General features: G+C 39.0%; 4 protein-coding genes and 42 non-coding genes across 46 annotated transcripts; 3 read left to right on the forward strand and 43 right to left on the reverse strand.

Moving 5' to 3' along the window:
• Nucleotides 1–11,517: 11,517 nt before the first annotated feature.
• LOC149933440 (uncharacterized) lies at nt 11,518–12,585 on the reverse strand. Its single transcript, XM_090157297.1, has 4 exons — nt 12,366–12,585; nt 12,130–12,301; nt 11,714–12,067; nt 11,518–11,662 (listed from the first exon to the last, which is right to left on the reverse strand). The coding sequence occupies exons 1-4, from the start codon at nt 12,583–12,585 to the stop codon at nt 11,518–11,520; spliced, it is 891 nt and encodes a 296-aa protein (XP_090013423.1).
• Nucleotides 12,586–43,093: 30,508 nt separating this feature from the next.
• TRNAL-AAG (transfer RNA leucine (anticodon AAG)) lies at nt 43,094–43,175 on the reverse strand. Its single transcript has one exon. It is a non-coding gene; the product is annotated as a tRNA-Leu (tRNA).
• Nucleotides 43,176–43,390: 215 nt separating this feature from the next.
• TRNAL-AAG (transfer RNA leucine (anticodon AAG)) lies at nt 43,391–43,472 on the reverse strand. The gene has a single exon. It is a non-coding gene; the product is annotated as a tRNA-Leu (tRNA).
• A 67-nt stretch (nt 43,473–43,539) lies between these two features.
• TRNAL-AAG (transfer RNA leucine (anticodon AAG)) lies at nt 43,540–43,621 on the reverse strand. The gene has a single exon. It is a non-coding gene; the product is annotated as a tRNA-Leu (tRNA).
• A 2,300-nt stretch (nt 43,622–45,921) lies between these two features.
• On the reverse strand, nt 45,922–46,003 carry TRNAL-AAG (transfer RNA leucine (anticodon AAG)). Its single transcript has one exon. It is a non-coding gene; the product is annotated as a tRNA-Leu (tRNA).
• Nucleotides 46,004–46,219: 216 nt separating this feature from the next.
• Nucleotides 46,220–46,301, reverse strand: TRNAL-AAG (transfer RNA leucine (anticodon AAG)). The gene has a single exon. It is a non-coding gene; the product is annotated as a tRNA-Leu (tRNA).
• Nucleotides 46,302–46,665: 364 nt separating this feature from the next.
• Nucleotides 46,666–46,747, reverse strand: TRNAL-AAG (transfer RNA leucine (anticodon AAG)). The gene has a single exon. It is a non-coding gene; the product is annotated as a tRNA-Leu (tRNA).
• Nucleotides 46,748–46,814: 67 nt separating this feature from the next.
• On the reverse strand, nt 46,815–46,896 carry TRNAL-AAG (transfer RNA leucine (anticodon AAG)). Its single transcript has one exon. It is a non-coding gene; the product is annotated as a tRNA-Leu (tRNA).
• A 365-nt stretch (nt 46,897–47,261) lies between these two features.
• TRNAL-AAG (transfer RNA leucine (anticodon AAG)) lies at nt 47,262–47,343 on the reverse strand. The gene has a single exon. It is a non-coding gene; the product is annotated as a tRNA-Leu (tRNA).
• Nucleotides 47,344–47,559: 216 nt separating this feature from the next.
• Nucleotides 47,560–47,641, reverse strand: TRNAL-AAG (transfer RNA leucine (anticodon AAG)). Its single transcript has one exon. It is a non-coding gene; the product is annotated as a tRNA-Leu (tRNA).
• Nucleotides 47,642–47,856: 215 nt separating this feature from the next.
• TRNAL-AAG (transfer RNA leucine (anticodon AAG)) lies at nt 47,857–47,938 on the reverse strand. Its single transcript has one exon. It is a non-coding gene; the product is annotated as a tRNA-Leu (tRNA).
• Nucleotides 47,939–48,005: 67 nt separating this feature from the next.
• On the reverse strand, nt 48,006–48,087 carry TRNAL-AAG (transfer RNA leucine (anticodon AAG)). The gene has a single exon. It is a non-coding gene; the product is annotated as a tRNA-Leu (tRNA).
• Nucleotides 48,088–48,303: 216 nt separating this feature from the next.
• TRNAL-AAG (transfer RNA leucine (anticodon AAG)) lies at nt 48,304–48,385 on the reverse strand. Its single transcript has one exon. It is a non-coding gene; the product is annotated as a tRNA-Leu (tRNA).
• Nucleotides 48,386–48,600: 215 nt separating this feature from the next.
• On the reverse strand, nt 48,601–48,682 carry TRNAL-AAG (transfer RNA leucine (anticodon AAG)). Its single transcript has one exon. It is a non-coding gene; the product is annotated as a tRNA-Leu (tRNA).
• Nucleotides 48,683–48,898: 216 nt separating this feature from the next.
• On the reverse strand, nt 48,899–48,980 carry TRNAL-AAG (transfer RNA leucine (anticodon AAG)). Its single transcript has one exon. It is a non-coding gene; the product is annotated as a tRNA-Leu (tRNA).
• Nucleotides 48,981–54,583: 5,603 nt separating this feature from the next.
• On the reverse strand, nt 54,584–54,665 carry TRNAL-AAG (transfer RNA leucine (anticodon AAG)). Its single transcript has one exon. It is a non-coding gene; the product is annotated as a tRNA-Leu (tRNA).
• Nucleotides 54,666–55,476: 811 nt separating this feature from the next.
• On the reverse strand, nt 55,477–55,558 carry TRNAL-AAG (transfer RNA leucine (anticodon AAG)). The gene has a single exon. It is a non-coding gene; the product is annotated as a tRNA-Leu (tRNA).
• Nucleotides 55,559–55,774: 216 nt separating this feature from the next.
• On the reverse strand, nt 55,775–55,856 carry TRNAL-AAG (transfer RNA leucine (anticodon AAG)). The gene has a single exon. It is a non-coding gene; the product is annotated as a tRNA-Leu (tRNA).
• A 514-nt stretch (nt 55,857–56,370) lies between these two features.
• TRNAL-AAG (transfer RNA leucine (anticodon AAG)) lies at nt 56,371–56,452 on the reverse strand. The gene has a single exon. It is a non-coding gene; the product is annotated as a tRNA-Leu (tRNA).
• A 514-nt stretch (nt 56,453–56,966) lies between these two features.
• Nucleotides 56,967–57,048, reverse strand: TRNAL-AAG (transfer RNA leucine (anticodon AAG)). Its single transcript has one exon. It is a non-coding gene; the product is annotated as a tRNA-Leu (tRNA).
• A 216-nt stretch (nt 57,049–57,264) lies between these two features.
• TRNAL-AAG (transfer RNA leucine (anticodon AAG)) lies at nt 57,265–57,347 on the reverse strand. The gene has a single exon. It is a non-coding gene; the product is annotated as a tRNA-Leu (tRNA).
• A 215-nt stretch (nt 57,348–57,562) lies between these two features.
• Nucleotides 57,563–57,644, reverse strand: TRNAL-AAG (transfer RNA leucine (anticodon AAG)). Its single transcript has one exon. It is a non-coding gene; the product is annotated as a tRNA-Leu (tRNA).
• A 216-nt stretch (nt 57,645–57,860) lies between these two features.
• On the reverse strand, nt 57,861–57,942 carry TRNAL-AAG (transfer RNA leucine (anticodon AAG)). The gene has a single exon. It is a non-coding gene; the product is annotated as a tRNA-Leu (tRNA).
• Nucleotides 57,943–58,009: 67 nt separating this feature from the next.
• Nucleotides 58,010–58,091, reverse strand: TRNAL-AAG (transfer RNA leucine (anticodon AAG)). Its single transcript has one exon. It is a non-coding gene; the product is annotated as a tRNA-Leu (tRNA).
• Nucleotides 58,092–58,158: 67 nt separating this feature from the next.
• TRNAL-AAG (transfer RNA leucine (anticodon AAG)) lies at nt 58,159–58,240 on the reverse strand. The gene has a single exon. It is a non-coding gene; the product is annotated as a tRNA-Leu (tRNA).
• A 216-nt stretch (nt 58,241–58,456) lies between these two features.
• Nucleotides 58,457–58,538, reverse strand: TRNAL-AAG (transfer RNA leucine (anticodon AAG)). The gene has a single exon. It is a non-coding gene; the product is annotated as a tRNA-Leu (tRNA).
• A 365-nt stretch (nt 58,539–58,903) lies between these two features.
• TRNAL-AAG (transfer RNA leucine (anticodon AAG)) lies at nt 58,904–58,985 on the reverse strand. Its single transcript has one exon. It is a non-coding gene; the product is annotated as a tRNA-Leu (tRNA).
• Nucleotides 58,986–65,771: 6,786 nt separating this feature from the next.
• TRNAL-AAG (transfer RNA leucine (anticodon AAG)) lies at nt 65,772–65,853 on the reverse strand. Its single transcript has one exon. It is a non-coding gene; the product is annotated as a tRNA-Leu (tRNA).
• A 213-nt stretch (nt 65,854–66,066) lies between these two features.
• On the reverse strand, nt 66,067–66,151 carry TRNAL-AAG (transfer RNA leucine (anticodon AAG)). Its single transcript has one exon. It is a non-coding gene; the product is annotated as a tRNA-Leu (tRNA).
• Nucleotides 66,152–73,495: 7,344 nt separating this feature from the next.
• On the reverse strand, nt 73,496–73,577 carry TRNAL-AAG (transfer RNA leucine (anticodon AAG)). Its single transcript has one exon. It is a non-coding gene; the product is annotated as a tRNA-Leu (tRNA).
• An 812-nt stretch (nt 73,578–74,389) lies between these two features.
• TRNAL-AAG (transfer RNA leucine (anticodon AAG)) lies at nt 74,390–74,471 on the reverse strand. The gene has a single exon. It is a non-coding gene; the product is annotated as a tRNA-Leu (tRNA).
• Nucleotides 74,472–75,406: 935 nt separating this feature from the next.
• Nucleotides 75,407–75,488, reverse strand: TRNAL-AAG (transfer RNA leucine (anticodon AAG)). Its single transcript has one exon. It is a non-coding gene; the product is annotated as a tRNA-Leu (tRNA).
• Nucleotides 75,489–77,032: 1,544 nt separating this feature from the next.
• On the reverse strand, nt 77,033–77,115 carry TRNAL-AAG (transfer RNA leucine (anticodon AAG)). The gene has a single exon. It is a non-coding gene; the product is annotated as a tRNA-Leu (tRNA).
• A 66-nt stretch (nt 77,116–77,181) lies between these two features.
• On the reverse strand, nt 77,182–77,263 carry TRNAL-AAG (transfer RNA leucine (anticodon AAG)). Its single transcript is given in 2 exon segments — nt 77,182–77,216; nt 77,226–77,263. It is a non-coding gene; the product is annotated as a tRNA-Leu (tRNA).
• A 215-nt stretch (nt 77,264–77,478) lies between these two features.
• Nucleotides 77,479–77,560, reverse strand: TRNAL-AAG (transfer RNA leucine (anticodon AAG)). Its single transcript has one exon. It is a non-coding gene; the product is annotated as a tRNA-Leu (tRNA).
• A 365-nt stretch (nt 77,561–77,925) lies between these two features.
• TRNAL-AAG (transfer RNA leucine (anticodon AAG)) lies at nt 77,926–78,007 on the reverse strand. The gene has a single exon. It is a non-coding gene; the product is annotated as a tRNA-Leu (tRNA).
• A 352-nt stretch (nt 78,008–78,359) lies between these two features.
• On the reverse strand, nt 78,360–78,441 carry TRNAL-AAG (transfer RNA leucine (anticodon AAG)). Its single transcript has one exon. It is a non-coding gene; the product is annotated as a tRNA-Leu (tRNA).
• A 352-nt stretch (nt 78,442–78,793) lies between these two features.
• On the reverse strand, nt 78,794–78,875 carry TRNAL-AAG (transfer RNA leucine (anticodon AAG)). Its single transcript has one exon. It is a non-coding gene; the product is annotated as a tRNA-Leu (tRNA).
• A 4,640-nt stretch (nt 78,876–83,515) lies between these two features.
• On the reverse strand, nt 83,516–83,597 carry TRNAL-AAG (transfer RNA leucine (anticodon AAG)). The gene has a single exon. It is a non-coding gene; the product is annotated as a tRNA-Leu (tRNA).
• Nucleotides 83,598–83,961: 364 nt separating this feature from the next.
• On the reverse strand, nt 83,962–84,043 carry TRNAL-UAG (transfer RNA leucine (anticodon UAG)). Its single transcript has one exon. It is a non-coding gene; the product is annotated as a tRNA-Leu (tRNA).
• A 67-nt stretch (nt 84,044–84,110) lies between these two features.
• Nucleotides 84,111–84,192, reverse strand: TRNAL-AAG (transfer RNA leucine (anticodon AAG)). The gene has a single exon. It is a non-coding gene; the product is annotated as a tRNA-Leu (tRNA).
• Nucleotides 84,193–84,259: 67 nt separating this feature from the next.
• On the reverse strand, nt 84,260–84,341 carry TRNAL-AAG (transfer RNA leucine (anticodon AAG)). The gene has a single exon. It is a non-coding gene; the product is annotated as a tRNA-Leu (tRNA).
• A 67-nt stretch (nt 84,342–84,408) lies between these two features.
• On the reverse strand, nt 84,409–84,490 carry TRNAL-AAG (transfer RNA leucine (anticodon AAG)). The gene has a single exon. It is a non-coding gene; the product is annotated as a tRNA-Leu (tRNA).
• A 10,564-nt stretch (nt 84,491–95,054) lies between these two features.
• On the forward strand, nt 95,055–96,866 carry LOC149933483 (uncharacterized). The gene has a single exon (XM_090157298.1). The coding sequence runs from the start codon at nt 95,055–95,057 to the stop codon at nt 96,864–96,866; it is 1,812 nt and encodes a 603-aa protein (XP_090013424.1).
• Nucleotides 96,867–97,144: 278 nt separating this feature from the next.
• LOC149933484 (uncharacterized) lies at nt 97,145–100,324 on the forward strand. Its single transcript, XM_090157299.1, has 5 exons — nt 97,145–97,328; nt 97,432–98,474; nt 99,347–99,521; nt 99,958–100,126; nt 100,195–100,324. The coding sequence occupies exons 1-5, from the start codon at nt 97,145–97,147 to the stop codon at nt 100,322–100,324; spliced, it is 1,701 nt and encodes a 566-aa protein (XP_090013425.1).
• A 4,566-nt stretch (nt 100,325–104,890) lies between these two features.
• LOC149933485 (monocarboxylate transporter 13-like) lies at nt 104,891–112,346 on the forward strand. Its single transcript, XM_090157300.1, has 3 exons — nt 104,891–105,113; nt 106,172–107,167; nt 111,973–112,346. Exons 1-3 carry the CDS (start codon nt 104,891–104,893, stop codon nt 112,344–112,346), a joined length of 1,593 nt encoding a protein of 530 aa, XP_090013426.1.
• The last annotated feature ends 29,467 nt before the right edge of the window (nt 112,347–141,813 follow it).

Genomic DNA, 141,813 nt, shown 5'->3' on the forward strand with positions numbered 1-141,813 from the left:
CAGCTTGGGAGGCCGAGAGCTAACAGCCCAAGAGCCCTGATTTATTTTGGTTTTGAACTCCTTCTAGTCTCTGCTGTTTCTCCTCTCATCTCCGTTGGTTTCTCCAAGGATAAAACAAGAGAGGATATGAAATGTCGAGGCGAAGTCCTACCTGGCTCGTGACAGGAGTCTCTCACCACGGGTGGACGGGGTGGGTTAAAAAAGTGGGGACCGCATCCTTGTAAAACGCTAGCTCTTGCCATCTAGAGGCAAAACTCCGCGACTCGCGGTGACAGCTAGAGATTCGGCTTAGGCCTATGCCAAGCGGGTTAGCTTCAAAAGTTTTAATTTTAGCTATTTTGAAAATTGGAAGATACTGCGTGTATAGTGAGTGTAAAAATTACGAAAAATCTAAGCAACATTAAAATTCATTATGTAGTTAAAAATAACTGTGTTCACTTTGAATTTGATCCATGTCTTGCATAATGATAATAAATTATTCCTTACTAAAAGGATGGGCTGGCTTGGGATTGTTGTTATAAAGGATCCTTGTGATAAAGCCATATGGGGCTGCTTCGTATTGTGGTGGAGCGAGGGCGCTACAAAACTGTTTTACCAGGATCAAAACTTATTTTCCCCTTTTTCATTCCCCCCTTCTTCTTCTACGGGCAGGGAGCAAGAAACACCATTCGTTTGGTATCTTCTCTTGAATTATCCTTGGTTTCTCAATGCAGTTACACGAAATCGCTATAAAAGGCAGCGTTGCCAGACGTTAGATAGCTACCGTTTTTTGTCGATAATATAACGTACGTGCAAGGACAATCAATATACACAAGTACGCCTTTAAATATATATGACTGGACCTCTTTCCTGGTTTGGAGGCGCTGGTGAGGGCTCGCCAGTAAGTTGCTGTGGTATAGGTCACCGTTGCTACCTTATTTCCAAATTCACGTATCTAAAAAAATTCGGTTCAAGTAAATAATCATGTAAATTACACAAGTTGGCAAGCCAAAATATACCTCTCCTCGGAAGAGTTTTTAATTTTCAGTGAAGCGTAACTGTATCCGTGGTTCTGGGGTAGAATGCTCACCTGTCGTTCAAGAGGGCTCGGATTCAAATCCCGGCCGATTAAAAAATTATACTACACCCAATGACAAAAAGAGGGCGCTTTTGGAAAAACCTTTTCCTGATTCTAAGAAACTGCGTACGCAGTGATTACCCTTTGCCCCGAAAATGCGAACGCGTTCGCAGGCCTGACAGACAGACAGACAGACAGACACGGTGGTTGTATAACCCCTCCTAGGGTACAAAGTCCCCTCGGAGAGGTGACAATTAACCTCATTTCTGAAACCAGCTAAAACAAAAAATTCGGTTTGATTAAAAATAATGATAATTAGCGCATTCATGTTTCGCTATCTTATTTCTAAAACCAGGTATGTAAAGCAATTCAGTTTTTGTAATGACCATTTAATTAAAAACGTTTCTTTCATGATAATCTCAGTTAGGGGTCCGTCAACCTTGGGCCCTTAATTTATCTGCGACTCCTGTGATTGAATTTTACCCATTGGGGCCCTCGGGGCCTCTAAACTTGGGCAATTGATTTCTTGGAAACCGCCGAGACACATTGGTAATTGATAAGTTGATTCATGAGGTATAAAATTTTATATCGATAGCGATGCCCATTAGGGCCCTTAGGGGCCCACAAGTTTGTCCGATGGGGAACTAAAAATGTTTTCCGGAAATGGAGATTTGCGTTCTAACAGAAACTGGGCCAATATTCGGATTTAAATTTGATACCTCGATATTCTTAGGCAACAAATACACAAATTTAATCAATATATCTTAACTTATAACAATTACTCAAATCTTTTAACAAAATAAAATATTATGCAAAATTAGTAAAATAATCTTTAAATGTTAATTTAAAGTAAAATGAAGCATTATTATGGTATATTGCGAAGTAGTGAAAGGAGAGTGCTAAGCTCTGTAGCATAATGTCTGCTTAAAATACAAATTCCAAACAGAAATTATTTTAAATAAATTTCAGACCTACAATTTTAGGGCAATTGTCATTACGTCATGAGAATGTCGTGGTACAGTCTTCTTGCAAAGTGCAGGATACGTTTGTTCCTTGGCAGTAGCCGCAATTATATTTTTCTGGGAAAATTAACCCTATTTCGCAATCGCCAGCCATTTTCTCACATCTGTACAAGCGTACTTCAAGAAACAGATAAAGTTATTTAAATGAAGTAGTTATTTTAAAGAAATTTTCCACCTTCGTTGTAAGAACAGAGGAAATTAAGAGCAACTTTAGAGCACAATTTAAACGTAGGGCTTTTTCTCCCTACTCGTATTTTAGCGTGGGAGTCAGTCTCTTCTTCCGTGGCAATCAGGGCAACATTGCTCATGGTACTGCCTTTTTTCTAGTAATATTATCTCACAAATGGTAGAAAATATTTACGTTCGGATGTTTCCAAAACATGTAACTTAGCCAGAAACGACAAATAGTTAAATTTCTGAATTACGATTTCTCAACAAATTTCCGTTAAATTTTTACGTATCTGTGTTCCAGGCTTAACATCCAAAACCGTTCGACTGTTTTGCATGCTAGTCTAATGTTGTCGTTTCGACAAAGTACAGCATTTATTTTAACAAATTTTAGTTTTTCCCCATTCAAAACCTACCCTTTTTCTTACTGTCTCATAGTTAAATGACTCGATCAAGCACCCCGCCAAAAAGAAATCAAATTACCTAATCGTCATCACCCATTTAGAATTTTTGCGAGTCTTAGAAATCACAGACTTGCTCGTCACAAATCCTGAAAAAGTGAATTATTGTTTCGAATTCAAAAAAAGTCGAAATAAAAAGTTCAATTACAAATTTCAACTCAATATTTTTTCGTCTATAAAACTCCAATCTCAAAATATCAACGCAAGCCCAGTTGAACCTTGCTTTATAAGGTATTAATTCTTTAATATATATCAATACAATATACAGATTAACTTATCAAAACCTTCTCTGTCCTAACCCTTATTCGTTTACTTTTCCCGGATGGTGAAAGGATTTCCGTTTCTGAATTATGCGCGAATTTGTTGGCAAAACTCAGAGTCTTAATGAGTACACGTTACTAGTGACAAATGATAAAATACGGTCACATTGGAAATTTTATGTTTGAAATCAGTACCTACAGATTTTCTAGAGATAGAAGTATTGTTATGGCAATTTTTATACGTGTGGCGTATACATACACTCCTTGCTACAAGGGTAAGGACTGGAAACGCACTCCGCGCATCTAGAAGAGATACAAATTTATTTTGAAGCTTCTAAGCGGTTATTTCTGAATTTACTCGGTCATTACGTTTCAAATGCCTCGCAGTTATAGGAGCTAAAGTTTATCAAAGCTATAACTGCTTTGCTAGATCTGAGAGACACTTTGGAAATTAATGAATCTAAAAAAATGTCCGTACACAAGCCCGTTAACTTTTGTCGTTCCGTATTCAATGAAAGGTAATCAGGGTGTGGAATTTGATCAAAAATTGTGTCATTGTTTTTCTTTTTGACTTTAAAAAATTGAATGCTCGAGAAAATTTCGTAAAAACGTAAACGTACGTGTTTCTTTCGTGTCGGATAAATTTTAAATTTTACAGTTACCTCTAAAAATATAGAAAACAACTAAATCAATACTTTAAAGCCGAATTTGGTTTACTTACCGCCATAATGAACCAGCGTCAAGCTTCCAGTTTTATATTTCATAGAGGACCATGAAATGCTTTCTTGAAGGGCGAAAACCTTGTTGAAAAATTTTCAACGGTTATTTGCTAATTACATTTCAAAGTTTCAGATTATCGAGGATAGAGCGTTAGCTGCGCCCTCTTCTGAAGTTTTGACAAACAAGGACTAGCGTTCTCGGATTTTATTCCTAACATTATTTTATCTTGTTTCTTAATCCTGACACCTTAGCTAAACCTGGCTCATTACTTTATTTAATACTTTAATCTCAAATTACACTTTTTGATCTTCTGGATCAAAGAAACTTAATACTTAAGTCAAACAGACACTGATCTTCCGGATCAGTCTTCAATAAATAAAACTTTATTAAAAACAGTCTTACGGTACTCTAGATCCATTTCAACATTTTCGTCAGATGATTTCCTACCGCACCTTAAACTCTATAATTGACCCAGTAACTTTGACCGAACTAGATTTTATAGCGACTTATTATAGTTTTTTTGCAGCACTCTCCAGGGGTTTTTTTTTTATTCAAGGAAGAAAGGGCCGATTGAGTCTGAGAGGACCGCGAGCCCGGCGAAGACACCATCTGATTAATCAGGGCGAGATATATGTAATGGCCACGCCAACGGGGAAATACGTGGGGACAGGGGTGGGGACACCCGTCGCGGAAGTATTCCGACCACCCGTTTGGGGAATTGGTAGTCTTCCTCACACGACCATCCACAAACTCTGCCTCCCGGACGCCTGGGATTACAGGAGTGAGCCACTACTCCCGGCCTCCAGGGGGTTATTACCTAAAAAGTTATATTTACTCGTTTCACCTTGACAATTTTATAGCTTTTTCTGTATAGATGTCGCCAGCTTCGGCGTTTTAATTTTAACATTGCGTATTTTAATAATAATAAAATTAGAACCTAAATTGCAACTGGAATAGAATACCTATTATTAATAAAAAAGTACGAAATTTAATGAAAAACGGTTCGGAAAAAGGATCAAATCGTTACACTAGCCTTAGTCTAAGAGTTTTTCACTCGCAGATCTATTTGGTCCGAGATTCGCGTGTTAATTTTGCTCGACGACCAATTGGTACGAGCTATTTGTAAGTTTTTAAATTTCTTCAAATTTGTTTAGGGTTTAGCTTTTTTATCATTTTTCATTATGGACCATTCTACTTATTCGCGTAGTTTACGAAGGGCAGCTCACTCGTATGATGAAATCATGATTAGATTAGATTAAAATTTAATCTGTAGCTTTGACTGTACAAAGATTTCAAATGATTAAATCTTGATTAAATATTTAATCGTGATTATTAGGAAACCCTGTAACAAAATGATTTGCCCCTCGGTTTTTTATCACTCTTTGCGATGCAGTCCATAGGTGGTCCCTCTTAACCAAATCTAAGATAAACAGGATGGCCCATCTCTTTTGCCAGGTAAACAATTTTTAAATGTTTAAGTTAAATGTGCCGGGATTGTTGGGGCCATAATGTTAATATTAAAATCGTTAAGACTGAAACAATATCTTTTTTCAAATAAGATATTTCTTCTGGTTTTAAATTGCCGTCTATTACACCATAAATTTATTTTTCTTTCAGAATATCAATTAAGGTGCTAATCCCATATTCATAATTAGCCGCCATCCCAAACGTTTGTCAATCCCCCTGGATCCCCTCTAAATTTTGCTTATAAAGCTGTGGTTTGATAGAATTCAATAGAAATCGAATATAGTATGGAATAAATAAACTGAGATTTCAAAGCTTTAGGACAAATCCTCCCATATTTGTGGTCTACGAGATTTACTCTGTCTCATAAAAATGTTCGTCTCAAGTAGACTCCCCTCAAATAACATACTATCGATGCCACTGACGATATGAATCTAAAAAATGAATTTCCAATAATAAAATGGCCGTGTCTATTTTAGCCTGTTTTTCGGGATAAATTAGCTTTCGGTCAAATGCTTATAGCTATTTTAGCCCGAAAAACGGGTCAAAATAGTCTTCACCGCGCGGCTAACACTATTTTGGCCTGTTTTTCTGGCTTAGACTTTTTTCAGGCGAATTTAGTCCTGACAGCGCGGCGAACACTATTTTAGCCTGTTTTTCGCGGCAACGAATTTTATGGCTTATTTAGTTCTTATAGAGTGGAATCACTATTTTGGTCCTGCAAAAACGACGAAAAACAAAAACCGGCTAAAATAGTGCTCGCCACGCGGCCGTGACTATTTCCCCCCGCTACTTATTTTATTCATAACTGTTCTTTTGTGGCGGATTTTCTACAAATAACGTCAAACCTTTAGAGCGTGGGTGGTCCTAACACGAGCTGCTAATTTTCCGACAGGTTCGAACCGCTTATGTAGTGAAGTCATCTATCTTTTTTCTTAGCTAATTTATCTCATTTTTAGTTCCACATAGCAAAAACTATGGGGAAAAGTCAACGTGCTCTGCGGTTGGCCAGCCACCAGGGTATTCGTTCGGCGGGAAGTAAACTTAAAGGGCGACCAGTGCCGACCTTAGGGTTTGCGAGGCCCGGCCCGTGCAAAGTCAGCTTGCGATGAATGAATTTCGTGAATATTTTTGTAATAAAATACCCGAAATACAGGGATTTTAAGGAAATAATTAACACAAAGCTGTTTTAAAAAATTTAAGTTGTTTATACTCAGGACCTCGTTAGTTAAATTTCGGGCCTTAGGCAAAGCTTTGCCAATTTCAAAATCATTTGCAGAATTGTTATAGCCATATTTTAGTTAGAACCACAACATTTATAACTTATGTTTTAATGAAATTCAGTTGTTTACTTCAATAGTATATAGTTGTTATCGAGCGAGCAAAGCCAGCAATAAATTTTAGTGTGATGTGTTTAAACATTAAATTATTAATTTATTTGAAATTTTTAGACGAAAGTGCCGTTCACTCTTCGTAACTTTAGTGGGTCAATTTCTTTGGGCATTTTTATTTGCTCAACTACTCATTAGCAACTTTTCTATTAAAGGGCCTCGAAAGGGATTTTTCCAAAAACGTTGCATGCAGTCTCTGCTTTATTTCACAGTTTTCCCGCTCCCTAAATTTGGCGCTGAAAAGAATACGCGCCAAAGTGGACGTTTTTTGAAATGATTGGACCACCTGGCTTATCTTATTTTCCAGTCCCTTTAACACTCGCAGACTTGCCTATACACAGATTAGCTGGGCTCATTCTCCCATGCCCTCGAGCATTCAGTCACTTCTCCAAACATACATTTACTAAACCAAATTTTATCCACGAATTATTCCGTCGCCGTGAAATTACTTTAATTTTAGTTAAGTTGCTTACAGGGGTATTGTGTTAATTGAATTTTTTTGTTTTCAGTTCGCACCTTTCCAGTTAGAACACCTTAATTTTCCATATTTGTTATGTCCGTAAGAGAATCAGTTGCGCGGGTAAGCCCAGGAGTCGGAGTGTTGCTTTACCTAATTTCCGCGTCACCCCCAATTTCAAAAGTGCCTTTCGATCTATTGAGTTGGGGCTCGTTTTAAAGCGCGTTGTTAAATCTCGATGTTATATTTTTTGTTTTTATTTTTTTTAATTAATTAATTCACTCAAATGTCAATTCTTAAAATTCTAGAATCTATTGTTACTGACGATCTACCAAATAATTTAAATTATTTGCTATTCGTATTAAATTTTTACGGAATTGTCTTTTTCATTAAAAGGGCTGGAGACCGCGTTCGCGCTATAAAAAATTGGTGACCCACTTTCTTAGTTACTACATAATTCCGCAAACGAAATTGGTGCTGTCCCCGCTCTGTGTAGTCTCAGGTGAACTTGACAAAGTATCTCTTTCACGAGCTAGAAGCCAAGGCCCATTGAAAATTAAATCGTATCTAAAAGTGAAAATAACGCTTACTTTGGCCAAATAATGATAAATTATTGAATCGGAAACAAAAATTTATTATAGTAAATACTTGTTTTCTTTCAAATGGTATTTATTTTGCTTTCCGAATGGAATTTATCGCCATCGTAATAACCTGACAGTCGTAGCTATGGTAAAAAACCGCTTGTCCTTAAAATAATAAGTATGGTGATTCGTCTTTGTAAACGCAGTTGCCATCCCCTTTAAGATAGAGCTTACTTAACGTTACCGATTCTACGTCGTTCTATGACGCGAACGGACAAATAAAATGCATTTTTTTGTGTGCAACGTAGACGTTGTTATACAGAGCAGGGTCGTCTTAAGGTAGGAGCTTAAGGGCAAGTGCCCAGGGCTACAACTTCAAAGGGCCTCATGGGGATAAACTAATTTTTTTAATTCCAGTGGCTATATAAGTATTAAAGGTGACGTTTGACTGTAAACAACTTAACTAAAATTAAAGTAATTTCACGGCGACGGAATCATTCGTGGGTAAAATTTGGTTTAGTAAATGCATGTTTGGAGAAGTGACTGAATGCTCGAGGGCATGGGAAAATGAGCCCAGCTAATCTGATGTGTATAGGCAAGTCTGTGAGTGTTAAAGGGACTGGAAAATAAGATAAGCCAGGTGTTCCAATCATTTCAAAAAACGTCCACTTTGGCGCGTATTCTATTCAGCGCCAAATTTAGGGAGCGGGAAAACTGTGAAATAAAGCAGAGACTGCATGCAACGTTTTTGGAAAAATCCCTTTCCAGGCCCTTTAATAGAAAAGTTGCTAATGAGTAGTTGAGCAAATAAAAATGCCCAAAGAAATTGACCGCCACAAAAGAACAGTTAAGCCCCGTTTTCGAATAAGATTAAACAAAAAAAATCTTAGAGATTAAGATTTTAATTTTCAGTAATTTCAATCGTTAAAAAATTTGTTTGCTCCAATCTAAAATCTCAATTGCACCGCGTTTTCGAATCAGATAATATTTCCCGCGATATCTCCCTGGCGGTCGAGCGCTCGGGTTGAGGGCATAGAAATCAAAAGGTAACTTTGAGGGTCGAGGCCGATCATAAGACAAAAAATGGCTGTCTCAGTTTCTGTTAAAGGGGCTGGAAAGTGGGGTTTTGAAAGACGTCATCCGTGACGTCTTTAACGAAATTTGGCGCGTAGAACTACTTTTCCTCAAGTTCGCGAAGACGTAAACAGGCACCGCTGTGTTGGGATTTTTGTATGACGAAATCTAGCGTGGTCTTGGTTAGTGTTAGCTGAGCTCGTAGGAAGTTTTAAAATTTCATTAATCTTTATTGAGATTTAGTTTAGTGAACAACAAATGTTTAACGAAAAATGCATTTCAGTGATAAGGTCTTTTGGTAGTAGTGTGCTCGTAATTTTTTAAAGTATTATTTGCGAGTTTCATCGAATTTTGTAAAAAAACGCTAGATGAATCGAAGCCAATTTCTAAGGGCCTTGGTTTCACTGTCCAGAGCATTTTGATAAACCTTAGTACTACACCACAGTTCTTTTGCCTTTTCCCACTTATCTAATTCACCAACAAGAGATATTTTCGTATCATCACGTTTCCGTTTTTATTTGAATTAAACTCGTTCATTAACTTCATTAAATTAAATAAATTTTAAAATACTAGAAACAAAACCACGTCCACGAAGGCCGAATATCTTAGTTCGCGTATGAATACCTGTCACTAGTCTCTCTCGGGTCGCTCCTCACTATTTTCAAAACATCTCCGTCAGAGCCAAATTCCTCAAGCGGGGAAAAATGAAAATAAAGCAGGGTCCGGATTTTTTGGAGATACCACGTCACTAGACGATTTCAAAACCCCACTTTCCAGCCCCTTTAAAAGACGACGTCGTGTATTATTGATTATTATAATTTTAATTCAACTACTATATTTAAATACTAAAAATGTTCCTAAAAGCGAACTTATTCGAAAAAACGTTGGCCAGTACATCCTATATGGAAAAATAGAGAGACAGAAGGTCACTTCAAGACTCTGGTAAGTAGACAAGGCTTAAGTAAACCAATGTGTATTAGTAACTTGGCACTTGTTTAATCCAAGTGGGCACTTTGTTTTCTGGTTTTAGTTACCAGCAATGAGAAAACACGACCATTCTAAATTTGCTAACTACACAAGAATGTCCCCACAGCTGTTTGATAAATTGCTTGGACTTATCTATTTTGAAATCAAAAAGTATCCACCAGGAGGAAATTCAATTGAACCAGGAGAAAGGCTAGCTCTAACTCTGCGGTAAGTTTTAATGTGCCAGTTTCCATAATATAAAGGTATTTTAAAATCTCACATTTACGGGCAGTTTCAATATCTTTGGCACACGCTTTTAAGCCTTTTATTTTTCTTAAGTTAGTCGGTGTGTGATTTGATCTTGAGACAAATATTAAATACTTTTATTAATAATACATTTACATTAGTGAAGCTAGTGTGTGCTTGCTGTTTCATTAATTTCTATATTATATGAAAAAGGTATCTGGCAACAGGTGATAGTTATCATTCCATGGCATTTGCCTTTCGAGTAGCGGTACCAACAGTTCATAACATAGTTAAGGAAACATGTATGGCTATTTGGAAGTGCCTTCAGACAATTTATTTACCCGTAATGTATTTATTTTTTAATTTTAATCGAAAATTTGACAATATTAAAAAAAAATTTAGGTACCTGATGAACGTACATGGGAAAAAGTGGCCCAAAATTATGAGAAACGATGGAACTATCCTTTGTGCTCTGGTTCGGTTGATCGTAAACATGTGATGATACAACAGCCCGCAAAATCAGGAACACTGTACCACAATTACAAAGTATAATTTGAATTTTTACTTAAATCAATTTTTTTTTATATTTTAAATTTCATTTTAGGGTTTTAATTCAATTGTGTTAATGGCTGTAGTCGATGCAAACTACAAGTTTTTAGTAGTAGATGTTGGAGCGTATGGCTCTCATTCTGATGGTGGCATTTTCAAGGCTTCGAAGTTTGGGCAGGCTCTTCAAAACAACAAAGCTAATTTGCCAAAACAATCATATTTGCCAAACAGCGATATATACGTTCCTCATGTACTAGTCGGAGACGAGGCGTTCCAATTACTTCCCCAATTTATGCGTCCATATCCAGGCAGAGAGCTGGACACTAGTCGTAGAAATTTCAACTACAGGCTAAGCCGTGCAAGGTGTTCAATTTTTCATTTATAGCCCTGGAATATTTTTGGACGTGGCATTATGTATTGTAATTCCAAAACTCCAAATTTGGGTAGAATAGAAACAGCCTAACTTATACTTATTTCAATAGGCGATGTGCTGAAAATGCCTTTGGAATTTTGGCAGCTCGCTGGAGAGTATTTCGTCGGCCACTTCTTCTGTAGACAATGTTGTAAAGGCTTGTGTTATTTTACACAATTATCTTTTGAAAGAGGAAGAAGGCAGGAAAAATAAATTTTACTGTCCGAGTGGGTATGCTGACACGACAGATTCATTGGGAAATATAATTCCGGGAAGTTGGCATCAAGAATTAAGGAACGAACCAGCTGAGGCTTTTATTTCACACAGGGCGACAGCTGCAAGAAACTACACTGTCGAGGCTTTCGATGTAAGACAAGCGTTTACTCGTTATTTTGTTAGTAAAGCCGGTGAAGTAGAATGGCAATGGAGCCTATCACGTGTTGAGACTCTTGAAATGTAGCCTTAAAAGTGTTGTTAAGATATGAAAATTATAACTTATTTATTTTTAAAATAAAAAAGGCATTTTTATTTAAGAACTGAACTTTTACAATGAATACTCAAAGTTTTGAATACATTTTAAACTAGAAACTGAACTTTTTACAATAAATACTCGTAATACATTTTAAACTAGGAACTGACCTTTAACTACTAAATACATTTTAAAATGATAACCTCTAGGTGCAAAGTTCTTATTTTTGACCATTAGCATAGGCCATCATAATACCAATTACTTCAAATTCGCACTCTTGTCTCTTCTCTGCTGGTATTTTCTTCAACAGCCTTGTTGCATATGTTCCAAATTCTGAGTTTTCCACATCCACTTGGCTTAATTCCCTAAATATTAATTGGTTAATTTGTTTTTATAATTTTACAAGTTTTTCTTACTTCGTGGTCACTTTGAGAGCTTCTAAAATCTCTGGTGGGCAAAAATTAACTGGCTCGTCATCAGTTTTAAACTTTCTTTTCTTCGTTATACCACTTATTCCCTTGGGTGCATTAGAACTGGTACTGCTAAGTGGCTTGATTCCTTTTTCCTTGTCTTGCGCAGTAGTTTTAGCCATAGTGCTTGCAGTAGTGGTAATAATATCCTCATTTTGAAGTGCATCGCCTTTCATGAAGTCCTCATTATAGATATCATAATTTTCATCAACAATATTAAACTCTTTTCCACCAATTTCATAAGTAACATCGCAATTTTTGGAAGTGTCAAAGGAAAAACTTTCAAAATTTGATGATGTCCTAAAAAATGTAAGAAATAAACATTACATTATGAATTCAAACTATTAAAACTTCTTAGTTACTCTCTACTTCCAACAACGTCTTTCAAGAAAAGAAGTGATTTAAAGAAAGGCCATTGAACGTCGTCAAATATATCATCATCTAGCCCATCACCACTTTTGGAAATAGTAATGGACTTATAATAGCCTCGGAATTGATCATATAGTGTTTTCCATAGTCTTTTGCAATCTTCCACTTTAATAAATTTAGAACTGTACTCTTTCATTCTTTTAAACTAAATTATTCTCCTAAAATTTACCTGAGATTCCCATTTCTTTAGAAATTTGTTTCCACATGACAGCCTTTAAATTTACATCTCTGTATTCCTGTAGTGACCTATTCCATAAAGCTTCTTTGGGTTGTATAACTTGTATTAACTTATCTTTCTTGTTGTTTATAATGTCTTTCTTTTCTTTCGCCTGTAGTTTTAATAAAGCTTTTAACTCTTTCGTCGACGTTTTATTACTTTTAGGGGGCATTTTGCTACCTAACACAAGAACTTGAAAGAATTTCGCGGTAAAAGAACAGACGCTTTTCTACACAATATCCGATTGGTTGTAAAATATATGTGACGTCACTCGTTCAATGGATTAAGAGTGAAATATCTGTTTGAGTTAGGAGAGAGATTTTCTAAAATTTATCGCAATATCTTAAATTTCGAATTGAAAATCGTAATCTCAATCGCGTTCGAAAATGTCGTTGCTAAAGATTTAGATATTTTGTATTGAAAGTCTTAATCTTTGACCGTTACAATCTTATTCGAAAACGGGGCTTAACAGTAGAAAGCTATAACAAACAATGCGATATTCTGCTTTTCCTGCACAAGTAGTTTTCAAAAATTGTTTCTTATTGCACTTCAGACTTAAGTCATTGTTTTATAAGATATTTTCAAACTTAAAGTAAAGTGGGATACACGAATTTGATAAGTGTACAAATTATAGTTCGTAGCTAGAACAGCTGCCTTAATTAAATCCACGCAAAAAACCATTCGGTTAAAAATGGCAAGGTCCTTTAAACAAAAACGTTACGTCCTATATTACTCTAGGCGATAAAAGTCGTGAAATCAAATAACGTCATAAACTGGACTTATTTGTCGACAAGTGATGTGCTCTGAAGTAACATGCTAGACCTTGCGCGTCCTAAGTGTTTTACTGAGTTAAAATCCTTTGTACAACCATAAAACATTTCAAAGAGATTGTCCGCCCTATGGCGGACAACCCCACCCTGATCGAACGCAGCGCCCCTTTTTACCTACCATCCACCTATAAATATGTTGCATACATAGTTTCAAAGAATATCCGTCATAGCCGGCATTTTGACCTTTAACGCCCTCTGGCAGCTAACTGTCCAATCTGCGACTTGCAAGACTATTTTTTCGAACACAACGCCACGTTTTCACCAAGAATCAACCCTCAAACCTTTTGCATTAATTTTTTTAAATCGCTGGTCGCACCGGTTTAGTACTTCTTTTGTGTTTATTACTCCATGGTTTCGTTACCGACTCGCTGAACTGTACATTTGTCGCCGTAACTCAAGAACTATACCAGATAGAAACTTCTCCTTTCGAAGGAAACTATGTGAGCTTAAATTGAAACTGTATACCAAATTGCATTTAAATCGGTTCAGTTGTTTTTGTTGTAGAGTGGTCTGCGAGGAGAAGATGGAAGAAGAAGAAAAATTAAGCCTAAATTTGCCCCATTACTACGAAACGTCGCGTCAACCCTGTTCAATGGAATTCGTATAGGTTTGTCGCTTGCCTGTAACCTTTCAAACGATACATAACTTGTTTTGATACGACCTATAGTTTTTGAGATACGGGGGTGTATAATCGGCTTCATTCTGACTCGAGAATAGGTATATGTGTTATTGTGTTTAGGTTTCTAGGCCTACCTTAATCTCAAAGGTTTGACCTTGAAAAAAATACTAAAGCTTTAGGTAAAGCAGGGTACATGAAAATGTAGAATGTGTCTGAACTAAACTCACTTTGTCACGTGAAGTAGAGGGTAAGAATTGATTTTTGAAAACTACATTTTGTATCTTTCGTGCGGCAACGCTTATAATAATTAAAGGGATATGCAAGTGATGTTGCATGGGCTTTGCGTCATAATTTTATGATTTGGTAAATTTGTAGTCATAATTTTAACCAAATTACCTAAAATCTGAACCGTTTAGAATTTTGTAACAGTCTAAACTTGTTCAAGTTGACCTTTATGGGTGCGTTTTAAAAACACGTAGGGTGGGGGCCTCTATTTCGAGTTAAAACCTGGGCCCCACGTCAATTCGCAACGCCACTGTTAGTTCTCTCAACAAAGTTTCATTGTTTTTCCTTCAAAACATTATTTGTAACCCACCCTTTTAATTTTTTTATAACTAACATTTTACAAGCGCGAAATTCTTTGTCGGATATCACAACAATAAATGAGTCAATTTAATGTTTTATCATATCTTACTTTTTCTAAAATTAACTATTTACAATGTCAATTATTTAATAATACTAATCTTTTAGTTGGTTTTTTAAGATGTCCTAACAAAACGCCCTACGCATTTTTATAGAGCTCTTTCACTAAATTATTTTTTGAATTTATGCGACGTAATAACTTTTTTAATGCTCTTGCACCGTTCACAGCGCCATCTCACTTTCAGAAAAGAAACAATTTTTGGCGCCATCTTAGTTCTCGGCTTTGAAATGCATCCCCTAAAAGCGTTACCCAAAATGTAAAAAGAACGAGAAAGGTTTGGTCGGGGGCAGAATATTTTGAAAGTTTAAAACTACAAGTTAAAAACCATATTTAGATAAGATTAAAAAGTCTGCCGACAATCGGGACCCGTAAAAAAAATAAACGAAAAAGAGTATTTGGTAGTGCATCAAGTCTGGACTAAGGCTTATTGTATTAAGCCACGTTTTATGCATTTTCACCGACAATAAATTAGTTTTATCACATTGAAAGCTACCCTTACCAAAATGTGAGTCTTACTTTAGTCACTAATTAGTCTCAATGAAGGATCAAGAATTTTTAAGTATTATGTAAGCATAAAAAACTGGGACCCAAATTTTGGGTCCTAAATAAAATCTATTTTAGTCTCACTAAAAGAGTTTTATTAATATATATTTCAATGAAACTCATTATAGTCTCATTTGGGAAGACCCAATTCTGGAGACTTGAGAGAAGCTTAATTGAGAGTTGATTGTGGGTTACAATATTAGATTAGAATAAGAGTTATTTAAGACTTCACTTTAGTCCAATATTGGGAGACCCATTTTTTTGGGACTTGAAAGAGGCTGAATTGAAAGTTGTTTATGAGTTATAATTTTAGATTAGAATAAGGGTTATTTAAGACTTCACTTTAGTCTCATATTGAGAGACTCAATTTTGAGGACTTGAAAAAGGCTTAAATGAGAGTTGATTATGGGTTACAATTTTAGATTAAAATAAGAGTCATTTAAGATTTCACTTTAGTCTCATATGGGGAGATCATTTCTGGGGACTTGAAAGAGACCTAATTGAGAGTTGCTTAGAGCAGCGGTTCCCAAAAGGTGTTCCGCGGAACCCTGGGGTTCCGTAAAAGGGTCAGAGGGGTTCCGAGAATTCGCTGCGTGGCCATCTTTGTTTGTGTCAAGAGTTTAAGATGAGTAAAAAAAAATGAGTTTGGGTTCCGCCAGAATTAGGTGGATAATTTAGGGTTCCATAGCAAAATAAAATTGGGAACCGCTGGCTTAGAGGTTACAATTTGAAGTTAAAATAAAAGTATAATGACCGCTTAAGTTTGATATTAAACAGGTTATTAAAAGCTTATTGTTCCACTGCCATGATGGATTGCAACTTGAATCTTGGTTACAAAATGGTCATAAGGGATGGGCTGGCTAATTTTGGTTAAGCTCAACTCACTTGAAACCCTCTCATACTTAGAATTAAAATTTTTGTAATAAAATAACCATTTAAAAATTTTAAGTATACTAAGCAGTGTTCCTAAAATGTCACTTTTTTCGAATATAGGCCATGTCACTGGTAAATAGTGACAAATAATGGCAAATTTGACAAATAATGGCATATAGTGACAAATAATGGCATTTAATGACAAATAGGGAAATTTATTTTTTTTACTCTTAGAACACTTTATTTGCTAGAACTTTTAGCAATGAACAAAATAAAAGGTTTAATTTTTTTTAAATGTTTCAATCATCTCATTAATCATCTGCCAAACATTTTATATATTTATGCGAAAAATATACAAAATAGCCCCATTATTGGCTACCCCGCATACTATAATTACAAAAATAGCCTTAAAATGTTTTTATGGTATTTCATATGAAAAATTTATTAGTATTTTTACTTTTTCTATTATTTGCCAGTATATGTCAATTTGTCACTAAAAATCATTATTTGCTATGACACTTTTTGCCACAATTTGCCACAATAAATGTCAGGTGGTATTTACCACCCCGGAACACTGATACTAAGTAATATAAATATATATAAAATTTTAAACTAGGATATTTCCTTTCAAGTAAAATTAATTCCGTAATAAACTGAGCTGAGTTAAAAGTAGCCTAGCATCTAGAGCCAGCCATGAAGTCTGGAGATTTTAGAACTTGCAATCCAGCATGGCAGCTGAACATAGTAGTCATTTTTGATTCAGTGTTTAATAATTATCTTAACGTTGGATTTGAACGGACGCCCGACCGTGAAAGTGGTCTGCTGTATAGCGACCGCCATGCAATAACCGAGGGGTAAGACACTCTGCGAACTCGGTGACAGTGCTAAATGGAACTCGCGAACTCTTGAAAATATGTAGCTTTAACAGTGCTAAATGCACGAACTCGGTGTACAGATTATCTGAGACTGTCTTACCCCTCGGCAATAACTGGTGAAGAATTTAACTATAAATCACAGTGGACTGCTCACATATAGGGCACCCTGGTTGTATATTAGTTTTACTCATATCGGCAGATTTACCAGTATATCCAGAGTTCCTACACAGTTCTGATGAACCCTAAGAGGAATCTATGGCTGGAATTATGTTTATTGATTTAGCTTCAACGGTTTTTACTTCTATTATGTCTGACAAATTCCCAAAATTCGTATGTAGCTGCTTCAAACCTCAAAAGCCTAGTTTAGATCATAGACGAAGAACGGGTAAACCCTGGACAAACGACGTACGCGTATTTCCGAAAAAAATGTTATCTCCGGTAGAGGCGCTACTCGCTCGTATTGGTGGTGCACTTTCGTGCCCCCCACCCGGATGTTTATCTCTGAAACTTCCGTTTCCTGTACGCGTGAGTCGCGGATCCAAAACGTGCGTTAGGCTTAACACAAACAGGAACGAATTTTAAATTTTAGCAACTTGATATTGCCAAAAATGGACGTAATTTGAATGACACGATTAATGGTAAGTTGCGTTATGGCCAATGTGTTTTACGTTTCAAACCAAATATTAAAGTATGTTGATTTTAGACTGTGATAGTAAATCAAAAACATCTGAAAATATACCTGAAGATAAATTATATGAAATGCTTTCTGGTACGTATCATGCTTTTTTCTATAATGTACTTTGAAAAATAAAGAATAAATTTTATTATAGAAGATGAACTTTTTGGTGAAATTTTGAGTGAGACAATTAATGGTAAGTTGCGTTATGGTCAATGTGTTTTACGTTTCAAACCAAATATTAAAGTATGTTGATTTTAGACTGTGATAGTAAATCAAAAACATCTGAAAATATACCTGAAGATAAATTATATGAAATGCTTTCTGGTACGTATCATGCTTTTTTCTATAATGTACTTTGAAAAATAAAGAATAAATTTTATTATAGAAGATGAACTTTTTGGTGAAATTTTGAGTGAGACAATTAATGGTAAGTTGCGTTATGGTCAATGTGTTTTACGTTTCAAACCAAATATTAAAGTATGTTGATTTTAGACTGTGATAGTAAATCAAAAACATCTGAAAATATACCTGAAGATAAATTATATGAAATGCTTTCTGGTACGTATCATGCTTTTTTCTATAATGTACTTTGAAAAATAAAGAATAAATTTTATTATAGAAGATGAACTTTTTGGTGAAATTTTGAGTGAGACAATTAATGGTAAGTTGCATTATGGTCAATGTGTTTTACGTTTCAAACCAAATATTAAAGTATGTTGATTTTAGACTGTGATAGTAAATCAAAAACATCTGAAAATATACCTGAAGATAAATTATATGAAATGCTTTCTGGTACGTATCATGCTTTTTTTATAATGTACTTTGAAAAATAAAGAATAAATTTTATTATAGAAGATGAACTTTTTGGTGAAATTAAAGGAGACTCTGGGCAAACTGCAAATTCCACTGTTTGTAAAAAATGTCAGCTAAGGGAGTACATGGAAAAGGAAAATCAAACGTAAACCTTGGATTTAAAGTTTTTAATGATTAGTTATGAATTTATTTTTTTTTTAATATTTTAAATAAGGAATAGAAAACCCAGACAGAAGAAGTTGGAAAATATAACGATGACTCGTAAGCATTACTGTTTAGCCAAGTATGATTAGGGACTTCTTTTTTGATTTAGTCATTATTTTAATAAAATTTAGGAAGTGAATTTCTGGAATGTTCAGAAGAATTTTTTACTGAATGCAAAAAAAAATTGGAAACTTTAGAGAAGCCCTTTCATTCAGTGGAGTACAAAAACATACTAGCCTGGCTCAAAACACTTTCATTATCAAACATTTCTTACTGGGAAAAGTTAATTACAGAAAACTTCACTGAAATATCTCATGATCGATATTGGGCCAAAGTTTTTACTTTAAATCGAACCACAAATGAAATAAAAGATTTTATTTCAACTCTTGATGTGAGTTTTTTTTATATAAAATTATTAATTGGTGTAAAATAAATAATATTTTGTTAAAATTAATATGCAGGTAAATGAAAGTTTGACGATGAAAAGCAAGGAAGTGGCTGTAAGACTTTTGATGGATGAAATTTTCAACTCGTTTATATCGTACCAGCCACTAAGGAGTTCTACTAATGGAGAGCCAGAACAGTATTATCATAATGAAAACCCTGAGACTTGGCATTATGTAATTGGAACCGTTATAAGGAAACTTCTAAAACATCCAGAGGGTCAATCCCTTGAAACAGTTTTGAAGTTCAATGGTGGTACAATTTGCAAACTGCCAGATGGCTGGACCTCGATACAAGATCGTGGAGGGCTGATTTACTGCTCCCACGAAGCGTTCTACTTTTTCAATTTTCTACTCAACGAAATTGCGCGCTTTTATGATGGCAAATGTATTGAAAACAAAAAAATTAATGCTGTTGAAAATGTTTTTAAAAGTTCATACGTTTTGAAGAAATGGAACTCCTTTTGCGCACCATGTGGATTGTCACCTCAAACGGAAAGTAAACTACTGAAATTAGTTGTATTTACTGTCTGCAATACCATGGGCAACGGTGAAAGGAAAAAACTCCACAATAGCTTTAAAGCTGAAGCGAGAAGCAAAGCAAACAAGGTCAAAGCCAAAGCAGCGTCAAATTCTAAAGACCGATTAAGGAAAGCCCTAGCAGATTGTTATAACTTTTAATAATTTGCTGTTTTATTGGAGAGTAATTGAAATCTGTGATTGAAGTACAATTTTTTTTTTATTTAAATTGCAATATAAACTAAAATGCTGTTTACAATTTGTAATTTGGGTACAAAATATACTCATTTGATTTAAAATGCAATAAACTAAGTTCCTAAAATCAAGTTTCTAGAGTAATGTAATTTAGTTGATTTGTTCAGTGTTTCCACCCGTTACAGATATTTTAAGGTTTGCGCTTCTTAGCTGATTTAAATTACCGATGCAGGTAGTTAACTGATCAAGCGTAGGGTTTGTCGCACTACCGCAAGCTTGACGGTGGCGGCTAAATTCATGTTCCAAAGGGTCTTGGTTAAAATGGCGTGTGAAAACGAAATTCGCACCCTTGTTTATCAAAAATGGTATTATCTCGAGCATTGCCTTGGCTGCAAAGATAAAATTATGGTTATAATCTATGTGATTAAACAGGGTTGCCACAGTACCTGGAAAAGGCAGGGAATTTTAAAATGGATCAAAAAGTCAGGGAATTTGGAAATTATTAAAAAAGTCACGGAATTTAGATTTTAAAAATTAAAAATATTTATATTTTTATGGGATCTTTCTGGGTGAAATGTGATTTTTAAATTTCTAAAACATTTCAGGTCAATTTACACCACATGTAAATTAAAGACAGTTTCTTCATTAAATAAATAGCTTTTTAACTATGAAATTTTGATATTTTTTGCTGAAGTAAGTTGGTAAATTGGTCAGGGAAATGGGTATTATAGGGTCAACGAAAAGTTAGAAAAGTCGCGGAATTAGAAACTGGAAAACTGTGGCAACCCTGTTATATGAAATAATACTGTCAATAAATTTATTACTTGTTTGAATTAATCCAGTATATGTTTCACGACTTATAAACATACGGTTACGTTCAGTTGCGGAGAAATTTCCAGGTAGAGTTTTAATTTGTTTTTCCCAATTTTGTAAATACGGCAAGAAATCATTTTCCAGCCATTTAAGACGCTTATCATTTGAAGACTTGAATGGATTAAGATTTGGGTTTCGAGTGTAAAATCCTTCTGTGCAGTTACTGGTATTCATCACGTCAAACCATTTATTGAACATTTCCACAAATTTTATGGTTTCTGAAAACTTATCTCCAAAGTCCTTGTGATTTTTCATATAATTTGCCATTGATTGGGACAGAATTTGTGCAGCATACTTAACGCGCATTTTGCTAAATGGCGTTAACTTGACATGTTCAATCATAATTTTATGTAGTTGTTTTAAATTTCCCCTAGTTTCTTGTTCTAAATCAAATATTTTCTCAAAGGTTGACCAAAGTATATATTGTCCATTTATAAATAATTTTCGAACCCCGCAACTATCTGTACTGCTGTGTACACAATTCCTTACAGTTTTCAACAAATGAGGAACATCAAATATAAAATAAATGGCTCTTTCTTCCAGAGCATATGGGTTTCCACATTTGTAATTCACTTCAGATGTAGTGTGAGTTGAAAAAAATTTTCGGTTCGTAGAAGCTCCATCTCCTACGATACACAAAATTTTGATACCACACATTTCAAGCTTTTTCACAGCCTCCCAAACAATATTAGAAAGTTTCTCAGCTGTTAGAGAATTTGTTGCAAAGTACGCTATGGGGTATTTCACATTGGAGGTTGCTCCTCGAAGCATAAGCATTAGGGAATGTGTTGCTAGTGGTTTTTCTTGAGTGCTTTTGTTCTCCATTGCATCAATCTGTTCGTACGTGTCATTTAACTTCGTGAATCCTATTAGATCCCCATATTTTTTTTTGTATACCATATCTTCTTTTATCTTGATTTCGTCCATCAAAATACAAAAATACTGCTGAAACAGGGGCAGAGAGCTTGGGCGTATTTCTTCCACTATTCGATTCAACACTTTATCTTGAAAACCAGGTTTACTTTGGAATTCTACATTGTGTCGAAATAATGTATTAGTACTTGGGAGCTGCAAAGTTTCTGTTTCTCGTAGCACTTTATACAGCGAAGGTGATTTTCTGTACATAAATAGACACCATTGTACTACTAATGGATGCCAGCGGCGCTGTGTCGGATGTTTTTCTTTCAGCATTTTCAACTGAGTTTCTAAAAATAAATCTGCAAATCTTTTTTTTTCGGGTAGTTGGTCCACATGGTTTTGAAGAATCTTTATGAAAGTATCATGGTCTCCCTCATCGATTACTTTCCCCTTGTTTTCAATTTTCGATTCAATTAATTTCAATTTCTGTTTCAGATCTTCATTTTCTTTCAACAGTTTTTCTTTTAACAAATTAGATTCTTTTAGGCTAAGTAAAAGTTCATTTTTATTCATATTCATCAATCTAGGTTTCTTTGTGGCATTATTTGGTTTAGCTTCATTTATGCGCTTTCGGGTCAAGAGCATATCAAATTCATGTTTTAAAGTTACACATTTTGCGCAAACTTGTTTTCTAGACAAAAGCTCACATTGAACATGCCGCAAAGATGATGTAAATGGACACAAAATTTTGACTGTAGAATTCATTCTTTCAAAATGTTCAATATACTTTTCATTTTCGTTACCTTGACAAACATCAAATGTGTCCAAATAATCTAAACATTCAAAAAGTCCATTTTTTGTTGATACGTGAGATGGGAGATCATTCGCAACCGTACATATTTTGTTTAGTACTTCCAACTTCAAGGCAAGCGTGTCATCTATGGTCAATTTTAGGATAGTCTTGTTTGTTTGTGAATTTACTTTAAAAAGTAACATTTCATTGAGCGTAAAACTTAAACACCAGTTCTGTGGTAGTTTGAAGTTCAGAAGTAATTTTAATTTGTCAATATTTGGGCAACTAATGCTGTACTTGTGGTCTAATTGGTATGATGGTAATATTGGTGTATCACTGGCATCATCGTATTCTTCAATTTTGGTAGCAGTACCAATTTCTACAGATAAACCAATGTCTAATTCCGAAATCGGTGGTTTGATTGTGCATTTGTTCAGTTGAATTGATGTTCCTCTTTTTTTTAATTTAAATTCTTCTGTAGCTCCAAAAATAGGGTCTGGAAACATTTCAGTAGGCCCATTACCTCCTTCAAAATGCTTTGAGCAAACAAATGTACTTGAATTAACACGTTCAATGGTAAAAACTGAGCGATCTAGCAATTGAAGCCACCGAACACACTTACGATAATTTGTTTTTGGCTTGGGGAATGGCACAAAGAACACATTTTTCATATGCTCTCTATTCGCATAGCGACTATCACTCCTACAGTGCTGATAAGCACAGGACTTATTTTTTGGCATATTAAACAATATTTTTCAACAAATTCAACTACTGACGACAAAGGCCTAAAATTTTATACTTATTTAAACGCTAACAAATGGCGGGATTCGGAAAGACGGACTACCGGAAATAAGAGAGAATCTGAGAGATGCGGGGTTGGGGGGTGGGAATTTATTTCCCGCGCATGCGCAGTTTTTGTTACTCTCGTGGAAGCCACTAGAGGCGCCTCCGTAACGCACCACCAGCGGCCTAACAATATAAATATCTGCCCTAATACAGTGGAAGGCGTACGTCGTTTGTCCAGGGTTTACCCGTTCTTCGTCTATGTTTAGATCGAGTCTCCTAAAAAAGTATTAAAAAAGTCTTAGTAGAGTCTTCTACAAATAGTAAAACTCAGGAATAAATAGAGTCTCCTACAAATAGTAAAACGCAGGTATAAATAGAGTCTCCTACAAATAGTAAAACGCAGGTATAAATAGAGTCTCCTACAAATAGTAAAACGCAGGTATAAATAGAGTCTCCTACAAATAGTAAAATACATGTCTTAATTGAGGCTCCTACAAATAAAAAATCATGGACATAAAAGGAATCTCCAACAAATCACAGAAAGCGAATTTTAATGCAGTGTCTTTCAAATCGCAAAAATCATGTCTAAATTGGGTTTCCTAAAAATTAGAAAATATGGGTTTAAATCGAATCTCCTAGAAATCACGGAAATAGTGTTTAAATCAAGTCTCAAACAAATCGCAAAAAAACAAATCTAAATTAGGTCTCATAGCGGGATCTTAAATAGAGCTAAAAACAAGTCTTCTTTAAGGCTAGCTTAAAGAAACGTAAATAAAACTAAATATTTTTAGTCTGAGTTTTGGACTGTGGGAGACTTATTCGGGATTTATTATGGGCTTTGAATAAGTCTTTTTTAATGTTTTATTTTTGAAACATAATTTTGGTAAGGGTAATTACCTTCGGAATATTGAAAAATCTAAGACTAGAATCTCTTTTGCTACTCCTACGACAAGTGTTTAAACAACATACTCGCCCCATATTCCAAATTTGAAATTTTCAGTCGCCTCAAATTTTTAAGTAACTGTTATGGCAGCCACCGCTTATTTTTTCTTAGACTTTTAACTATTATTTTTAATACAAGTGGGTGCATTAATTAATCCAAGGCTCCAGCTGAGTCGCCAGAGCGACCTGTAAAAATAGGCCTAAAGTACAAAGAGAGCTTTCGTTTTTTCCAAATATAAAAACATTTTTGGTAGGCCTATATTCTTAATAATACTTCGGGTAATCGGTTCCAGATGTTCGGTCCAAAGGAGCTGGTCAAAGAGTTGAAGCTTATGGGCTTTGGTTCAGCGGCGAGTCTTTGGACAAGATTCTCCCTGGACCCCCGAGGTCGAAGTTTGTGCGGTGGTTACTGCGAGGAGATAGCGAAGCTCCTGTCTCTTCTTTTATTAAAATGTTTTAAGTAATTGTAACTACGTTTAGTCACCCCCGTTTTATGACTGAGAGTGCCAAATGTGGACCGTTACCAGTTTTTTAATTTTAAAGGACTTAAATCTTAATAACGTGTTATTTTAAACCATCGATTACTTTAAAATCTGACAGGTGGTTATCACCGATTTTGTTGAAACTCGGGGGTTAAGTAGACCTTATGGTACTATGAAAATTTCCAAAGGGAAAAGTTGCAATGGGTTTTAGTTTTCCCATGGCAACCGAAAATGTTTTGACCTCTCCATTTAAAAAAGCAGGGGATTTTCTCGGTTACCCAAATTTTGTTAAAAGGACCCCGCACGTTTTATATGGAAATGTGCTCTCCGTGAATGTTTTTGAAAATCGGCATGTAGATAGATCTTGCTACGCTGAACAATGTTTCAATGGAACAAAATGTTCAAAAATCTAGCGTTCGTCCTCTAGCGGGTCCTAAAGTTGTAGTCGCGAGTATAGTATAGTCTAAATTAATTAATACCATCTTTAATTAAATGTTTTTTAACATGGTTTTTTTACTGCGCGATTTAAGTTCGATTTCCGACGAGATGGTTTTTTCTATCGTTATTTACCTAACTACGTTACAATAATGTTTTAATGCAAACATTATTCTTAAAAATATATTACCCTGAGATATAAGACCATCTTCTTTAGGAATTCAAAATAAAAAATAATCTTGCATGTGATTTCACCATTTATTTGCGATTAAGAATAGTTTCATTAAAACAGAATCAGTTCCTGATGATTTTTGATTATAACCATTGAGTCATAGTGCGTAAAAAATGCAAACTATATTTTACATAAATATGGAAATAATTGAATCTACACAACGATAAGGTTTCGCGACTTAATTTTTCTCCCAAAATCTAGCGATGACTACGATTTCACTGCTCAAACCGTTTTTTAAGTTAATTAATTTAGACTATACTACTCGTGACTACAACTTTAGGACCCGCTAGAGGACGAACGCTAGATTTTTGAACATTTTGTTCCATTGAAACATTGTTCAGCGTAGCGAGATCTATCTACATGCCGATTTTCAGAAAAGTTCACGGATAGCACATTTCAATATAAAACGTGCGGGGTCCTTTAACCAAAATTGATCAATTTTAAGTAAGTAAGTACCCTGTGAAACCGAGAAAATCCCATGTTTTTTTATCCAAAACATTTTCGGTTGTCATGGGAAAACTAAAGCCAATTGCAACTTTTCCCTTTGGCAATTTTCATTAAACCATAAGGTCTACCTAACCCCCGAGTGTCAACAAAATCGGTGATCACCACCTCGGATAGTCTCCTTGGTCACTTTCTATTTATACCGTTATTTCTAACCGGGTTTTTCTTTAATGGTGGTTCCAGGGATCAAAAGATATAATTAATGGCATGTTGCAGCTGCTCATATTATCTTGCTACGTGTAGATTTCTTATTTTATTATTCATTTCTGAAAGTCAGAACGAGACAAAGGAGGGGCTTAGAAAACCAATGTTATAAGTTAGGTGCGATTTTCTTACTGAAAATATATACTTTTTCGTATGGAAACTAGAAAATGCATTTTTCGAGCTGTATTCTGTTTAATAAGTGAAACGACGAACTCTGGTTTGTCTCAACAACGGTAAAGCAATCGGGCTATGGCGTTAATAACGTTTACAATGCCACAAGTAATATTATTTTTAGAATTTATATAGTCTAAAATAATAATGAAACGTGAAACCCGTTGATTTAATAATTATTATTCATCATAAGTTTAAACCATAGTTAATAAATTTAGTTCTTTTTAAGAAGACGTTTTCCTGTTTATAAAGATTAACTTTGGTGAATAACAATTGGGTTTCGTTATCGAAAAATTAATCTTTTAACTTTGGTTTTCCCCAGATGATTTCAGTCTCGCGAGTTAGTAAATCCTACGATTTGCCCGTGGTGCAAACCTCGGTATTTTAATAATCTCCAAATTTCGTGATGTTTTTAAAGTTTTTGCTATAGCTTTTGAATTCCTGAAATCAAACCAGAAAATATTTCCAAACGCAAATACAGCAGTAAAAAGTTTACTAACGCTTCCTTGACAGTCGTGCTCTAGTTTGAAAATAGGTATCTTGTATTACTGAAGCCTAACGTTCAGCATAAATAATTGCACGTAATTTATAGTTCTGGGTAGACCCGTATTTAACTAGCAGTAGATCAATGAAAATAAATGTTAATTTAGCATATTTTCTAATAAGACGAGGGCTACAACAGCAGAAAGTGTAATTTGATGTTATATTTGGTTTTTCATTTACTGAACGAAGAATTTTTGGGACTTGGAACAGGAATTCCTATCGAGAATGTATTTCCCGTATTATCCGGAGGAATTTACTGTCGGATAATACATTCTCTTCAATATTGGCAACACAAGGTGATCTAGCACACGATAAAAGATATTTCTGTGATATATTAAAGTAGAAGGAAAGTGAGGGTGTGGCGTCAAACCCAGGTTCAGGTTTAGGTTCGGGATCGAGATCCGGGATTTAAGGGGTGAAATGGGGGTAAAATCGTCGAAAAGTCAATGTATTTAGGGTATTTCTCGCGACGATTTGTTTTCCCGTATATCAACATATTGTGTCCAGACCAACTTGTTCATTTATCTACGCTTATCTCGAAAGATACTTGAACGTATATCTTATCGCGTTTTATCGTACGGAATAAGTTGAAATGATGTAAAAATTGATAACCTAGGCGACGCGTGCGCAGATTACCCCGGGGGACGCGGTTAATTTAAATTTAAGAGTGTTTTGACGTCATGGAATATTCGTTGTTAAAGTAGAATGGAAAAATTTTTTAACTTCATTTTAATATCATTGTAGTACGCTTGACACTTGAACCAATCTCACGAGTATTTCTTAAAACGAATATCTCGATCGCGTTTTATCGTACGAAATAAGTGGAAATTATGTAAGTTGTATGATACTTGATAACCTAGGCAGGAAGATAGCGCGCGCGTGCGTGGATTACCTGGGAGGCGCGGATTGCCTGGGCGCGCGGTTAATTTGAATTTAAAACATGGATTCCCTCTCCGAAATAATTCATGTACCCAAAATTGGACCGCAAGTTTTTTTCTTTTTAGGGGAAGCTCTATGGGAGTTTAACATTACAATAAAGCTAATAGGTCCAGTTTGGGGTACTTTTGGTCCGAAATGGGGTACATAGGGCCGAAAATGGTGACTTTGGTCGTTTTAAGGGTACTTTTGGTCTATTTTGGTCCATTTTTGGGTACATCAGAAAAGCAGTTGGAAAAACGAAGAGCCTTATTTTTTTTTCCACCCATATCCAAACTCCAAAAATTTATTGCTTTAATTTATTTATCGCTTCCGTAGGTATAAAATAAGATAAAAACCACTTACCTATATTTTAATTACGGTAAATTAAAAATACTTAATTAGTGTACTAAGTTACGTTTAAAAGAACCTTTCCTAACAATTCCAATATGTAAATATAGGTATAAGGATTGAAAAAATACTTAAAGTGGTTTTACTGATAAACTCTAAAGGAATTTAACTTTAAAGGGTATCTTAGATTATTGTTTTTAATTTTATTCAAGTTGAAAACGTATTAAGAGTCCTTCAAAGTACTATAAAAGGATTTTATTTACGAACTTAATTCATATTTTCTTCAAACTTTCAATTCGCTTTTATTACTATTTAAATACGGTAAAATATAATTCTTATACACAAATATAGTTAGAAAGATACTATAAAACACTAAAATTAAAATTAAATTAAATTTGTGTGGATTAGTTTTGTAAATATCATTTTGAAACTAATAACTTTCACGCTTTATTTAAGTCAAGCCAATAAAAATAAAGAAAATATAAAAAAAAAATTACTCTACGTTCGATACGTTAAAATACATTTCCGATACACAAATATAGATAAAGAAATACAATAAAATGTAAAAAGGTAGAAAAATACTACACATTAACCATTATGAATTTAAGCTTACAACATCCTTCACGTATAGAGCATAACATATATGTTCAGAGTTAACTTGTTTCCTCGTTATCTTTATCGCATGTGTTTTAAATAGCGTATGGAATAAGTTAAGAATGTACTGAAATGGTGTATGTTTAAACCTCGTAGAATAAAGAGTAAAACATATGTTCAGAGTCGGCTTGATTACTAAAGCGAATAACACAGAGACGTTTCCGGTGTAGTCACGTAGGAAGAAAAATACTACAACACTCTCTATACTCTACATTCAACACGTTAAAATATACTTCCGAAATGCCAATATAGGTAGTAAAATACTACAAAATCTCTATACTTTACCTTCAATACGTTAAATTACATTCCAATATGTAAATATAGTAGGAAAAATACTACAAAAGCCTCTTTTCTTGGCGTTCAATATGTTAAAATAGATTTCTGAAATGCAAATGTAGGTAGTAAATACTACAAAATCTCTATACTCTACCTTCAATACGTTAAATTACATTCCAATATGTAAATATAGGTAGTAAATACTACAAAAGCCTCTTTTCTTGGCGTTCAATATGTTAAAATAGATTTCTGAAATGCAAATATAGGTAGTAAATACTACAAAAGCCTCTTTTCTTGGCGTTCAATATGTTAAAATAGATTTCTGAAATGCAAATATAGGTAGTAATTACTACAAAAGCCTCTTACTCTACGTTCAATACGTTAAATTAATGATATGCCTCCGATCGAATCGTTCATTTTTTCCTATTTAAATATACGCATTTAAATTAGAATTGCTTCTAGTGTTCGGCAGTCGATTAATTTTTATCCACAAATTTTTCGATTTATTTAAAAAACGTTGGTAAAAAGAATATCATTTTAACTTATTTAATTGTGTTTTTTACCCAACCAAGCATTTATTTGAATAAAGGTGGTATTTATTTAAATAACCAATAGTTAAATAAAAATTGTTAAATGTTTAAATAATCGAAAGTGAACAAGCCTATTTTTTAAATAAAACAAACAGACTTTAGAGTTGATAAGATTTGTAAATATAATTTGAAACTAATAATTTTCACGCTTTATTTAAGTCAAGCAATTACATTTTTAAAAATGAAAGAAGTTAAACAATATAAAAATTTGTAAATATTGTAAATATTTTTAGGTAATAAAGAAATTAAGAAATGTTTTAATTAAAATATCTTTCATTTTCTACTACATTTTTAAAAATGAAAGAAGTTTATTAATATAATTATTCTAATATAATTTCAAAATCAGGTATTATTTAAAGTACAAATGCATAATTTAGGGAAGCAATTCTTATTTAAATACTTTTATTTAATTAATTTGTGTATCTGAAATGTATTTATTGAAAAATAAGTGGGTTTTACTATTTATCACGGTTTTATATATTACGTAACTTAGTACATTAATTTATTTCGGAAGTTCAAAACGTATTAAGAGCCCTTCAGAGTACTATAAAAGGATTTCATTTACAAACTAAATTAATATTTTCTTCAAACTTTCAATTCGTTATAATTTGAATTTAAATGAAAACATCATGGATTATAGGTGCGTAATCTACTATTAGACCGAACGGATTAAAAAATACTTAAAGTAAGTGGTTTTACTGATAAACTAAAGGAATTTAACTTTAAAGGGTATCTTAGATTATGGTTTTTAATATTATTCAAGTTCAAAACGTATAAAGAGTCTTTCAAAGTAATTTAAAAGAATTTTATTTACGAACTAAATCCATATTTTAGAAGTTAGTTTGTATGAAATACTTACTAATACCTGAAAAATGGACTTTAGAGTTGATAAGATTTGTAAATATCATTTGAAACTAATAATTTTCACGCTTTATTTAAGTCAAGCAATTACATTTTTAAAAATGAAAGAAGTTTAACAATATAATTATTCTAATATAATTTCAAAATCAGGTATTATTTAAAGTACAAATGCATAATTTAGTGAAGCAATTCTTATTTAAATACTTTTATTTAATTAATTTGTGTATCTGAAATGTATTAATGGAAAAATAAGTGGGTTTTACTATTTATCACGGTTTTATATATATATATATATATTGGAATTGTTACAAAAGGTTCTTTTAAACGTAATTTAGTACATTAATTTATTTTGGAAGTTCAAAGCGTATTAAGAGCCTTTCAGAGTACTATAAAAGGATTTCATTTACAAACTAAATTAATATTTTCTTCAAACTTTCAATTCGTTATAATTTGAATTTAAATGAAAACATCATGGATTATAGGTGCGTAATCTACTATTAGACCGAACTAATTAAAAAAAATACTTAAAGTTAGTGGTTTTACTGATAAACTCTAAAGGAATTTTGGAATTTTCTAGAATAGCAAAGTAAAACTAAAACGTAAACCAAGTTTAAAACGAAACTTATAACTGGGAGAAAGGTTGAAGTAAGTAATTTTTTTGATTTTTGGTTTTTTTAATTTTTTAATTCCCTATATTATTATAAACTAAATTTAATATAATTTTTGAAAATTTGTGATAAAAGATCTGCTCCTTTGTGTTTTACATATATTTAAAAACTCGAGATTTTAATGAATTGTTTTCAAAGCATGAAAAATATAGCAGATCCTTTGATTTTAATTGTAGTTAGTAGTTACTTAAAAAAAAAGTCGCTAGCTGACTTGGAGCTGGTGTAGTTAAATTTTAAAAATGTGTATTTTAAATTTTGTTTGTAAAAGTTTTTTTGAAAAAGTTTAGTATTATAGTTTAAATTTATTAAATAAAATAAAATATAAATTATACATTTGGTTTAGTATTTTACTATTGCAAGTAAAATTAATAGTAATTTCAATTACGTTTTTAGTTTTTTTTTGACAAATATGCAACTATTTAGTTATTTCAAAAACAAATACGTCGAATTATTTGGTATTCGAAATACTATTGGTTAGTTTTTATATCTTTAATTTTATTTTTCAGAACAATTTCTCTTTGTCTAGCTTCTTCTAACTTTTATTTAGATGGCCTTAAAGCCAAGTATTTAACAAATTTTGTAACCAAGTAGATGGAGCTTTAAACAATTTTTCAGTCATGTAGTCAAGGAAATGTTCAAATATACGTGTATTTGGTCATTTTGATGGTCAAATAGCCCAGTATGGAAGTGCGAGATGATAGTCAGACATTGAGACGCGGGTGGCGCCCGTGCCCCAGCGTCCGCGCCCTCGCCCTGATGGTGCCCCGAGCCTCCGTCGACGTCTGAAATGTGAAATGTATAATTTATATTTATTTTATTTAATAAATTTAAACTATAATACTAAACATTTTAAAAAAAACTTTTACAAACAAAATTTAAAATACACATTTTTAAAATTTAACTACACCAGCTCCAAGTCAGCTAGTTACTTTTTTTTTAAGTAACTACTAACTACAATTAAAATCAAAGGATCTGCTATATTTTTCATGCTTTGAAAACAATTCATTAAAATCTCGAGTTTTTAAATATATGTAAAACACGAAGGAGCAGATCTTTTATCACAAATTTTCAAAAATTATATTTAATTTAGTTTATAATAATATAGGGAATTCAAAAATTAAAAAACGAAAAATCAAAAAAATTACTTACTTCAACCTTTCTCCCAGTTATTAGTTTCGTTTTAAACTTGGTTTACGTTTTAGTTTTACTTTGCTATTCTAGAAAATTCTAGTTTATCAGTAAAACCACTTACTTTAAGTATTTTTTTAATTAGTTCGGTCTAATAGTAGATTACGCACCTATAATCCATGATGTTTTCATTTAAATTCAAATTATAACGAATTGAAAGTTTGAAGAAAATATTAATTTAGTTTGTAAATGAAATCCTTTTATAGTACTCTGAAGGGCTCTTAATACGTTTTGAACTTCCGAAATAAATTAATGTACTAAGTTACGTTTTAAAGAACCTTTTGTAACAATTCCAATATATATATATATATATATATATATATATATATATATAAAACCGTGATAAATAGTAAAACCCACTTATTTTTCAATTAATACATTTCCGATACACAAATTATTTAAATAAAAGTATTTAAATAAGAATTGCTTCACTAAATTATGCATTTGTACTTTAAATAATACCTGATTTTGAAATTATATTAGAATAATTATATTGTTAAACTTCTTTCATTTTTAAAAATGTAGTAGAAAATGAAAGATATTTTAATTAAAACATTTCTTAATTTCTTTATTACCTAAAAATATTTACAATATTTACAAATTTTTATATTGTTTAACTTCTTTCATTTTTAAAAATGTGATTGCTTGACTTAAATAAAGCGTGAAAATTATTAGTTTCAAATGATATTTACAAATCTTATCAACTCTAAAGTCCATTTTTCAGGTATTAGTAAGTATTTCATACAAACTAACTTCTAAAATATGGATTTAGTTCGTAAATAAAATTCTTTTAAATTACTTTGAAGGACTCTTTATACGTTTTGAACTTGAATAATATTAAAAACAATAATCTAAGATACCCTTTAAAGTTAAATTTCTTTAGTTTATCAGTAAAACCACTTAATTTAAGTATTTTTTAATCCGTTCGGTCTAATAGTAGATTACGCACCTATAATCCATGATGTTTTCATTTAAATTCAAATTATAACGAATTGAAAGTTTGAAGAAAATATTAATTTAGTTTGTAAATGAAATCCTTTTATAGTACTCTGAAGGGCTCTTAATACGTTTTGAACTTCCGAAATAAATTAATGTACTAAGTTACGTTTAAAAGAACCTTTTGTTACAATTCCAATATATATATATATATATATATATATATATATATATATATATATATATATATATATATATATATATATATATATATATATAAAACCGTGATAAATAGTAAAACCCACTTATTTTTCAATAAATACATTTCAGATACACAAATTAATTAAATAAAAGTATTTAAATAAGAATTGCTTCACTAAATTATGCATTTGTACTTTAAATAATACCTGATTTTGAAATTATATTAGAATAATTATATTGTTAAACTTCTTTAATTTTTAAAAATGTAGTATAAAATGAAAGATATTTTAATTAAAACATTTCTTAATTTCTTTATTACCTAAAAATATTTACAATATTTACAAATTTTTATATTGTTTAACTTCTTTCATTTTTAAAAATGTAATTGCTTGACTTAAATAAAGCGTGAAAATTATTAGTTTCAAATTATATTTACAAATCTTATCAACTCTAAAGTCTGTTTGTTTTATTTAAAAAATAGGCTTGTTCACTTTCGATTATTTAAACATTTAACAATTTTTATTTAACTATTGGTTATTTAAATAAATACCACCTTTATTCAAATAAATGCTTGGTTGGGTAAAAAACACAATTAAATAAGTTAAAATGATATTCTTTTTACCAACGTTTTTTAAATAAATCGGAAAATTTGTGGATAAAAATTAATCGACTGCCGAACACTAGAAGCAATTCTAATTTAAATGCGTATATTTAAATAGGAAAAAATGAACGATTCGATCGGAGGCATATCATTAATTTAACGTATTGAACGTAGAGTAAGAGGCTTTTGTAGTAATTACTACCTATATTTGAATTTCAGAAATCTATTTTAACATATTGAACGCCAAGAAAAGAGGCTTTTGTAGTATTTACTACCTATATTTGCATTTCAGAAATCTATTTTAACATATTGAACGCCAAGAAAAGAGGCTTTTGTAGTATTTACTACCTATATTTACATATTGGAATGTAATTTAACGTATTGAAGGTAGAGTATAGAGATTTTGTAGTATTTACTACCTACATTTGCATTTCAGAAATCTATTTTAACATACTGAACGCCAAGAAAAGAGGCTTTTGTAGTATTTTTCCTACTATATTTACATATTGGAATGTAATTTAACGTATTGAAGGTGAAGTATAGAGATTTTGTAGTATTTTACTACCTATATTGGCATTTCGGAAGTATATTTTAACGTGTTGAATGTAGAGTATAGAGAGTGTTGTAGTATTTTTCTTCCTACGTGACTACACCGGAAACGTCTCTGTGTTATTCGCTTTAGTAATCAAGCCGACTCTGAACATATGTTTTACTCTTTATTCTACGAGGTTTAAACATACACCATTTCAGTACATTCTTAACTTATTCCATACGCTATTTAAAACACATGCGATAAAGATAACGAGGAAACAAGTTAACTCTGAACATATATGTTATGCTCTATACGTGAAGGATGTTGTAAGCTTAAATTCATAATGGTTAATGTGTAGTATTTTTCTACCTTTTTACATTTTATAGTATTTCTTTATCTATATTTGTGTATCGGAAATGTATTTTAACGTATCGAACGTAGAGTAATTTTTTTTTATATTTTCTTTATATATTTGCGTATCAGAGTTGTGTGTTGTCGTATTAAAAGAAGAAAAAGGAACTTTTCATAGTGTTATTCTACCTATTTACATATCGGAAATGTATTTATATTTTATCGTATTTAAAATATAGGTAATTGTTTTTATTGGCTTGACTTAAATAAAGCGTGAAAGTTATTAGTTTCAAAATGATATTTACAAATCTTATCCACACAAATTTAATTTAATTTTAATTTTAGTGTTTTATAGTATCTTTCTAACTATATTTGTGTATAAGAATTATATTTTACCGTATTTAAATAGTAATAAAAGCGAATTGAAAGTTTGAAGAAAATATGAATTAAGTTCGTAAATAAAATCCTTTTATAGTACTTTGAAGGACTCTTAATACGTTTTCAACTTGAATAAAATTGAAAACAATAATCTAAGATACCCTTTAAAGTTAAATTCCTTTAGAGTTTATCAGTTAAACCACTTTAAGTATTTTTTCAATCCTTATACCTATATTTACATATTGGAATTGTTACAAAAGGTTCTTTTAAACGTAACTTAGTACACTAATTAAGTATTTTTAATTTACCGTAATTAAAATATAGGTAAGTGGTTTTTATCTTATTTTATACCTACGGAAGCGATAAATAAATTAAAGCAATAAATTTTTGGAGTTTGGATATATGTGGAAAAAAAAATAAGGCTCTTCGTTTTTCCAACTGCTTTTCTGATGTACCCAAAAATGGACCAAATAGACCAAAAGTACCCTTAAAACGACCAAAGTCACCATTTTCGGCCCTATGTACCCCATTTCGGACCAAAAGTACCCCAAACTGGACCTATTAGCTTTATTGTAATGTTAAACTCCCATAGAGCTTCCCCTAAAAAGAAAAAAACTTGCGGTCCAATTTTGGGTACATGAATTATTTCTTAGAGGGAATCCATGTTTTAAATTCAAATTAACCGCGCGCCCGGGCAATCCACGCCTCCCAGGTAATCCGCGCACGCGCGCGCTATCTTCCTGCCTAGGTTATCAAGTATCATACAACTTACATAATTTTCACTTATTTCGTACGATAAAACGCGATCGAGATATTCGTTTTAAGAAATACTCGTGAGATTGGTTCAAGTGTCAAGCGTACTACAATGATATTAAAATGAAGTTAAAAAATTTTTCCATTCTACTTTAACAACGAATATTCCATGACGTCAAAACACTCTTAAATTCAAATTAACCGCGTCCCCCGGGGTAATCTGCTCACGCGTCGCCTAGGTTATCAATTTTTATATCATTTCAACTTATTCCGTACGATAAAACGCGATAATATATACGTTCAAGTATCTTTCGAGATAAGCGTAGATAAATGAACAAGTTGGTCTGGACACAATATGTTGATATATGAGAAAACAAATCGTCGCGAGAAATACCCTAAATACATTGACTTTTCGACGATTTTACCCCCATTTCACCCCTTAAATCCCGGATCTCGATCCCGAACCTAAACCTGAACCTGGGTTTGACGCCACACCCTCACTTTCCTTCTACTTTAATATATCACAGAAATATCTTTTATCGTGTGCTAGATCACCTTGTGTTGCCAATATTGAAGAGAATGTATTATCCGACAGTAAATTCCTCCGGATAATACGGGAAATACATTCTCGATAGGAATTCCTGTTCCAAGTCCCAAAAATTCTTCGTTCAGTAAATGAAAAACCAAATATAACATCAAATTACACTTTCTGCTGTTGTAGCCCTCGTCTTATTAGAAAATATGCTAAATTAACATTTATTTTCATTGATCTACTGCTAGTTAAATACGGGTCTACCCAGAACTATAAATTACGTGCAATTATTTATGCTGAACGTTAGGCTTCAGTAATACAAGATACCTATTTTCAAACTAGAGCACGACTGTCAAGGAAGCGTTAGTAAACTTTTTACTGCTGTATTTGCGTTTGGAAATATTTTCCTGGTTTGATTTCAGGAATTCAAAAGCTATAGCAAAAACTTTAAAAACATCACGAAATTTGGAGATTATTAAAATACCGAGGTTTGCACCACGGGCAAATCGTAGGATTTACTAACTCGCGAGACTGAAATCATCTGGGGAAAACCAAAGTTAAAAGATCAATTTTTACATCATTTCAACTTATTCCGTACGATAAAACGCGATAAGATATACGTTCAAGTATCTTTCGAGATAAGCGTAGATAAATGAACAAGTTGGTCTGAACACAATATGTTGATATATGAGAAAACAAATCGTCGCGAGAAATGCCCTAAATACATTGACTTTTCGACGATTTTACCCCCATTTCACCCCTTAAATCCCGGATCTCGATCCCGAACCTAAACCTGAACCTGGGTTTGACGCCACACCCTCACATTCCTTCTACTTATTCAAATGTTGTTTATCTTTTGTTCCATAGTGCAAAGTTAATTTCATATCTAGAGCTCAAAAGTTTAATTCTCAAAGCTAGCATGGATCAGAGTGAATCAGAATGGGAAAACTTCGGAATCGCCATTGACAAAGGGGTATGTGATCACCAATTCAGAAATAAACCAAAGCAATCGACCAGCATTTATAACAAAAAATTCTGATTCACTACCAAAAAATGGAAGAAAAATGTAATGTAAGGACGATTTCGAGTTTGTTGAAATTAATCTATTGATATATTTCTTCACGATATGGTGTTGCACAATACCAACACCAATAATATTGGGTTTATGAAAATAAAATAAATAAGGCTGTAAGGCTACCCTGAACTGTGAATAGGTTCAGAAAATTGGCTTGGATTTTAAAGATAATAAGGACTTATAACTCCACAAAAGTGTTATTTTACTTTGTTAAAATTAAAAAATATTTGGCTACCGATTTTAAAATTTCCTTAATGATATTGAGCACTACATACGAGTGCAGTTAACATAGGAAAATGAGTTTTCAGATATTGCGTCACTAGATTTCAAAAATAATTACAATTATTTTCCATTTCTTTTCTAAGATACTCGACACAGTTTTATTTTACTCTGAGGCCTCATTTGAGTATTATAACACTCCTGCCCTACAGCTGGGGACCCATATCATACTCAGTTGCGTTCATGAACAGAACTCGCAATGGGAAGAGAGATACAGCTTACTTGGATTGGACGTAGACGTTTGAGTCACATTTGCTTCAATTTTGTTCATAGTGGCTATTTTATCGTTGAAAATTATTGGAAAGGTCAACAGAAAAACGTTTGGAATATTTCAAAATGTTTTGGATTCTTTATGGATTTACATTTCAGACTTTCTTCAAAATCGTACGTTGGTAAAGGATTTTAAAAAGATTAACCCCGAATGGCTAATTTTCTTATTTACCCTAGCTAACTACGGCCTGTAGTTTAGTAGTAGGAAAGTCAACCGTTTAAATTGCTTTAAAACATCCTTCGCCAAATATATACATACTAAAACTTATACAGGTTAATTATCCAAAATCTGTCCTTGTAAAGAAATTGAAACAGATTGTAACTGGTTAATAGAGTTTACTTTCTGTTCATTTGCTTCGTGTTTGATGAAAAAGAAACCGTGGTAAATGACACACACTCGGTGACCCAAAAGATGGGCATTGGCTGTCCCTTATACCGCTGGCGATAGAAAGGTATATGATACATCAATTAGGAAGGTGATGTCGTGCCATCGGCGTCGCGGTCTTAAATTTGGGCACTTAGGGCCCCAGAAATTGGACATTGAGTGTCCTTTTTAAAGCTTAGGCCAGAAATGAAAATTACGCATCAACCGAAAAGTGATATCATGCCTTCACTGTCACTGTCTCCATTTTGGACATTTTTCCTTCCAAATGTTGAGAATTTACCGGTTATAGATATTCCCAACATATTAATTGAGGGCTTGGGTGTTCTAATGACATCTGGTCTCAGACTAATTCGTATATTTCAGCCGTGGCTGTAGAGTCGATTGAATTGTCCTTCAAGTTCCTCTTGGGCGGATGGGCGATCGCATCTTTCATTCTGAAGAACGCTTACTCTGGGAATTTAAAAGGCAACCTAGTGGTCTCAAAATCAACGTACATTGATTCCTTGAATGATATTTTAGTGACACCGAATCTGAAAGTGTTGATTTTTAAATATGGACTCTCTTTTACTCGAATCAAGGTATATTTTTCAAATTGAAATTAAGGTGGGTCTCGTTCAATTATTAGCAATTAGAGCCACAACTCTTTTGGTGATTGCCTTTGGTTGTCTGTACAGATTTCGTCTTCCGCTCCGACAATCTAGGGTGTCGACGGAATTAAAGGTTGTGGGAAGTGCTGCTATAGTAGTAAAGGGTAAAACCTTTTTGCAAAAGTGGTTTATTGAATATTGTGATAAATAAAATTATTGTATAATTTATAAAAAGTGGTAAATTAGGGGATTTTAATTTTTATTAAAGTATCAACATCATTTATTTAAATCTACTAAGTTTATGTAATAAAAATAAATTTTAAAAGGCTATTGTTGTGAGTTACGTAGTTTGTACTTATAGGGCAGTGGCTTTCGTGATGACATTGATCTCATGCAAAGGATACATGAAGGGGGAATGATTTACGAAAACCTGGATGTTACGCATTTGGAATCTTTAACTAATGGAAAAAGTGCGTTAATTGATACAAAATTGGGGGTGTTTTACAAAATTTCAACAAACCTGTACAATTATCTTCTAAAACATAAGCTTATATATCGAAGAGTGAGTGCGTGCCGTATTCAACGCACATACTGTTCAACGTTCGAATTTCCAACAAAATAAAAGAGAGAATTGATTATGTGTAAGTGAAAACGTTTATTCCCATTCGACCGAAATCCCATTCGACCGAATCCAATTCGACCGAAATAATTTTAAAATGTCGCCCAATTGGCGGGGTGATTTGGTATTTTATTTATAAGGTATGTACTATCTAAGATCCATGTTTAGGTTAGGTTAGGTTAGGTTAGGTTAGGTTAGAGTTGGTTAAGTTTACTATTTCAGTTTTGGTTCAGTTACTTTTCTTGACTAGGTGAAGATAAAAATATAATTCATGCTCATTTCATTTTATTTTATTATTATTGATGTATAAATACCCTCCTTTATTAGCTATCCGCTCCATTGCAAACGACTTCAGTAACTAAATTGAAAAAATAGCAAAAGCCAATTTATATAGCAGCGTTCGGTCGAATGGGACACATAAAAACCGCACGTTTCGGCGGAATTCGGTCGAATGGGACACCTCAAAAACCGCCTTCGGTCGAATGGGATTTCGGTCGAATGGGACTAAAGCGGTGAAAATGCTCACATCTGAATTAATTTTTTATTTCAAAACTCTATTTTGGTTTCCTCTCAGTGTAGTCACCATAGATAAAATAACTTCGTATATAGATAGGAAACTTCAATGGGGCAAACTGACTTTCAGCAGATTCCCCTGACATCTAGTGACGGCGCCAGTTGGCTGTGTTCTCAAGAGCGTAGAACGTATTGAGAAATTTTAGGTCGGAGTTTTGGGAATAAACGTATTTTGCAAGGTAAATGTCTTCAAATATACCAGAAATACCGTTTAAAACAAACTTGAAATCTTTACTGAATGCTATTTCTTTAGTGCTATTTTTTTAAATTTGCTCTCAGTTCAAGAAAAAGTACTTTAATTACATATAGCTCGCTTAAGCCTTTGCAATTGGGATTGCGTTACACCAAGGTTCTAGTACGGACGTCGAGTAGTGCTAACTTCACCAAATAATATTATTCGGGTGCCGCCACCAGCTGTCGGCCAAAATTCTGGCGTCACTTCTACAACATGAAGTTTCCTATCTATATACGAAGTTATTTTATCTATGGTAATCACTAATAGAGATAATTAAGTTCAGTAATGCTAATACCTAAGCCATCACCATAGGAAATTATTCTTCGTGGCCGGGTTACAATGCTTAGGTAAGCAGTTCGTGCCAACAGCTCCCTACACTTACTTTAACCGTTAACCTCTGCCGGGTTCCATATTAGAGTTATTGCGCTTTCCTATTCACTGCGAGTTTGTCGTTATCATAACAGACAACTCACTTACGTAATCAGGAAAACAGAGAGTGTATTCTTTAATCAAACAATATGTTCAACACCGAATCTTGGGTTAAATTTTTTTGATTGAATTAAGGCTTTGTTTCACTCCAAAATGTGGTAAGACTACTCACTAATTTGAGAGTAGTAACCGATATTCCACATTCTTTGGGTACTTTCGAGGTGTTGAGCTATTTGTCTGATTTCTATTATCTAAGATAACCTTTCAACGGGAGTATATTTGTTATATGGATGTTTTCAGAGGAATATTTCTCTGTCCCTCGGATTTCCTAAGTTAAGGTTTATTCTTTAGTTTCATTTTTAAATCATTCTGATTGAAATCAGTGCTAATGTAAATTTAATTCTTTATAACGATTACCGATATGATGCGAGATGCTATTTTTTCTAACTAGTTACTGACTAGGTAAAATAGGTCATTACTTAGCGCCCGTACTTTTGAAGGGCCCGGATTCCAAAGGTAGGTTTCTTTACAGCTATATTAGGAAAAAGATAAAATGTTTACTATTTCTTTAATTTAAATTTGTGTTTTCCAATTTCAACAGCTTTTTAATTAATAATTTCGTGGTGTGGTGTAGTGGTAGCACTTTCGTCTCGCCGCGAGAGGAGCCGGGTTTCAGCACTGACAGGAGACGACCCGAGGTGTAACGCACCGATTTGTTTAAAACTCGGGGGTTTGGTAGACCTCCATGTAACTTGAAAAACACTAAAGGTAAATGTCTCCATAGGAAACCGTTTTGCCATGGCAACTAAAAATGTTTTTGACCAAACAAAATGGAAATTTTCCCATTGAATATCACATGGGAATCTGACCAATTTTAAGGGTACCCCATGTAAAAATTTTAATTAATTTCGAACATTTTCCTTATTTTTAATTTATATTTTCTATTTTTAGCATTTTCAATTTTTTTTTATTTTTTTTACAGGGGGTACCCTTCTAATTGGTCAGATTCCCATGTTATATTCAATGGGAAAAATTAAATTTTGTGTTGTCAAAAACATTTTTGGTTGCCATGGACAAACGGTTGCCTATGGAGACATTTCCCTTTAGGGTTTTTCAAGTAACATGAAGGTCTACCAAACTCCCAAGTTTGAACAAAATCGGTGTGTTACACCTCGGGTCGTCTCCTGTGAGTGAAAACTCACCACCACTCCTGGAAGCTCTCTTCACAATTGTTAAAGGGGATTCTTCCCGAGCCCTTCGGTTACCCCTTTCCATTAAAACTTGACGAGTTTAACTGGTAATAGTTAGTGTAGGGAGCTGTTGAATCGCGTTGCATGAAGGACTTGCTACCACCCTCCTACGCATTGTAACCCGGCCATCTGAAATTACTTAAATACAAAGATTTTTAAATTTCAATCAAAGCTCTTGGATTAAAGACGTAAAAGTCGCTAGATGGGTGGTGCCTAGGGTGGTGCATTAACTTAGTCTATAAATAATATTGTTATTTAATACAATTAAAATTCAAACCTAGTCGGGTTCCATATCATCACTAATATTTTACGAATCATTCGATAAATGCCCGCCGGGGATTGAAATATTTCAATTGATACTTTTTGGGGTTACATTTTTTTTAGTCAGGACTAAAGAGAGTTCCAAATACAATGTACGCTTGAAAGAGAGTGTGTACAAAACAGTTGAGAGACTTATCTTAATTAAAGCCGTACTTATCTTCTACAGTTAATTTCCACAATCTAATATCAAAAGTAGCATAAGAACCAAAAGTGTGTCAGCTGTACCTTCGCGCCTATTAAAATTTCTAGTGAGACGTAGTTACACTATAGACTACATAACCTACTAATTGGAATAGTACTAGCAACGCTATATTTAGCCCATAGTCTGGCGTGATTTTCTCTCTTCGATTTACTCGCCCGTAGACATACGTTCTAAAACGCCTCACTCTGCGGCGCTGGAGTACCTCGATTTTGATGACGTATTTTCTGACCCCCTCTTCGTTTCCCTGTTTTACTTTGCGACAAACTCTCATTAACTACTATACCGTTCTGACACACTTTTGGGTCTTATGCTATTTTGCTCGGCCACACTACCCCTATAATCAGTCCCCAATTAACTTAGATCCTCATCGGTCGCTTTCATCAGAGCTACTGAAAAATGTTGGCAGCGGTGGGATTCGAACCCACGCTTCCGAGGAGACTGGTGCCTTAAACCAGCGCCCTAGAAAGCTCGGCCACACTACCCCTATAATCGGTCCCCAATTAACCTGGATCCTCATTGGTCGCTTTTATCAGAGCTACGGAAAAATGTTGGCAATGGTGGGATTCGAACCCACGCCTCCGAAGAGACTGGTGCCTTAAACCAGCGCCTTAGACCGCTCGGCCACACTACCCTTGTAATCGGTCCCCATTAACTTAGATCCTCATCGGTCGCTTTTATCAGAACTAAGGAAAAATGTTGGCAGCGGTGGGATTCGAACCCACGCCTCCGAAGAGACTGGTGCCTAAAACCAGCGCCCTAGAAAGCTCGGCCACACTACCCCTATAATCGGTCCCCAATTAACCTAGATCCTCATTGGTCGCTTTTATCAGAGCTACGGAAAAATGTTGGCAATGGTGGGATTCGAACCCACGCCTCCGAAGAGACTGGTGCCTTAAACCAGCGCCTTAGACCACTCGGCCACACTACCCCTATAATCGATCTCCAATTAACTTAGATCCTCATCGGTCGCTTTTATCAGAACTAAGGAAAAATGTTGGCAGTGGTGGGATTCGAACCCACGCCTCCGAAGAGACTGGTGCCTTAAACCAGCGCCTTAGACCGCTCGGCCACACTACCCTTGTAATCGGTCCCCAATTAACTTAGATCCTCATCGGTCGCTTTTATTAGAACTAAGGAAAAATGTTGGTAGTGGTGGGATTCGAACCCAAGCCTCTGAAGAGACTGGTGCCTTAAACCAGGGCCTTAGACTGCTCGGCCACACTACCCCTATAATCGGTCCCCAATTAACTTAGATCCTCATCGGTCGCTTTTATCAGAACTAAGGAAAAATGTTGGCAGTGGTAGGATTCGAACCCATGCCTCCGAAGAGACTGGTGTCTAAAACCAGCGCCTTGGACCGCTCGGCCAAACTACCCCTAAAATCGGTCCCCAATTAACTTAGATCCTCATCGGTCGCTTTTATCAGAACTAAGGAAAAATGTTGGCAGCGGTGGGATTCGAACCCACGCCTCCGAAGAGACTGGTGCCTAAAACCAGCGCCCTAGAAAGCTCGGCCACACTACCCCTATAATCGGTCCCCAATTAACCTAGATCCTCATTGGTCGCTTTTATCAGAGCTACGGAAAAATGTTGGCAATGGTGGGATTCGAATCCACGCCTCCGAAGAGACTGGTGCCTAAAACCAGCGCCTTAGACTGCTCGGCCACACAACCCCTATAATCGGTCCCCAATTAACTTAGATCCTCATCGGTCGCTTTTATCAGAACTAAGGAAAAATGTTGGCAGCGGTAGGATTCGAACCCATGCCTCCGAAGAGACTGGTGTCTAAAACCAGTGCCTTAGACCGCTCGGCCAAACTACCCCTATAATCGGTCCCCAATTAACTTATCCTCATCGGCCGCTTTTATCAGAACTACGGAAAAATGTTGGCAACGGTGGGATTCGAATCCACGCCTCCGAAGAGACTGGTGCCTAAAACCAGCGCCCTAGACCGCTCAGCAACGTTACCCATATAACTGCTCGCCAATTAACCTGGGTCCCCATCTGTCGCTTTTATCAGAACTAAGGAAAAATGTTGGCAGCGGTGGGATTCGAATCCACGCCTCCGAAGAGACTGGTGCCTAAAACCAGCGCCTTAGACTGCTCGGCCACACTACCCCTATAATCGGTCCCCAATTAACTTAGATCCTCATCGGTCGCTTTTATCAGAACTAAGGAAAAATGTTGGCAGTGGTAGGATTCGAACCCATGCCTCCGAAGAGACTGGTGTCTAAAACCAGCGCCTTGGACCGCTCGGCCAAACTACCCCTAAAATCGGTCCCCAATTAACTTAGATCCTCATCGGTCGCTTTTATCAGAACTAAGGAAAAATGTTGGCAGCGGTGGGATTCGAACCCACGCCTCCGAAGAGACTGGTGCCTAAAACCAGCGCCCTAGAAAGCTCGGCCACACTACCCCTATAATCGGTCCCCAATTAACCTAGATCCTCATTGGTCGCTTTTATCAGAGCTACGGAAAAATGTTGGCAATGGTGGGATTCGAACCCACGCCTCCGAAGAGACTGGTGCCTAAAACCAGCGCCCTAGAAAGCTCGGCCACACTACCCCTATAATCGGTCCCCAATTAACCTGGATCCTCATTGGTCGCTTTTATCAGAGCTACGGAAAAATGTTGGCAATGGTGGGATTCGAACCAACGCCTCCGAAGAGACTGGTGGTTTAAACCAGCGCCTTAGACCACTCGGCCACACTACCCCTATAATCGGTCTCCAATTAACTTAGATGCTCATCGGTCGCTTTTATCAGAACTAAGGAAAAATGTTGGCAGCGGTGGGATTCGAACCCACGCTTCCGAGGAGACTGGTGCCTTAAACCAGCGCCCTAGAAAGCTCGGCCACACTACCCCTATAATCGGTCCCCAATTAACCTGGATCCTCATTGGTCGCTTTTATCAGAGCTACGGAAAAATGTTGGCAATGGTGGGATTCGAACCCACGCCTCCGAAGAGACTGGTGGTTTAAACCAGCGCCTTAGACCACTCGGCCACACTACCCCTATAATCGATCTCCAATTAACTTAGATCCTCATCGGTCGCTTTTATCAGAACTAAGGAAAAATGTTGGCAGTGGTAGGATTCGAACCCACGCCTCCGAAGAGACTGGTGCCTTAAACCAGCGCTTTAGACCGCTTGGCCACACTACCCTTGTAATCGGTCCCCAATTAACTTAGATCCTCATCGGTCGCTTTTATCAGAACTAAGGAAAAATGTTGGTAGCGGTGGGATTCGAACCCAAGCCTCCGAAGAGACTGGTGCCTTAAACCAGGGCCTTAGACTGCTCGGCCACACTACCCCTATAATCGGTCCCCAATTAACTTAGATCCTCATCGGTCGCTTTTATCAGAACTAAGGAAAAATGTTGGCAGTGGTGGGATTCGAACCCACGCCTCCGAAGAGACTGGTGCCTTAAACCAGCGCCTTAGACCGCTCGGCCACACTACCCTTGTAATCGGTCCCCAATTAACTTAGATCCTCATCGGTCGCTTTTATCAGAGCTACGGAAAAATGTTGGCAGCGGTGGGATTCGAACCCACGCCTCCGAAGAGACCGGTGCCTTTAACCAGCGCCTTAGACCGCTCGGCCAAACTACCCTTATAATCGGTCCCCAATTAACTTAGATCCTCATCGGTCGCTTTTATCAGAGCTACGGAAAAATGTTGGCAATAGTGGGATTCGAACCCACGCCTCCGAAGAGACTGGTGCCTTAAACCAGCGCCTTAGACCACTCGGCCACACTACCCCTATAATCGATCTCCAATTAACTTAGATCCTCATCGGTCGCTTTTATCAGAACTAAGGAAAAATGTTGGCAGTGGTGCGATTCGAACCCACGCCTCCGAAGAGGATGATGCCTTAAACCAGCGCCTTAGACCGCTCGGCCACACTACCCTTATAATCGATCTCCAATTAACTTAGATCCTCATCGGTCGCTTTTATCAGAACTAAGGAAAAAATTGGCAGTGGTGGGATTCGAACCCACGCCTCCGAAGAGACTGGTGCCTAAAACCAGCGCCCTAGAAAGCTCAACCACACTACCCCTATAATCGGTCCCCAATTAACCTAGATCCTCATTGGTCGCTTTTATCAGAGCTACGGAAAAATGTTGGCAATGGTGGGATTCGAACCCACGCCTCCGAAGAAACTGGTGCCTTAAACCAGCGCCTTAGACCACTCGGCCACACTACCCCTATAATCGATCTCCAATTAACTTAGATCCTCATCGGTCGCTTTTATCAGAACTAAGGAAAAATGTTGGCAGTGGTGGGATTCGAACCCACGCCTCCGAAGAGACTGGTGCCTTAAACCAGCGCCTTAAACCGCTCGGCCACACTACCCTTGTAATCGGTCCCCAATTAACTTAGATCCTCATCGGTCGCTTTTATCAGAACTAAGGAAAAATGTTGTTAGCGGTGGGATTCGAACCCAAGCCTCCGAAGAGACTGGTGCCTTAAACCAGGGCCTTAGACTGCTCGGCCACACTACCCCTATAATCGGTCCCCAATTAACTTAGATCCTCATCGGTCGCTTTTATCAGAACTAAGGAAAAATGTTGGCAGTGGTGGGACTCGAACCCATGCCTCCGAAGAGACTGATGCCTAAAACCAGAGCCCTAGAAAGCTCGGCCACACTACCCCTATAATCGGTCCCCAATTAACCTAGATCCTCATTGGTCGCTTTTATCAGAGCTACGGAAAAATGTTGGCAATGGTGGGATTCGAACCCACGCCTCCGAAGAGACTGGTGCCTTAAACCAGCGCCTTAGACCACTCGGCCACACTACCCCTATAATCGACCTCCAATTAACTTAGATCCTCATCGGTCGCTTTTATCAGAACTAATTAAAAATGTTGGCAGCGGTGGGATTCGAACCCACGACTCCGAAGAGACTGGTGCCTAAAACCAGCGCCCTAGAAAGCTCGGCCGCACTACCCCTATAATCGGTCCTCAATTAACCTGGATCCTCATCGGTCGCTTTTATCAGAACTAAGGAAAAATGTTGGCAGTGGTGCGATTCGAACCCACGCCTCCGAAGAGACTGATGCCTTAAACCAGCGCCTTAGACCGCTCGGCCACACTACCCTTATAATCGATCTCCAATTAACTTAGATCCTCATCGGTCGCTTTTATCAGAACTAAGGAAAAAATTGGCAGTGGTGGGATTCGAACCCACGCCTCCGAAGAGACTGGTGCCTAAAACCAGCGCCCTAGAAAGCTCGGCCGCACTACCCCTATAATCGGTCCTCAATTAACCTGGATCCTCATTGGTCGCTTTTATCAGAGCTACGGAAAAATGTTGGCAATGGTGGGATTCGAACCCACGCCTCCGAAGAAACTGGTGCCTTAAACCAGCGCCTTAGACCACTCGGCCACACTACCCCTATAATCGATCTGCAATTAACTTAGATCCTCATCGGTCGCTTTTATCAGAACTAAGGAAAAATGTTGGCAGTGGTGGGATTCGAACCCACGCCTCCGAAGAGACTGGTGCCTTAAACCAGGGCCTTAGACTGCTCGGCCACACTACCCCTATAATCGGTCCCCAATTAACTTAGATCCTCATCGGTCGCTTTTATCAGAACTAAGGAAAAATGTTGGCAGCGGTGGGATTCGAACCCACGACTCCGAAGAGACTGGTGCCTAAAACCAGCGCCCTAGAAAGCTCGGCCGCACTACCCCTATAATCGGTCCTCAATTAACCTGGATCCTCATCGGTCGCTTTTATCAGAACTAAGGAAAAATGTTGGCAATGGTGGGATTCGAACCCACGCCTCCGAAGAGACTGGTGCCTTAAACCAGGGCCTTAGACTGCTCGGCCACACTACCCCTATAATCGGTCCCCAATTAACTTAGATCCTCATCGGTCGCTTTTATCAGAACTAAGGAAAAAATTGGCAGTGGTGGGATTCGAACCCACGCCTCCGAAGAGACTGGTGCCTAAAACCAGCGCCCTAGAAAGCTCAACCACACTACCCCTATAATCGGTCCCCAATTAACCTAGATCCTCATTGGTCGCTTTTATCAGAGCTACGGAAAAATGTTGGCAATGGTGGGATTCGAACCCACGCCTCCGAAGAAACTGGTGCCTTAAACCAGCGCCTTAGACCACTCGGCCACACTACCCCTATAATCGATCTGCAATTAACTTAGATCCTCATCGGTCGCTTTTATCAGAACTACGGAAAAATGTTGGCAACGGTGGGATTCGAATCCACGCCTCCGAAGAGACTGGTGCCTAAAACCAGCGCCCTAGACCGCTCAGCAACGTTACCCATATTACTGCTCGCCAATTAACCTGGATCCTCATTGGTCACTTTTATCAGATCTACCGAAAAATGTTGGCAGCGGTGGGATTCGAACCCACGCCTCCGAAGAGACTGGTGGCTTAAACCAGCGCCTTAGACCGCTCGGCCACACTACCCTTGTAATCGGTCCCCATTAACTTAGATCCTCATCGGTCGCTTTTATCAGAACTAAGGAAAAATGTTGGTAGCGGTGGGATTCGAACCCAAGCCTCCGAAGAGACTGGTGCCTTAAACCAGCGCCTTTTGAGATTCGCGTTTGGTTTTTTGGAGAGTGCGGTTCGTTTTTCTTTGCTCTCCTCGTCTTCTCGCTAAGCCTTAGTTTCGGTTCTTTTTCTAACATTTTGTTTGCTTAATTTAAAATTTACTAATTCGCGCAGTTTCTTTTTCGTTTTTCGTGCCCTCCTGGGTTTTCTTCTGAATTCCAGGATGGATGTTTTAAAACGTTCCATTTTTGTGGAATGCGTCGTGAAAGAAGTTTCGAAGCAAGAAATTTTGACGGCATGTATTTTGGATTACGGGCCTAATACGGTCTCGTCGGTTGTTGCTACGGAGGGTGGCTATTACGTCACCTTCTTACGCGAGGAAGAAGCGGAATTGTGTCTTGATGCTGGGATCGAAGTAGGAGAGACGCGTTTTGCTGTGTCTGGGATAGCGAGGAAAACAGTTATTGTCCATATCTATGGTTTACCTGAGTTTGTGAGTGACGGAGCGGTGAAGGAGAAATTGGAAAGCTTACAATGTGAGTTGCGTGGCGAAATTGTCTGGACTAAAAATGACGCCGGAATTTATTTTGGAATTCGTTCGGTCAAGGTTCGCCTTGCCGAATGTGTCAGTTCGTTACCGTACGGTCTAAAGATCAAAGACGTTTTAGGTCGGGAGACTTTTTATCAGGTTCGTCACTCCTCTCAGAGTAAAGTTTGTAATGGGTGTCTCTCTTCGAGCCACCTGTATAAAGACTGTCCCTCTTTTATCTGTTTTCGTTGTAAGAAGCAAGGTCATGTGGCGCGGTCCTGTCCAACTCGCGCTGAAGTTGTTGAATCCAAGGATCCGGTTGCTGATAGGATGGTCGAAGAACAGGATGCGGGCCTGATTACTGATCAGGTTCTTTTAGCCAAAGAGTCCTCTCAAGGCATGGTTGCCCAGGGGGGCGATAATGTTGATCGGCCGAAATTTCCCAAGCACGTTACGAAGGACGTTGGTAAGAGAATTTTGACTTCGACGAGTGGCTCGGAGGGTGATAAACGCCAGCCTCCTTCTAAGAAGACGAACGTCTACTCTACGGAATCGCGTGCCATCGCACCTGCCAAGTTGCCTTCTACGTCCCTGCCAACCGTTGTCACGCCTGTCCCCGGTTCCTTTAATGCCATTAAAAATCGTCTCTCTTAACGTTAATGGTCTTCGGAATGTTAATAAGATGTCGGAAGTGCTTATTTTTATGGACGCGTATGATGTGGTTTTTTTACAAGAGACACACTGGACGAATGAACATGTGAGTACTTTTCGGAAAATTTTTCGCGGCCGCGTTTTTTGGGATAATGACCCTACTACTACTTTTTGCGGCGTAGCGACCTGCTTTCGGGCTGGGCTGGATATTGTTCCTTCGCGAGTTTTTCGAAGCGACTGCGGCCGATTTCTTTCCGTCTCCGCGGTTGTTGACGATGTTCCTATGGATTTCGCGAATATTTACGCTCCGAATGACGCGCCGTCGCGTTCTCTTTTTATGTCTTCGGCGAAGTTGTGGTGTTCGCTTTTACCTCGTCCGATTATAGCGGGGGATTTTAATGATATTTTAAACTCATCTCTTGATCGTCGCCCCGTTTCTAATCTTCGTTCCGTTGTTCCGCCTACGAGTTTTAAGCTTTGGCTTACCAGTCTTGATCTTTATGATCCCTGGAGGGCTTCTCACGCCGATCATTTTGATTATACTCGTTCCGGTTTCGTATTCGGGAACTTTGTCATGTCGCGGATTGACTATTTATTTATTCGCCCAACGGATGCGCATAATTGTTCGCGGAATCTAATCTTGAATGTTCCTTTTTCTGACCACAAGGCCGTGTCTTTTGTCTTTGATCCCAGTGGCGTCCAGCGCGGCCCTGGGGTCTGGGCGTTTAACTCTACGTTACTTCAAGAGGAGCGCTTCCGTACGGGCATCCAGCGTATTGTTGATCGGAGTCGCGACACCGTCGAGTACCGTGTAGATATTTTTCAATGGTACGAAAATCTTAAAGTTTGTATTAAGGATTACGCCATGTTCTACGGCAAAGCTCGCGCTCAGAGGTTGAGAAGTTCTCGCGCTGCTTTATTGGTTCGGATTTCTCACCTCGAGTCTCGCTACGCGTCCGATCTTACTTGTTTGCCGGAGTTGCTGGACGCTAAGCAGGCATTGGCGGATTTCGATTCTGAGGTGCTACGTGGCCAGGTCGTACGCGCTAAGACGGATTTTAAAGAATTGGGTGAGCGACCCACGCGCTATTTTCTGCGCCTGGAGACTCATCGTCAGAGTATCAAATCGATTGGTCGTTTAGTGTCTCCATCAGGAGAGGTCTTTCGCGACGGGCGTCTCATCCGTCAGCAAATTTTTGATTTCTATAATGCCCTTTATACTCAGGAGCCTATTCGCGAGGCCCAGAGTCGAAGTTTTAGCAATCGGGTCCGGGACCGGGTATCGAAAGCTGATCGTGACGCGGTTGAGTTGCCTGTCACCTGGGAGGAACTCGAGCGGTCCTTGGGGTCTATGAAGCCCAATAAGAGTCCGGGACTTGATGGTTTGACGGTGGAGTTTTGGCGGTTTTTTCTTCCGCTTATTAAGGATGACTTTCTTCGCTTAGCCCATATCGCCCGTGATCAGGGCCGAATTCCGCGCAGCATGAAAATAGGTCTTATTATCCTTTTGCCCAAGACTGGTGATTTAACTCTTTTAAAGAACTGGAGGCCTATAACGTTACTCAATACTGATTATAAAATTTTATCCAAAGTTTTTGCTCTCCGAGTAGCGTCGCTTTTGCCGAACATTACGTCAGCTACTCAAACGGGTGCGGTTCGTGGTCGGGACATTTCTACCTCCACGAGACTGTTGTCAGATGTCGCCGAGAACCTCCGCCTTCGTGAAGAGGGTGGCATTATGGTCCAGCTGGACCTTATGAAGGCTTTCGACCGGGTGGCATGGCCATATTTATTTGAGCTCTTAGCGGCCATGGGGTTTGGCCCGTTTTTCTGCAAGTGGATTCAAGCTTTTGTCGCGGGTTCCAGGGCCTGTGTCAAAGTCAATGGTCATTTGACTGATGTCTTTTCGTTAGGGCGGTCGGTTCGCCAAGGGTGCCCGCTTAGCCCTCTGCTTTATGTTTTAGCCTCGGAACCTCTGTTTTCCGCGGTCACGTCGCACGAATCCATCCCGCCGGTACGGTTATCCGCGCATTCGGTTTTGCCGACTCTCTTTCAACATATGGATGACACCACGGTTGTAACCTCAACAGCGGCCGCGATTCCCGCGATCTGCGACGTTTTTGCGGATTTCGGTCAAGCCTCCGGAGCGAAATTGAACCCGTCAAAGTGCCACGCGAAATGGCTTGGTCTATATCATGGTCGGGACCCTATCGAGATCAGCGGCGTAACGCTTTCTAGTTCACCTTTGAAAATTCTCGGTATTTGGATAGACTACGATTCTGTGCATTCGGCTCGCCTTCAATGGGAGGAGAGCTATGGCAAGTTCTCTCGGGTCTTACGGTCTTGGAAAGGTCGTACTCTCTCGGTCGTTGGCAAAGTTTTGGTTGTCAATGTGCTCGCTGCATCTATGCTCTGGCATATTTTAAAAACAGTCGACATTTCGCCTTTTTGGCTTCGTCAATTTCGAAAAGCCATTTTGAACTTTATTTGGGGCAATGGCCCTCATCTGGTCGCCTATGAGAGTCTTGTTCGGCCAACGCTGATCGGAGGGTTCGGGCTAGTAGACATTTGTACCAAAGTTAAGGCGTTTCGCGTTCGCGAAGCTCTTACGTTGTTTGCAGAGACTACTCCGGTTTTCGCTCGGGATCTTTCGTCGCAGATTCTTAATCTTTATGGCGGCGCCTTGCAATTGGGCCTACACGTTTTCCGGTTATCTATCACTTCTCGTTGCGCCGCCGGTCTTCCGTCTCGGTATGTTTCCATGCTGCTTGCTTGGAAGGATTTTCAGCACATTCATGACTGGACCTTTCCCGCTCTCTCGAATTTTTTGGATGAACCGCTTTTTTTAAATCCGCGTCTGTCGTTGCCACATTTCGGTCGTCTCGAGCGTGGGTTTTTTTCGCAAGCGGGTTTTCGGACAGTACGCGATCTGTGTTATGAGTACGTCCCCGGGTTCTTGCCGCCACAGGCGTGTTTCGACGCTACAGCCGATTCATCGCTCGTTTTGCCTCGGTCTCGGGTCTTGCTACTCTACCAAGAACTTATTGATGCAGTTCCTCCGATTTGGTCCATGAGCATTCAACAAGGGGGGCGTCAATTGCGTCGCCCTCCGGTCGCGCACGAGGTCGGTTTATCGGTTATTGACGTGTCGGGCGAAAAGGTGTCTCTCGCTATCGCAGTGAGGCCCATTTACGCCGCGTTCGCGGAATCATTGTCTATCGAGTCGAGTGGAGAAGAACGCTGGCGTCGCTTTTTCGGTGGCCCTCTTCAGCGGATTCGCTGGAAATTCGTGCGATCCAATTTTTTGGGTCCTTCGCTCTCTGCCATAAATTTACGCCTCATTCATCATGGTTTCTCGGTGAAGTCGCGTTTGGTGCACGCTCTAGTGGTACCGGATGATACGTGCATATATTGTCGGATAGACTCAGAGACGGTAGAACATCTCTTCGTAACGTGCCCCGTGGTTTCTCAATTATGGACTTGGCTATTCTGTGATATTTTGGAACTTAATCGTGATTTATATGGCGTTTCTTCGTATACGCGAAATTCTTTCCTTATTTTTGGTTTAATTCACAAAGACTTGCATAACTCTAAAATGTTTTGGACAGTGGTCCAGTTCCTTTGTGCTGTAATGAAAAGAGAAATTTGTTTATACCGGTGTTATTGTTCTTTTAATGATATTCAATTTAATCATTTTTTGTGTCAAAAGAAATTCCATGCAGTTTTAAAACTAGAATGTCGTTATAAGCAACAGAAATTACATTTAGATTTACCGTCAGATTTAATCTTATACAACATGTTAAACAAAATATTTGAATAGAATGCTTGTTGATTGCTTGTCCTTAATTCTATTTTGTGTTTTATAACCTTCAATCTTTATGATTGTATTGTAATTTTAATACTGTCAATAAAGGGTTTTTAAAAAAAAAAAAAAATTAAACCAGCGCCTTAGACTGCTCGGCCACACAACCCCTATAATCGGTCCCCAATTAACTTAGATCCTCATCGGTCGCTTTTATCAGAACTAAGGAAAAATGTTGGCAGCGGTAGGATTCGAACCCATGCCTCCGAAGAGACTGGTGTCTAAAACCAGTGCCTTAGACCGCTCGGCCAAACTACCCCTATAATCGGTCCCCAATTAACTTAGATCCTCATCGGCCGCTTTTATCAGAACTACGGAAAAATGTTGGCAACGGTGGGATTCGAATCCACGCCTCCGAAGAGACTGGTGCCTAAAACCAGCGCCCTAGACCGCTCAGCAACGTTACCCATATTACTGCTCGCCAATTAACCTGGATCCTCATTGGTCACTTTTATCAGAGCTACCGAAAAATGTTGGAAGCGGTGGGATTCGAACCCACGCCTCCGAAGAGACTGGTGCCTTAAACCAGCGCCTTAGACCGCTCGGCCACACTACCCTTGTAATCGGTCCCCTATAACTTAGATCCTCATCGGTCGCTTTTATCAGAACTAAGGAAAAATGTTGGTAGCGGTGGGATTCGAACCCAAGCCTCCGAAGAGACTGGTGCCTTAAACCAGCGCCTTAAACTGCTCGGCCACACAACCCCTATAATCGGTCCCCAATTAACTTAGATCCTCATCGGTCGCTTTTATCAGAACTAAGGAAAAATGTTGGCAGTGGTGGGATTCGAACCCACGCCTCCGAAGAGACTGGTGCCTAAAACCAGCGCCCTAGAAAGCTCGGCCACACTACCCCTATAATCGGTCTCCAATTAACCTAGATCCTCATTGGTCGCTTTTATCAAAACTACGGGAAAATGTTGGCAGCGGTGGGATTCGAACCCACGCCTCCGAAGAGACTGGTGCCTAAAACCAGCGCCCTAGAAAGCTCAACCACACTACCCCTATAATCGGTCCCCAATTAACCTAGACCCTCATTGGTCGCTTTTATCAGAGCTACGGAAAAATGTTGGCAGCGGTGGGATTCGAACCCACGAATCCGAAGAGACTGTTGCCTTAAACCAGCGCCTTAGACCACTCGGCCACACTACCCCTATAATCGATCTCCAATTAACTTAGATCCTCATCGGTCGCTTTTATCAGAACTAAGGAAAAATGTTGGCAGTGGTGCGATTCGAACCCACGCCTCCGAAGAGACTGATGCCTTAAACCAGCGCCTTAGACCGCTTGGCCACACTACCCTTTTAATCGGTCCCCAATTAACTTAGATCCTCATCGGTCGCTTTTATCAGAACTAAGGACAAATATTGGTAGCGGTGGGATTCGAACCCAAGCCTCCGAAGAGACTGATGCCTTAAACCAGTGCCTTAAACCGCTCGGCCACACTACCCTTGTAATCGGTCCCCAATTAACTTAGATCCTCATCGGTCGCTTTTATCAGAACTAAGGAAAAATGTTGGCAGCGGTAGGATTCGAATCCACGCCTCCGAAGAGACTGGTGCCTAAAACCAGCGCTCTAGACCGCTCAGCAACGTTAGCCATATTACTGCTCGCCAATTAACCTGGATCCTTATTGGTCACTTTTATCAGAGCTACGGAAAAATGTTGGCAGTGGTGGGATTCGAACCCACGCCTCCGAAGAGACTGGATCCTTAAACCAGCGCCTTAGACCGCTCGGCCACACTACCCTTGTATTCGGTCCCCAATTAACTTAGATCCTCATTGGTCGCTTTTATCAGAACTAAGGGAAAATGTTGGTAGCGGTGGGATTCGAACCCAAGCCTCCGAAGAGACTAGTGTCTAAAACCAGCACCTTAGACCGCTCGGCCAAACTACCCCTATAATCGGTCCCCAATTAACTTAGATCCTCATCGGCCGCTTTTATTAGAACTACGGAAAAATGTTGGCAACGGTAGGATTCGAACCCATGCCTCCGAAGAGACTGGTGTCTAAAACCAGCGCCCTAGAAAGCTCGGCCACACTACCCCTATAATCGGTCTCCAATTAACCTAGATCCTCATTGGTCGCTTTTATCAGAACTACGGAAAAATGTTGGCAGCGGTGGGATTCGAACCCACGCCTCCGAAGAGACTGGTGCCTAAAACCAGCGCCCTAGACCGCTCAGCAACGTTACCCATATTACTGCTCGCCAATTAACCTGGATCCTCATTGGTCGCTTTTATCAGAGCTACGGAAAAAGGTTGACAGCGGTGGGATTCGAACCCATGCCTCCGAAGAGACTGGTGGCTTAAACCAGCGCCTTAGACCACTCGGCCACACTACCCCTATAATCGGTCTCCAATTAACTTAGATCCTCATTGGTCGCTTTTATCAGAACTACGGAAAAATGTTGGCAGCGGTGGGATTCGAACCCACGCCTCCGAAGAGACTGGTGCCTAAAACCAGCGCCCTAGACCGCTCAGCAACGTTACCCATATTACTGCTCGCCAATTAACCTGGATCCTCATTGGTCACTTTTATCAGAGCTACGGAAAAATGTTGGCAGCGGTGGGATTTGAATCCACGCCTCCGAAGAGACTGGTGCCTAAAACCAGCGCCTTAGACCGCTCGGCCACGCTACCCTTGTAATCGGTCCCCAATTAACTTAGATCCTCATTGGTCACTTTTATCAGAGCTACGGAAAAATGTTGGCAGTGGTGGTATCCGAACCCACGCCTCCGAAGAGACTGGTGCCTAAAACCAGCGCCCTAGACCGCTCAGCAACGTTACCCATATTACTGCTCGCCAATTAACCTGGATCCTCATTGGTCGCTTTTATCAGAGCTACGGAAAAAGGTTGACAGCGGTGGGATTCGAACCCACGCCTCCGAAGAGACTGGTGGCTTAAACCAGCGCCTTAGACCACTCGGCCACACTACCCCTATAATCGGTCTCCAATTAACTTAGATCCTCATCGGTCGCTTTTATCAGAACTTAGGAAAAATGTTGGCAGTGGTGGGATTCGAACCCACGATTCCGAAGAGACTGGTGCCTTAAACCAGCGCCTTAGACCGCTCGGCCACACTATCCTTATAATCGGTTCCCAATTAACTTAGATCCTCATCGGTCGCTTTTATCAGAACTAAGGAAAAATGTTGGCAGCAGTGGGATTCGAACCCACGCCTCCGAAGAGACTGGAGCCTTAAACCAGCGCCTTAGACCGCTCGGCCACACTATCCTTATAATCGGTTCCCAATTAACTTAGATCCTCATCGGTCGCTTTTATCAGAACTAAGGAAAAATGTTGGCAGTGGTGCGATTCGAACCCACGCCTCCGAAGAGACTGATGCCTTAAACCAGCGCCTTAGACCACTCGGCCACTCTACCCTTGTAATCGGTCCCCAATTAACTTAGATCCTCATCGGTCGCTTTTATCAGAACTAAGGACAAATATTGGTAGCGGTGGGATTCGAACCCAAGCCTCCGAAGAGACTGATGCCTTAAACCAGCGCCTTAGACCGCTCGGCCACACTACCCTTGTAATCGGTCCCCAATTAAATTAGATCCTCATCGGTCGCTTTTATCAGAACTAAGGAAAAATGTTGGCAGCGGTAGGATTCGAATCCACGCCTCCGAAGAGACTGGTGCCTAAAACCAGCGCCCTAGACCGCTCTGCAACGTTACCCATATTACTGCTCGCCAATTAACCTGGATCCTCATTGGTCACTTTTATCAGAGCTACGGAAAAATGTTGGCAGCGGTGGGATTCGAACCCACGCCTCCGAAGAGACTGGTGCCTTAAACCAGCGCCTTAGACCGCTCGGCCACACTACCCCTATAATCGGTCCCCAATTAAATAAGATCCTCATCTGTCGCTTTTATCAGAACTAAGGAAAAATGTTGGCAGTGGTGGGATTCGAACCCACGCCTCCGAAAAGACTGATGCCTTAAACCAGCGCCTTAGACCGCTCGGCCACACTACCCTTGTAATCGGTCCCCAATTAACTTAGATCCTCATCGGTCGCTTTTATCAGAACTAAGGACAAATATTGGTAGCGGTGGGATTCGAACCCAAGCCTCCGAAGAGACTGATGCCTTAAACCAGCGCCTTGGACCGCTCGGCCACACTACCCTTGTAATCGGTCCCCAATTAACTTAGATCCTCATCGGTCGCTTTTATCAGAACTAAGGAAAAATGTTGGCAGCGGTAGGATTCGAACCCACGCCTCCGAAGAGACTGGTGCCTAAAACCAGCGCCCTAGACCGCTCAGCAACGTTACCCATATTACGGCTCGCCAATTAACCTGGATCCTCATTGGTCACTTTTATCAGAGGTACGGAAAAATGTTGGCAGCGGTGGGATTTGAACCCACGCCTCCGAAGAGACTGGTGCCTTAAACCAGCGCCTTAGACCGCTCGGCCACACTACCCCTATAATCGGTCTCCAATTAACTTAAATCCTCATTGGTCACTTTTATCAGAGCTACGGAAAAATTTTGGCAGTGGTGGTATCCGAACCCACGCCTCCGAAGAGACTGATGCCTTAAACCAGCGCCTTAGACCGCTCGGCCACACTACCCTTGTAATAGGTCCGCAATTAACTTAGATCCTCATCGGTCGCTTTTATCAGAACTAAGGAAAAATGTTGGCAGCGGTAGGCTTCGAATCCACGCCTCCGAAGAGACTGGTGCCTAAAACCAGCGCCCTAGACCGCTCTGCAACGTTACCCATATTACTGCTCGCCAATTAACCTGGATCCTCATTGGTCACTTTTATCAGAGCTCTGGAAAAATGTTGGCAGCGGTGGGATTCGAACCCACGCCTCTGAAGAGACTGGTGCCTTGAACCAGCGCCTTAGACCGCTCGGCCACACTACCCCTATAATCGGTCTCCAATTAACTTAAATCCTCATCGGTCGCTTTTATCAGAGCTACGGAAAAATGTTGGCAGCGGTGGGATTCGTACCCACGCCTCCGAAGAGCCTGGTGCCTAAAACCAGCGCCCTAGACCGCTCAGCAACGTTACCCATATTACGGCTCGCCAATTAACCTGGATCCTCATTGGTCGCTTTTATCAGAACTAAGGAAAAATGTTGGCAGTGTGGGGATTCGAACCCATGCCTCCGGAGAGACTGATGCCTAAAATCAGCGCCCTAGACCGCTCAGCAACGTTACCCATATTACTGCTAGCCAATTAACCTGGATCCTCATTTGTCGCTTTTATCAGAGCTACGGAAAAATGTTGGCAGCGGTGGGATTCGAACCCACGCCTCCGAAGAGACTGGTGCCTAAAACCAGCGCCCTAAACCGCTCAGCAACGTTACCCATATTACTGCTCGCCAATTAACCTGGATCCTCATTGGTCGCTTTTATCAGAACTAAGGAAAAATGTTGGCAGTGGTGGGATTCGAACCCGTGCCTCCGGAGAGACTGATGCCTAAAATCAGCGCCCTAGACCGCTCAGCAACGTTACTCATATTACCGTTCGCCAATTAACCTGGATCCTCATTGGTCGCTTTTATCAGAGCTACGGAAAAATGTTGACAGCGGTAGGATTCGAACCCACGCCTCCGAAGAGATTGGTGCCTTAAACCAGCGCATTAGACCGCACGGCCACACTACCCCTATGATCGGTCCCCAATTAACTTAGATCCTCATCAGTCGCTTTTATCAGAACTAAGGAAAAATGTTGGCAGCGGAGGGATTCGAACCCACGCCTCCGAAGAGGCAGGTGCCTTAAACAAGCGCTTTAGACCGCTCGGCCACACTACCCCTATAATCGGTTCCCAATTAACTTAGATCCTCATCGGTCGCTTTTATCAGAACTAAGGAAAAATGTTGGCAGCGGTGGGATTCGAACCCACGCCTCCGAAGAGACTGGTGCCTTAATCCAGCGCTTTTTTTTATTTTGTTACATGCATTGTTGCATAGTGTTAATATTTAAAACAAATTTAACAAGTTAAACCTACGTACATCCAGCAATGTTATATATATGTGAAGCAATGTTATTAAAAGCATTACACAATTGAAGTTAGAAACAACATGAAAAATAAATAAGCAAAATATCATTGATAAAAAATCCTCAGTTATAGAAAATAATAACTACTGCAAATACAACAAAATACACATTTCAATAAAGTACTTTAAATATTAATGACCATCAGGATATCTCCAAGATTATTGACCCCTCATATGTTACGAAAAATATCTATTGCGGCCGTACAACCCGGCTTATGAAGGAGTAGCCATTGCACGCGGTACCGAGCCTCAGTTTTTATGAGAGCACGAAAACGGGAAAAAAGCGTACCCTTATTGGTTATCTGCCCCAAATTATACAAACAACGATTACTCCAAATGGCTTCTTTGGCAATAGCAGTTAATATGGACGCGACCTCCCAATGCTCTTTAGAGTCCGCAGTTTTAGGCTTGAGTCCAAAGACGATATAACGCGTCCACCTGTCCTTTTCACCAAACAGCGTGTACAGCGACAACACTGAAGAAAATAACCAATCGAGCCATTCGTGCGTATCTTGACATTCCAAAAATAAATGCGAAACTGTCTCCTTTTCAAGGCCACAAAGCGGGCACTGATCATCGTCTGTTATGCCTGCGCGAAATAGCCGCTGCTTGACCATGAACCCCATATGATACACTCGGAGATTCATACTTGACAAACGGGGACCCAACGTAGAATTGACAAGTGATGGAACCCGGAACTTCTGTAAAGGGCCCCCGAAGTAAGCCCGCCAACGTTCTTCACCATTCGATTCCGGAATCGGGGTTACGGCATTGAAAGTTTTGGAAATTGACGTAGTAGTAATTTTGTCCAATTCCACAGAGATCCCTGTGTCCGTGACTAGCGCGAACGTTGGCCGTGTCTCAAGCTCGTAGACCTCTTTACTATGTATCACTCGATGTACCGCGGGAGGGAAAGAATCTTTGATCCTTTGAAAAATTTGCAACAACCGACGGCGACCGATTCCGGAATCTGCGGTCAATTCCAAAAAGGCTTCATCCGGAAGAAACCCCAGGATGACCTCGTAGCAAATATCTTTCAGGTAGACCACGCCACAAGAAGCAAGAAGACGCCGCTCAGCCAAAGAAATGTTCATGATTAAAAGATTTGAGTTATAAAATAGGGGCTCCATAATAGGGTTGGTCAAAGGAACCAAGGTCCATCGCGTGAGAGCCAAGAACTCTTTCCAAGCCAATAACATTGATCCTTGGCGTTTCGGCATAGCGCAAAGCAGACGACGTTCAATTCTAATCCGTAGGATTGAGAGACCCTGGCGAAGTCCGCCGCCATATTCGTCAAAGAACCGAGACGCAACGCATGCGACATGCGAAGGCTTGGACCCGGTAGCGAGCTGCAAACATTCCTTCAGACGAAGTACCTTCTGTTTGATCCGAAGATTGACTAATCCAAACCCGCCTTGACTCTTATGGCGAGTTAAGGTTTCGTACGATATAGAATGTGGGCGATCCTTCCAAATAAAATCCAACATGAGCCGCTTAAAATCAGAGAACCAGCGGTCCGGTAAATCAAAAACCTCCAGTATATGCCACAATATCGACGCTCCTAACACGTTAATGATAATGACTTTCCCAAAAATGGTCAGACTACGACCCTTCCAAACGTGTAGGACATTTTTAAATTTTTCATACCGGCCCTCCCCGTTCATCGTGGCAACGACGTCATGGTCATAGCCCAAGGTCACGCCCAATACCTTTATTGAACGGGTGCTAATAACAAGCCCAGCCACAGTCTGGTCCGCGTGAAATCGCAAGGAGCCGAGCCAACAACCAGAACTTTTTGCAAGATTGATGGCAGCTCCCGAAGACTGGCAATAAAGTTCAATATCCTCCAAAAGGTAAGTAACATCCCTAGGCCCAGTGACGAGAATGGAAGTGTTATCAATATGTTGAAACACCACAGGGGACGGTGTTAAGTCCGTGAGCATTATCCGACATATACGTTTGTCCGTTTCGAGTAAGGCGCAAAAAGGTTCAGATGATAGAACGTACAGCAAAGGACTGAGCGGACACCCTTGACGAACCGAGCGGCTAATGACAAAAGAATCGGTAACATATCCATGAAGCTTAATAGCTGTCTTGGCGCCAACTAAAAACATCTGAATCCAAGCGCGGAAGCGTGCGCCGAAACCAAAGGCTTCTAAGATTGCAAATAGATACGGCCATTCCACCCGATCGAACGCTTTTAACAAATCGAGTTGAAGAAAAATCCCTGGCCTATTTTCCATTTTTAAAAACTCCATGACATCAGACAGAAAACGGGGAGTATCGGAAATGGTACGCCCACGAATGCCACCAGTTTAACACGATGACGTAATTAAAGGTAAAAGCGGCGAAACACGGCGAGTAAAAACCTTAGCAAGGAGTTTCCTATCGCCTCCAATTTTTCAGAAGAGTCAAATCCCCCGATTTAGGCAACAAAACCACCATCCCTTCTCGCATGCTATTCGGCAAAAGGCCACGGGCTTCGCATTCGGCAACCAAGCGCATAAAGTCATCTTTAATTAGAGGGATAAATAAACGCAGGAACTCATTGGTAAAGCCATCTCTACCGGGGGCCTTCCCTCCGGCCAAATTAGTTAACTCCGTGTAAATGTCGCTCCAGGTCACGACGGCTTCGCAGGAATCGCGGTCTTCTTCAGTAAGCCTCCCTGAGATTAAATTCTTCAAATTGTCAGTAGCGGCTTGAGACGTAACGCCTCGTGTATACAACTCCGAATAAAAACGGAACACTTCCTCCCTTATTAACGCAGGATCTTTAATAATCGCCCCCAAAGGGAGAGTCAGAGAAGTCATTTGACGTTGACGCTGACGAAATTTCTCCAGCCGCAAAAAATACTGAGTGGGGCGTTCCCCCAAATCTCTCCACTCCAACCTCGAACGGACTAATGCACCCTGCAAATCGTTCTCTTCCATATCTCGTAATTTACTCGTTACCGCAGCTATTTCGTCTAAAATCGTATCTGTTTTTAATGGCGAATCTTGTAGGTCTCGAAGCCTATTTTGTAGGTCCGCCCATACAGCCCGCTTCATCAACGCTTTGTGACGCCCGTAAAAAATGCAGTACTCCCGTATTTTAACTTTTAAACCATCATACCACTCAAAGATATCGGTTAAATAACAAGGCCAAGAATAACTATTTTTAACTGTCCGCTCGATGGCCGTGCAAAAAAGTGCGTCTTCTAAAAAAGTAGAATTAAAACTCCAAGTTCCGGGCCCCCTAAGAATACCACTAGGTTCAAAAATCAGAGAAACACCCTTATGGTAAGAGAAACTACAAAAAACATGCATACACTTTGAAATATTATATACGTCTGAATGTAAAGCAAAAAAATAATCAATTCGAGAACTCAGAAAGTTACCAAAAACCACCCCCGATCGCGTATAATCGAATGTTTTTTTATGTTGCAACCGACAAATGTCTACCAACGAGAGATAAGAGATCCAGCGATGAAGATTCGTCATTCCACTCACCGTAATCTTGGCAGGCGACCGCCGATCAAAAACTCGAGAAACAATATCATTAAAATCACCGCCCAATAGCGGACGATTTAACACACCAACAATGGGAATTAAATTTTGCATAAAAATAGATCTATTGACCGCATCGGTTGGGGCATAAACAGAACCTAAATCAACTTTCTCGCCTTCAATTTCAGCGGAAATAAAAATATACCGGCCCTCGTTAGAACTTATCAAATTACATTCTTTAAAATCAAGTAACCGCGAAATACAAATTGCCACACCGCAAAACTTGGTGTCCAAGTTCAAGTCCACGTAGACCGCACCCGAAAAAAAAGTCCGAAAAGTACTTACATGAGACGCCTCCCAATGAGTCTCTTGCAACAACAACACATCATAATGCTTCGCCCACAAAACCAACTTTCGCATCTTCTCTACATCGCGCAAACCGCCTACATTAATCGTCAGAATTTTCACCGGCATTTGGATTCAAATTAATTTGGGTCCATTGACCCGATGGCAACTTCTGAAATATCTTGTGCGGAGGACCTGTAGACGGATTAGTAGCTGAATCGGTGTCACCAGATGAGATCCGGTGCTTGGAACCCCTTTGAGCTTCACCAGTCGGTTTGACGCGGCCCACTTGGTCGGCGCCCATTCCCTGAGACATCGGCGTTGCGTTAGGAGTGGCAATATGAACGTCTTCGTGTCCGGCACCCAATGAACCAGGACCATCGACGGCATCCTTACGACCCTCAGCGAATTGATCAATCGATCCCCCCGCGACAATGACAGGGGGTTGTCCACGCTCCTGTCCCTTCATCTCCACTGAAGGTCGTTCCCAAGTAGGGCAATTACGCACAGCATGACCTTGTGTTTTACATTTACGGCAAATAAATTGAGGGCAATCCTTATATAAATGATCGGATGCTAGACACATATTACAGACTTTAACTTGCGATTTATGAGTGACACGGTAAGAATTTTCTCTATTTAAGACATCCGGAACTCGAAGACTGTAAGGTAACGCTGATTTACCTTCCGGGAGCGTCAAACGGACTGATCGGATACCACAATAGAACCCGGCTTTTTCCCGCCACGAAATCGTACCTCTGACTTCGCAGCCCATCATCGTCAACTTCGCCAGCAACGCCTCATCAGTAACATACTCCGGAAGGCCGAAAAAATTTGCCGTAACAGTTTTTTTGGTGACGCTCGAAATGGCATAAGTAATGCTGTCTACCTCCAACCCAGTGTCAATCGCATCATTAATCAAAGTTTCAGACGAAAATACCAAAATGTAGCCGCCCGTGGACGGAACAACAGATTTCACCGCATCCAAACCATAATGAATTTTCACCGCCTCCGCAACATCGTCAAACTTCGGTAATTTTCCTTCAAAATCCACAAAAACCGACCGTTTAATAATATCCATCCTGGATCAGAAGACCCAGGAGGGGAATCACCCGCAAGAAACCGAAACTAGATAAAAAGGTTTTAACAGAGAAGAAAAAAAAAACTTGAACTAAAATAACACCTTAAAGGCGGCAAACAGGCTTAGCGAAAACGGAGCGAAAAAAGACGAACCGTTCACAACCAAACCTAGCAGCGACCCTCCTTAATCCAGCGCCTTAGACCACTCGGCCACACTACCCTTATAATCGGTCCCCAAGTAACTTAGATGCTCATCAATCGCTTTTATCAGAACTAAGGAAAAATGTTGGTAGCGTTGGGATTCGAACCCACGCCTCCGAAGAGACTGGTGCCTTAAACCAGCGCCTTAGACTGCTCGGCGACACTATCCCCTATAATCGGACCACATTTAACTTAGATCCACATCGGTCAATTTTATCAGAACTAAGGAAAAATGTTAGCAGCGGTGGGATTCGAACCCACGCCTCCGAAGAGAATGGTGGCTTAAACCAGCGCCTTAGACCGCTCGGCCACACTACCTCTATAATCGATCCCCAATTAACTTAGATCCTCATCGGCCGCTTTTATCAGAACTCCGGAAAAATGTTGGCAGCGGTGGGATTCGAATCCACGCCTCCGAAGAGACTGGTAACTAAAACCAGCGCCCTAGACCGCTCAGCAACGTTACCCATATTACTGCTCGCCAATTAACCTGGATCCTCATTGGTCACTTTTATCAGAGCTACGGAAAAATGTTGGCAGCGGTGGGATTCGAACCCACGCCTCCGAAGAGACTGGTGCCTTAAACCAGCGCCTTAGACCGCTCGGCCACACTACCCCTACATTCGGTCCCCAATTAACTTAGATCCTCATCGGCCGCTTTTATCAGAACTACGGAAAAATGTTGGCAGCGGTGGGATTCGAATCCACGCCTCCGAAGAGACTGGTGCCTAAAACCAGCGCCCTAGACCGCTCAGCAACGTTACCCACATTACTGCTCGCCAATTAACCTGGATCCTCATTGGTCTATTTTATCAGAGCTACGGAAAAATGTTCGCAGCGGCGGGAATCGAACCCACGCCTCCGAAGAGACTGGTGCCTTAAACCAGCGCCTTAGACCGCTCGGCCACACTACCCCTATAATCGGTCCCCAATTAAATTATATCCTCATCTGTCGCTTTTATCAGAACTAAGGAAAAATGTTGGCAGCGGTGGGATTCGAACCCATGCCTCCAAAGAGACTGATGCCTAAAATCAGAGCCCTAGACCGCTCAGCAACGTTACTCATATTACTGCTCGCCAATTAACCTGGATCCCCATTGGTCGCTTTTATCAGAGCTACGGAAAAATGTTGACCGCGGTGGGATACGAACCCATGCCTCCGAAGAGAGTGATGCCTAAAATCAGAGCCCTAGACCACTCAGCAACGTTACTTATATTACTGCTTGCCAATTAACTTAGATCCTCATCGGTCGCTTTTATCAGAACTAAGGAAAAATGTTGGCAGCGGTGCGATTCGAACCCATGCCTCCGAAGAGACTGATGCCTAAAATCAGCGCCCTAGACCGCTCAGCAACGTTACCCATATTACTGCTCGCCAATTAACCTGGATCCTCATTGGTCGCTTTTATCAGAGCTACGGAAAAATGTTGGCAGCGGTGGGATTCGAACCCATGCCTCCGAAGAGACTGATGCCTAAAATCAGCGCTCTAGACCGCTCAGCAGCGTTAATCATATTACTGCTTGCCAATTAACCTGGATCCTCATTGGTCGCTTTTATCAGAGCTACGGAAAAATGTTGACAGCGGTGGGATTCGAACCCACGCCTCCGAAGAGATTGGTGCCTTAAACCGGCGCCTTGGACCGCTCGACCACACTACCCCTATAATCGATCCCCAATTAACTTAGATCGTCATCGGTCGCTTTTATCAAAACTAAGGAAAAATGTTGGCAGTGGTGGTATCCGAACCCACGCCTCCGAAGAGACTGGTGCCTTAAACCAGCGCCCTAGACCGCTCAGCAACGTTACCCATATTACCGCTCCCCAATTAACCTGGATCCTCATTGGTCACTTTTATCAGAACTAAGGAAAAATGTTGGCAGCGGTGGGATTCGAACCCATGCCTCCGAAGAGACTGGTGTCTAAAACCAGTGCCTTTTTTTTTTATTCAACCATCAAGAAAACTATACATATTCGTCATATACAACAATGCCATACATCAAAAGTCAATAGAGAAATAAATACTTTTAGAATTGTCACTACTTAACACATAACAGATAAAATGTTAGGGTAATAATTTAAGAAAATTGTTTAAAACCTTTACAATATCAATTTTAGAGGGATGGTTCAAGTATACCAGGGTGAGAAGTCTAATTTCGCGCCGTATGTTGGCCAGAAATAGTTGAGATGACCACACACTAGGTTTGTTTAGTTCTTGCTCAAAAACTATTTTACATTGATACTTCCAAAGTTCATGCTTAATTACACTAATTAATAGAAAAGGCAATGCCAAAAGTCGTTACACTGTCCCAATTTCCGATCAACGCGGTGATAAATAATAAGTTCGAAATGTTCGCTACCGAATTGAAAGCCTGGTTGTTGCAATTAGACAGACAACATTGTGAATACTTGGTGCCAGGTGTTTCGCGTTACCGAGCAAGACAGGAACAAATGTGCAACCGTTTCGGGGGCATTGTCACATAATGGATAACGATCCGTTGTCACAAGACCAGCTTTGAAAAGTCGACTCTTCACTGCGAGAGCTTGATGAATAATTTTGAAATTGGTAGAGGATAAAGTGGCTCCAAGGGTAGTGTTGGCCAAAGTTTTAAACTTCACTCGAGGGAGGGGACCCCCAAAGAAAGACCGCCACCGTTCTTCGCCGGAAGATTCAGGGAATGTCCCCGCAAAACGATCGAAGGCAATAGATTTTAAACTTTGCGGCGTATTTAAAATTTCACTAGCGTTACGGCGGATTTCGAGGTAAGGAATTGACCGATCCGACGACGAGAGCACCGGAGGCGCTGAAACATGAAAGAGAACAGCCCAGTCAGCTGGCAGTGCAGACCGGATCAAGGTGTACAATTCGAGAAGTCGATCGAGAGGTAATTCGCTATAAGGGAGTTCGATCTGGCACTGTTCAATCAAGGCATGAGGTCGTATAAAACCGGGGATGACTTCGTAATGGATGTCGCGCAGTGTTTTGAAGGCAGCCTGAGCCATAATACGGGATTCTTTGTGATAGCGCTGTGGTAAAGAAATTCGAGGATTCAGAAACAGTGGTTCGGAAAATGGATCTGACCGAGGCATCACGGTAGAGCCTATTGTCGTAAGATGCGAGTGCCAACTTGTGAGGAGTTCGACGTAGCGAGGCGGCATACGCCCAAGCAGAGCCCGATTAAATGGCGGACGGAAAGTTTCTTCTTGTCTTGTCAACCCACTGCCGTATTCCAACAGTAAGTTGTTGTGTATGGATTCGTCATGAACGGGTAACTCACGCAGGATGAGTGTTTGGCACTCTTGGATACGCATAAAGTGTAGTTTCTGGACGACATCCACTAAGCCAAAACCGCCGACTACCTTTGGTCTGATCAGCGTTGAATAAGCGACAGCGTGATAGCCAGAACCCCAAATAAAATCCAGAAAAGCAGCTTTTATTTGGGCAGCAAGTTTATTCGACAAAGGCAATACACGAGTGAGGTGCCAAAGCTTGGAAGTGGCCAGACAATTTATTATTATTATTTTCCCGAAGAGTGAAAGCGGGCGCCGTTTCCACGCGCGCAAGACAGCCATAATACGTAAAATAGCCGGTTCCCAGTTGAGAGAGTCAGAGAGAGCGTGGTTCGAAGTAAGTACTACCCCTAAGACCTTTAATGGCTCCTTGGATACCATAATTCCTTCAATCCGTTTGTCTGGTCGGTTTGTCCAAGAACCGAGCCATTGCCCGCTACTTTTGTCCAGATTTATAACCGCCCCAGAAGCGTTGCCGTAGTCATGATAAATCGATACCACGACGCGTACCGAAGTTTCAGCCGCTAAAGACAAAGTGTTGTCGTCTACATGTTGAAAGAGTACCGGGGAGTCGCTGTTGCAAATACGCAGACGCGGGATACTCGAAGACTGCGATAACGCGAGGCAAAGTGGCTCGGTCGAAAAAGTGTATAATAAAGGGCTTAAAGGACAGCCCTGACGGACAGATCTTCCAAGACGAAAAAAGTTCGTCATAAAACCATTGACCTTGATCGTTGTACGACCACCCACCAGGAGTAGTTGAATCCATCGGAGAAAATGGGGACCGAACCCGAAAGCTTGCAGTACCCGGAATAGAAATGACCAGTTCACGAAATCGTACGCTTTCCGTAAGTCCATTTTCAAGAAAAGTCCCGGCTGTCTGTGGAGTGCCAGATACGAGGCAACGCCGCCAAGGTATCGTGTTGTGCCCGCGACATCACGGCCACGAATAGCTCCAGTTTGGCAGGGCGAAATGACTGTAGGCGCCACCAATGCCATGCGAGTAGCCAAGACTTTACCAATAACTTTACGGTCGACGTTGAGCAACGTGATGGGACGCCAATTAGACAATAACGTTAAGTCGCCGTCTTTCGGTAAAAGAATGATCATGCCTTGTGTCATAGAGAGAGGCATTTGTCCCGTGGCAAACATGACTTCAACAAGCCTTACGAAATCCTTGGCTATCAACGGGAGTACGAAACGCCAAAAATGGACTGTGAAGCCATCGAGACCTGGGCTACGGCCTATTGCCATAGCGTTCAAAGATTTGTGGATGTCTTCCCAAGAAACGGGACTTTCGCAAGCGGCAGACAAATCCGGTGGTAACTTTCCGGCAACAAAGGAGGCAAAACGTGCAGCTTGAGAGTCATCACTGTCCGACGCGCGATACATGTTTTCATAATAAGAAAATATTTCCTGACGAACGGAAGCGCCATCGTGAATTGATGAGCCGTCTGCTAAAGTCAAGTTTTTAATTGACCGCCGGGTTTGCCGATGTTTTTCGAGACTCAAGAAATAGCCCGAAGGTTGCTCCCCCAAACACGCCACTCGGTATTGGAGCGAATTACAGCGCCCCGCAATAGATAGTGGTCATGTTCCTTGATCAAATTTTGAACTTTGACGAATTCGCCACAAACCGGGTCTTGCATCGATAAACGACGTGACAACTCTTCCAACTGACAAGCCAAGAGCGTCCTGGTGTGCCGACGTTCGGAAGCGGCGGCTTTCCCGTAAAATATTGCGTAATCACGAATTGTACGTTTGAGGGTTTCGTACCAGTCCAAAATATCCGTAGAATAGTGTTCGCGTGAGCGACTCCTAGTGATAATTCGCCTGACGCACGAACAGAAAACCTCATCCTCAAGTAGCGAATCGTTAAAGGACCAGGTTCCAGGGCCCCTAGGAACTCCTCCAAAATCAAAATGGGCGATCGCGGCGCGATGATCGGAAATCGGACAGTCACGAATAAAAGCATTTTGAATATTCAAAGAATCAAATTTTTTTACAAAAATGTAATCAATGCGAGAGCGGATAAACCGGCCAAAAACGTAGCCAGAACGCGTAAAGTCCCTTTTGTCATTGTTTTTGAGTCGAAAAGTGTCAGTAACATGTAATTTGGCGGCAAGTCTATGAAGGGCCGTAAATTGGGACTTGTTAGGTCTACAACTAGCAGGAAGGCGGTCCCATAGGCAATGACAAATATCGTTAAAATCGCCGCCTAAAATTAAACGGCCGGTAGGACAGTTAGATGCGATGACTGTAAAGAACAACTCACGGTCAGTCGCCGAATTAGGCGCGTACACATTTAAAAAATGAAATAGATCACCGGATATTTCAGCCGAAACTAATAAACTACGACCCCGAACAATATGAAAAACATTTGCAGTTTTAAAATCGAGTTTCGGATTAATTAAAATTGATACCCCGCAAAACCCCGTAGCGTCATCGTTAGATAAAAAACATTTACCGAAATACATATTTTTAAAAAGCGCAACATGAGACGAATCCCAATGAGTTTCTTGTAAAAAAATAATGTCAAATGTTTTTACATATTCCACTAGTTCTTTCATCTTATTGACATCACGTAGACCATTGATATTAAGAGAAATTACCCGGAGAACCATGAGCGTTTGGAGGTTGGAAGAAAGACGACGACAAAGCAGCTCCCGGAGACGGTGCAGTAGTAGACGGAGGAAGACTCGCGTTCCGAGCTGCCTCGAGCGACGGAAACTGGAACCCAGGTTGGTTGAAAGGTAGTTGACGTTTGGCGGGATCCAAATCTGAACTCGAAGTGGGGAGAGAATGCTTCCCACTGCCCACCGCAACCTTGGAAAGGCGGTTGGCAAAAAGCGAGTCGTCTAAATCAGCATCAGCCATGTCGATGTCACCTTCTGGTTTCCGCTTTGACATATCAGACCCAGCAGGTCGTACATTTGCGGGATCCTCTGTCCTTTGTACTTTGTCGGCGACTTCATTGCGGAAACCGGAAATATCGCGTCGACGCTCTTCCATCTTTGAGGCGGCAGTACCCTGCCCAGGGCATGACCTGGCCAAATGACCACCATGACCACAGCGACGACAGATATTGTTGGGACAATCTTGATAGAGGTGTCCAGAATGGAGACAACCGTTGCAAACCCGGGTCTGTGCTTCGTGGCGAACGCGATAAACGTTCTCACGACCCATAACATCCAATACCTTTAAACTGTAAGGCAGCGAAGATACACCTTGAGGCAACGTGACGCGAACGTTACGCTCCCCGTAGTACAAGCCATCGGACTTTACCCACACGAAAGCGCCTTTAAGTTCAGACCCGTAAGCTTCTAGTTTAACGCGAATAGCGTCGTCCGTGACAAACTCCGGCACTTCGAGAAACTTCAAAATAACAGATCGCGCCGATACACTTTCGACCGCCCGTAAAACGCCGCCGACCATCAACCCCGACTTAATACATTCTTCCGCGTCCGCTTCAGTAAAAAAACAAACAAAAAAACCACCTACACCAGGGACAACCGATGAAATAGCATCAGTTCCAAAAACCATTTTAACCGATACTGCAATAATCTCCTTAGTAATACCCGGAGTCAATGACTCGACAACCACAAAGACGCTACGCTTTAGCGCCTCCATAGTGGCGGCCTCCCGAAATCGGGGACAACCGTAAGAAGAAAAATAAAATCCAAACACGAAAAATGAAAACAACGAGAAAGGGAAAAAGAAAACACGGTAGAAAACCGCTAAAGTGGTACGTACCGCCGCAAGAAAACACCGAGAACGAGAGCGTAAAAAAGACAACCGTTCCCGACGAAAAAGCAAACGAGACGAGAACCAGTGCCTTAGACCGCTCGGCCAAACTACCCCTATAATCGGTCCCCAATTAACTTAGATCCTCATCGGCCGCTTTTATCAGAACTACCGGAAAATGTTGGCAGCGTTGGGATTCGAACCCACGCCTCCGAAGAGACTGGTGCCTAAAACTAGCACCCTAGACCGCTCAGCAACGTTACCCATATTACTGCTCGCCAATTAACCTGGATCCTCATTGGTCGCTTTTATCAGAACTAAGGAAATATGTTGGGAGCGGTGGGATTCGAACCCACGCCTCCGAAGAGACTGGTGCCTTAAACCAGCGCCCTTGACCCCTCAGCAACGTAAACCATATTACTGCACGCCAATTAACCTGGATCCTCATTTATCGCTTTTATCAGAGCTACGGAAAAATGTTGGCAGTGGTGGGATTCGAACAATAGCCTCCGAAGAGACTGTTGCCTCAAACCAGCGCCTTAGACCGCTCGGTCACACTACCCCCATTATCGGTCCCCAATTAACTTAGATCCTCATCGGTCGCTTTTATCAGAACTAAGGAAAAATGTTGGCATTGGTGGTATCCGAACCCACGCCTCTGAAGAGACTAGTGCCTAAAACCAGCGCCCTAGACCGCTCAGCAACGTTACCCATATTACTGCTTGCCAATTAACCTGGATCCTCATTGGTCGCTTTTATCAGAGCTACGGAAAAATGTTGGCAGTGGTGGGATTCGAACCCACGCCTCCGAAGAGACTGGTGCCTTAAACCAGCGCCCTTGACCCCTCAGCAACGTAAACCATATTACTGCACGCCAATTAACCTGGATCCTCATTTATCGCTTTTATCAGAGCTACGGAAAAATGTTGGCAGTGGTGGGATTCGAACCCTAGCCTCCGAAGAGACTGTTGCCTCAAACCAGCGCCTTAGACCGCTCGGTCACACTACCCCTATTATCGGTCCCCAATTAACTTAGATCCTCATCGGTCGCTTTTATCAGAACTAAGGAAAAATGTTGGCATTGGTGGTATCCGAACCCACGCCTCTGAAGAGACTAGTGCCTTAAACCAGCGCCCTAGACCGCTCAGCAACGTTACCCATATTACTGCTTGCCAATTAACCTGGATCCTCATTGGTCGCTTTTATCAGAGCTACGGAAAAATGTTGGCAGAGGTGGGTTTCGAACCCACGCCTCCGAAGAGACTGGTGCCTTAAACCAGCGCCCTAGACCGCTCGGCCACACTACCCCTACATTCGGTCCCCAATTAAATTAGATCCTCATCGGCCGCTTTTATCAGAACTACGGAAAAATATTGGCAGCGGTGGGATTCGAACCCATGCCTCCGAAGAGACTGGTGTCTAAAACCAGTGCCTTAGACCGCTCGGCCCAGCTACCCCTATAATCGGTCCCCAATTAACTTAGATCCTCATCGGCCGCTTTTATCAGAACTACGGAAAAATGTTGGCAGCGGTGGGATTCGAATCCACGCCTCCGAAGAGACTGGTGCCTAAAACCAGCGCCCTAGACCGCTCAGCAACGTTACCCATATTACTGCTCGACAATTAACCTGGATCCTCATTGGTCACTTTAATCAGAGCTACGGAAAAATGTTAGCAGCGGTGGGATTCGAACCCACGCCTCTGAAGAGACTGGTGCCTAAAACCAGCGCCTTAGACCGCTCGGCCACAGTACCCTTATAATCGGTCTCCAATTAACTTAGATCCTCATCGGTCGCTTTTATCAGAACTAAGGAAAAATGGTGGCAGCGGTGGGATTCGAACCCATGCCTCCGAAGAGACTGGTGCCTTAAACCAGCGCCTAAGACCGCTCGGTCACACTACCCCTATAATCGGCTCTCAATTAACTAAGATCCTCATCGGTCGCTTTTATCAGAACTAAGGAAAAATGTTGGCTGCGGTGGGATTCGAACCGACGTCTCCGAACAGACTGGTGCCTTAAACCAGCGCCTTAGACCTCTCGGCCACACTTCCCCTACCATCGGTCCCCAATTAACTAAGATCCTCATCGGTCGCTTTTATCAGAACTAAGGAAAAATGTTGCCAGCGGTGGGATTCGAACCCACGCCTCCGAAGAGGCTAGAGCCTTAATCCAGCGCCTTAGACCGCTCGGCCACACTACCCCTATAATCGGTCCCCAATTAAATTAGATCCTCATCGGCCGCTTTTATCAGAACTACGGAAAAATATTGGCAGCGGTGGGATTCGAACCCAAGCCTCCGAAGAGACTGGTGCCTTAAACCAGCGCCTTAGACTGCTCGGCCACACTACCCCTATAATCGGTCCCCAATTAACTTAGATCCTCATCGGTCGTTTTTATCAGAGCTACGGAAAAATGTTGGCAGCGGTGGGATTCGAACCCATGCCTCCGAAGAGACTGGTGCCTTAAACCAGCGCCTAAGACCGCTCGGTCACACTACCCCTATAATCGGCTCTCAATTAACTAAGATCCTCATCGGTCGCTTTTATCAGAACTAAGGAAAAATGTTGGCTGCGGTGGGATTCGAACCGACGCCTCCGAACAGACCTCTCGGCCACACTTCCCCTACCATCGGTCCCCAATTAACTAAGATCCTCATCGGTCGCTTTTATCAGAACTAAGGAAAAATGTTGCCAGCGGTGGGATTCGAACCCACGCCTCCGAAGAGGCTAGAGCCTTAAACCAGCGCCTTAGACCGCTCGGCCACACTACCCCTATAATCGGTCCCCAATTAAATTAGATCCTCATCTGTCGCTTTTATCAGAACTAAGGAAAAATGTTGGCAGCGGTGGGATTCGAACCCTTGCCTCCGAAGAGACTGTTGCCTAAAACCAGCGCCCTAGACCGCTCAGCAACGTTACTCATATTACTGCTCGCCAATTAACCTGGATCCCCATTGGTCGCTTTTATCAGAGCTACGGAAATATGTTGACAGCGGTTGGATACGAACCCACGCCTCCGAAGAGACTGGTGCCTTAAACCAGCGCATTAGACCCCCCGGCCACACGACCCCTATAATCGGTCCCCAATTAACTTAGATCCTCATTGGTCGCTTTTATTAGAGCTACGGAAAAATGTTGGCAGCGGTGGGATTCGAACCCATGCCTCCGAAGAGACTGGTGCCTTAAACCAGCGCCTTAGACTGCTCGGCCACACTACCCCTATAATCGGTCCCCAATTAACTTAGATCCTCATCGGTCGTTTTTATCAGAGCTACGGAAAAATGTTGGCAGCGTTGGGATTCTAAACCACGCCTCCGAAGAGACTGGTCCCTTAAACCAGCGCCCTAGACCGCTCGGCCACACTACCCCTACATTTGGTCCCCAATTAACTTAGATCCTCATCAGTCGCTTTTATCAGAACTAAGGAAAAATGTTGGTTGCGGTGGGATTCGAACCCAAGCCTCCGAACAGACTGGTGCCTTAAACCAGCGCCTTAGACTGCTCGGCCACACTACCCCTATAATCGATCCCCAATTAACTTAGATCCTCATCGGTCGCTTTTATCAGAACTAAGGAAAAATGTTGGCAGCGGTAATATTCGAACCCATGCCTCCGAAGAGACTGGTGTCTAAAACCAGTGCCTTAGACCGCTCGGCCCAGCTACCCTTATAATCGGTCCCCAATTGACTTAGATCCTCATCGGTCGCTTTTATCAGAACTAAGGAAAAATGTTGGCAGCGGTGGGATTCGAACCCACGCCTCCGAAAAGGCTGGTGCCTTAAACCAGCGCCTTAGACTGCTCGGCGACACTAGCCCCTATAATCTGTCCCCAATTAACTTAGATCCTCATCGGTCGCCTTTATCAGAACTAAGGAAAAATGTTGGCTGCGGTGGGATTCGAACCGACGCCTCCGAAGAGACTGGTGCCTTAAACCAGAGCACTAGACCGCTCAGCAACATCACCCATATTACTGCTCGCCAATTAACCTGGATCCCCATTGGTCGCTTTTATCAGAGCTACGGAAATATGTTGACAGCGGTTGGATACGAACCCACGCCTCCGAAGAGACTGGTGCCTTAAACCAGCGCATTAGACCCCCCGGCCACACGACCCCTATAATCGGTCCCCAATTAACTTAGATCCTCATTGGTCGCTTTTATCAGAACTAAGGAAAAATGTGGGCAGCGGTGGGATTCGAACCCACGCCTCCGAAGAGACTGGTGCCTTAAACAGCTCGGACACACTACCCCTATAATCGGTTCCCATTTAACTTAGATCCTCATCGGTCGCTTTTATCAGAACTACGGAAAAATGTTGGCAGCGGTGGGATTCGAACCCACGCCTCCGAAGAAACTGTGGCCTTAAACCAGCGCTTTAGACCGCTCGGCCACACTACCCCTATAAACGGTCCCCATTTAACTTAGATCCTCATCGGTCGCTATTATCAGAACTAAGGAAAAATTTTGGCAGCGGTGGGATTCGAACCCACGCCTCCGAAGAGACTGTTGCCTTAACCAGCGCCTTAGACCGCTCGGCCACACTACCCCTATAATCGATCCCCATTTAACTTAGATCCTCATCGGTCGCTTTTATCAGAACTAAGGAAATATGTTGGCAGTGGTGGGATTCGAACCCACGCCTCCGAAGAGGCTGGTGCCTAAAACCAGCGCCCTAGACCGCTCAGCAACGTTACCCATATTACTGCTTGCCAATTAACCTGGATCCTCATTGGTCGCTTTTATCAGAGCTACGGAAAAATGTTGGCAGTGGTGGGATTCGAACCCACGCCTCCGAAGAGACTGGTGCCTTAAACCAGTGCCTTAGACCGCTCGGCCACACTAGCCCTATAATCGGTCCCCCATTAACTTAGATCCTCATCGGTCGCTTTTATCAGAACTAAGGAAAAATGTTGGCAGCGGTGGGATTCGAACCCACGCCTCCGAAGAAACTGTGGCCTTAAACCAGCGCCTTAGACCGCTCGGCCACACTACCCCTATAAACGGTCCCCATTTAACTTAGATCCTCATCGGTCGCTATTATCAGAACTAAGGAAAAATGTTGGCAGCGGTGGGATTCGAACCCACGCCTCCGAAGAGACTGGTGCCTTAACCATCGCCTTAGACCGCTCGACCACACTACCCCTATACTCGATCCCCATTTAACTTAGATCCTCATCGGTCGCTTTTATCAGAACTAAGGAAATATGTTGGCAGTGGTGGGATTCGAACCCACGCCTCCGAAGAGGCTGGTTCCTTAAACCAGCACCTTAGACCGCTCGGCCACACTACCCCTATTACTGCTCGCCAATTAACCTGGATCCTCATTGGTCACTTTTATCAGTGCTACGGAAAAATGTTGGGAGCGGTGGGATTCGAACCCACGCCTCCGAAGAGACTGGTGCCTTAAACCAGCGCCCTTGACCCCTCAGCAACGTAACCCATATTACTGCTCGCCAATTAACCTGGATCCTCATTGGTCGCTTTTATCAGAACTAAGGAAAAATGTTGGCAGCGGTGGGATTCGAACACACGCCTCCGAAGAGACTGGTGCCTTAAACCAGCGCCCTTGACCGCTCAGCAACGGAACCCATATTACTGCTCGCCAATTAACTTAGATCCTCATCGGTCGCTTTTATTAGAACTAAGGAAAAATGATGGCAGCGGTGGGATTCGAACCCACGCCTCCGAAGAGACTGGTGCCTTAAACTAGCGCCTTAGACCGCTCGGCCACACTACCCCTATAATCGATCCCCCATTAACTTAGATCCTCATCGGTCGCTTTTATCAGAACTAAAGAAAAATGTGGGCAGCGGTAGGATTCGAACCCACGCCTCCGAAGAGACTGGTGCCTTAAACCAGCGCCCTAGACCGCTCAGCAACGTTACCCATATTACTGCTCGCCAATTAACCTGGATCCTCATTGGTCACTTTTATCAGAGCTACGGAAAAATGTTGGCAGCGGTGGGCTTCGAACCCACGCCTCCGAAGAGACTGGTGCCTTAAACTGCTCGGCCACACTACCCCTATAATCGATCCCCATTTAACTTAGATCCTCATCGGTCGCTTTTATCAGAACTAAGGAAAAATGTTGGCAGTGGTAGGATTCGAACCCACGCCTCCGAAGAGACTGGTGCCTTAAACCAGCGCCTTAGACCGCTCGGCCACACTACCCCTATTATCGATCCCCCATTAACTTAGATCCTCATCGGTCGCTTTTATCAGAACTAAGGAAAAATGTGGGCAGCAGTGGTATTCAAACCCACGCCTCCGAAGAGACTGGTGCCTTAAACCAGCGCCCTTGACCGCTCAGCAACGTTACCCATATTACTGCTCACCAATTAACCTGGATCCTCATTGGTCACTTTTATCAGAGCTACGGGAAAATGTTGTCAGCGGTGGGCTTCGAACCCACGCCTCAGAAGAGACTGGTGCCTTAAACTGCTCGGCCACACTACCCCTATAATCGGTCCCCATTTAACTTAGATCCTCATCGGTTGCTTTTATCAGAACTAAGGAAAAATGTGGGCAGCGGTGGGCTTCGAACCCACGCCTCCGAAGAGACTGGTGCCTTAAACCAGCGCCTTAGACCGCTCGGCCACACTACCCCTATAATCGGTCCCCATTCAACTTAGATCCTCATCGGTTGCTTTTATCAGAATAAAGGAAAAATGTTGGCAGCGGTGGGATTCGAACCCACGCCTCCAAAGAGACTGGTGCCTTAAACCAGCGCCCTAGACCGCTTAGCAACGTTACCCATATTACTGCTCGCCAATTAACCTGAATCCTCTTTGGTCGTTTTTATTAGAGCTACGGAAAAATGTTGGCAGTGGTGGGATTCGAACCCACGCCTCCGAAGAGACTGGTGCCTTAAACCGCTCTGCCCCTATAATTGGTCCTCAATTAACTTAGATCCACATCGGTCGATTTTATCAGAATTAAGGAAAAATGTTGGCAGCGGTGGGATTCGAACCCACGCCTCCGAAGAGACTGGTGCCTTAAACCAGGGCCTTTTTTTTTTTTTTTTTTAAAACCCTTTATTCACAGTATTAAAATTACAATACAATCATAAAGATTGGAGGTTATAAAACACAAAATAGAATTGAGGACAAGCAATCAACAAGCATTCTATTCAAATATTTTGTTTAACATGTTGTATAAAATTAAATCTGACGGTAAATCTAAATGTAATTTCTGTTGCTTATAACGACATTCTAGTTTTAAAACTGCATGGAATTTCTTTTGACACAAAAAGTGATTAAATTGAATATCATTAAAAGAACAATAACACCGGTATAACCAAATTTCTCTTTTCATTACAGCACAAAGGAACTGGACCACTGTCCAAAACATTTTAGAGTTATGCAAGTCTTTATGAATTAAACCAAAAATAAGGAAAGAATTTCGCGTATACGAAGAAACGCCATATAAATCACGATTAAGTTCCAAAATATCACAGAATAGCCAAGTCCATAATTGAGAAACCACGGGGCACGTTACGAAGAGATGTTCTACCGTCTCTGAGTCTATCCGACAATATATGCACGTATCATCCTGTACCACTAGAGCGTGCACCAAACGCGACTTCACCGAGAAACCATGATGAATGAGGCGTAAATTTATGGCAGAGAGCGAAGGACCCAAAAAATTGGATCGCACGAATTTCCAGCGAATCCGTTGAAGAGGGCCACCGAAAAAGCGACGCCAGCGTTCTTCTCCACTCGACTCGATAGACAATGATTCCGCGAACGCAGCGTAAATGGGCCTCACTGCGATAGCGAGAGACACCTTTTCGCCCGACACGTCAATAACCGATAAACCGACCTCGTGCGCGACCGGAGGGCGACGCAATTGACGCCCCCCTTGTTGAATGCTCATGGACCAAATCAGAGGAACTGCATCAATAAGTTCTTGGTAGAGTAGCAAGACCCGAGACCGAGGCAAAACGAGCGATGAATCGGCTGTAGCGTCGAAACACGCCTGTGGCGGCAAGAACCCGGGGACGTACTCGTAACACAGATCGCGTACTGTCCGAAAACCCGCTTGCGAAAAAAACCCACGCTCGAGACGACCGAAATGTGGCAACGACAGACGCGGATTTAAAAAAAGCGGTTCATCCAAAAAATTCGAGAGAGCGGGAAAGGTCCAGCCATGAATGTGCTGAAAATCCTTCCAAGCAAGCAGCATGGAAACATACCGAGACGGAAGACCGGCGGCGCAACGAGAAGTGATAGATAACCGGAAAACGTGTAGGCCCAATTTCAAGGCGCCGCCATAAAGATTAAGAATCTGCGACGAAAGATCCCGAGCGAAAACCGGAGTAGTCTCTGCAAACAACGTAAGAGCTTCACGAACGCGAAACGCCTTAACTTTGGTACAAATGTCTACTAGCCCGAACCCTCCGATCAGCGTTGGCCGAACAAGACTCTCATAGGCGACCAGATGAGGGCCATTGCCCCAAATAAAGTTCAAAATGGCTTCCCGAAATTGACGAAGCCAAAAAGGCGAAATATCGACTGTTTTTAAAATATGCCAGAGCATAGATGCAGCGAGCACATTGACAACCAAAACTTTGCCAACGACCGAGAGAGTACGACCTTTCCAAGACCGTAAGACCCGAGAGAACTTGCCATAGCGCTCCTCCCATTGAAGGCGAGCCGAATGCACAGAATCGTAGTCTATCCAAATACCGAGAATTTTCAAAGGTGAACTAGAAAGCGTTACGCCGCTGATCTCGATAGGGTCCCGACCGTGATATAGACCAAGCCATTTCGCGTGGCACTTTGACGGGTTCAATTTCGCTCCGGAGGCTTGACCGAAATCCGCAAAAACGTCGCAGATCGCGGGAATCGCGGCCGCTGTTGAGGTTACAACCGTGGTGTCATCCATATGTTGAAAAAGAGTCGGCAAAACCGAATGCGCGGATAACCGTACCGGCGGGATGGATTCGTGCGACGTGACCGCGGAAAACAGAGGTTCCGAGGCTAAAACATATAGCAGAGGGCTAAGCGGGCACCCTTGGCGAACCGACCGCCCTAACGAAAAGACATCAGTCAAATGACCATTGACTTTGACACAGGCCCTGGAACCCGCGACAAAAGCTTGAATCCACTTGCAGAAAAACGGGCCAAACCCCATGGCCGCTAAGAGCTCAAATAAATATGGCCATGCCACCCGGTCGAAAGCCTTCATAAGGTCCAGCTGGACCATAATGCCACCCTCTTCACGAAGGCGGAGGTTCTCGGCGACATCTGACAACAGTCTCGTGGAGGTAGAAATGTCCCGACCACGAACCGCACCCGTTTGAGTAGCTGACGTAATGTTCGGCAAAAGCGACGCTACTCGGAGAGCAAAAACTTTGGATAAAATTTTATAATCAGTATTGAGTAACGTTATAGGCCTCCAGTTCTTTAAAAGAGTTAAATCACCAGTCTTGGGCAAAAGGATAATAAGACCTATTTTCATGCTGCGCGGAATTCGGCCCTGATCACGGGCGATATGGGCTAAGCGAAGAAAGTCATCCTTAATAAGCGGAAGAAAAAACCGCCAAAACTCCACCGTCAAACCATCAAGTCCCGGACTCTTATTGGGCTTCATAGACCCCAAGGACCGCTCGAGTTCCTCCCAGGTGACAGGCAACTCAACTGCGTCACGATCAGCTTTCGATACCCGGTCCCGGACCCGATTGCTAAAACTCCGACTCTGGGCCTCGCAAATAGGCTCCTGAGTATAAAGGGCATTATAGAAATCAAAAATTTGCTGACGGATGAGACGCCCGTCGCGAAAGACCTCTCCTGATGGAGACACTAAACGACCAATCGATTTGATACTCTGACGATGAGTCTCCAGGCGCAGAAAATAGCGCGTGGGCCGCTCACCCAATTCTTTAAAATCCGTCTTAGCGCGTACGACCTGGCCACGAAGCACCTCAGAATCGAAATCCGCCAATGCCTGCTTAGCGTCCAGCAACTCCGGCAAACAAGTAAGATCGGACGCGTAGCGAGACTCGAGGTGAGAAATCCGAACCAATAAAGCAGCGCGAGAACTTCTCAACTTCTGAGCGCGAGCTTTGCCGTAGAACATGGCGTAATCCTTAATACAAACTTTAAGATTTTCGTACCATTGAAAAATATCTACACGGTACTCGACGGTGTCGCGACTCCGATCAACAATACGCTGGGCCTTAGACCGCTCGGCCACACTACCCCTGTAATCGATCCCCAATTAACTACGATCCTCATCGGTCGCTTTTATCAGAACTAAGGAAAAATGTTAGCAGCTGTGGGATTCGAACCCATGCCTCCGAAGAGACTGGTGCCTTAAACCAGGGCCTTGGACCGCTCGGCCACACTACCCCTTTAATCGATCCCCAATTAACTACGATCCTCATCGGTCGCTTTTATCAGAACTAAGGAAAAATGTTGGCAGCGGTGGGATTCGAACCCACGCCTCCGAAGAGACTGGCGCCTTAAACCGCTCTGCCCCTATAATTGGTCCTCAATTAACTTAGATCCACATCGGTCGATTTTATCAGAATTAAGGAAAAATGTTGGCAGCGGTGGGATTCGAACCCACGCCTCCGAAGAGACTGGCGCCTTAAACCGCTCTGCCCCTATAATTGGTCCTCAATTAACTTAGATCCACATCGGTCGCTTTTATCAGAACTAAGGAAAAATGTGGGCAGCGGTAGGATTCGAACCCACGCCTCCGAAGAGACTGGTGCCTTAAACCAGCGCCCTAGACCGCTCAGCAACGTTACCCATATAACTGCTCGCCAATTAACCTGGATCCTCATTGGTCACTTTTATCAGAGCTACGGAAAAATGTTGGCAGCGGTGGGCTTCGAACCTACGCCTCCGAAGAGACTGGTGCCTTAAACTGCTCGGCCACACTACCCCTATAATCGATCCCCATTTAACTTAGATCCTCATCGGTCGCTTTTATCAGAACTAAGGAAAAATGTTGGCAGTGGTAGGATTCGAACCCACGCCTCCGAAGAGACTGGTGCCTTAAACCAGCGCCTTAGACCGCTCAGCAACGTTACCCATATTACTGCTCGCCAATTAACCGGGATCCTCATTGGTCACTTTTATCAGAGCTACGGAAAAATTTTGGTAGCGGTGGGCTTCGAACCCACGCCTCAGAAGAGACTTGTGCCTTAAACTGCTCGGCCACACTACCCCTATAATCGGTCTCCATTTAACTTAGATCCTCATCGGTTGCTTTTATCAGAATTAAGGAAAAATGTTGGCAGCAGTGGGATTCGAACCCACGCCTCCGAAGAGACTGTTGCCTTAAACCAGCGCCTTAGACCGCTCGGCCACACTACCCTTGTAATCGGCCCCCATAAACTTAGATCCTCATCGGTCGATTTTATCAGAACTAAGGAAAAATGTTGGCAGCTGTGGGATTCGAACCCATGCCTCCGAAGAGACTGGTGCCTTAAACCAGCGCCTTAGACCGCTCGGCAACAATACCCCTATAATCGGTCCCCAATTAACTTAGATCCTCTTCGGTCACTTTTATCAGAACTAAGGAAAAATGTTGGCAGCGGTGGGATTCGAACCCATGCCTCCGAAGAGACTGGTGGCTTAAACCAGCGCCTAAGACCGCTCGGTCACAATACCCCTACAATTAGTCCCCAATTAACTTAGATCCTCATCGGTCGCTTTTACCAGAACTAAGGAAAAATGTTGGCAACGATGGGATTCGAACCCACGCCTCTGAAGAGACTGGTGCCTAAAACCAGCGCCTTAGACCGCTCGGCCACACTACCCCTACAAATAGTCCCCAATTAACTTAGATCCTCATCGGTCGCTTTTTTCAGAACTAAGAAAAAATGTTGGCAACGATGGGATTCGAACCCACGCCTCTGAAGAGACTGGTGCCTTAAACCAGCGCCTTAGACCGCTCGGCCACAATACCCCTATGATCGGTCCCCAATTAATTTAGATCCCCATCGGTCGCTTTTATCAGAACTAAGGAAAAATGTTGGCAGCGGTGGGATTCGAACCCACGCCTCCGAAGAAACTGGTGCCTTAAACGAGCGCCTTAGACCGCTCGGCCACACTACCCCTATAATCGGTCCCCAATTAACTTAGATCCACATCGGTCGCTTTTATCAGAACTAAGGGAAAATGTTGGCAGCGGTGGGATTCGAACCCACGCCTCTAAAGAAACTGGTGCCTTAAACCAGCGCCTTATACCGCTCGGCCACACTACCCCTACAATTAGGCCCCAATTAACTTAGATCCTCATCGGTCGCTTTTATCAGAACTAAGGAAAAATGTTGGCAGCGGTGGGATTCGATCCCCAGCCTCCGAAAAGACTTGTGCCTAAAACTAGCGCCCTCTGGTTTTTTAACACTTGCTTAATCTGAGTTCATATTTCTAACAATAATTTCCTTTTGCGCTATTTGTTTTGGACCACAATTGTTGCTTGGATCCTAAGGAAAAACTGAACCGTGAATCTAAAAAGATAGTGCCAGAGTGTATAAGTAACTCTGGATGAGATTGAGGATTATCATAAATACTTCTTACTAGTAATAGATGAAATTCAGGTTAAGCATGACTTGGTATTTCACAGTCGAACTGGATAATTAATTAGTGCCACAAATTTAAAAACCTTTAAAAATAAAGTTTGCTAAAACAGAAAAAAAATGGGTACCTCAGAAGACATGGATTCTAATCCAAGTTAAGCTACTCACATTCTTCAATTAATGGTATTACAAAAAACTTCAAATATGCATACGCATTTTTCCCTTAGGAAACCTTAAAGTTGAAGATAAATATTTAATAGTTTGGGAAGCTACCGCCGCTACCGGAAGTTTGCAAAGAACTGGTTTTAGAATACTCTGCGTTGTGTGTGACTTCATAAAACCAAAAATTAATAAAAAATCTGTACAGAAAGTGAAGAAATATTAAATAACCACGAAATGATATATAGAAGTAAAAATCGATATGCCACGCTGTAAAAACTGCAAAGAATGGAGTTTGCAATAGTGGAAAAAAGAAAAACAAAAAGACGGATCAAGTAAACCAGTGCGGCTGTTGAAGAAAAATGGAAAATAAATTATCCGGTCACACATTGTTGACACCTATCGCATTGATTCGACTTCAATTTTGCGACTAGCACCAAAGCTAACGAAAAATCATGTTTATCCAAAAGAACTGATTGGTGATGAAGCATCAGAAACCATAAAATTTATTCGCTTGTTTGTAAATATTTTTGATATTCTGAATGTTTCAAATACCTCCAAAACAAAATTAAAGAGAAAGCCGGAATTAGCTCCATTCACGAGTCCAGATGATTGGCGTGTGAATGTAGTTTATGCAATTAACATTCAAACTTTTAATGAATCACACATTTTTTTAAATTTCAGTTGTTAGAAGAGAATTTTCTTGGACATTTGGACTTTGACCAATCCATAATGATATTAAGTAGAGAAGGAATAAGAATAACTGGTAAATTTCATTTTTATTTAAAAAAGGAATTATGCTAATATAATTACTGTTTTAAGTGCGTTCTACAATTGAAATAGTCAAGTACTTATGGGGTAAAGGAGCGCCAGTTTCGCTAACGGCAAGATTAAACCAAGACTTAGTTGAAAACTATTTCAGCCAACAACTTTCAAAGTGTGTATTGCAGGGTAAAATACAACAGTAATCCAGTACCATCTAGGAGTTAAAAGACTGAAACTAATGAAATCGTTAATGAAAAGGTTACTAATGGCCATTGTTCCAAGACCAAAATTAAGAGGGCCGAGAGAAGGAAAGGTGCTCGAAATGCACAGCTCTAATTATTAATTATATTTTGAAATTTGTTTAATTCTAAATTTAATTACGTGTAAATTAAAATGGAGACGCAAAACGGTTTAAAATCACTATAAATTTATTTCGAAATCGAAAGTTTCAGTGGAACTATTTATCTTATACGACTGAAGGTTAAATAGTTCCTCCGAAACGTTGGATTTGAAAGTAATGTTTTTGTTAATTTAAACCGTTTTTACTAGAGAGATGCATTCTAATAAAAAATTACCATTCCCGTCCTTTCCCGTTCAAAATATCCCTCTTGCATTCGTTACCGTTCAGTAAAAATGTTATTTTCAATGGGAAAATTTCAATTTTATGATGTCAAAAACATTTTTCGTTGCCATGGCAAACCTGTTGCCCATTGAATAAAATCCATTTAGGATTTTTCAAGTTACATCCCCCGAGTTTGAACAAAATCGGTGTGTAACACCTCGGATAGTCTCCTTGTAAGTCTCCTAGCTTAATGACCAAGCTTTATCTGGTATATGACCCTAAATTACTCTAATTCTTCATATAAAAAATTTCTTTTCATTATTTCTTATATCCCATACAAGGCTTTGTGAAACATTTCTTTAAAATTTTCGTTTTTCATAAGAGTGGCCATCGTCTCTTCTAAAAAAGAAACGCTATATTATATTTTGGATATAGCTAGAATACATGTATATGTCTCAATTTCTTACTTAGTACTTCTCCCGGTTTTATTTTGTTCCACTTTACCCACTCATCCGCAACTAAGTCATGCACCTTGTGACCTTTGCAATGTATGGATTGAGTTCCAAATATGGAATTAATAATCCTTCCCGATTTATATGAATTAAAGTTGGGGGAATGCCTTCAGGGAACTGATCCATATTACGAAGTGATAGGCTAATTTTGTAGTATGTGTGAGCCACATCTCGTTACTTTCGGGAGAAGGGTTTCTTCCCTTGTCTAACTTTGGCATAAACCTGCATATTCTTTTTATTTACTCTCCACATCTCACCAAGACAGCCTCCACCTAGTCTGAGTAGCAAATAAACCATATCGGATTTCTTATTGCGCTCTACTTCTTGATGAGATTATTATTAGCTTGACTAGAACTTGGTTCCCTTTGTTTTGTATTTGAGCTGGTCCAATTAGATCTCATCAGCTTTGCATAATTTTCTAGCACTTTTTTTACAATCCAATAAGTTATTAGGCAGAATTCATTTCCATCACAATTCAGTTTCAAATAAAATTCATCAGGTTTTTCCATTGAATATAAGGACACCCATGAGTTCCATGCACAAAGGAAACTAGAATTGGGTGTGCGATCTAATTTGATCTTTTCCTTAAGCTCGAAGAATTTATCAATGAACGTTTTTATCATTGTGTGTAGATTTCCACTCTCTTGTAACTCTTCCATGATTTTCCTTTTAGATTCACTAACTTTAAAAAGATCATCTTCAAAATTCAGGATTACGTTTCATTCGAAACCTTCTAGTAGCAATTGCTCTTCTTTACTCATGACTAATCTATATCAATAAACAAAACTATTAAACATTTTGTAAACTTAGTCTTTAAATACCCTAAAGGAAATATTTATCGACTCACCAAGTAAAGTTATCCGCCGTAAATATCAAATCTTTACATGTGGTGAAAACAAATGAGCAGACGAAATTATTGAAGCATTGAACCAATCACCCGCAAGCCACGTGTTAAAATCTAGCCAATAACTTTAGTTATTATACTTCTTTAACTTAAAACAATTTCCTAATCTTTGTCTCAATAAATATATCTCTAACTTTATGTCGTTATTTATTTTTAATCTTAATTGTTAAAAAATGGGCATTATTTTTAGTTATATCAAAATTTGTAAAGAACTATTTTTTATAACGCCTAACCACTATTTCTTTATACATTCGGTAATGTGGCGATCAAAATCGCGTGGTTTTAGGTGCCATTTTACAGTGCACTGAAAATAACACGTTACAGTCCCCAGCTCGACTGAAGGACTTTTTGTGTGAAGTCTTATCAGACTTTTGCTAAAAATAAAACCTCTATTTTCCATTTGAATTATTCTGTGACTAAAGACTAATAACTCTCGGCGAATTCCTCTTAGTCTTTGGAAATCGCCGAGTGATACAGCCAAGGCCCATTAAAAATTGAAATGCTTTCAAAAATGTAAATAACGCTTACTTTGTGTGAAAATATTTATGCATTATTATATCAGGAGATGGTACTTCTATTGAGTAACCGCAATATTTCTTGCCCCGCCCCCCATATATGGCAGGCACGAAATAAAAAGAGAAAGTGAGTCACCCTTTTTTTATTTGAAATAATACACTACATGTCTACATCTCTGCCACTGATGGTCATTTCAAAATAGTCGTCAAAATATAGCGAAGAGAACTATTATACAAGCCTTAAATCTAGTCACAAGATAGCTTGTTGTTTGTTTATTTTTCTCTCTGTCGCACTTGTGCGATTTCGTGTTTCGTCTAGCTACGCGCGTAACTCCCCCTCAGCGGGAGGTGAAGTGACGGCCGCGTAAGGCACCCGTTGCGTTTTTGCTTACGCCCTTATCCCCTGGTATTATCCTTTTTAAATGTAGTAAATATAAATAATAATAATAATAATAATAATAATAATAATCAGCTAGGCTAATACCCAAGGCACCACCTTAGGCCTAAGTCATCAAGCGACTTTTGACTATCAACTAATGCACATAAAATATGTGCGTTAGTTGATAGTCACAAGCAATTTCTCTATTAATTTGGCTACGGAAAATTTACCAATATGAAAAAATAGGGCCCCCTTTTTTAATAAATTTGGGGCCCCCTCTAGTTTTCCACGTAGGCACGTGCCTACTCGTGCCTATTGCTGGCGGCGCCACTGCTCTCGCTAGAGCTCGAAATATCGATGTGGTATTTACCCCGAATTTTTCGGCCGGCCCTTTCTCGACCATTCCCGAACTTAAATTTTCCATTCCCATCCATAACCGCCGAGTTGGTTTTCATTTCCATCCATTCCATTACCGAATATAATTTTTCACTCCCATTACCGACCATTCCCGCGGTTACCGCGGGAATAGGGAAATTGCCGTTTCGATTCAGCTCCCTGGTTTTTACATCTCCCTTTCAATTTAGTTATTCACAATGTGCTACTCTATTAAACAGTTTCTCTTACTTATTTGGAAAAGATTTTTTACTTTTTTTGTCAAGCCCTTTGAAATGTCAATTCATCAAGATTTGGTAACATTTCTATAATTCTGTGTTAGCTTGCGTTATCACCCCACGACTTTTTCAAATTTTCACAATATTTTGATTTAAAATTACATTGTTCCTTGAAGTATTACCGTTGAAAGGCTCTGTAGGTTTCATTAAAGAAGCTATAGTATCACACTCTTTCTCAATAAACTGAAATGCCATGGCCCATGGGTGATAAAAGTAATAAACTACCCTGTCTTGCTCTTTAGTCCACGAGTGATATTCTTCTGGCGCTTCACTTTTTTTATTAGGGCATTTCTCCAAAATTGTGGTCAATCGTAAAAGCCAACAATTTCTTTTAAAGCATAGCCATCAATTTGATGAATAGTCGTTAAGATTTTTAATTTTAGGTCCAGCCTCGTTTAGTTTAGCTCTAATATTGTGTTCTTGTTGAGGTTGATTCTTAACTTATTTCGATTGATACATTACAAATATCTCATTTAGCAAGCGGTTAATAAAAGTTGAGACCACCAAGTCCCTTTCGCCTTCTTTTAATATCTTGCATTCATCTTAAAGTGTTTAAAACCTTACTTTGTTCAAAAGTTTAGATGGCTTATCAACCGCAGACATGCCAAAATATTTGCTGCTTCGATATTGAGACAGGTAATGTTTCTTATCTTTATTTCTTCCAGATAATACTACAGGATATTAAGATAATATGAATAATAATATATATTTCTTTAGTAGCCACAAACTTAAAAGTTTATATTTATATACAAAGGTTTATTTATTATTCGTTTTACTGACAATATTATTATACATACATGAACCAGACTGCTTTACGAGAGCGCACGGGGTAGAACAGCTAAACAAATAAATCAGATAAAAAAAGAACAATTGATGTTGTAAAACAAAGTGAATATTCCTGACATTTTTTAAATCGTGTTCTAGCAAAAATTCGAGTTCCTTTATTAGCATTAAAAAATAGATCTTATCAGCCTTGGAAGTAAAGTGTTAAAGCATTTTGAGGAAGTGAATGATTTAATCCCTTTCGTTAATTAAATACAGTTAATAAACGACTAGTAACACCTATTCTCGTATAGATTATTTCTACACATCAAAAATGCAATACAAAAACTCCAGGAACTCGCTTTCCTACTCTTCTTAAAAATAATAACCGTAAAAATTAACTCAAAGGATCAAATAATCTTAGCTAATTTTGTATTATCTTATGAAGCGAAAAAATTAAGATAACATTCTTATCAATTTGGGGACTCAGTCTAAGAACTATGGGTGGTTTCTTCCAACCCTTTAATATCGTCAATGGGGTAGAGGAAATGAACGTCAAACTTCACCTCTCTTTTTAATCTCTAAACCTATACAATAGTTATTATATTTCGGTGCTATAAGGCGTAATCGTTTCATTAGTGAACGGATATTTGAACAATATTAATTAGACCTTTTCGCAACGCGACATATTACAATCAGCAATTATGTCACGCCTTAAATCATTCCAACGGTATTTAAGCAGTGACTACTTCGTTAATTCACTTTGAAATCGAGAACCATTAGTCCAAATTTTTTCAGGAAATGTAGCATGAAAGTTAAGTTATCTACCAGATAATCATTGCGTGAAATACTTTAAATTCAAAAAGTTTAAAAAAGTATGCGTTTCAATTGTAGCGTAAGAATTAAAAATAAACTACGTTTCTCTGGTGACTCCCTTTACTAAAGCGAAAGCAGCTACTGGTGGTAAGTAAATTTCAAATAGGTTTACCTTAATCTTCAGTGAAAAATGCCACAAGCCAGCCAAGAAATTGAAAATAAGTATTGCTTAAAAACTTAATTATCATAGCTTAGCATGGTGAAATTTAATCTCAAATAACTGAGGTTAAATTGAAAATTTTAAATAAAAATTTTGATTTTCGCTATATTTATTTATAACCCGATGCGTCTACCCTGAGATGTGGCAACCTTGACCACCAATTTCTCCGGTCACAGATCGAATTTCAAATACCGGCTTCGTCGTTTCCTAGAAATTAGTCGGTTCTCGTTATTTTAAATATTTTATACAAATGTTTTAACACGTTTACACGGGCATATAATAATCAGCTAGGCTAATACCCAAGGCACTACCTTTGGCCTAAGTCATCAAGCGACTTTTGAAGCCTTTTAATTCAGGTGGCCGGGTTACAATGCGTAGGAGGGTGGTGGCAAGCCCTGCATGCCACGCGACCGAGCCAACAGCTCCCTACACTAACTATTACCGTTAACCTTAACAAGTTTTTATGGAAGGGGAAACCGAAGGGCTCGGGGGAAAACCCCTTAAACCAGTGGGGAGATAACTTGCAAACTCAACGCAGAAGGAGTTGTTCCGAACTTTCACCCAGTGCCACAAGTTGGGATCGAACCCAGCTCCTCTTGCTGCGAGGTGAAAGTGCTAACCACTCCGCCACCCCACTTCAAAATCCAAGTGGTTTCTTCTTTATTGTTACGAGTGGTAAATAAGAATTCAGCGCCTAAATACGGATATAAACGTCAGGTACCTCTGACACTATGTTATGAATGATAACAACAACGACAACAATACGGCGTATATCTTTTGATCCACGAAGGTCTCTGACTCTTCCCGCAGTTTCTTATCGTAATCTTAGGCTGCATTATCTAAAACCTTTCCGATGAGTTCAAATGTTAAAGCTTTTTTAAGAATGACTTGTTGGAACGACTTTTTTCATGTTTATTTTTAATCTTCAATAAGAAACTTTTATGGTATACACTCTAAGAAATTACCGTAAACGAACGGTTATATCACAGTAAACTATACAGTCATACTACCGTTGAACATTTTGCTGTATAATTAACGGTCAGAAACCTGTTACGTTACTTAACGGTAATATAACATTAAAGTTTACGTTAAAACATTATTCCCCATTTTTGACCGTTAAAAAAACGGGTAAAAAACATTTATTTTCCTACGGTGGCGCCACATTAAATAAAATGGTTGAACGTATGAAAAACATTATTTGACTGTAAAAACGAATGTCACATAATACTTATTTATTAAGTAAAACAAGTTAAAAAATAAAGTGAAGAACAAAATATTTTTTGCAAATATTCCTCAGTGTTAAATAACATGAAAATAATAATTAAAACTTGAGATTAATATTTTTGTAACATCTATTTTGTAACAGAATTACAGAATAGAGTAATGGAGTAATGGCAGTGTGAAAACCAATGTAAGAACCCCCCCCCCCCAAGTTATAATTAGACGAGGGGTAATCAGGACCCCAAATTTTAATTAAAAAATTGTATACAATTTCCAAATATAATTATTTATTTATAATTTACAATTTAAATGTCCCACATTTTACAGCGTTATTTATAATATTTACCAAATGTGTAAAACGATATTTTAATGGTGCCGTAGCTAGGCAGGAGCGGGGGAGGGGCGATGCCCGGGGTCCCAAAATCTGATTTTCTTGCAAAAAATACCACAATTTTGCATCAGTACTATATTTCCTACCTGTTGTACTATAATCGTCCTATTTTTATATATGTTTACATTATTTCTACTACTAAAATATTTAATTACGCTGTTAATATCTAGTCCAAATGTGTAAAACAGTAGGAAAGCTGCAGGCTTCTCGCGTTGTCTTTGGAATGTTATGATTATTAAGACGACCTTAAAGTGCTGCCAGATTACTTGATAGTCGATACTGACCATACTGACTACATCCACTCCACAATAGAAACGACGCACGAAAACAGATATCTGCATGTTTTGGAACGAACACTTGGTATCATAATTTCTATTGTTGTACTAAAATCATTACCCTTTGAACAATAATTCGGTCAGAAAAATCTGGCAACGCTGCTTGCAGTTTTTAAACCTTTTCGGTACATCTGGTTACTTCTGGTAGTCCAGTTTCCCGCCATTTCTCTCCGGTGTCTATGCTTAGACTCATCTAAGCCTATTTTTGTACCGCGTTGGACAGTCACAGTGAATGCAGCGAACCTAGCATAGTCAGGTTTTTTTTTAAATCTGTAAGTATTATTTATAAACACAAATTAATTTTATTAAAAACTACAAGACTGTTGGTAATTCAATCGATTTTCGCAGGTTTGAAATTGTTTGTTGCCAGTTCCAAAGGTAATTATTAAGAAACGCTGGTTTGATGTCCAGAAATAGGACTCGGTGAGTAAAATTTATGGTTTTGTGCCTATTACAGAAATAAACGCGTGAATAATTTACATACTACTTTTAAGAAGCCTAATGAAATAGCATACGAATTAACATTAAGACACACTAAAATTTGTAAGCCTATTATAATTTTGGACTCTTAATGGTTATCAACTATAGTTAATAAGGTCTGTCGAGTGTCTATACCTAAATAAATATAGCCTTCCAGAAGTATAATATGTAGCCAGATGCTAGCGAGTACGCTCCTTTTTAGAATTTGTCGGTGGTGCTTTGCCAATGTCCGCATGCCAAGACATTTTTTGGCTTTTCCTCTGCGAGACTGACTTGTTTGAGCTCTTCTTTCAAGAGGTGCTAGCGAGTACGCTCCTTTTTAGAATTTGTAGGTGGTGCTTTAAAAATATTGCATAGATGTTGAAAATTAAGTTGAATTCACAGTTTTTTCATCTATTGAGGGTTTCATATATTTTGGATTTTCTTAGGTGGATATCTTAAGTGGATATTAGGATTAATCCACCAGGATCTTTTCGAGTTTGGATCTGCCAAAGTTGTCGTGACTATTATAAATATTATTTACTATAATTTTAAAGTATTTTCATTTGCTTATCTAAAATCGAACTTCTAATTTTTTGTGAAACTTAAATGGAGTGAATTTTCATCATCTTCAGAACAAAATGACTTAACTTTACATTAAATTGTGATCATATTTATACTTGTGAAATGAATTCCCAAATTCATACGTGCTCAGTGTGTTTAAAAGCTTTCTCATCTCAGAACAGTCTGTTATCCCACTACATGTGCCACAGGAATACTCCTAATGTCAGTTTTATGTGTACTGTGAAGAACTGTAAGAGAAGCTTCAGTGCCGTGTCTAGTGTAACTAGTCATATAAGCAGAGACCACTCTGCAAAAGCTGTGTCGTTAACTACCGTTACTAATAGTCACTTATTTAAATGTTCCATTTCCCTTTGTAATAAACTTTTTTCTTCGCCGAAAGAGCTTAGGGATCATATGAGATGGCATTTAAGAAATAAAGAAGTATTTAGTTGTCCTTTCTGTGATGACAAAAGTACTCGTCTTTTTAAACTAAAGAGCACATTTACAGCTCATGTTTCAAGGAGTCATCAATTCAGTGAAGTTGCTGAGCTTGGTCCTGAAGCATTAAATAGTTCTATAAGGGAAGTAGAACCTAGTTGTAGTAATATAGATATAGTTTGCTCATCCGATTGTGTTTTTGATGAAAGTGTTCCAAATAAAGACGGGCTATCTGAAATATTAGGACAATTTCTCCTTAAACTAGAGGCAAAAAATTTAATTCCATCTATTACAGTTCAAGAAATAGTTAATGAACTGAATATAATTTGTGATATTGAGAAGAAAGCTATTTTGAATTCTGTTAATGATATTTTCTGAGAGGTTGGTATTAATGCCACTGATGACCAAATTGAGAATTTTAAAACTCTTCTTTCCCAAAATTTCATCGCTGGTTCTGTTTTAAGTTCAACTTTAAAAACTGAATACTTAAGAAAAACCTATTTTAAAGAAACATTTAGCTATGTAAGTCCAGTAACAATTAATCTTGGCATCGATAAATGGAAAAAACCTTGCAATATGGAATATGTTCCAATAATTGAATCTTTAAAGTCTCTACTATCAAATCCTTCAGTTTACAAAAACCTTAACAATGACAGAGTCACCGAAAGTGATATCTTAAGTGATATTGGTGATGGTGCTTCCTTCAAAAGGAACAAACTGATTCTTGAAAATAACTCAAAAGAGGTCATACAGATAATATTGTTTCAAGATGGATTTGAAATTGCCAATCCATTAGGCTCAAGGAAATCTATTCACAAACTAATTGGGGTTTACTATACCATTGGTAATTTAAAAAATTACCGCCGGTCAACAGTGGACCATATGCAATTAGTATGTCTTGTTAAGGAATCACACTTAAAGTTATTTGGGTGGAGTTCGGTATTAAGAAACCTGATAGATGATCTTAAAAAACTGGAATTAGGGGTGTCTATGTCTATTCCAGGATTTCCCGAAATAGTAAAAGGGTTTTTACATTGTATAGTAGGAGATAATCTTGGGTCCCATGGTGTTGGTGGACTTGTTGAAAGTTTTAGGAGTGGTTATTTATGTAGATTTTGTGAAATATGTTCAACAGGGAATAACTTGTTGGAAATTGGTCAGCTTCGTACTAAAGTGTCTTATGAAACAGCTCTTAGTAGTTTACCTTTAGTAGTTGCAGAAAATAAAAAAATTACCCATTTAACTGGAGTAAAACTAAATTCTGTTTTCAATGAATTGTCTTATTTTCATGTTTGTGATTCTGGCCTTCCCAGTTGCATTGGCCATGATATGCTGGAGGGTGTAGTAAGTTATGACTTAGTGCTGTACATGAAAAACTTAGCTGCTAAGGGGTGGTTTTCATTTTTACAAATTAACGCCCTCTTTAAAAACTTTAAATTCTACGGCTCTGATTCAACAAGTGCACCTGCACCATTAAAAGAAAATTCTCTAAATCTCTCTGGAAATGCGTCCCAGAATTGGTGTTTTATGAGATTTTTGACTATCATGGTTCAGGATTATATCATAGATAGAGATGATGAAGTGTGGAATTTAATTCTTTTACTTAAGGAAATTTGTGAGTTAGTTTTTGCTCCATCCATTTCGAAAGATCAAATTGGAATATTAAATTTCAAAATTCGGGAATATTTGTTTCTAAGAGTTGAACTCTTTAAGGAAGTGCCATTAAGACCAAAACACCATTATTTAATGCACTACCCACTACAAATTTTGAAACATGGGCCATTGATATGGCTATGGACTTTAAGATTTGAAAGTTTCCATTTATATTTTAAAAAGGTAGCACGCAAAACTGGAAATTTTCGAAATATTACCAAAAGTCTGGCAACACTACACCAAAGTTTGCAAGCTTATTATAGTACTGGATCAGTATTTAGAGAAGAAATTAATTTGGCAAGCAATCGTTGTTTTGATTATAATCCAAATTCTTTAAGCTCTGAAATTCAAAGTGCACTGAGTGATATTGTTATATGTGATGGTAAAACTCCAACTTGCACCACCAAAATTTCTATCAGAGGTACAACGTACGTGAAAGATCAATTTCTCTTTCTCAGTGAGGACAGTAATTGTGGAATGTTTAATGTTGGCCAAATCTCTTTTGTTATGATAACTAGCTCAAAGATTTATTTTATTATGAAGTTATTGAAAGTATCACATGTGGCACATATTCATGCTTACGAACTTATGGGCACTGACCGTGTATTATTTTGTTGCAAAGAATTTAAAGATCTTCCAGATTACTATCCTCTCTTTGCCTACAAAGCTGGAAACATAAATGTACTTAACCTTAAACATTCAATTGTTTTTCATAAAAATAGTTTTGAGGCTTAACCGTACATCTTTGTTAGTTACTGTAAGCATTTCACATTAACAACCCTAATTAAAAGTTTAAACTTTTCTGTATATCAATTAATTACATTTTAAATTTTGTGCGTATCTATATGTATAACTTATCAAACCCTAATTTGATTAAAGTTTCAAATTTGCTAAATTTTTGTTATTATTAAGATAAATATAAATTTTGTTTAATCCAAGCTTTTTTTTAATAGGCAAATTTTGGTGATTTAATATTTTTTAGGTAGCAAAATATCTTACACCAAGATCAAGCAATGGAAAAACACATCAAAAATGTCTTCCCAAACTACAGTGAAGAAGAAACAGAAAAGCTAATGGATGGCCTGGTGGATTTAGGTGTAGATTCACTTGATGATTTAAAGACTCAAGTAGAAGAATCAGATCTCAGAGAAATTCTAAAACCAATACACGCTCGAAAACTTCTGGCGTTTAAAAAAAGTAAGTGGTTTTTTAAAAAGATGCTAATGACCCTTGAATGGATTTTGCTAAATTTTACTGTCAGATTTGAAATAATTAAACTTGTTGTATTTTTTAATTACAGGTGATGTCATTGTTCCTAATTTTGGGGACATTGATGTATGCCACTATTCAGTACAGAGTAGCGATCATTCAAGCTTCCATAAAATCTCATCTGAAATTGACTCAAGCTATTCCAGGCCTTCTACCTCAGGTCAAAATCAAAGGGTTACTCGTAGTTTTGTGACTAGCACTACCTCACCTTCAACGTGCAATATTGCATCGTGGAACTTGGATACGAAAGAATTGCCCATTGAAGTGCAAAATGCACTTCATCTTAAGGTTTTTTTAGAAAAGCCAGAAAGAAATGCTCTAGTTAAGCATGTTATCAATTCAGTAACTAAGGTTCTTTCAAGACCAGTGAGGGCTGATTTAAAATTAGTGGCCCAGAAAATTGTTTCAACATACCCTCAATCCCTTCAGGATCGTGCTGCTGATAATGTGCTAGGTTGTGGGTATGCAAGTTTCTTAAATCAACTTATAAATCGTACTGAAAATTCATTAAGAAATTCACATGTTAAAGTTCGACGACGTTCAAGTTTAGAACTTGAAAGTTTGGAAGAGGATGTTGCTCCAAAACGGTTTCTTTGTACTGATAGCTATGGCTGTGTTGAATTTTCCCTCCTCCTTTCAATTCCGCAAAAAGAGAGTATGATGGAAGAAAACAAAGTTTTGAAGAGAATGTTTAAAGAAAGAAAATATGATGATGAAGTCCGCAAATTATTGAAAAAGATATACGCATTGCAACGTCTTGAAATAAATGATAATAAAGGGACTAAATATTTAAAAGTGGAACATCCATACCTGTTCACTGAGCTAGGACTTTTGGATCATGCTGAAAGACTTCTTGGTTTCCATATGAAAGATAAGTTGGTCAGTTCCTTAGAAAAAGAACTAGAGATGCGCATAACCTTCTTCAAGCACCAAAAGAAGAAATCTACTGGCTTAAAGAACATATTAAGTGAATTGGCCAATACTTCAGAATGCGACTCTGAAATTAGAGCCTTGTTTTGTTTCATAGCGGAATATTTTAAAGAACAATCTGACAAGCTGTTCATCATGAGCCCTGTAAGTACTTTTTAAAAGTGATACCTTTCTAACTACCCATGGACGTCAGATAGTCAGAAAAGAGCAGTGGCGCATCCAAGGGGTTATAGATCCTTACCCCCCCCCTCCCCCTCCACTGAAGGTCTGATTTTAGTCTTATTTTTTTACTAAACTTTTGTGGCTCCCCCTTCTACAATACTTTAGGCTCCCCGTTAGAAAAATATCTGGGTCGGCTACTGGAAACGTAACATGCATGACTTAATATCTTTATGGGCAACTATAGCCAACTGAACTTTCAGTTCATTTTCTTACACCCCGTTTAAGTTTTAAAAACTGTATGTACAGATTTAATTTTAGTCAATGATTTATTCATGCGAGAGGGTACTAATAATTATGTGCCTCTCGCTGAAAATGGAAATTCACAGATGTGCCAATTAGGAAGTTGTCTAGATTCAGCTTAAATTTTTTTATTTGTTGGGGTGGGGTTGCACTTGTCCGAAACACCCCGTGAACTACCTAACGTTCACTTAAAACTGCCTCATGCTGGGTATTTTTTAAATTTTTTCATCCATAATGGGTTTGTCTCGCATTTTATCTGGTTTTATTCATTAGCCATATATAGTTTAATTACTTATTATTAATTGGCTATTAAGTTTGGTTGAAATTATTTTCTTATATAAAAATAGGAACCATCTTTAAGGGACCAAATAGTGTATGGGATTTTTAGATTTATTATAAATCTTGAATTATATAAACACTTCATTCTATTATAATTTAAATTTTTATCTTAGTGTTGCTCGTACTTTATACAAAAATATTCTTATATTTTATCTGAAATGGTCGTAGTCATATTATTTGTAAGTGTTAACTATATTTATGTACTTTTCATTTAGGAAACTGAAACATTCGCCGAAATTGAAGCTAAACCGACATTTCCAATCTATCCTTGTATTGTTGTCTTTGGTAGGGTTCTTTTCAACTTAGATTATTATAACAGAACTATTTTCGAATCAAGGAAAGCTCTGCACATGCGCTGCAGGCCAGAGGGTGAAAAATCACATACCCGAGGTCTGCAACTTGAACCTGTGACCTTTGGTTGACCGTCCCAATGTCTCTTCCATTTTACTACTGATGGAATGTATTAACAGACCTTGGATATACAATTTTAATAGGACTCAGTAGGTTTCTATTAGTCTCTAGGGCATATATCTCTAGTGACAAATCAAACCCAACTGAGTCCTTCTAAAATTGCACGACTGAGGCCTGTCAATACGTGTCATCACTCAGTAGTCCAATGGAAGAGATGTTGGGACAACGATTCAAAAGTCGCAGGTTTGAGTAGCATATCCTGGGTCTGTGATTTTTCACCCCCTGGGTTGTCACCCATGCGCAGACCTTTCCTTGATTCGAAAACAATTCTGTTAAAATAATTATTTGTGTACTAAATTCAAATTCATTTTATTCTGTTTAATTTATTTAAGCTAATAAGTTTTTGTGATTATAGGTTCCTCGCTTTTAACAGCAAATGAGTTTGCTGTAGGAATCGATAGCACCATTGTTATAAATGGTATTACAAGTTTTTTGTCGGCAATTGTGACGATGTTTAGTTCGTATTATGTATTCAACATTAAGTACCCTCCCGAACTGGCAATATCATTAGAATATATTCAGAGGTTTGTTGAAAAGCACTTGACCTTATGCATTTTAACATTTGAGTATAATTTAATTTATTTTTTTTTAGGAGCCTATTGTCAATTAACCCAGTTAATGGGAGTAAAGGAAAGAAAAGTGGAATAAATAGAAAAATATTTACTCTGCGAAATGCTTTTTCGGCTTTTGGTCGAATTAATGTAGATCCTGATAAAGTGTAGGATTTACCTAATGATTTTTCTTATGTATATGACCTGTAACTTCCCAAAAATCGAATTAAATGTTTTTTAACCACTTTAAGAATACTCTATTTATGCAGTTAGTTAAAACCATTTCAATTTGCAATATCTTATAAGTTAATGTAACCAAAGCAAATACTTTGAGGAGTAATTCTATAAGTAATTGCAGTATTTCTTGCAATTACGCTTAAATAAATGATTTTATTTAAGTGTAGCGCAAGAAATTTTCAGTTTTGACTGTTAATTTTGAGGTGAAAAAATTTGTTGTCTTTATACAAATCTTTATAAAGCATAAATTAAAAAAGGCTGGGCTATGTATGTATGTAACATTTTGTTTGTCGCCTTTAATTGTTACTTAATTGCAAAATAGTTTTTTTAAACAATTTATTATTTGGGCTGTTTCAAAAATGCTTCAAACAGGTAAATTTAACGGTTTCATTACATTTAACTTTACGGCGAATACTAAATCCGAATGTGTCACTGTACTTATACGTACAATATAACCGTTGTTTACACAGCAGCAGAGTAAAATTTGCAGTTGTATGAATGTTAACTCTACGGTTAAACTTCGGTTGATTTTATAAATTCACCGTAATTTTAATAACCTTTTTACCGTAAATCCGAATGTATCATAGTACTTATATATACAATATAAACGTTGTTTACTCAATAACAGCACCGTAAAATTTGCAGTTATGTGAATGTTAGCTCTACGGCCAAATTTATGTTGATTTTACTATACTCCCGTAATTTTAATAAGCTCTTTACCGTTCATTTTACTGTAATAAAGCATTGAATTTTACTGATAAATTTGACCGTAAAAATTACGGTAATTTCTTAGAGTGTACTACTAGCTCTCTCTTTATTTTTTGTCTTTGAACAAGAGTCGATCACGCAACCGCCGATAAACGAATTCGAAATAAAAGAATAGCACTTTGTTCATTAATTAAAATAATTTTAGAAGACAAGATACTTCATGACTAAAATGTGATTGTTTTTAACATATTTACAATGACAAGCTTTCGAACCGAAGTTCCTTCTCAATTCTTAATGATATACAATTTTATTTCCTACAATTTGATTCTTACGTCTTATCTCAAGTTTTCCCCAATTTTTTGTGTCTAGGGGGCCCTTGTCCTGATTTAACTCCCCTTATTTTTATACATACAGACTCTTTGAAATTTCTTTTAAACCAATTTTCTTCCCTAGTTACAATTTTTATTTTCGTCCGAAGTATTTGTCGAGGCTTTTAGAAATCCGTGGGATTGGCTTAAAAATCTTGACATTACTCATTTTTAAATATTTTAACCTTATGTAAGGTCATTTTAAGCCATTTTAGATCAAATTAAGTCTGCCCATACGGGAAAATATAATTTTTATAAACCCTTAGCAGTTCTTAAAATCTTCCCACGGATTATACGTGCGCGTTGTTAGCTGAACTTTAACACTGGTCGTTAAGGATTTAAAGAACTTGGGTCCATGCCATTGCTAGTGTTTTCCAAGGAGCCGCTTTTGTTTAGGAACGTCGAGCTCTCCTTTTATTCACAGCACTTTATCTATAGGTTTGCTTCTATTCGGACTAAAAGTGAACTCTTTTTACCCTAAAACGTTTTATCCGCCTGCTCCGGGGATGAGAATTACTCCGCCCCATAAACTATTTGCTTGTTCCGGAGTATTAGGGCTACTGTTTTACTCCTTCTGGAAAAGAGGTGTAAATAAGAAAATCGGATTTGGTCGTCTGTTAGCCAGAATTGATCTGCTAATAAGGCCACAGGCAGCCATTTTGGAAACACGTTTTTACTCCGACTCAAACTATTAGCCCCCACAGAATCAGAGTAAAATGATGTCGTAGCATTATTCTTCTTACCCTACTCCAAAATCCCTGAACAAGCGAGAAAAAAACAACACCTAACATAATGAGTCAAGAACGTCCTTCTCCAAAAGGAGTTATCAAAATTTTATTTCCCACTTGGAATGAACTTGTTTAAACCCATTTATTTTTGTCATTACCTGTTATCATAACTGTGTTGTATAATTTTCCGTCTCGCGTTATTTACCCGGTCTTCGTATTCTGCTCATCTAATATCTTTCGTATCAACCAGATGAATTTTACAATGGAATTTAAAGCCATGAACCATTTGGGGCCCTTCCTAACGAAAAGAGTCCGTGATAGGGCATTCTACGTTAAAGGAGCCCGACGTGGCCATAGTGTGTGGTGTCAGAAGTCACGTGACCAGGGTAGACCCGACGCCCGTGAGGTTTTTTTGGTATCTCCCTTAAAGTGATTGAATTTTTAAATTAAATGGCAAATCTAATGGGTAGTGCAACGTCTCCTTTTGGGAAATTTCATATCTCATATAGGTCTACATTACGGCCGACTTTGAACAAAATCGGAAATAAACACCTCGGGTACTCTCCTTGTCAGTTAATGCGCAGGGCTCCAATATCCGAGGGATCTAAATGGACCCACGAACCACTTAGTTCATTAAAAAAAGTATTATTTATATTGATTTGATTTTCTTGTCTATTCGCACAGTGTAGTCAAATTTGGAAAATATGCAAAGGAAAACATTTATTACGTTTATTTACATTTATTAATGTAGTGTTAGGGAAATATTGTAAATATAAGTTTTAATATTTAACTCCTTTTACGTTAACCATCTCTGCAGAGAGTTTATACCTGTTTGAAGACCGTTTTAATATTTTAAAGCTTAACTTTTTAAAAATAAATCGGAAAATTTGTGGATAATGAATAAACAATTCCGAACACTATACATTTGGTAATAAGTAAATTTATAATTATTTAATTTTTTTAATGTCATACTTTTACTGATTTTACAATATTAGTAACGCATTTTTTGTAACATTTTAGCTATTTAAAATTTCAAATAGAATATAGTGACGTATCATTACTAAAGCCACGGTGGAGTATTCTGCCACTTTGTTGAAAAGTACGTTCATCTCACTCACCATTTGCAGTTTTTATTTTTATATAGACATATATATTTTAATTTAAATAATTTATTTTAAAAACGTGGGCTCTACCGTTTCCACTTTTTTTCTCGCTATGCCGATCTCGATCACCTAGCAGTGATTGTAGAGGGTGATAATGGCTCTTTATCATTCCAAAAAAATCCGCATCGGCGCTTTTATCCTTTGAACTAAGAATTAACGTGCCGAAGTTTGACCTGATTTTAAACGCGAAACCTTGATAAGTTATTGGTGAAATGAAAACAACTGCATACAGATAAATACCGAAACCCCGTTGACTGTTACATAATCACGTAGGTCATCTTAGCCTTCGTCTGGTGATTAAGAAAACACCAAAGACGGAAAATTTATTTTTGTTTCTTCAATGGTTTGTTGAGAATGGGGGCTCTAGTTTCGTCGTGAATTTAAGTCACTCTATAGCGACAGACAACGGGAATCTAACTCAAGAATTTAAAGAAAAAATAAACAGAATACATATAGACCGTAAAGAATACGACAACGGGTCTTATCAGTTATGTTTTATTAATACACAGGGTACTACGTTGCTATTTGGATCAGCCAGTGCTTCTCCAAAACACGAAAGAGTGTCGTATAATTCAAGGCGAGTACAGTTTGCGCGTACGAAGGGGAAAGAGATAATGCATCCAGCGACGAGGAGTTCCCCGAAGGAAATGAGACTGTGAGATTATGAGAGATTGAAGGTTAGCAACCATCCGCAGTAAATGCCGATATCGGCGGTACATTCTTCGAACGAACACCGCGGAAATTAGCCCCGAGGAGAATGCGATACAGTGGCGTAGCCAGGGGGTACAGGGGGGAGCACGGGAGTAAGGTAAGTTTTATTCATTAGTTCGTAAATTCAAAAGTAAGAAATATAACTTAAAAATACTAAGTAATAATAAACGGATGGATTATTTTATTGGAGATGATAAACAAACAGTTTAAATTGTGGTTTTAAAAATACGGAAATAAAAATTATAAATTTCTTAATTTATGAAACAATGGTATTAAGCCTTAAGAATGAAAATATTTAAAATTTAAGGCTGAAAAAAATGAAAAATATTTCAAAAAATGCACCTAAAAGAAAACGACCGCATCTAGGTGTGTTATAATTAAACAGGTGGCTGTTATACATTACTGTAAAGGTTCGTTTCGTCTCTCTGTGGCAGAGGCAGCGGGAATTCCTACGCGAACGTTGTGTTACTACTCACACTGACAGTGCTCCTACGTCTTTCGGGCAAGTAGTGGCTGATCCGAGGACACAAGCTGCTCTCGGTACGACCGCGTATCGACGAGCGTTTTATCTCGAAAAATAGATACTACGAAATCTTGTACTTATTAATTTATTCCGCTTTTCTTAATATCTATAACTGGTTTTAAATGCGGTTTGCACGCTATTCAGTACGCGAAATTTTAAAATATCTCGTATTGAATAATAAAAGAATGTTGTTTTCTAGATAAGGATTTCTTTCAACTATAAGGGAAGGCAGACGGCGTTAACTCGAGAAAGTGCCCCGTGATAAGCGAACCGCGGGATATACAGTGACGAATACCAAAATGAGCGTTTCAAAACGATGCAATGAATTCTGGAGTGATCCTGGCCCGGACAGAGGATGGAGTTGGCTGATCCTCATCGCGGCTTGGTCCACGTTCTTCATTATAATGGCTCCGCTCCGAAGCTCGGGCGTGTTCTTCAACGCCATGATTTTAAGCATGAATCTCTCGCTGGAGCAGGTGTCCTGGCCATTTAGCCTTTGCAATGCCGTTTCCGGATTTTCAGGTCAGTGGCGCGAGACGAAGAGCGGACTGTTTCAATTTCAGACTAAAATAACCTAAAAAGATAATAGATGAAGCACATGGAATTTGAATAACGTTCTCTTTGATTGGATTTTAATCTCGAAAAATGATTTTGTTTAGGTTTGCTGGGAGGGTATCTGACAGAGCACTTTTCATGTCGCCAAGTCAACATTGGCACGGCTCTAGTGGCGACATTGGCGTTCGTGCTCTGTTATATTTTCCCACTCGATATTTATTACATTACCGGTACTTACGGAATCCTTTTCGGTAAGTCCTTTAATCCAATCCACTGGCCAAATAATGTTTATCGTGACCAATATTAAAATAAATACCTGTGCGTTATACAGGGTGATTTGGTTCAAAAACTATTTTCTCTAGAATTTTAGTGTACGTTATTCTTCTTTTTATTCCTTGTTTTAATTGTAAAAAAAAACCTTTTTTTAAAAAAAAGAAAATTATTTTAAATTACTGCAACACGGTAAATTATGCGGTAAATTACCGCGTAATTTACTGATTTCCTAAATTACCGTAATTTAAGAACTCTAGCTATAATCTATGATTTTTTATAAGAGTTTTAAAAAGGTGGTTCAGAATTGGTCGTGGTCCAAATTAGGTCACTTTGCCCTACCATTGTACCTGGAAGTTTAAGAACAGTTTACCTTTTGCTGCGAGCGCCAACTAGAGGAATATCTTATTTAAGTTTTAAAGCCCACCTTTTTTCATTGTTAAAAATTTAGTCGAGCATTATTATAGGGAAAGAAAGAGAAATATGAAACGGATCTATGGTTTAGGTTCATCATCGGTCTTGGAATGCTCCCCCGTTCAACGACTGAATTGGGTGTTATTTATACAAGACAATAACGTAATTTAACCTAGAAAAACTACTGACAGAATAGTTATATTGTGAAAGTAAACTTATTAAGTTAAGACACGTCATCTACGGTGAACCCCTCAGCATGCACGCTTTAATTGCAAAGTATTAGTGGAAACATTTTGAGCCAATTGTCTGATACTTTCTCTATGTGTTAACGTAACACATAGAGAAAGTATCAGACAATTGGCTCAAAATGTTTCCACTAATTACAGGAATAGCTCACGGAATAACTCTACCAGTCCTTCAAATGGTTGTAAACGACTACTTTCTGAAGTACCGAACAACCGCGACCGGTATCTCAGTAACGGGCGTTAGCGTCGTGGGACTCGTTGGCCCTCTGATGGCGAATTATTTAATCCAACACTACGACATGCGCAGCTGTTTCTTAATCTTCGCGTCTTTAATCATGCAAATGGTTGTGGCTAGTATTCTGTTGAGACCTCGTACTCCCGACAGTTTTCCCGAAAAATTAGGTCTGAAGCACCAAGATCGCGTCTTAGTGAATTTGGTTCCAAAATCGACGGCAGTTCATGAAGACACGAGTAACTCCAAACAGGACAGCGTCTCATTACTGGCAGACGAAATCGAATATACAAATCGTACAGCAGAAAATATCGAAGATCTACAAACTAAAAAGCAAGCTAGTGTTACTAAGAAATGTTTCAGTCAGACTCTGCTCGATAATTTACTTCCTCAGTCGTTGAGAACACTTTTGAAACGAACAGATTTCGTACTGTTCTGCATCGTCTGCGCCAATATTCAAGTTACTTACTTTACGTTTTTGTCTTTCGCCGTCGCGCATGGTTTCGCGTCAGGATTCTCACAAGACAGCGCGACTCTTATCGTGTCCTGTTATAGTGCGGGAGAATTTATAGCAAGATTCGTGGTCGGTTTTCTGGTGGACAGGAAATTGTGTTCGGACAATGTTTTTCTGGCCATCGTGTCGTGCTTAGCCGGTGTTTCGCTGTTTTTCTTCGGTGGTTCGTCGAATCGGATTGTCGTCTTTGGCGCGTCTTGGTTCTTTGGCTTAATCACTGGTTCTTACATTCCACTAAGAGCAACGATCCTAGCAGTTAAATTTGGAGTAAAGTACACTGTTTTCGGAATTGGAATTATTCACTCATTATGTGGAGTTTTATTTTTCTTCGTACCAGCGTTAATAGGTAAGCTGAATATTAAGCGTTAAGGCAATACGTATGTAGTTTATTCGCTACTTTTTGAGAAAGTAAAAAAAAAAATGTTGAGGAAATTGGTTTTTCGAATGACCAACTTAAGAATATCAACAAAGAAAAAATCTATTAATTTTCATCTCGTAATACTTCTGGTTGGAGGTTAATTAATAGAAGTTAGCTTATCTCATTCGTTCTTTTGATTATTGAATGTCCTTTTTAACCATTTCTTATGTAACGTATTTTATACGATATTCGAGCCCAAGCATTCCAAATTGCTATATTGTCAAAATGTATTTCAGTTATAGGAAAGCGAGCCTTGATGTGTTATATGCGGTGTTTCGTTACCAAGATATAAAATTGAAACGATAATTGGTTAATGGAGATAACAAAGTTTCTGATATACACTGAGAGAAAAATATTGCGTAGAAATTACATGGAAATCCTGAACGCACAGTAGCCAGGAATGTTCTGTATTTTTTACAGAAAGTTTCGTAAATATCTTTTAATTGAGATTCCTGTAATTTATACAAATAGCTCATAGTAAAATTTTCAACCATAATCATTGTATTGTATACAACTGAAATAATAATTGAAATTTCCAACACGCCTGTAAATTTTACGGAATTTACATTTAAAAACTGCGTAAATATAGCCAGGAAATATTATATATTTTATTTTTCTTACTACCCTTTGTTAAAATAATTTTATGTACACTAAACATTTCCGTAATTAATTTTTAACAAATAAGGTACTTCAATTGAAAAAACTATTCAACAAATTTGCTAAATATATACCAATAAGCTCTAGCAGAACTAGAGTCCAAAGTAAGAGACATAAACACGTGCACAACATATTAATGCAACTCATTGGCTCGGAATCGAGACACGTATTAAACTAAGTTCAAACCATAAACACTAACGCGATGAATTTGCATTTAAATGTATAAACATTAATTTGTTTTCATTTGATAGGTAATTAAAAATATGACTTCATTGGTGCTTTTACGAGATGTCGCTAAAAATCTTTTCGTCATATTAGTTGATTTACAACAAATAATTAATTTTTATGGATTATTACTGTTTGGTAGCAATTCAACTTCGACCACAATAACTACAGGAACTACCTGTATTTTAAATACCTTAAATCGTTTTCATTTTTTACTGTAAATGCATAGTAATATGTATTGAACAAATATATACATATATAACATTTCTATCATAGAAACTACATATCTAATAAATAGTAATATCTGAAACAAACCTCTAATTTTTACTATAAACAAATAGTAATATGAACTGAAAATGTATGTATATAACGATAAATACTACATAAAGCCCCTGTATTTTAAATACCTAAAAACATCCTGTAAATTAGACTGTAAATATTTCTTAAATATAGTAATTTAAACAGTACAGTACTGTATTTCAAAAAATACAGAACCGGTGCTGTAAAATATTTCTGTAAATTCTACAGTTTTTTTCTCTCAGTGTAGTGTACGAATATGTATCGTCGGCTCCTGGTATCGTTCAACCAAGGTTTTAAAAGCTGCGGCTCTAATTGAGATGTTATAAAGTATATTGAAGGATATGCTATATTTTCTTGCCACCACCCTCCTACGCATTGTAACCCGGCCACCTGTTTGAGGCATTAAAATTCGCTCGATGACTTGGGCGTAAGGTGGTGCCTTGGGTATAAGCCTAGCTGATTATTATTATTATTATTATTTTTATTATTATAATTATTTACAACTTGATATTTCAGCTGTACTTGGGTTCAGTCCTGTTCCTATTCCTTTTTAAAGATAAAATATTTCCGTCACCGTAACTCAAATATTATTTGTTTCCTTTAGGTGCTTTGACAGGGAAAGAAAGAACTTTTGGAAAGGTGTGTTACGCGATGGGAAGTTGCTGTGTCATTGCAGGTGTCGCTTTGGCACTTGAACATCTCATTTTGCTTAAACGAAACAAAAATTCGCTGGTTAAAGATAAAAATTGTTACATAGAATCTAATTAAACTCGAACTCCATTTGTAGTTTTTTTTCTGTTTTTTGTTTTTGGGGTTGTTCCATAAGGGGTTGCAGTTAAATCATGTTTACGCGAAAAACCGTGATTGACGTTTTGCAGTCGGGAACCGACTGTCGGCTAATGGTCAAAATTGAGCTGCTTGCCTTTTTACAGACTTTCGCCGACTCAATGGCAATTTCGACTCCTAGCCGACTATAAAAGGAAACCCAATGCTACTGGGGTGGTTTCGTCATCAACGGCATTTAGCATGAAAGCTTCACTGAGATCTATTTTAGAATAGCTTTGGCCTTCCGATAATTTATCGAAAATTTCTTATTTGCGTGACATGGGATTCTGGTTGACTTGCAAAAGATCGATTAACTGTCACTTTATAATTACGTCACAGTGGAATAGAACCATTTAGCCCAATCACTAAAATTTGCAGTAGAAATATAGTGTTCTTTTGCAAGACGTTCCAAATCTTGGTCAACCCGAGGGCGAAGAGCGTAGGCAACATTACGAGCTTTGTGAAATTTAGGAAGTTCGCCATCGCGAAGGCTAAGGTGCCAGATTTTGCTACGACCAAGAGCGATTTGCTTCAAAAACATCCTCATATATTTAGGGGCTTTTTCAGAAGCAACTTTTTTGGTCAGTAAACGGGCCCTATAGACGAGGTGAGTCACAATGACCGATGAGTCAGACGTTCTTGTCTGACTAAATATTGAAATTTATACCTTTCAACAGTTTTCAGTTTTGTTCTCAAAATGTGCCCGACCCGATCCAATAGTAGAGACGAGTCGGGTACCCGATTGAGTCTGACTTTATAGGCCCGACCCGACCCAAACCCGTTTCGGGCCGGGTCGGGGCCAAAATATTATAAGTTTCTACGGTTCGCTTCGGGCTTTTTTTTTCATTGAAAGAAATCAGGACCGGGTCGAGCTAAATTTGAATCGGTTCGGGTTTGGCCAAGCTTTTTTTTCGTTAGAAAGAAATCGCCGCGTGGTCGGTAGGGCTCATTTTAAATTGGGTCGGGCAGGCAGTTTCGACCCTACCCTATAAAAGGTTTCGTTAAGAAAACCGTGAAGAGGAAAAAGTTTCTACATTTTGTGTAATTGATTATCAAGAACGTCTGATTCGCCGGACATCCCCATTCGGAGATTGCTTATTTTAGTTTTACTTCCGATATTCGACTGTTTCCATCCCACCGGCTGGATTTTCGACAATTAAAAGCAAGAAAACTCCCCATAAAATTTCACTATCAAAATAAACAAATTGACGTATTTCACAATTTTTCCTTAATATGTAAATATGAAATTTAATTTAATTTAAAATTTAAAATTATTATTTTCCTAACCCAAAATATACTTTTGTACCATTTTTGGAAACCTTGAAAATGACAATTTATGCTTAATTTAATATTTTATCGGTAATGGTTTGAGGTACAGCTTACTTAATCGGCCCAAATGCCCAAAATTGGAAGAGCTTTGGCAAGGGCACGATATCACCTATGGATTGCTGTATCAATTTTATTAATATCCCTTTAAAAAGCTGCGAGGGATAGAAAATGGGCTCCAAGTGCCCTGTCTTAAAATATGTTGATTATAACCAGTTGATTTACTTTCATTTAAAAAATGAATTCAAATCGGGGGTACATTAGTTTTCCCATTAAATCGAATATAGAATGCTTTATTTAAAGTTATCACAGATTTTCAAGCTTGAAGAAATACGTTCCCATAACGTTGCCAATAGTTCGTCCCGTATTGCTTTGGTGCAGTGGCGTAGCCGGGATTTTGTTTCGGGGGGGGGGGCACGCCATTGAAAAAAAGTAAAAAAATAAAAATATTTGTACGTACGACCATACGTTTCGGGGGGGGGCATGTGCCCCCTGTCCCCCCCCTGGCTACGCCACTGCTTTGGTGACGTCAAAGCTCAGTCTGAATCAGTTCTTTGAACGGTTCCAGACTTCCAAATAGTTTTCAGTTAACATTATCAGCGGTTATCTGTTTCGGTATTGTTTACACCTTGATTTATCACGTTAGCTCGAAAAAAATTGACCACCATGTTCCCACATATGGTGGTGAGCCATTCGGTTTCAAAAGAGTTGTATTTTATACGGGTCTATTAATAAATCTTAAATCTTAATGATTACTTTCGTCTCCGAACGCGTTTACGAGAGCTCTACGATAGGTCAGAGCTCTGGTATAAATACTAGACTTTTTGTGTAGTTAGAATGTGTCTGGAACGCGATTTTGAAAATGTATCGTATTTTAACGAGGAACGCCCCCGTTCTCATAAATTAACGACAGTTTTCCGTCTCTGAAACTGTCCCTAAAAGGTAAGAATTAACTTGGTTTGGTTAAAATCCACCTATTTCCCACTGAAGTATGAGGTCATTAAAAAATAAGTTGTTGGTAGGAGGAAAAAGCTTTTTTTTTTCATTTAGTGTAATTGAAAATTGTCAAAAATGATTCTGTGTTAGAATTAAACAGTTAGAATTTCCAAAAATAACATATTCCATTTTTAAATGCAATCAAGTCATCTGTTTTTTACTTACTTTTACTCTGAAAAAAGTTGAAATTTAGTATTTAAAGCGGTACCACTACGAAATAAAATCATTATTCGAAATTGTCAATTATAATTTGGAACACCGCAGCCATATTCTTGAGTTATTTCTCGGTATACGTAATCGGAACGGCCGTACAGTAAGCCAGTTATTCCCAACTGTAGCCCTAGTCACACAACTGTTCACAGAGTCATAAAGTACCTAAACAATTTCGGCAACATCAATCCGAGGTTCCGTGGATAAGGCCGATACAACTTTTACTTGGAAGACGTTGTCCTGGCGTACTTTGTTGCATTTTCTTGATCGAGCGTCAGAGTTGCGAGCAATGGGTGTGGCAAATAGTTACGTCTTGAGCGTTCTAAGCAGTTACCATTATCATCCTTACCGAACTACACTCCATCAAGCACTACACAATGGAGACATGCAGCGCCGATATGAATTCTGCGACTGGCTAAACATCATGGCTTACGAAAGCCCTGATTTTCAGCGTGTTTCGCTAATGTCCGATGAGTGCACTTTCTCAAGAGATGGCTCATTTAACCACCAAAACAATCACATGTGGTGCAACGATAATCATCACTTGGAATACCGTCATCACCATTAGTAGCAGTTATGCGTCTATGTGTGGGCTGGTCTGGTAGGAGATAGATTTATTGGTCCCATTTTCCTACCAACTCATCTTAATGAAGATAATTACTTTGCCATTTTAAAAACGAGGTAGCGGACACATTGAATGATCTTCCCCTGCACGGTTTCAGACGCCTTTGGTTTCAGTACGACGGCGCGCCAGCTCACCAGCACTGTGATGTCATGTAATACCTCAACAACGAATTCCCAAATCGATGGATTCTAAGGAATGGAACCGATCGTAGCTTCCTAGATCTCCGGACTAAACAGTTCTGGAATTTTTCTTTTTAGGGCTTCAGAAAAGACCACGTTTACCATAGGCCAGAATTGTAGAGGTATGGCGTCTTGTCACTCCAAAAATGATGCAAGACTCTTTTAGAAATCCTACTACCGTAGTTTCTCTTGAGGTAGAGACAGAGAGGAACCTCCCGAAGGTTACATTCACTTGTAAGTAGTTAATTTATTAACATATCATGGTGCATGTAAGTACAGTCCTGATCAAACGTTTTTGGCCGTTTTCTCTTGGCAGCCATTTTTGTTCTATTTTAGGTAGAGAGCCGAATGAGGGCTTCCATGAAAGAAACCCCTTACCAAAATAATATAGGTGGAAATTAATGCCGTACCACAATTAGGGCGCGAGCAAAGCCTGAAATGGCCAAACCCCTCCAAAATGACTTCATGAAAAATAAATAACATATGTCCTGTCTACGCTTGTTCGAAGCGTCATAATATTCGGAAACATTATATGGTTTCATTTTTTAAATCAAATTTGTGGTTGTAAAGTTATTGAAGAAATAGTGATGACGGGAAACATGAAAATTAACTCTAATTTAATTTTTAGTGAAACAACGCAAGCTTGAAAGTAGTATTTAAAATATTATCGCTCGAGACCATGATATTTTTTGTTTCACCCCAAATAGCGATATTATTTTAAATACTACTTTCACGTTTGCTTTGTTTCACTTAAGCCTTAGCTTTGACTTGTTATTTATTTCTTGTAAACAGCGGCAATTTTCCACTTTCAACTTTCAGTTATTTTACTATATATAATAAACTTTATTTACATATTTTCAAATTTTGCTGTTATTTACATTTGTTTTTATAGATCATTTACATTTATTATTCATAAGTTTTATGCGAAATTGTTTTAAAAATGGGGCAAGCAAAGGAGTGCAAAATGCAAAGAAGTTTAACCAAGGTTGAAGGAAAGGGAAAAAATTGTGGCTAGAATGTGTTTGGTCAACACTCCGAGTCCTTGGAACATTAATCAGAAGACTGTTCTTATTTAATGACTTAAAACTCCGCTGATAAGTCCTATTACCTATGTCATTAACACCCTGCGCACCTTTTACATAAGCCTCTCCTTCCAGCAGCATCAAGACACAACTAATATGACGTTTCCATTTTTCTTGGCCTGGTCATTAGTAGCCTAAGCTTCAGGATTATTAAATGCTGCCTTAAAATAATCGCTAAAAGTCTCTTTATCTCTCAGATATATTTTATGTAATAAGACCCGTTATAGAGGTACTACTCAACATTGCAGATCACTTTCTAGATAATACTGTTTGATTACGTCTGAAAAGCTTAGTGAGCCCTCGGAAACAAATAAATCTACTTGTTCTACTCCTCTTGCATTTAATGAAGATCTAGTATTCATGCTAGTGACACGCTCTGTATAGGTTAAGTGCTACTATCAAGAGCGCTCTAGTGTTATCATCTTCAGCCAGGGCTAACCGAATCGAATCACACTTAATCTGGTAATGGGTTGTTTTATCTAGTATAGTTGAGTAGCCTGTAAACCTATCTCCAAGACGTTGAACCATTTGTGCATGCCCCTGAAATGCTGCAGCTATCAAAGTCTTTTCACTTTTATCATCATCTCCTGTATCACCATGTGCCCTATGCTTTACTGAGCATCAGATTATTTTCCATGACCTTTGAATCCTGCAGCTATTAAAACTGCCACACTTGCTTCATGATCTTATCCATTGATATTTATGCACCTTTATCTAGTAAGATTTGAATGATTTCTGTATCATGATGACGTTTTGCGACATTCAAAGCAGTCTCTCCAGTGTTATATTTTATATTCACATCTGCATGTTTAGCTAATAGGATTTGTAGCCCTAGACCGTACTGCCTATTTCAAAGCAGTCTCTCCATCGTTATTTTGTACATTCACATCTGTACCTTTATCTAATAGGATTTCAACTATGTTTGTAGAACCAGACTTTGCTGCCCACATCAAGCCAGTCTCTCCATCGTTATTTTGTACATTCACATCTGCACCTTTATTTAATAAGCTTTCAACTATGTTTGTAGAACCAGACTTTGCTGCCCACATCAAAGGAGTTATTCCATTGTTATTGTGTACATTCACATTTGCATCGTTAGCTAGTAAGATTTCAACTATCTCTGTAGAACCATCCTCTGCTGCCCATAGCAAAGGAGTTGATCCAGAGTGATTCTGTACATTCACATCTGCTCTGTAGTCGTTGATGCATTTTCTTAATCCTTCCAAATATTTCTTCTGGATAGCAGCAAACATTCGTTTATTTGCGTCTCCTTGAGCTTGATACATTGTAGTCGTAACAGCTGCTGTGGGAGTTGTGAGGTATGTAGCAGGTTGATCATATAGCTTGTCAAAGATGGTTGTTTCTGGATGGCTAGCTATCGCCTTTAGAATAAAGGATTCGGTTGCAGGATCCATGTTAATACTTGACATGGTTGCGTTGTTCGACGCATTGCCTTCTAGTATATGAACACCGCTAGCGTTAAACCCGGTTGCATTGCTTCCTAAGGGTGACATGATTCTTGTGCTTAATTGACTCCCAACCACATAAACGCCATAAGCTAGCCCCGCTACTCCACTCATTAAGGCCGCACCGCCTACACCTACCAATCCCCAAAATTTGACTGGGTGTCTGTACTTGAATCTATGCAGGTTACCTAAAGTCAAGTTTGGTTGTGTTCTTGTATTTTTGGCATTTAGGTCGTTCCATGTATTGGTACATGCGGACAAAGCACTAAAGCTTAACAGTCCTAGGCATAGGCCTACTTTATATTGTATATGCCGTTTTTTCATAGTAATGATCAGTGATGGGCATTTTTGATAATTTTATGATAACTCTCACTCCATCTCATTCCATTTCCAAAATTTTAAACTCAAACTCATATCCTCTCACCACCGTAAACTAATTTTTGAGCTCATATCCTGTCATCGATATGCGTTAATTAAACTAACCTCGCGCACGCACCTGCTAGTTTCATAGAAAAATTTGATCTCATTGGACGCTCTTTTCCCTTTATGGAAGTAATAAACTATCTCCTTCCACTCTCCTCTCTCTGAAATACATACTTTGTGAAACTCCTCTCACGCTCCTCTCCTTTTGAAGTTTAGTGCTTCTCACCTCCTCTCAGATTCTCACACTGCTCTCACAGGGGTAAAACAACCGTGGCGGTGGAACATTGTACCATTGTACCCCTAGATATTAGATCAATGTATATGAACCCCCCCCCCCAAAATGCCCTTCCAAAAATGTCATAACATTTTGTTATATACTTTTACAAAACCCTCAGAAATAATAATTATAGTATTTTACAAAAGCCTCAGAAATAATAATTATAGTATACATAATATTCATATAATTATATAAATTAGGAAAGTTATTTAATTAAATCCTGAATTAGACTCGCTATTTGCTAAAAACTGTCCATTGTCGTGAAAATCACTAGCAAATATGCGATGCTGTGGGCTTCCCCGGATTTTTACTATTGTTCCCCACCAAATATTTTCCTTCCACTGTAGAACAACGACCGTCACTGGTCAGTTGCCACGTTAGATTTACTGTCTTTAATTTCTTTATAACCTTCTAACGTGAGCATATGATGTAATTGTACGTTTTGGCTTCGATATTATCCAAAGTTAAAAAATTATTTCCAAGAACGTAATGTTTTTATATTTCCTTTATTTTGGTTTTCTTACATCTAAACTCAGACTCACCTCCTTTCACCGCCATTAACTATTTTTTTAGCTGATCTCTTCTCCTAGCATTCCACTAATTAAACTAACCTCACTCACAGTCCAAACACTTTCTTTGAAAAATCTTATTTCCTCTCACTCTTTTTAGCATTTTTCCAAAAGAAGACTTACTAAATTAATGGGCTAATTAGTGATAATTTTTTTTCATCTCAGATATGTGCATTTAAGTTCAACTAAGAGCAAAAAGCTTTACAAATTATGAAGAAATCAGCAACGTGCCATTCAAGAGCCAAAAGATTTCGGGTTTTAAGCACTACGACATGGAAGAGAGTGAGGGATTCGAACCCTCTGTGCCGCTTCAAAGCACTACGGTTTTCAAGACCTTTGCATTAGACCACTCGGCCAACCCTCCTAAAAATATATTCTAAAATATCGTAAACCACATTAACTTAGCTAAAATAATTCACTGTGCTTGCAACAGCAGTATTCCAATAACTTGAAACTATTTTTTGGTAAACTCCATCAAAGGTAAACTTTACTTCTTCGTTCTTGTAAAGAATCTATACTACCCTTCTTCATCTAAATCTAACGTGTCATCTGAAGCATTAGCATTTTTTAATGGAGTAACAGCCCCAGAAAAATTAAACTTAATCACCTCAGAGCTTGGTAAATCTAAAGGCGTAACCAACTCAGGGGGAACAATAATAAGTACCCCAGCTAAATCATACGAGTTGGGCAAATAAACAGCTACATGATTAGGTATAGAAAGGACTTCTAAAGATTCTTTTGTAACAAACCCTATTCTATAGATTTGAGTAGCTTTATCCATCAGCACTATAACAGGTTTGTGAAACTTGCCTTTACTGCTTACAAAAACCGAAGTAAAATCCTTTAAAGAGGAATAAAGCACACGAATAAATGGAACTTTTTCGATCAGTGCCTCTGTAAATATAATTACAGATTTAACCAGTAAAGTTGTGCCTATATACCCTAGTATCATTATAGAGACTACTACAATACACATACCCACGCCTGGAATACCACAACTAGCCACCCTAACTATTTTCCCTAATACTTTTGATATTACGTAGAATGTTACCCATAGGGGGACTATCAACAAAAGCCCTCTAAAAAGCAAAGCATAAGTCGGTTAATAAGCGGCTGTTCCGTTATCATGGTTTAAGAGTTTACATGTAAGATATAAAATGATAAGGAAGCCTAAAGTGTTTTTAGACCTAACTATTATATGGGATTATACGGGATCAATTTTACGAAAAAAGATAGTATTACACAATAGTAATGCTGCATCCGTTGGAAACATTTAATCATTATTGTAAATAAAGTAAAAGATTAATAATTATTTATATAATTTTGATAATGAGGTTTGTATAAATACATACAATATATTATTATAAAGAGATCTATAACCAAATTTTATATTGATTATGTGGTTTTTATATATTTACTAAAAATAATATTGGCATAAAATGGGTTGCTGCTCTAAGGTTCCTTACCCCTTGTCCCATGGGTCGAATTTGGCTTATTCCTTTTTTTAAATAGTTTTTCTAAATGATGGTAACGCTTCAGTACAAAAATTTCCTATAGTTTATTAAAGTTTGATAATCTCGTGCGAGTAAAAATCTGTTCTATACTTCATGGTAAGTTTAATGCACTTAACAGGTACTACAAAGATCAAATTCAAGAAAAGCAATTGGGAACATTAGGTAAAGATACATCCCATGGTATCGTCAACTAATAAATATTTTTATTCTGATTTTTAATGTCTTAATTATTTATTTAGACCTATCTAAATAAATAATTAGCCTAAATAAAATTATTTAGATAGGCCTAAATATGAACGTAGCCTAAAGCTACGTTCAGCCATGCTTAAATGTATTTAGATATATCTAAATATTTATTTAAATTTGCCTAATTGGTTATAATATTTCAGGAAAGTGGTATGCATTTTTATATGATATGAAACTTACTCACTCAAAAGAGAACTATTTAAAAGCTATCTATATCCTTTCGGAAGGGAAAGAAATTCTGATTTCAACTACTGCTATAGCAGAGTTTTTGCATACTAGTGCCGCATCTGTTACAGATATGATCCAGAAGCTATACAGTAAAGAGTTGGTTATCTACCAAAAATACCAAGGTGTAAGCTTATCAAAGATAGGACAGCAATTAGCTATAAAGATCATGCGCAAACATTTGCTCTGGGAGGTTTTTTTAGTAGATAAATTAAAGTTTGGATGGAGTGCAATACACGAGGTAACAGGACAACTAAAACATTTTGATTCTGAGATACTGATAGATCGGCTAGACAATTTTCTAGGTAATCCATATTCTAGTCCCCATGGCATGGTTATTCCAAATGCAGATGGAAAAATTATAGTCAAGTCTAGGGTATTGCTTGCAGACATATCTGAGGGAGTAACTGGTGTGGTAAGTGCTATTAAAGAGGATACGCCTGCTTTTTTGCAATACTTAGGCAAAAGAAGCATTTATTTAGGAGCTAAAATAACGGTTATCGAAAAAATTCAATTTGATGGATCTATGGATGTAACAATTGATCAGCAATATAAAATTAACATATCTCGTAAAATAACAGATATAATTTTAATAAATTTATAGTATTGTATTATATCATTTTTAGTATATCCAGCATGGTTGCAATGGTTCAAAAAGCTCAAGCTGGTCTTGGAGCAAGGATATACAATATTGCAAGTGCACATATGATTTGCACCTAATTAAGTTTGGTATAATCCGTTTTACAAGCTAATAGAAATATATAGCATCGGAAAAGTTAGTAGGTCAGTCCACAAGGTATGATTTGTTTTTCCAGTGGTTTAAGTACTTAATTTTTTATATTTTTAAATTGGGGCTTTATTGTTTTGTAGTTTCGTAAAGCTAGTTGGAGCTTTTTTGAGATTAGTGGGTCCAAAGGAAGATCCAAGAGATATAAAATTTGTAAATAGAAGTGTAACGTTAAATATAATATTATAATATGGTAGCTACCTTTAGTAAGTTCAGATTATAAAATTTGTATAAGATTATTTATCTGTTTTTTTTTTGTTTAGTCTTATCCTCTTGTTTCAATAGTGTTCAGCATGAAAAATTTACTATTTTAGCCACCACAGGAGATGCTGTTAAAAAACATTGTAAAAGAAGATGCGCATGTAGTTAGCCTTATGGGACCTGGTATAGATCCCCATACTTATCAAGCTACTCAAAAAGATGTGCAACAGCTTATACATGCTGATATTATCTTTTATAATGGACTCTATTTAGAAGGTAAAATTAACGATTGGTTCGAAACAATGGTCAAAAAAGGTTTATGCTGCTAGTGATGCCCTTAATGAAATGCAGTTTATATTTGAAGATGTTTTTCCCGTGGGTATAGATCCCCGTATCTAGTTTCATGTAAAGCTATCGAAACAGGTTGTTGGCTTTATTAGTCAAAAGCTACAAGAGCAAGACCAGAATCAGCGGATTAGAATACGAATGCTTATCTGGAAGAGTTAGAGCTAGTACATCAAGAAATTACTGCACAAATTCAATCTATTCCAGAAAAACAGCGGGTGTTGATCACTGCACACGATGCCTTTGGCTATTTTGGAAAGGCTTATAATGTTGAAGTGGTTGGTTTGCAAGGTATGTCTACTGTCCCCGGTATGTGGCCCTCAAGGGGTCGGAGCGTGCAATAACTGGTGGCTTTACCGGGGAGTCGGGGTCCGGCTCTTGTAACCCGTAAGGGCGGTGGCGCACTGGGAGATGTTAGCTCCGTCCAAAGGGTCCTATCTCCAACCTCCGACTTCGGTCAGGTGTGGGCTGGATACTGGGCTTCGGCCCAAGCTAATGGAGAGGGGCCGGGCAAACTGGCGGCCTCGGCGGATTGAGTTGCCTGCTGTGGGGCTGCGGGCCTCCGTATGAGGGCACGGCGGACCCATCTCCCGGCCTTTTGGGTCACACCGGGATCTCCGGTGCCAGCTGTGCCGGGTTATGCGGGCTGCTGTGTGCCTGCCGTTCCCCTTTAGGCGCTCTCTCCAAAGGGCTTGGCTCCCTGCCTTTGTAGGTGGGGTGTCGGCCGGAGTTGCTAGAGCATCCGTTCTCTATCCCACTGCTGTGTGCGAAGTGGCGGGCTGGTCGTCCCATTGTTGCACCTTCTGCTGGGTTGAGCGGCTTGCGTCGAGGGTGCGACCATCAGTAGTGGGGTTCTGCTACCCATGCTGGTTTTGTCACCTGTCCGGGCTTGTGGACGCTGGCGTAGGGCATTCTGATGATAGGCCTCCGCTGGTGTGGTTTCTTGATTTTACCGGTACAGCGGGCTATAAATTCTGACAACATGTCCCCGGTATGTGTTATTTAACGGTACGGGGGTATACAAATCTTTTAGTGTATGTAACTGAGTGTGGATTGCAAGACATTCACCGTATCGTGCCACTTATAACAGAACGAAATATTAAAACCGTTTTTCTCGAAACTTCTGTTTGAGATAAATCAATGCGAGCTGTGTTAGAAGGCTGTGCCCATTATGGCCATAAAGTAGCAATAGGAGGATCCCTCTACTCAGATGCACCTGGTACAGCTGGGACCCCATGTGGTATGGTTAGGGCTAATGTTAGAGCAATTTGTAATGCACTTAAATGAAAATGATGTGCCAGAAAAAAAGTTATAACGATAAAGAGTTAACAGTTGCCTATACAACCAAGAAAATTGTACTGGAAAAAGTTAGTTTGGCATTGCCATGGCATAAAATATTGGGGTAATAGGCCCCAATGGGGCTGGTAAATCTACCTTGCTGAAAGCTATAATGGGACTTCTTACTTACCAAAAAGGTACAATAAAATTATTTGGAGAATCTATCCACAAGGTAAGGAGGCGCATCAGTTATGTGCCACAAAAAGAATCAGTGGATTGGGACTTTACTGCTTCGGATTTTGATATTGCCCTTTTGGGTATATACAATAGATTGGGATTTTGTCAACGTCCCAGCAAAACAGGTAAGGCAATAGCCATGTAGTGTCTAGATGAACTGGTGATAGCACACCTTGCCAAACAGCAGATTGGAGCATTATCTGGAGGACAACAACAACGGGTATTTTAAGCTAGGGCATTGGCGCAAGATGCAGAATTATATTTTATGGATGAACCTTTTACCGGTATAGATGTTACTACAGAAAATATCATTATGACACTCTTAAAAAAATATGGTAGCAGCAGGGAAAACCATTGTAATAGTCCACCATGACTTGGGATCTATATATAAATATTTTGATTGGCTGGTGCTGATAAACCATAATCTTATAACTGTTGGTGATACAAAAGAAGTTTTTACAGCTGGAGTACTAGAAAAAAACCTATGGTAGCAAGTTTGCTTACCTTTAAGCATAGGCTTATGTCCGTTTTAATTTTACGGTACACAGTTATCGATATCTGGGCTGAGCAATTGGCTTGTATTGTTTAGCCTAAGAAGCAATTGCTGAGTGGCTAGAAATATCTATACTGGTTTTTCAAACGATCCAGTGGCTTTATCTCCTTTAGGGTATAGTAACCCCAAAGGAGATAAAGCCACTGGTCAGAGAGTGTCAATGAGCATAGATAATAGATCATATACAACAGTAGGTAATAGCATAAAAGGTGACAAAATAATCAGTGAACTTATAAATGCCTGACTAATTTTTGAGCTAAAATATATATAAGGTTTTGACGCGTGCAGTCGCATGACTTTTTTTCTCGCGCTCTTCTTCAAATTTGTATTGATTTCCCGGGATTTTTAAATATATATATATATATATATATATATATATATATATATATATATATATATATATATATACAGGGTGTCTCAATTTGCTCGATCAGGCCATTTTTCTCAAAATGTATTTATGCTAGGGTTCTGAAATTTTCAGGGTTTATTTGTTAGGTATGGAAGGTTTTGGTTACTTAATTTCAGAAAAATCGAACGATTTTGTCCCGTTTCGAAAATTTATGTTTCACCGGTAGGTGTCACGCAAAATGTTTCAATAGAAAAGTTGTAGGGCATAGTCGAAAGTGTAAAAATAATTTTGGTTCGGTTGAAAAAGACCTATTTTTCACTGAGTTTGGAGGTCGAGGGAAAAACAAGTTGTACTAGCAGGCAATAGCCTTTAACGTAAACAATCGTACATAATCACAACACACATGTACATTTATTTTAGGGAACTTATGCTTTCAGCTATGTAGTTAATAATCAGATCTGCAAAAAGTTATTGTTAAAGAAAATTATTACGTTCAACACCTAATTAGACAAAGTAGACAAAGACCGCGTCTTCCATTTCGACGTGGTTACGAGTAAGATCATCAAACAAAGATTTGTAGACCAAAAATTACGCTTATTTTTCTTTTGTTGTTTTTTAACATGAAATATCAATTGTCCGAGTAGTATTTAAAGCGTTTACATTTCAAAGTTAAAACATTATCTTAGCTTGGCCGATTGTTGTCCAGTGTGCCTCTTTACACTCGAGATCAGCGCGCTCATATGCTAGAATTATTTTACGGAGAAGGTCGTCGTAATGCTACTCTAGTAAGTCAGTTATTTAGACGAAGATTTCCCAATTGCAGACTAAGTCATACGACGGTTCTTAGAGTGGTCCGCGACTTCGACAACTGGGGTAATATCAATCAAGGGTTTCATGGTCGTGGTCTCCAGGACATCGACATGGAAAACACCATACTTGCCTACTTCGTCGACTGTCCTCGAGCGAGCGTCAGGACTGCCAGCTTTGACTAAGGGTTGGATCGAAACTACGTTTGGAGAACACTCAAAAGATACACTTCACCAAGGACTGCATGACGGTGATAGACAGCACCGACTCCACTTCTGCAATTGGTTTTGCCTCATGGCTGACGCACACCAGGATTTTCACGATCAACTACTGATGTCCGAGGAATGTTCATTCGGAAGAGATGGGCCTTTCAACCGTCAAAACCAACATATGTCGGACTACGAGAATCCACACTGGGGATTTCCTCACCGCCACCAAGTGCAGTTTCGCTTAAAAGATGGATCGGAAGAACTGATCCTGTTCGTTGGCCTGCAAGATCCCCTGATGTAACACCACTCGACTTTTTTCTTTGGGGATTCGTAAAGGACTACGTATACCAAACACCTGTGACGAGCGTTGAAGATTTACGACAAAGAATCATCGAAGCATGTCGCCGGGTGACTCCAGAAATGGTTCGGGGAGCATTTCGCAATATGCAACATCGTGCATATTTGTGCATTGCATCAGAAGGTGGCATTTTTGAAAACATTTTGTAGAAGTCATTAAAAAACATTTGTCACTTGGGCTAATTATTAGTTGTTTATTTTTCGAAATCTTATAACTGAAATGCATGTTACCTACAATTCGTTAAAGGCTATTGCCTGCTAGTACAACTTGTTTTTCCCCCGACCTCCAAACTCAGTGAAAAATTGGTCTTTTTCAATCGAACCAAAATTATTTTTACACTTTCGACTATGCCCTACAACTTTTCTATTGAAACATTTTGCGTAACACGTACCGGTGAAAAAATAAATTTTCCAAATCGGCACAAAATCGTTCGATTTTTCTGAAATTTAGTAACCAAAGCCTTCCATACCTAACAAATAAACCCTGAAAATTTCAGAAGCCTAGCGTAAATACATTTTGAGAAAAATGGCCTGATCGAGCAAATTGAGACACCCTGTATATGGAAATGCCAAAATCGACCAGTTTACCGAACCTTCGTTCGCGGAAAGCCACTCTGGAATCTTCTTCAGGCTCTATTCTTCGTCCAGGTAAAATAAAGAACTCACAACCGAACCTTCCCGCATCGGCCGATGAAATTAATGGACTTAGGGCCCGGTGCAGAGACGTTTTGCGATTCCTGTTAATTTTAACAGGATCGCAATTTAGCGATTCGGATTTAGCGAGCTGTTTATTTGGCGATCCTCGCTATCGCAATCGCGGTGCAGAGACGTTTTAGCGATTCCTGTTAATCGGCGACGCTGTTATTTTGGGATTTTTCTATCGCAAAGTCAAGGGTCAATGAGAGAGCTCGATTTTTGACGCGAAAAGCCGTCTGCTTTTCTTTCGAATCGTTCGGCGCAAATTCATTCCTTCCAAAGGATTTTCCTCTCCTTTGGTCTCAATAGTTTTCTTAAATATATATATTTATTGATTTCGTTAAGTTTTACATATTTTATTGATATCGTTAAGTATATTTTTTTATTACATATTAATTTACAAAATGGGAAAGCCTAAAGCAGGAGATGACCGTCAAACAAAATACTCTCCAAGGGAGCTTGAAGCCCTTGTTAGCGGTTTAGAGGCGAGACAACAGTTAATAACAATAGAAATGGGCATTGGTAAAATGTACCAAACCAACGCGGACGTTGATGCTGCATGGAACGAAATAGCGGAGGGGGTCACGGCAGTTGGTAAAGGTGCTACCAGAACAGGCCAACAGGTTCGAAAAAAGTGGGTGGACCTAAAAATTAGGGTGAAAAAAAATGCCCAGGCCTTGGAAAGAGAGAAAAAGAAATCTGGAGGAGGGAAATCCCAAATACCAGAACTATCAGATCTCGAAATGAGAGTACTTTGTTTGTTTGGCGAGGTTTCGTTGTATGGCATTTATGGAGGAGCTGGTGGAATTGACTCCTTTGAGATTAGGAAGCAGGTTAGTTTTTAGAAATACACCAAAATATTTTTCAATACATAGCAAAATAAATAACAATGACTAATATTTAAAGGCAAATAAGATAAATTTGACTCTTGCTTCTGCCCTACGAACATCAAATTTATTTGTGAGTACCCCTCCGCCAGGGCCAAGTAACAGAAACTTTGTTGGAACACCCAACGCTGGCCGGTTTTTAGTTAGTCCCCTACCCCTAGATGTAGTAGATTTAACTATAAATAGAAAAGGTAAATTAATCTGCAATGTCTCAATTAAAAACCTCATTTAGCTTCAAATTTTGACGAAGAACCTCTGAAGAAAAAACAGTATTTTCCTTCTCCTTCTGCGTGTTCTTCGAATAATCTATCAAGTAGAGTTTATAAAAATATGATAGTTTAAAATGTTTGACAACTGCTTACTATGAATTATTAGATGAGTGTATATTACCTCACAGCAACGAAGTGGTTGAATTTCAACCTCCAATTTCTGAAAGCGGTGACAGTATGAGGCCTAAACTTAAACCAACTAAACGAAGGCATAGGCGAGAAACTTCAAAGGAGCCAACTTTAGTTGAAGCTGACCAAACAGATAATTTTGACCAGACAGCACAATCTGTGGTCTCTAACCAAGAAAAATTAAATGATTTATTGCAAGGCATACTTCATCAAATGCAATTAGATCATTTGCAACAGGCCAGCCTTGCTCAGTCGTTCTTGGATCATTTCCAGAATATTAGTGGCATTTTATTGTCAATGCACAATATGATGGTTACCACCCCAAAGGCAGGATGACCATTCCCCAAACATCAGAGAGGTCTCCGGCACAAAATGATATAGAAGTTAGTGTATTTCTGATATGTAATATTATATATGTAAACTATTACCTTTTTACTTTCAGCCTCGGTCTTCAGCTTGCATTTTTCCAAAACCAACTTTTTCGATCACATAAAATCACATAATATTCATTACCATTTATTGTATTCAACCTCATTTTCCTAGTACTAAAATACCATATTATCCATATATTATCCTTTCATAAAGTGACTTTTATACTAGCTGTTGTAAAGTTAGTTATCTCAGCTTGGATACCAGAGAATAAAACATTTATTAACTGCATTGAGTTACATCATACATTGAACTGTTTTTTCCCACTCCCTCACTTCAGTCCGCTCTCTACCTGGCCGGTGGCGCCCTCTACTTTCTTATTTACATCACAGTCACATGTTAATAGTTACCTATTAAATGGCGCGCCTGCGTGTGAAGACCCCCGCTATATACACCTAAAACGTGTAAACCTTTATTCCGACCCCCCTACCTATTACATCACTAGCCTTAAAAATTGTTCCTCTTTCATGTATTTCATAACTGACCGATGTCTCCACCTTTCTAGCAAATATTTAACCTACTCTACACTTAGAAAAATGAACCATATATTGTGTTGGTAATTTTTTTATTTAAACCTTGCAAAGAGCAATTTGACATAAATTGAGGAATAGAACATTGAACAATAAGTAAAACGAAAAAGAGTATTATCATGAAGGAACAATTTTTTCTTGGAATTATATAAAAGTGAGTTTCTAGCTTATTATCAGACCTGGATCGCATAACACTGGTCCCGTGATTAAATAATAGGCAATTAGATATATATGTATCCCCATTCAAGGTTTAATTTTAAAATAGGGATGGATTAAATTTTTAAATCACCAAATGGAATTAAATTTTAAAATAAGAAAATTGATTATATTTTGAAACAAAAATTGGATTAAATTTAAAATAGGGTCAGTGCAAATCACATTAAATCAATTGGTAGAAAACTTATTGACTAAATTCTTTGTCTACTCAAGTTTTCAACCAATTGATTCAAAACGTGATTTGCACGAGCTTGCAACTGAGGGTTAGGGGGTTCACGAATGAGTTAAACTTCGCTTGTGTCCTCTTGTTCTAGTACCTCAGGCTCGGGCATTTCCACACCCTCGTTGAGGTAGAAATTATATAAGATGGCACAAGCGTGCACAAATTTACAAACCTTTTCAGGGGAATACAACAAATTGCCTCCGTAATCACTCAATGCGCACCACAGAGATTTGAAAAGTCCATTACATCTTTCGATGCAACTTCGACTTTTCCTGAGGCAGCGATTGAACCTCTCTTGAGATTGATCTTCAGGGTGAGGTATGGGTCGCATTAGCCAAGGCTCAAGGGGGTAGCCACTATCACCTATAAGCCACGACCCATCCAAATTCGCAGAAGAGAGGTGGGACCTGAGGCCGCAGTTTGCCCAGATGCTTTCATCGTGTGTGCTCCCCGGCCAGTCTGCAACCACGTCCAGGATACGGGTGTTGGAATCGCATAATTGAATAATCATTATATAAAAAATTATACCATTAAATATTTGGCAATTCTAAAAACTTACTAACTGGACGTTGATTGAGTATCTATTTTTTCGGTTTAAATAGACATCGGCTCGGGTACCAGATGGCTTCTGGATAGGTATGTGGGTGCAGTCGATACAACCGATTACCCCAGGAAGATTAGATTTGGTTCAGTTCTTCCTGGGTAGATGGAAATTGAATAAATCGGTGAATACGCTGGTTGATGGAATTTGTAACACGACTAATGATTCTAGAAACTGTTGATCTGTCTACCATGTGGCGATGATCATTAGCCGTCACCCACTGAATACTTCCAGTAGCAAAAAAATGCAAGCAAATGAGTATCTATAAAATCTAGGAAAAACAATTGATTACTTATGATAATTTATTCCTACCTGAGATGCTGCAGATACAGGCCGGCCTCGTAGTGTTTCATGATCAAGGTCTTGCCTTAGCTCTTCCAAAAGTTTAATAAAAACTGTTCTTGGAAGGCGATAATGAGCTAAAAACTCACGTTCAGATAATTCCAAAGGATCTGGTCTTTCATGATATACTCTTTCTCTATTTAAATCGCGTTCAATGTCTGTTCCTCGATTTATTTCCTGGGCTCTCTGCAAGGCAATCAGAGCAACAAACTCTGCCATTTTTGCGTCTTTTCGCGCTTAGCGAGTTCCAAAGACCACTCTTAAAATAAACAGAGCGACTTCCTGTTATTTTTGCGAGCGAGATGTCTCTGCACACCGATTTGGCGCGAAGTTCGATAGCACGCGCGTTTTCTGTTAATTTGGCGATGAATCGCAATTTCGAGATTCTTAAAAATGTCTCTTCACCGGGCCCTAAGGCAGCCTACTGGTGCCTCTTCTGGACTTCTGGAGGTTTCAAATTCCAATCTGATCAATTTATCGGCGATTGGCGACAGCTGTACCCTTGTGCCATCCTCTGGGGACGCGCTGAACGTGTCTGGTGATATTTCTTTGGTGCCTCCTAGTTCTACTGGCCGGGTTAACGTTATCTGCCCTCATACTGCCCGTTGTGAACTTATGGATGCTCGCCTATCTATACTTGAAGGGAAGGTCGATTCGTTGATTTCCCGAAGTGGTGAAGACCATGTGAGATATGATTGATATGCTATATACTGATGTCGCTACCCAAGGCCAGGAGATTCTGGACATCCAAAACAATCTTCAAGTTTTGAAACTCGATTTGCAAACTGAATTTTCGTCAATGCATTCGCATTGTTCCGTGATTCAATCTGATATAAAACGTACGGAAAAATCTATAAAAAGTACGGACGAATCTGTCGCTTCACTAACTTCGAGTCTACGCAGACTTGAGCAGACTTATTCGGCTCCCACCCTGGACCCCACTGTTTTGGATGCTCGCATAGAAGAGTCGCTTAAGGAAAGGGAGGAAGTTCAGCGTCGCCAATTTAACGCCATCCTACGCAACCTTCCGGAGTCCTCGCCGAACAACGTAGTTTCTAACGTTCTAGGCCTTCTATCGGATATTGGATTTTTACACTCCGAAATTTCTAACGTTTTTGTTGAACGTTTGGGAAACTTACAACGTTCTGCTCCGCGTCTCGTCAAGTTGGTTTTCCCCTCTCTCACTCTCAAGCACAAGTTCCTTTCGGGAATGAGGTCTCTTCGCGCGACTGATCCAAAGTTGCCACTCTCATGCTCAATTGAACGCACGAAACTCCAACAATCCAAGCACCTCAAAGCGGTCGAGGAACATCGTCGACGTTTGGCAGAAGGATAAACTAATTTAGTTATACGTGATGCCACAGTTTTATCTCGAAGTGAACTTTCGCAGAAACGTTCTTCGTCGCTATCTAGAAAAACCGCACCTACCAGCCCAAAAAACGTGTAGCGGTACTTCGCCGTTCTCAACCTTCTCAACCTGTCAGTTATTTGCCCATCACGCATTCGTCCCTCATCCATACGCCAATAACGCATTCACCCGTCACGCATTCGCCAATCACGCAATCGCCCATCACTTTTTCACCTTCCGCATATACTATCAGTCTCTCTACTTTAAACCACAGTGCTCCGATTTTCATTCCCGATCAATCAAACTCTACCTCGCGACTCTTAACCAACGTTTCTCGTCTAGACGCGCTCGCCGCTCCGTTTCGATCTGAACCCTCTCTTTATGTCCGGTGCTTAGAGTCTATTCTACGACGTTCACCAGCAATTTCTCGGACATCCTCGAGTGGCCCCTCTATTACGTCATCGTCGGCTCTACTTACTAATGCTCAAGGGTTAACCTCTGTATACAAACGCATAGAGATCACGCACATTCTCCAAGTTCACAAGGTGGCCTTCGCCGCTGTAACCGAAACACACTGGACGCCGGACCAATTGGACGCTGAACACAATATCTCCGGTTACAATCTCTTCCGTCAAGATCGCTGTTCTAGCGCGTATGGTGGTGTTGCTGTTTATGTCGAGAACTCTTTCACCGCGAGTATCTTATCTTTTTCGGACATTAATCTAGACCACTTTACCCCTAGTGAACAGGGCCTTGATATTTTAATTGTTTCTCTAACTCGCAATTGCCCTCCTACCACAGTTACTATTATCGGTGTTTTATATCGGTCTAATAACCCTAAATATAATAACCATGAACTTTTATGCACTTTTATTTCAACCATTAATGGCTATTGCGTCCGTCATAAACTTTCTTTATTACTAGTTGGTGATTTTAATTACCCTTGTATATCGTGGCCGTCTGTAATATCTACCCCAACAGCCTGTCGGTTTACAAAAACATTTCTTGATTGTGTGATAAAAAATTCCCTAACTCAAATTGTTAATTCCCCTAAAAGATACGGCGGTCCTTACCGTAAGGACAATATTCTAGATTTAGTTTTAACCTCCGATCTGTCCCTAGCCTTTGACCCTGTGGTTAGGTTATATGCAGCCCTCGGCAAAAGTGACCATGGCGTTGTTCATTTTCAAGTTCAATTGTGTGGGTCTAATTCTGTTTTTGTTCCCCGGCCAAATTTTTTTAAGGGAGACTACGCGTCTTTTTCCGCCTTCCTTGGTTCCGTCGATTGGTCACTTGTTTTGGGCTCTGATGACTTATCCGATTCCTGGTCTGCTTTTCTTAGTGTCATAAATCTTGGTATTGACCGTTTTGTTCCGTTACGTAAACCTCCCTCTAAGCCCAAACCCAACCAACCTACGCTTTGTGGCAGAGAATTTAAGAATGTTGCCTGGGACCGGTTCCTTAAAGCTAAAAAACGTTTAGCCCCGTCGTGTGTTTTGAATGCCCTTCACAATCAGTATCGTGCAGCTAGAAATGCTTACACCTCCCACGTTCGTAATTTACGTCGTAAATATGAGTCTAGCTTGACATCTCTAATACGCGAGAACCCCAAGTCTTTCTGGACTCACGTGAACCAATTTTGTAATTCTAGGGTCCCAATCACTGAGTTGAAAAAACCTGATGGTTCTGTAACTGCTTCGTTATCCGAGGCGGCTTCGGTCCTCAATGATTTTTTTGCTTCCACTGTCCGGTCTAATGCTTCTTCCTTAGTTTTGAATCCTTCTCTCGCGGTGTCTATCCCCAATGGTTCTGTAAGCCCCATGGAAACTCTTAGGAATTTCACGTGTGAACCCGCCGATATTGTCTTCTTTTTGGGTAAACTTAAAACTTCCAAATCCCCTGGGCCCGATGGGATTCACCCATTTTTGCTTAAATCCCTATCTAGTGTTTTAGCTTTTACCCTTTACCTAGTTATTTCTCGCTCTTTTTCCCGCTGCGCGCTTCCCCCTTCTTAGAAGGAGGCAAACGTAACTCCCATTCACAAGAAGGGTTCTCGATCCGATCCTACCACCTACCGCCCTATCAGCAACCTTAATCAGGCCCCTAACCTTAGCGAACATATAGCGTTTGACCAATTAACATCCTTCCTTCATCGCACTAAGTTTTTCTCTCCATCTCAGCACGGCTTTCTTTCAAGGCGTTCGTGCCTTACCAACTTGCTACAGGCCACTAATATTTGGTCTAAATGGATTGATGACGGCTATAGTGTTGATATTATTTACTTAGATTTTTCTAAAGCCTTCGATTCCATCCCCCACCCTTGTATTCTGGATGCTCTGCGTAATGCGGGTATAGACGGTGATGCCTTGAAATGGATTGAAAATTACTTGAAAGATCGTCTCCCTGGAGCTCTATGGATAAAGGGGTCCCGCAAGGCTATGTTCTGGGTCCCTTACTTTTTAATGTGCTTGTTAATTCCCTTCTCAGTGTTGTCGTTATTGCGCTTATTTTTCTTTTTGCTGATGACTCGAAGCTTTCCTATAAAATTAGATCGCGCTCTGATTCCCTCTTGTTGCAGAATGACTAAGACGCGGTGGTTAGCTGGGCTGTTTGTCACGGGCTCTCTTTCAACACCAATAAATGCTCTGTTCTTCATTTGGGACGCAATAATCCTACTTTTGTTTACAATATCAAAGGTACTCCTATTGCTTCTACGCTTTCCGAGTGCGATCTGGGGGTCTTTTGACCCTCACCTTTAATTATCTGCTCACACCAACAAGGTTACAAAACGGGTTCGTTCGGTGGCGGGATTGATTCGTCGTAATTCGAATTTTCGGAACCCCAAACTTATTAAACAGCTTTACAATTCTCTCGCTCTCCCCATAATCGATTATTGTTCCCCCGTTTGGACTCCACACTTATCCACTGATCTCTCCAATTTGCAAAAAGCACAAAATAATTTTATTAAATTGGTTACAAAATTTGAAAAGCTCCCCGCTACCTCCCGGCTAAATTCTCTCGGTATTCATTCTATTCCTATTCGTCACAAAATTCACAATTTAAGTCTTTTGCACAAGTTTTTTAACAATAAGTTAGAATTAAATTTTTCTGATTATTTTTCTTTAAGCGATGAGTCCAGGACCCGTGGACACTCGCTAAAATTTCGTAAACCCAAATCTAAATCTTCGGTCCGTTTTAATTTCTTTTCGAGCAGTGTCATTAACGACTGGAATTCGCTTCCTAGTGAGATCGTCACCGAAAAAAGTTATTCTTTATTCCGTTCAAAATTAATGGCCTTTTTGGGGTTCGAGAATTGACTGTGTTTTTTTGTTTTCTTTTATCTGTATTTTTTATTGTTTATGTTTTATAATTTTTCGCATTGTTTTGATATCTATGTATTCATATTTTATTATTAACCACCATATTTTACTTTTGTATTATGTTTTTCAGCCCACAAGTCAGCTTCATGGCTTTGCAGATATTGTTTTTTCATATAAATAAATAAATAAATAAATAAATATAACTGAACTGGATTCCATTCTTTAAAATATCTTTTTCGATTTTGACAAAGGAGCTTCATCTTTTTACCTCTGATATGACGTTCTTTTAGTATTAATTCATTAACAATTTCTACACGTAGCCCTAGTACCTTAGCATAACACGAAGATCAGTTGCATGGTCATAACCCACAGCATGAAATTACGATCCACCTCTTAGCATCGAAACTTTGAGCATCTGATCTGGATATAACTGCACACATTTCTCATTCTAAATCGATTTGCTCATGATCAAGATCTATTAAGACTGCCGAAGCCTTCTTTATAACGTAACATATCTTTACATGTACAACTACAACCATAACACCGATTATCATTAGACAGTTGTTGGTTCATATGCCAATTTACTATACAACTTAAGGAGGTACTATGCTCGGACGGAGATGGATCACCATCAGCCCTAGAACATTGATAATACTAATGATTCTTGCTATGATGCTTTCTAGAACACAAAGAACAGTTGCTCTTTCCTGTAACTTGATCACACCTTTTCTTGATTTCAGACGCCTTTAAGATACAGGCTATTTTTCACAGGTAGAGCATTTAACACCGGTTAAGCGACGAAATGAATCATTGATAAATGATTGTAGTGCTTGATACTGCATAATAAAACTCACTAAAATTGATCTTTTTCATGATTAGCATTTTGCTGGTTACTATTATTTTAGGTCATTCAAGAAACTGAAAATAAACAAAAAAATCACGTGCTTATGCAGAAGCTACGGAAGGATTAGGTGCAAAACTGGAACGGTCTATAGATGATCTTTGCTGACTAGATAATTTGAATCTTATATTCTTTGATGTAATATGTACCATTTAATTTTTCCACTCTAAAGTATGGAGCATGTGGATGATATCTTTTTTAATATACTCAATAATTGTTGCTAAAAAATCATTTTCCAAAGCTGTTTCAAAATAAAGTGCACCTCGTAAAAAGTGTTTTTGTCCATCTGTAATATAGAATTGAAATGGTGTAGGCACCTCACCAAAAAGTTCTATTACAGTTGCTTGATATCCTTTTGGCATTTGAATCATGCTTTCCTCTATGGATGAAGCCTTTACTTGATGTTGGAATGCCAATATACTAGCATCTTTACACAACTTTCTCAAAGATTCAGGGTTTCCAGCAACGGATTTGTAGGAAATGTAAAAAGTATCATCAAAAGTAGGATAATAAATATTATAAATATAATAAGACTATACATATGCTTTCTAAGTTTTGCTTTTTTCTATTAGAGATAAAATACCATACCGAAAGTCCCCCTAAAAATAAAAATAATTTTTTAGACATAAACTTACAGTCATTAAAACAGTAGTTAAGTAATGGAGTAGGCAAAAATCAATGATATAATGTCCTACCCATTACATCCCATTCATCTAGCTAAGATAATCTTTAACAGAGCTTTTAAGAACATCCATAGTTTGCTCGGCTTTTTCAGAGGATGATTTCACGCAACCAGACCACTGCTTTGCTCTATCTTGCACTGCTTTTGTTATTCTTTTCTTAGTCTCGTTGCAGACTAAAATCACCAATATAGCGCCTACTAGCACACCTAATACTAAGTAATACACATTTCTAAACATAGTTTTAAGTTAATTTAAATGTTTTAATAGGTTCAATTTGGATACGTTAACTTTTAAGTGAATAAAGCTACTAAGAAAGCCAGAAAAATCAAAACCTAGCACCATGAATATAGGGTAATTATAAGAAACATACGACTGAGGTTTAAATATCCAATTTAGCATATTTAGCATAACGTTCTATAAACTCCCTGCGAGGTGGGACTTCATCACCCATTAACATAGAAAAAAGATGTTCTGCAGCAAGTGCAGAGGCTATAGTGACCTGTTTTAGGTTGCGACGGGTTCGATAAATGGTAGTATCCCATAATTGGATTTCGTTCATCTCACCCAAACCTTTGTAACGTTGTACAAACACTGCATCAACTTTTCCATCTTTAACATTAAATTTCGCAAGATACTCTTCCTTTTCTAACTCTGTCCAACAATAATTTTCTTCCTGGTCTCGTTTAACCAGGTAGAGGGGAGGAGAAGCGATATAAAGGTGTCCCTCGTCTATAATGCCCCGCATGTAACGCAAGAAAAAAGTTAAAATAAGGGTGCGAATGTGGCTACCCTCTATGTCTGCATCGGTCATAATTACAATTTTGTGGTAACGCAACTTATTTAAGTTAATAGCTTTATCATTCCCATGTGTACCCATGGCTACTCCTAAGGCAGTGACCATATTTCTGACCTCTTCATTATCATATACTTGGGCTTTTTCCACATTCAAAATTTTACCTTTAAAGGGAAGAATGGCTTGGATTCTTCTATTTCTACCCATTTGAGCCGTACCACCAGCGGAATCACCCTCTACCAGAAATAGCTCACAAAGCGTAGGATCACTTTCCGAACAATTGGCTTGTTTACCAGGCAGACTATGGGCCATCAACACGTTTTTACGTTGAACCATTTCACGTGCTTTTCGGGCCGCTTGGCGCGCTTGAGCCGCTACGATAACCTTAGTAACAATGAGTTTGGCTTCTTTAGGGTATTCTTCTAAGTAATAGTATAATACTTCGGCCACACAGGTTTCTACCGCTCCTTGCACCTCTGCATTCCCTAGTTTGGTTTTCGTTTGTCCTTCAAACTGAGGTTCTGCTACCTTTACAGAAACTACAGCTGTAAGCCCTTCTCGGAAATCATCTCCAATAATCTCTATTTTGGCTTTCTCTAATAAACTAGATTTATCGGCATAGTTTTTTAAGGTACGGGTCAAAGCTCTGTTAAATCCCGTTACGTGCATACCGCCTTCAATGGTATTTATATTGTTGACATAGGAAACGACTGTTTCAGAATAACCTGTATTAGAGGTCATGGCAACAACCTGTACTGCCACATTATTTCCCCCCCCCCTCTACAAGTATAGGAGCGGACATAATAGACGTTTTAGTGCTGTCTAGGTGGGCAACAAATTCCCGAAGGCGGCCTTCGGAGTAAAAGGTCTGTTGGAAAGAATTATCTTGTTCACGCAGGTCCTCTAGCGTCATCTTTAGCCCTACATTTAGATAGGCTAGTTCTTGGAGTCTATTGGTAATAGTGTGTAGGATATAAATAGTAGTGGTAAAAATAGACTGATCTGGGGTGAAATGAACAGTAGTACCCCGTAGGTCTGTAGTACCTATTTCGTTAACGGAATAAAGTGGAATGCCTTGCGCATATTCCTGTTTGTATGTCTTGCTATCTCGGTATACCGTAACCGCTAAGTGAGCTGACAGTGCGTTTACACAGGAAACACCAACCCCATGCAAGCCGCCAGAAATTTTGTAGGTATCTTTATCAACTTTACCACCTGCATGCAGTACGATCATTACGATTTCTAAGGCAGATTTCTGTTTTTTTATGTATTTCAATAGGAATGCCACGACCATTATCCCATACAGTAATGGAGTTATTCTCATGAATGATGATGCCGATTTAAGTGCAAAAACCTGCCAAAGACTCATCAATAGCGTTATCTACTACTTCCCAAACGAGGTGGTGCAACCCTTTTACCCCTTCATCTCCAATGTACATAGCAGGACGTTTACGAACAGCCTCTAGTCCTTGTTCTAGTCTGGATGTTCTCTGCTGAATAGTCATTAATGGTTGGGATCATTTTTAATAAAAACCGGTTTAAAACGGAATGGAGCTATATGCGAAGATAATAGGTTTCATCGAAAGGAGCACTATAAACCATACCTATATCTCAACTACTGTCATGCCAGCCATACAATATATAGGACATTGCTCTATTACTCTTTTTACTAAAGGGTGCTGGTGTAAATAGCACCGTACAGCACTGCGCAAAGTTCATTTTCCCTTTCTATGAATGATTTTTACTGGACTATCACCCAATAACAATGCACCAACTATTGAGCAGCTCCATATCGCTTAGAATATTTGTAAAAAGTGTGTTTTTTTTTCAATTCTAGGAGTGAGGGAAGCATTAGAGGCCACGGCCACCTGTGGCTTGCTGACCCAACCTAGAAACCACATTAAAAGAGCAAAAGCTGGTTTTTTCATAATATTGTTATAGCTTTATAGATAAGCAGAAATCCTTATCTTGGAAAGATTAGGACTAAAAAAACAATTTTGATTTACAAGTGGACACTTACCAAAGAATAGCATTATTAGAAACCTAAAGTTAGGATATTGCGTGTCAAACGCAAGGAAGTGCTTACAGCAAGCCAACTTGGTGGCTAGAAGCAGACTAAGTTTTAAAATGTCAATCACCAAGGAAACGTTGCTCCTGGGTTTACTTAAATGGGGGTGTTAGCAGTTTCATTACATGCTTCATGTAGATAACGATAGCTTATATTATGGACACATGCCCAAAAAAGATTATTTTTGTTGTTCATACAAATAAATTCAACCTAGAGCTCGGCGTTTGGATAAGAATTTATCGCATTATTTATTTTTATCCAAAACACACAATTATCCACCAATTATCCCAAAAAATTAATTATTTTTACATGTTAAATTGCATTTTAATCTGGATAATATCCACGAATAGACAGTTAATCGTAATTTTTATGGTCAATCGAAATTTTAGCGAATAATTAATCCGTTTCGCCGAGCTCTAATTCAACCTCGATCAAAGTGTTACTTACCATTTGTCTATCAATATAGGCCATGGTTTGATTAAAATATGCGTGCTTACTATTGAGCGTATACAAATTACCACTTAATAAAGATGATCCAAGCTATATCAAAAGTTTAGAACAATTGTATAATGAAGACTTTTTCTAATTAAAAAAAATTGGTATTCTGTTACTTTAACTATTTCAAATAAAAAATTTACCCTTTTGCCCCACTTGGTTCTGAGTAAAAAAGATTTATCTACCTATTTGCACGTTGCTTGTGGGATAGATCCAAATGATGAAGTTACTGCTTTTACCCATGTACTAGCCAAAGCATCTGTTGTGTTTTCAGAAAATGCTGCTGTGTTGCAATGGTTTACAAAATGCTATGTTGGTAGCAATTTTCAGATTATCCATCAAGCCAATGCTATTATAGCAGGGCTCCAAGTAGAATGCCCACCCATACATAAAACAGAAGTATTTGTCTGGTTAGCAGAAGAGTATTTATACATAGTTGTCCATAATAAAAGAAAACTACTGTATTTTAACATTTTTGCCTACGAAACTTGTAATGACTTTTTAAGCTATTTATCAGCTGTAATCCAGATTATGCAACTAGAGCGCAATGCCTCTGCGTTATTGGTCGGTGGCTTAATTGAGAAAAATTAACTGGCTTACCGCCAATTAAAAGCCTATATTCCACATACTAACTTAAAAACCAAAATTAATTTCTTAAACTCCAATGCGCATGTTTTTAGAGCAAGTGGCACCTCATCTATGTTGTATTTTGATCTTATGAGTAGTTTTCTTTGCCATCCCTTTAGCAAAGAATGGAAATAAATTCAAGGGTTGTTGCTTGCTTGATATTCCATCAACCTGAGTTAAGGTTAGAGGCATGCTACACAGTAAATACATGTAGATGATGAATGGATATCTCTAAACATGGTGTGCAACGCATCAATTAACCTCAGCTAAATACTCAGCCTATGTCTCTTATTCTAAGCATTGAAACGGCCACAGCCACGTGCTCAGTTGCGCTGCATAATGCAGGCAAGCTGATAGCCCATACTGCACTGTTAACTGGTTGTTCCCATGCAGAATTCCTAATGGTCATGATAAAAGATTTATTAAAAATCAGTAACCACACGCAAAGCATTAACCGCCATAGCCATTTCCAGCGGTCCTGGTTCTTACACTGGGCTACGCATTGGTGCATCAGTAGGAAAAGGTGTTTGCAATGGGTTAGACATTCCACTTCTTGCTGTTCATACACTAGAATTTGGAATGGTTCCGTTCGTTGATGCTTACACCTTACTCTGTACAGCTATTGACGCAAGGCCTTCCCGTTATTTATACCCTTATAGCGGATCAAGCAGGCCATATCAAACGACCAACCCATGTAGCACTATTGGATAGTGAAGCATACATAAACACGCTTCCCAACCAGTCTTTACTTTTGTTTGGAGATGGTGCCCTAAAATCTAAAGATTTCCTTATGAAATTCAAAAATATCCGTTTTTTTTAGAAGGCTTGACTCCTTCTGCAATACAAATAGGCTTATTAGCCTTCCCTAAATTTCAAGAACAGCTTTGGGAAGAAGTGACTAGTTATGACCCATTCTATTTAAGTCAGTTTCAGGAAATATTAACTAATTTTTTTCAACAACTACCCTTAATATTGCTCTTAATCTACGTCGTTTGTTGAGGTCATCTGGGGCTATTAAGAGGCTAACGTCAGTTTATGGTATGGGTATAATTTAAAATTAAATTTTAAGTAGAGATTCAAACACAATTTTAATTTTAATATGAAAGTAAGGGTATTAAAAAACTTTGGTTGCGAGCATCCTAGCTTGTTCTACGTTACATACACAAAATCCACTAGAAGGAAGGAATCCGTTTAGTGGTGGTATCAAAGTCGCCGCAAGTGCACCTTTTCGGCAATTTGTTTGCTACTGCATGGTAGTATTTATGTTGGATATGCATTCACAGATTATGTCGGCCTTGAGTTAGAAGTTGGTTATATGAAACAAGGAGATGCATCATATGTGCGTTGGACCTTTTACCACCTTTTTGTCTTAAACTTATGTTGATGTTTAGAGTTGTGAAAGAATGCTAATACTTTTCTTGTCACTTATGTTCTTTCGTAAAACAAGATAGCACCCTGTTTCGATGCACGAATAGCCTTTTCATTAGAAAACGGGCGTTTGAGTCTTATTATCAGTGACGTAATACCACTGTTTATCCGATTGCACGAACGTGAACATTATTCTTGGTTGATCCGATTGCGCGAACATCAATGTTGGAACAACCACAAATGCTTTTAAAGCAAAAGAGCTCTTTTGTGAATTAGGCAACTTCAGATCATGTTTCATAGTTATAGATATTGTGCCAACCAAATCATGTTCATCCCAGAAGCTTATATCCTCTTTCCTTGTGCTAACCAATGAGATACATAATTTATTTGGAAGTTTATGAAACTTATTAAATAAATTAAAAGTCATTTTAGTATTAGTATAATGGGATTGGATATCAAATGGCATATTTTTATTGAGTACTACTCCTTGTCTCGCCTCTATCCATGCACGGGGGTCATTTGAAGCCAATGGTGCCATTTGAAAATGTTGATTTAATAGGGGTACATTTAAGATCCATAGTTCCTTTTCAGGAGTGAATTGTTCACTCCTGTTACAGTAACTATATGATTTTGAATAGGAAATTCTTCCCAAAAAAGAAACAGCATGGTAAGAATTTTCTAAAAGTTTATTAACAATAAACCACGTATCTTTTAAAAGTGCAGCAACATCTTTCCCATACTCTAAACATTGATAGGGCTCTGACAGGCTATCCGTATTTGTACCTGTAGTATGAACAGTACCAGCAATCTCTTTATTTTTATTCTGTGCAAGGGTTGAAGGAATGGATGGTTTTTCCAGACCCTCTTGATGATCAATAGGGTCTGGTTCGTATCTTGGCGCATTTGGTTTGCAAGCAATACAAATTGTCATCGGCAATACCCCAAATAACCCACTATTTACCTTTATTTTATTCAGCATGTAAATTTGTATTTCATATAATGCGACTTAATTTCAAAAACTGAAAAGCACTATTTTGTCTTTATCATTATGACTCTTGTTCGTTTTGCCAAAGTTTACAGTACTGAAATCCAAATATTAAGAGTTGTATGATAAAGAAAAAGTAATGTTTTTGAAAATAAAGGTAAGGAATAGCCACTGCAGCAGAAGCCAAGCCTATAATTATACTTGCCCGGTATCCCTTATATCCAATTTTTTTTCTAGTATATAACGCACCAATCGGCCGCCATCAAGTGGTGCAATATGTATTAAGTTTAGCAACAACCATGTACTATTAATATACATGGTCACCAAGAGTAAATAGTTCAATAGATAGTGGTTAAACATGTTAAATTTCAATAATACATAGGCAATCAACGCCAATAATCCTTGGAATAGAGGTCCTGTGAAGGTTATGAAAAAATTTTGTTTATCCGTTATAATAGATTCGTTGAACAGCGTTCTTCCACTAAAAGCGTGTAATACAATAATGGGGTCAGCACCAAAAAAATAGCAGATAGTGCATGGCCATACTCATGCGTGAGTATACTAAAGGTAAGCACAATAGGCAATAGTAAGTTTTCTATATATTGGCCTCCTGTAAAACCCATTACAAACAATAAAAAGATCCAAAAACTCAGATCGATATGTACTGTAACTTTTAAAAATCTAAAATTCAAAATCGTACTTATTTGAAGATATGCAAGTATACGTTGAATAGGCGTGAAAAAATATATTTTCCACACATACTAGCTTTAGATGGACACACCATTCTATCTAACTTTATGAGCCTGCTTAAAGGACATTTTCACACACTACTTTTGCAGAAATATACTTTTCATGCCTAATATGATGTAGACTTAAACCTATTTTTTGCAATTTTTCAATATTTTCATCAATCATATATGCATTATCACAAAGGTATACCAAATCAGTAATGGGATTTAAACAAAGTGATTCAAAAGCTGATTGTACATATCCTGGATATTGGTAAGAGGCAGTAAATACTTTTTATCTACTTAGATAAGCACGAAAATGAAAACGTTTGTATTGTTTAGAAAAGGCAATAAAATATTCTACATAGAGTAAGTCTTTGGTACAACGTACACAGTGCCGGTAGCTACCAATACATAGTGGGAAGGTGTTTCTATTTCTTGAAGGATTAGTTTACCTCGAGGTCCCATATAAAGTAGTTCATCGCCTATTTTCAAATTAAATAGGATTTGAGTTGCAAACCCTTGATAAACAGGAGCTACTACAATTTCTAGTTCAAGAGATTGCTCAGGACTATTGGCCAAGCTATAACTACGTCGTATTATTTTACCACTGTAATGAGGCAATAAAAAAGTAATAAATTGTCCTGGTATAAATATCAAGGGAAACT

This window comes from Leiobunum rupestre, chromosome 8 (genome assembly GCF_980474605.1).
Source record: "Leiobunum rupestre chromosome 8, qqLeiRupe1.1.hap1, whole genome shotgun sequence".
Lineage (NCBI taxonomy): Eukaryota > Metazoa > Arthropoda > Arachnida > Opiliones > Sclerosomatidae > Leiobunum > Leiobunum rupestre.

What these genes read in the sequence shown, in the direction of transcription:
- LOC149933440 (XM_090157297.1), bottom strand. Translation starts at nt 12,585, where the DNA reads ATGCCCCCTAAAAGTAATAAAACGTCGACGAAAGAGTTAAAAGCTTTA. An exon ending in TAAAGAAATGGGAATCTCAG is followed by an intron (nt 12,302 to 12,365) that starts GTAAATTTTAGG and finishes AATTTATTAAAG; the next exon opens with TGGAAGATTGCAAAAGACTA. An exon ending in GCTCTCAAAGTGACCACGAA is followed by an intron (nt 11,663 to 11,713) that starts GTAAGAAAAACT and finishes ATTAATATTTAG; the next exon opens with GGAATTAAGCCAAGTGGATG.
- LOC149933483 (XM_090157298.1), top strand. Translation starts at nt 95,055, where the DNA reads ATGGAATATGTTCCAATAATTGAATCTTTAAAGTCTCTACTATCAAAT.
- LOC149933484 (XM_090157299.1), top strand. Translation starts at nt 97,145, where the DNA reads ATGGAAAAACACATCAAAAATGTCTTCCCAAACTACAGTGAAGAAGAA. An exon ending in AGCTGTTCATCATGAGCCCT is followed by an intron (nt 98,475 to 99,346) that starts GTAAGTACTTTT and finishes CTTTTCATTTAG; the next exon opens with GAAACTGAAACATTCGCCGA. An exon ending in TGAAAAATCACATACCCGAG is followed by an intron (nt 99,522 to 99,957) that starts GTCTGCAACTTG and finishes TTGTGATTATAG; the next exon opens with GTTCCTCGCTTTTAACAGCA.
- LOC149933485 (XM_090157300.1), top strand. Translation starts at nt 104,891, where the DNA reads ATGAGCGTTTCAAAACGATGCAATGAATTCTGGAGTGATCCTGGCCCG. An exon ending in TGCCGTTTCCGGATTTTCAG is followed by an intron (nt 105,114 to 106,171) that starts GTCAGTGGCGCG and finishes CGTAACACATAG; the next exon opens with AGAAAGTATCAGACAATTGG. An exon ending in CTTCGTACCAGCGTTAATAG is followed by an intron (nt 107,168 to 111,972) that starts GTAAGCTGAATA and finishes CATCAATCCGAG; the next exon opens with GTTCCGTGGATAAGGCCGAT.